Below are 144179 nucleotides of genomic sequence, written 5' to 3' on the forward strand. Positions count from 1 at the left end.
TCTATAACCTTCTTTCTGAAGGCCTCAGAGAGCTCTTTTGATCTTGGCATGGTGACACCGCACACTTCAACAACAAAGAGCAAACCAAACTAGATGTCTGAGGTTTAAATAAGACAGGTTCCTCCAAGATCCTCTCTAACCATGTTCTAATCATTTGCACCTGAGCTGGTGCACCTAATTCTAATTTTAGGTATTTGAAGTAGTGATAAATGTCGGGGTGTACTTACTTTTTCCACATGCGAAATTTGCATTTATGTTTATTTAAATTATACAATGGACTACAAAATGTAAATGTTTCATGATATTTGTTATATTATATCACCTTTATCTATCAATATTGTTGAAATGAAGATCAAATAGCTGTATGTTGAAATATGTTGAAAAAGTCAAAACTTTACATGGGGTGGACTTACTTCTTCACGTGACTGTATGTTGATATTTTGTTTGATATTTTTCTTTGTTCTTTTTTGCAATTGTTGGGGCTGCACTCGTTGTTTCGGTTTATTGTGTGACATCTTCCATTCGCACCTGTCCTTAGAAAGTGTTTGCAAGGTAGGTTAGGGATACCTTTTCTGGCTTGCTGTCTTTGTGCTTGCTTACCAATTGGATTCGGCAGTCTGTTGAACATTTCACGTACTCAGCCAATTCTGCAGTTGTCACTCTGTGCACTTGGTTGAGCTCCATCAGGCTGCTGCCTCCTTCTGGTCTCGACAGGTATATTCTCAGGATGCATTAATTTTTGTACAGCATTGTGGATGGTGAGGAGTTTCCTTGTTTTGATATCTCGTTTATTGATTTCTGCTTGTGGCCACTTTATTACTCTTCAGCTCTATTGGAACAGTGGTACTGCAAGTTGGCTTATGGCTTTGTTTTATTCTTGCGGAGAGGTGTGTTTTCAGGTTCCCTCTCGTTCTATGCAGATATTCTTTGGTAATTGTATTACACATTTCTTTATGACATATCTGATGGCCCTTTTGTACTCCAACGTATTTTTAGCTTCATTCTTTAGCTCCTGTATTGTTGTATTGAGGTTGATTTTTATGTTGTCCTTTCTTGTTGGTTTACCTTATATGATTGTGCACTCGGTACACTTATTCAGACCAAATTCCATTTGATGCCGTCAGAGTGCTGTTTTACTAATTGGAGTTGTTCTGCCAATTTTTTTGCTGTTCGGTGCGAAGAGTTTTTTTCATCCATGTACAGTAGATGTGTCACCTTTCCTGTCTTTTTGGACATTCTCTATTGGTTGTTAGAGTGTATCTGTATCCGCAATCATTAATGAGGTTGCTCAGTGGGTCCGGGTCCAGCATAACAGGAGCAGGGAAAGGCTACCACCCTGAGATATCCCTCGACGTATCTTCAACCTTGGTGTTTCAACTTTCCTTCTGAGTGCTGTAATAGCAATGTGATATTCCATAGATCAATTTCTTTCTCTATCAGTTTGATTATTTGGGGGTTAACCTTGTACAATTGTCTGCACTTTATCATCCAATAATGTGAGACACTATCAAAAGCGTTTTTGAAATATCTCTTGGCTGTAAACAATTTGGTTCTTCTTGTTTCACAGTTTTCAAGCATGATCTTGTTTAGTAGTAGATGGTCTATTGTTCCATAGCATCCCCTCTTACATCCATTGCATTCTGCCTCTAGGCCTCCTTGTTGTATTAGATGGTGGTACATCATATCTGTGATTATTCCCGTTAGAAGTTTGTTTGCTGGTGGTAGATATGTTATAACCACCTTTAGAGGCCATTTTTCCCCGCAAGCGGGGGTTGGCCTTTTTCGGGAACCGTGGTTGTTGTTGTTTTTTGGTCCCCTTTTTGAAGCAATGTTTTACGGCCGGATGCCCTTCCTGGCGCCAACCCTTTTTGCCGCCTTTAGCGACAAACAGGGAATTACCAGTGAACTGGTACTCAATTAGCCGACCTCGGAAGGATGACAGGCTGAGTCAACCCCCCTGGCGTTAATTCAGCGATCGACCGGGATTCGAACCCAGGATCCTAGGATCCTAAGCCGGCACCCTAGCCGCTAGCCCAACACCAGGGTTAGGTGGTAGATATGTTATTGGCCTATATTTGTGAGGTAGTTGGATTTCCTCAGATTTTGGGATGATGAAGGTGTTACCTACCTTCTGAGTGCCATTCATTCATTAAATTTTCCTCTTGGATAAGTTTGTTGAGTCCTCAAGCATAGTGATCACCCTCTAGTGTTCTAGGAAGGTTAAGAGCGCCCTCTAGTGTTCATCTCCGATGAGGTAAAGCAATCAAATCTCATTCTACAAATTAATTTGACAAAATCAACCATAGGTAATTCTATTCAGCAAATATCTGCTTCGGTTTGTGATTCCGAAACAGTAGAATAATGCTACATATTCTCAATATATATATATATATATATATATATATATATATATATATATATATATATAAACAGGAATCAAATTTCTGCGAGGGGCTAAGTGTGAAAAAATTCAGACTCAAAACATGACTCGAACCACGGACCGCCATTGATTACACGTCAACAGCCCACTGCGCTATTGAGCCAGCCGTAATCTCATCAGAACTTTTCCACACTTAACACTGCGAGCTTTTTCATGGCCGATATCTTACGTGCCTGCTAGGCAGACCCTGGATGTGAGCATAAATATATGTATGTGTATGTATCTATGCAAGTATATGTAGAAATGCATTGGAGATTAATTCATCTACAATTTTTAATATACAGGAATTATATTCCTGCTTGGGGCTGGTGTTAAAAAATCCTGACTGAACCCAGGTCTCGAACCAAGGACCGCCATCACTTTCGCGGTGACAGCCCACTGAGCCAGGTGAAAGATTGCCCTCTAGTGTTCATCTCCTAACAGGTAAAGCAATCAAATCTCATTGTACAAATGAATTTCACAAAATCAACCATAGATAATTATATTCAGAAAATATCTGCTTCGGTTTGTGATTTCCAAACAGTAGAATAATGCTACATATATATATATATATATATACACAGTGCATTCAGAAAGTATTCAGACCCTTTCACTTTTTTCACATTTTGTTATGTTGCAGCCTCATGCTGAAATCGTTTAAATTCTTCTCTTTTTTTTCCCTCATCAATCTACACTCAATACCCCATAATGCAAAGAGAAAAGAGGATTTTAGAAAGTTTTGCAAATTTATTAAAAAGAAAAACCTGAAATATCACATTGACATAAGTATTCATACCCTTTGCTATGGCACTTGAAATTTAGCTCAGGTGCCTCCAATTTCTCTTGATCATCTTTGATCATCTTTGCACCCCCAGCTCTCTCTGTGCTCTGTCCCCCAAATATTCCTACAGGTCGCACAAGATCTGCCAGCAACCCTCTGATGGTTAAACTGCCGAAATCTCGGCTCTCTGCTCACCTTCACTCTTTCATTCCTCTTTTCTCCCGCCTCTGGAACAAACTCCCTCACTCCCTTCAATCCCACTCCTCCCTCCAGGTCTTTAAAACAGCTGTTCACCACCATCTCTTATCTTCCCCCATCCAAAACCTTGATCTTTTCTACCCCCGCTAATTCACCCCAGATCCACCTTGTTTGAAATTCCAACTTCTTTCCTGGAAGTCCTGGCAGTGTCCATATGTTTTATACCTCTCCCACCGCCCCCTTCCCACGCCCCCCCCCCCCCCCCCAAAGCCCTCGCCCTCTCTCAGATCTCTCGATGTCTCCATGTCTCTCGGTCCCTGCTCTCAAATGTTGTGTTTGTGTCCTTCCCCCTCTCTCCCCATCTTGTCTACCGCTCCCTATGTTATATGTTTTATGTGTCGGTTTGTCTTTCTGTGTGATTAATATTCGCTCTTTCACGAGCCTCGATCTTGTATTTAAAAAAAAAAAAAAAAAAAAAAAAAAAGAAGATGTTTCTACAGCTTGATTGGAGTCCACCTGTGGTAAATTCAATTGATTTGATTTGACATGATTTGGAAAGGCACACACCTGTCTATATAAGGTCTCACAGCTGACAATGCATATCAGAGCAAAAACCAAGCCATGAGGTCAAAGGAACTCCCTGCAGAGCTCAGAGACAGGATTGTGTCGAGGCACAGATCTGGGGAAGCCTACAAAAAAAAATCTCTGCTGCATTGAAGGTTCCCAAGAGCACAGTGCCCTCCATAATTCTTAAATGGAAGAAGTTTGGAAGAACCAGGACTCTTCCTAGAGCTGGCCGCCCGGCCAAACTGAGCAATCGGGGGAGAAGGGCTTTGGTAAGAGAGGTGACCAAGAACCCGATGGTCACTCTGGCTAAGCTCCAGAGATCCTGTGTGGAGATGGGAGAAACTTCCAGAAGGACAACCATCACTGCAACACTCCACCGATCTGGGCTTTATGGCAGAGGGGATTTAGTTATCGTCGCGTCCTTTGTTATCGGGTTCCGGTTATAAATATTCCTTTGGTACATTCTAAATTCGGTGTTCATGTGAGTTGACACCGCACGTGACAAAGCCGAATGAGTTTAATTGTTTGCAGGGGTGAATACGCCTGCGGCCGTGAAGGTAATTCGGCATTCTTCATTCCGTCTCGCGTATGATCCGCCATCAATTGGAAACGCCTCCAAGTAAGCTCAAATCTATCCGTGGACGCTCTGTCTTAACTTGTCGTGTCCGCACGACAATATGTATTGTTAAGTTTGTGGGGGTAGAGATGAAATACCTTAGGAAAGGTTGGATGGTTTAGTTTATCATGGACCGTGTAATGCGAAGAAGAAGCCCACCTCAATGTACATAAGCAGGGTAAACGCTCAGGTTAAGAGTGTTTGCATGTCACCACACATGGGAGTGGTTTTTGTGTTAGTTAGATATGGCGTAAGATTAATAATTCCCAGTATGTATTGGCTCCCGTGATTTCCCCTTCTGGTTTATTTCAACTAAAAAGGGCCGCCATTACGAACGACAAGAACGGCCATAAAAAGCTCCAGTCACCCACAACACCGTCATGCCGACAGAGACCCGGACATTTGTCAATCGGCAAGTAAGCCCAACTGAACATTCCCGAACGGCGGCTAGACTCCACTTCCAAGGACCGTAATTGACAGGTCACGCCCCAAGCTTCGTCATTGGGCGTCAAGCAGGCCGTGAGGCTCCGCGCCGAAGGGGATGATTGGTTAAGAAGCCAAAGGGATGATGTGATGAGACATCGGGATTGGTCGAGTGTGACGTCAGCGAGGTAAAAAGAAGAGCAAGTCCCCCCTCCCTCTCTTTCTTTGTGGAGCCTTTGTCCAGTGAAGGAGTGGCTCCTGTTCGACACGGCGCGCTTCGGGGGAAGTTGTGGCCGCACTGGGCTTGCTCATCGAGGAGTGAGAGAGGAGGATATTTTGTCACCGCTTCGCGGCTAAGGTGCCTTGTGGGGTTCGCGCCATCTTGAGCGCTTCCCTCGGGGACACTTGTGGCCCCTTCGCAGTCGTCCTCATTGGCACAAGCTGAGTATCAGCCGACTCACCAAACCATTTTATTTTCTTTTATTTCTCCCTGTGTCGTGTAATTGTCTGAGGGGAGGGTCCCTCACCTTAGCCTTATAGTTTCCTCAACTTTCAGTTTTATTACCCCACAGTTATGTTACTGAATTTATTATTTGTGCATTTTACTTTTGTGTGTCATGTCCGTTTACTCGTTTGTGGGTTCGAGGAATAAAACCCTGTGGTGGGTGTCAGATCAGGTAAGTCTTTGGGCCTTTTCCGCGCACGCGAAAAGATAATCCCGCCAAGTTCGGGTGTATGTCTCAGAGTTAAAGCAACAACAACAACAACAACATGCATTTTAAGGCCATTTTCCCTGCTAGAGCGGGGGTTAGCCTTGCAGTCCCCATGACAATCTTTTCCATTTTGCCCTATTTTCTGCATCTCTCCTTGTTAACCCCCTTACCCGCATTTCTTCTTCGACCATCTTTAGCCAAGTCTTTCTCAGTCTTCCCCGTCCTCTACTTCCTTCTACATTCATTTCCATCAATCTTCTCAACCAGTCACTTTCATCCTTCCTCAACACATGACCAAACCATCTCAACCTGTTCCTCTTCACAGCATCAATCACAGGCTCTATTCCCATCATCTTTCGCAATTCATCATTTGGCTTCCTCTCTCTCAACGATACTCCGCACATCCACGGAACCATTCGCATTTCCACCCTTTCCAGCCTTTGTTGCTGCTCGACATTCATTACCCATGTCTCGCTCCCATAAACCATAACACTTCTCATACATACAGCATGCACCTTTCCCTTCAGCTTCAACGACACTCCCCTCCTCATCAGCACGCCACTCAGTTCCCGAAACTTCTTCCATGCACATCTCACTCGAGCAACCATTGCCGAGTCTGATCCACCTTCTCCATTCAGCATGTCTCCGAGGTAGCAAAATGTTTTCACACCTTCCAGCTTCACGCCGTCTCCAAGATCCAACTCAACATTTCCTCCATCTGCAGCTCCCTCTGTGCACACCTTACATTTGAATGTAGCTGCCACATTGGTTCATGACCCTCTCAGACCACTGCATTTTGATGAACCCACTCAGCGCACATTGTACATTGAATGGAGTTCACTCAAACACCCTTCCTGCACACAGCACATGGCCACTTCCCAGTTCTTTCCACCTCACCACATGCTTTACCACTTGCCAACACCTTCGTCTTTCCGATATTCACCTTCAGACCTTCTCGTCTCCATACATTCTTTCCACTTGTTCATCTTTTCCTTCAGTCCATCCATACTTTCCGCAATCAACACCAGATCATCTGCATACAACAACTCCCATGGCAAACCCTCCTTTACGTTCTGAGCCAGCACCTCCATAACAGCTACAAATAGTAGTGGACTTAGTACCGACCCCTGATGCACTCCCACCTTCACCTCAAACTCACCACTGTTCCCGTCCTTCGTCCTTACAGCTGTGCGCACTCTCGTACATTGCCATCACTACTCTGATCAACCATTCCTCCACTCCTAACTTCCTCAATGGCCATGTCAATACTTCACATGGAACCCTATCAAATGCTTTCTCCAGATCAACAAACCCAAGAAACAACTTCTTCCTCTTCTCCATTAGTCCGGCAGCTAAGCTAAATAGAGCATAACAATTGTGCATTTTGTGAGGAAAGCACCAAATTAAGGCACACTAGTAGACTATCATATTATGAAAAGATCTGGATATTGGGCCATCTCAGATTCAGAGATTTGATTTTTGCAAGATTTGCAGATTTGCAAGCTGAGATTGCAACGCCAGGGACAGCCGACTCCTTCCTGCGAGCTGCCCACGTCACCCACACAAGAAGAGCTCATCAAATCACTGCAGCGGCACTGCACATCCTGCAACACCGTGCGTATGAACGCCACTGTATGACATATGCTGATGATGCAGAAGACCTGCCTGAGTTTGAAGACTGGTGTCACCAGAGAGGAGAAGACATTCCCAACTTTCAGTACTGGGCAACTGTGCTGGAACTAGAGATGTTGGTACTGGTCTACGTGCGTTCTCTGCGGCAGGCTTCATTCACGATGTACCTTGATACCCTGACGGAACTGGTCCCATGGTTCCATGTCTTAGACCACACACACTATGCCAGGTGGGTCCCTGTTCACCTGAGGGACATGGTTGTACTCCCAATGAAGCACCCAGATGTAGCCAGAGAATTCAGGGCTGGCAACTTCACTGTACAGAAGACGAAGAAGGTGTTCTCTTCGATCCCAATCGCATCGAAATCTTGCAAAAATCAAATCTCTGAATCTGAGATGGCCCAATATCCAGATCTTTTCATCATATTGTTGGGGATTTGGGAATTGCATGTGTAATTTGACGTAAAACTTGTTGTAAATATCATCCTCTGTAGTATAAAGATCAAAGGTCGTCCGTAGTTAGGCCATCGCACACACGTAGCAAATCATAGATTCCCTCAGTAGTTATGTCCTTAGTAAATGTCAGTATAAGGCTCTGTGGTCCACTAGTTCATTGCGTTGCATCAATTAAATAAGATAGATACCCGTTTTGTCAGCTATTGCCAACTGCATTCGCCACTACGGTTTTGGCTGATGGTCAGCGCCTTTGACTCCATTAGCCACGAGGTGAGCTCGGAGAAGAAAGGCATGTCTCCGCCCTCGTCACCGGAGGGAGGAGTAAGCCAGCCCTTGCTGACCAACCAACAACGGGGGGTTTGGCTTTGAGAAGGCGTGGAGAGAATGCTCGGGGAGGTTCGCGAAGGTTCGGGGGTGTGGTCAATATAACCCGCGGCGGGACGCCCCCACGACAGAGGAGATGAGACACGGAGCAGATGAGATACGAGAGCTGAGCTTTGGGTCCACCACGCAGCTTTGAATCCACCACGCAGCTTTGAATCAACCACGCAGCTTTGCCACCGCCGCAGTTCGAACCGTAGCAGCTTGCACGACCGCAGCTTGGGCTTTGACGGCGGTGCCGACGTGGCCGTGAAGGAACGGCGGCTGCCCGCTCCCGGCCCGACCGTGCTTCGGTCCGAGCTGGACCTTCGTCTCCCTCCAGCCAATCCATCTGCAATTTCCCCATCGTGTGAGTCTGCCCGTTTGTCCGTCTTTCATGTTGTCTTGGGGTTTATAAGTAAGACTGTATAGTTAAGCTAATAATTTGCACTGTGTCTCCTGCTCCTTCCATTGCCTTGTAAAACGTATTTCATTTCTTTTCTGCTTTAGTTGTGTGTAAATAATAATAAATATCTGTTCTCCCTACCTTGTCTTCTTCTTCACATTCGGTCGCTTTAGACTCTAAAGTTTAGAGGTTTCCATATTGAGGGTACGTGGCGCGATCCGGCCAACGAATATAAATCGGGTCTAGTTCTGTTAATAGTTCGTGCCGCGGTTGCTAAAAGCGCTCGGCAATTAACATCTGTCCGCGGTCGCGAACGGGGTTGCGCACCTGCCTTTCTGGAGGGAGCTGTGCAGCGTCAGGGACCAAGTCGGTCAGTCATAAACGAGGGGATTGATCCCCCCTCGATAAGGGGAACAGAGGCCGACGTTGGGTTCCGTAACAATTGGTGTCGGGAGCGAGATTCGGACCTGAAGCGCGAACAGCGCGCTCAAAATTTCGAGCGGCCAAAATTTTAGTTTATATCCAAATTTGAAATCGCGCCATGGATGATCAAGGCCACCGGATGCCGGTGGGGGAATTAGAAGAGGGGTTAGGGGTAACCCAGGACCACAGGGGGGAAATGGAGGAGGAGAGCAATGAAGATGTGGTTGCGGGGGTATCAGGTGCGCAAGATGGTGCCCTCGCGCACGTGGTTGCAGAGGCACAAAATGGCGCCTCGCACGAGTGCGCGGTAACCGCGCCCGCTGCGCAAATAGTGGGAATTGATGTGCGGGACCTCATGGCGCAGATTAATGCAGCCGTATGGCAATGGGGAATGGGGAATATAGGATTGGAAAACAGAATGGGGGAACGGTTGGGAAATCAAATTGGGGGACTCGGAAGCAAATTGGAGGGACTCGGAAGCAAATTGGAGGGACCCGGAAGCAAATTTGAGGGATTCGGAAGCAGATTAGGGGACAAACTGGGGCGCATAGTTGGCCAAGCCAAATAAATTAATGAGGGGTTGGCGAGGGGCAAGCCGAATATGAGGTTGGGGAAGCCGAGAGGGAGGTTGACCGCAGATTGGGTGGGAGGGGAACATCGGTGCACAGCGAGGTAAAGCAGGTCGAGGAGCACTGGGTGAGCGAAGTGGAGAAAAGCGCGGGTAAAATGATGGGTATAGAGATCGTGACCCGGGGTATGGGGCAGCCAGCGACCGCTGAGGTAGAGGGAATTTTCATAAAGCCAGCGGTCGTCAAAGAAAAAGTGGTGGGTATAGTTGAAATTGTAGAAACGACAGACGTAGAAGAGCAACAGTCGGAGGAAGGAATGGAAATTGCTCAAAGTCTGAATACACATCCTCATGCCGTACTTGCTAATCCTTATAAAGATTTGCAGGTGCTCGTGGAGAAAAGGATCCCCCAGGTGAGTCGTGCTGTATGTTGTGCGGGGAGATTTTGCAGGAGGATGTCTGGCGCGAAGATAATTGTCGCGCGATTGGGGTGAATATGGCACCCGGGCGTTTGTGGGAGGTCCGAGGGGCGTGGTGTACGAAAGAATGGCGCGCTTGTGAAAAAAAAGTGTGACACGAAGGGTGAGCGTGTTATAAAGTGTACGGAATGTGACACAGAGAATGAGTTGGTGGTGGCGCGAGTGCGAGAGGGCACATCGGAGCGCGAGTGTGAAACCGAGTGCGAGCGGGAATGCACGTCGGGGTGTACGGGGTGTGACACAGGGAGTGAGAGCCATACGGAGTGTACGTGCGAGGGTGAGAGTGACCCGGAGAGTGAGTTGGTGGTGGAGCGGGGGGTGTGGATGCACGCTTGGGATGAGTGTGCGAGGAAGCACACCTGAGTTGGTTGTGGCGCGTGTGTGGCAGGGCACATCGGAGCGCGTGAGTGGGTGGATGCAGGGGTGCACCCCCATGAGTGGTACGGAGTACGTGCCGAGGGAGAGTGCGCAAGACGGTGCGCGAGGTGTGTTAAGAAAGTGTGCGAACGGCGAGTGTGTGCGAGAGGTGTGGTGTGTAACAGGGAGTGCGGTGGTGGAATGGACGGAGTGTGTGGGATGTATGGGCAACAAACGGAACGGGTGGTGTGAGCATGCAGAGGAGGCATCGACGTTGACCGGGGCAGCGTTTAGGGCAACGGTTAGCCGACGCGAGCACTCGGGGCGCGGTGCGCTTTGTTGGATGCTAGGCCCGGCGCGGATCGGTGCTGCATCGCTTCTCTTCGAAGCGTCGTTGCCGATTCGGGCCTGGCCTGGCCCGGCCCTGCATGGTCGAGTCCGGGCCTTGTCGGGCAAGGCAACCGGTCTGGTTCAAGGGCGAGTAGGAGGAAGCGGAACGGTGCCCCCTAGTGGGGGCGTGGTTCCGGCCAGGCGAGATTGAGCCATCGGGCCGGGGACCGCAAGGTGCCGCGCCGAGATGGTGCGTGGAATCTCGGCCCAACGAAGCCTCCTCCCCAGAATTGTGAATGCCGGACGGACTCGACCTGCAGGCGACCAAACCACCCGAATTCATTGCTCGGCTGTGCGAAGCCGGGCTTTGAAAATGTAACGACGCACCGAGGCTCAAGTTAAAGGACATTTGGTAGGAATAGGGAATTTGTGATTGGAATATTTTTTTTGTGATTGGTTGAAATTTGATGACAAAATTGATAATGATAGTAGAAGATGCCCGATGTGGTGGGATGGCAAATCCACCATCCCTCACAGAGGGGGCAAAGGAGCTATAGGTTTATGGGGTTTATGGCAGTGAAAACTAGCCCGGGAGGGTTAGGATATAATGTGTAGGGACCTAGAAATGACCATAGGTAACGGTAAGTTTAAGTAGCGACATTGGACAGGTAGTCGGGGACATAGAGAGGGTAGTTGGATGATAATGACGAGGGAGCTCAATAATGTAAGGGGGCGACGGGGAAGCGCGAGTTTTAGCAGGGCACCAGGTAGATTAGATGATGCCGTGTGAGTGAGAGTATTGATATCGAGCAAATGAGGAATTGCGGGGCAATGCTCGGGAGAGATGTGTGTGTGAGCGTGGGAAAATCTGGGTGCCTGAGGCAATGGTTTTGAGAATGGAAAGTGTATGGAGCAGTGTATGAGTGAGTAATCGTGATTGTGTGTTGTGTTGACCAAATGGTCCAGGGAGGAAGGAGGGTGCAGGAAGCACCAGGAGGAGTGATTGCACAGGTGTGCAAATACAGGTGTATGGAGAATGGTTGTGTGGAATACATGGAGTATGGAATATATGGAGTATGGAATGGATGGTCGTGGAGTGAGTATGGTGGAAACTGTGGAGTGGAGTGGATGGTGCGAAGGCAGTGGATGGGGAGGATGGACCCCATCACGAATACCCGGGGAGGGTAGTTTAAGAGTTAGGTAGAGGGTACAGGTAAATTGTGGTTGGATATTGGCATCTGTGGTGCGTGGTGGAAGAATGGTGTTTGGATGGGTGCATTAGTGACGTGGAAATGGCTGGGCGTGTGGCCTGTTAGTATGTGTAATTGAATGGGCACTCCACCACTGTGAGGCTGTCGGCCAGGTGAGGCTGCAGGTGGGCTCTGGGAGCCGGTAGAGTTGTTGTGAATGGGGCCCGAGGATCCGGAGGACGGACCCGGGTAGCCCAGTGCCAGGGGGGGCACCGAGTGGGGTAAGCGCCAAGGAGGGCCTTCCCCAGTTAGATTGGTTAGGGTGAGGAGCAGGTAAGCTCGGAGGCAACTACAGTGGTGGAGGTGTGCAGGTGGGTAGACCTGCTGGGAGAGCTACACGACTCAGCCCGGAAATTGTGCAAAGGCACAGGGAGTTGAATCGGGGGAGTGAGACCCCAAATTGATGAAGCACCACAGTTTGGTCAATGGGAATTTGGTTCTTAAAACCGCATAGAGTAAGTTGGCCAATGGATTGGCAGGGAAAGACCCCGGGTAGTGTAAAGTGTGTTAATGTCATTTAGAAGATAGTTAGGATTGAAATCTCCTCGCACCATCTGCATCCACTCACCTGAGGTGATGCTACTCCGCACCATGCCAGGTTGTGATTATTTTTTGTTGTGCAAATGTTTGGATTGTGAGACGCATCATGACGTGGGTGTGACATTGTGTGATGTTCCATCTCTCCCTCCTTATGAGGATTGATGATGAGTTTGGTGATGGCAAATTTTGGATTAGAGGGATTGTGGTGACGAATTTGGTATATGGGAAATTTGGGGAAGACGAGACAGTAGTAACGAATTTGTAAATGTGTAGATTTTTGTAAATATGGGGTAAGGGCAAGGGTAGAGTAGGTAACAGGGGGGGTGACGTACGGTAGGGACGAGCTTTTCTCCGCTCAGTCTCCAAACGCACCTCACCTTGCATTGCCTTGTTTGATGTGTACCCTTGTGACCTTACCCCTCGCTCACCTGTCTTCTGTTCCCCTGTCTCCCACCCGAGGACTGTGCTCTCTGGGCACCGAGGGGAGCGTGCGGGAGTCCGCCATGGTGTGCCAGAACTCCCGCAACCAGCATGCATTGCATTGATGCACCACTTATGGACCGCTGTTCTGCGGCCAAGCACCACTTTATGGACCCCACGTTTTGGGGCCTGGCACCTCTGCTTGAGCCGGCCACGATGGCCCAGGGTCTTGCTTGCGGACCTCGGCAAGGTGGCACCTATGCCAAACAGGTGGACCACCCTTAGTTGGCCCCTGTGGCCCTAAATAAAAATGGACACGTTTTGTGCACTTCATTTTTTTTATTTCAAAATAGGCCGCATGAAGAAAAGAATAGAAAGAAAACATCAGGAAGAACATCGGCCCAGCAGCGAAGAGGAAGACCACCACCAGTTGTTGTCTTGTGTGTTATTATGATGAATTAGTGACTGTTGCACCGAATGGTGCTAATGGTGCTTTTGGTGCTTTTGGTGATTGGTGCTTTGGTGTATTGGTGCTGGTGCGTCGATGCAATGCGTGCTGTCTCCTCGCTCCCAACAGGAATTTCTTTTTGTTTCCCCAAAAGAAAAATCACAGGTCCTGGGTTGCGTTTTGTAAATAGCCAAATAATGTCACTGTAAATAATGCTCCCCCATCGTTCATGTTTTAGTTTGAAAATAATTCCGCAATTCGGTTAGCTGTGGGTGTGAAACTGTCAGGCACGGTGCAACGCAATTAGCGGGACATATTTATTCATGTTTTAAGATTGTCGCCCTCAGGGTCAAGTTAATTGGAGAGGGTTGCTACACCTGCGTGTCACATTAAAGGTAAAATTTTTAGGCGGGGACGTCCCGTAAGGAAGGAGGGTGCAGTGTTGGGGATTTGGGAATTGTATGTGTAATTTGATGTAAAACTTGTTGTAAATATCACCCTCTGTAGTATAAAGATCAACTGTCGTCCGTAGTTAGGCCATCGCACACACGTAGCAAATCATAGATTCCCTCAGTAGTTATGTCCTTAGTAAATGTCAGTATAAGGCTCTGTGGTCCACTAGTTCATTGCGTTGCATCAATTAAATAAGATAGAAGCCCCTTTTGTCAGCTATTGCCAACTGCATTCGCCACTACGGTTTTGGCTGATGGTCAGCGCCTTTGACTCCATTAGCCACGAGGTGAGCTCGGAGAAGAAAGGCGTGTCTCTGCCCTCGTCACCGGAGGGAGGAGTAAGCCAGCCCTTGCTGACCAACCAACAACGGGGGGTTTGGCTTTGAGAAGGCGTGGAGAGAACGCTCGGGGAGGTTCGCGAAGGTTCGGGGGTGTGGTCAATATAACCCGCGGCGGGACGCCCCCACGACAGAGGAGATGAGACACGGAGCAGATGAGATACGAGAGCTGAGCTTTGGGTCCACCACGCAGCTTTGAATCCACCACGCAGCTTTGAATCCACCACGCAGCTTTGCCACCGCCGCAGTTCGAACCGTAGCAGCTTGCACGACCGCAGCTTGGGCTTTGACGGCGGTGCCGACGTGGCCGCAAAGGAACGGCGGCTGCCCGTTCCCGGCCCGACCGTGCTTCGGTCCGAGCTGGACCTTCCTCTCCCTCCAGCCAATCCATCTGCAATTTCCCCATTGTGTGAGTCTGCCCGTTTGTCCGTCTTTCATGTTGTCTTGGGGTTTATAAGTAAGACTGTATAGTTAAGCTAATAATTTGCACTGTGTCTCCTGCTCCTTCCATTGCCTTGTAAAACGTATTTCATTTCTTTTCTGCTTTAGTTGTGTGTAAATAATAATAAATATCTGTTCTCCCTACCTTGTCTTCTTCTTCACATTCGGTCGCTTTAGACCATGGGTCGGCAACCTTTTTGACATGAAGTGCCAGTTTGAAATGTTCTTGTTAATTAGTGTGCCATATCAACATTAAGTTTAACATTAAGTTTAATTATGACACCACATCAAAAAAATATTTCCAACAGACATGGAATTTTATTCCATCCATATAGGCTGCATGCATAGCAACAACATTTTAAAGAAACATTTATCTCTCATAATCAGGACATTGTAATGATCATTTTATCATTGTAAAATTAGTCCCCAATGAGGTTACAAATTATATGCATGGACCCCATTTCAAAACACTGCTTTCAGAAACTCATTTACAAAGTATTGCATTGGAAACAAATGTCAAAAATCTTTGATTTCATCTTTCATCTTTCATCAATCATCTTTGATTATTATTCCAGTAAAATAATTTGGAATTGGAATGGTGACTCTGCTCTGATCCATCTGCACCATCACACCGGAATACTGTTATAGTGCAACACACACAACAGCCAATGGCTGTTCAAGAGGCGATTTGGCATGCAGCGGAGAGGGCACTGCTTTCGCCAGTGTGCCAATGATTACACTGCCGCGTGCCAATGGTGGCACGCATGCCTAAGGTTGCCGACCCCTGCTTTAGACTCTAAAGTTTAGAGGTTTCCATATTGAGGGTACGTGGCGCGATCCGGCCAACGAATATAAATCGGGTCTAGTTCTGTTAATAGTTCGTGCCGCGGTTGCTAAAACCGCTCGGCAATGAACATCTGTCCGCGGTCGCGAACGGGGTTGCGCACCTGCCTTTCCGGAGGGAGCTGTGCAGCGTCAGGGACCACGTCGATCAGTCATAAACGAGGGGATTGATCCCCCCTCGATAAGGGGAACAGAGGCCGACGTTGGGTTCCGTAACAATATGATAGTCTACTAGTGTGCCAAATTTGGTGCTTTCCTCACAAAATGCACAATTGTTATGCTAAGTTGCCCCACTACATGTACTTCTCCTGCAACTGCCTCACAATAAAAAGCGCGTCTGTCGTTCCTCTTCCTGGCATAAATCCAAACTGCATTTCGTCGATCTTCACCTTCTTCCTTATCCTCCTCTCCAACACCCTTTCCAATACCTTCATTCCATGCTCCAATAAATTTATCGCTCGGTACGAGCCACACTCCAGAGGGTCACCTTTCCCCTTGTACAGAGGGACGAGGGTACTCAATTCCCAATCCACTGGAATGCGGCCTTCTTTCACCACCAGATTACAGATCTCTGTCATTCTCTTCACACCCCAACTTCCTGCTACCTTCAACATATCTCCCACAACTCCTGTCGGCCCTCCCGCTTTTCTACTCTTCATTGCTTTTATCGCTTCCTCAACATCCTTCTCAGTTATCTTCTCTGCCTGTCCTAAAACTGGGTTACTCTCTATGTTGCCATCCCATTCATTCTCTGTATTCAACAGCATTTCCATATATCTTTTCCATCCTCCTTTAATTCCATCTGGGTCCACATCGATTTGCCCCACTTCATCCTTCAAGCAACTCACCCCCATCACATCACACCTCTCTTTCGCTGTCTGCTTTGCCATCCTGAATACCGCTCTCTGACCCTCTTCCGAATCAGTGTTCTCCGAATATTTTCCTACATGCCTCTTGCGCCTTTGCTACCTCTTTCTTTGCAGCCTTCTTGGCTGCCTTATAACTTTCATGCTGTGCTTTTTCTGCTCCCGTACCCTTCGCCCTCTGCCACTTCTTGAACTTCTTCCTCTTCTCATCAATCCTCTTTCCAACTTCATCATCCCACCACCATGTTTCTGAGTGCCTCGGTGGTCCTTTTATCCATCCACATACCTCACCAACGGCTCCCAACAGACTATCTTTCATTGACATCCAACCACTTTCAAGCTCAACCACATCATCCTCTACCCGACTCAGGCTCTCTTTTAATGCCTCCCTTACTGTCACCTCTTTCAACCTCCACACCTTCATTCTCGGTTGGTACTTCACCCGCCGAGCTCTCCTCGCACCTTTCACCCTTATGTCGCAGACAACCAAGTGGTGCTGTGAAACAGCCTCCTCCCCCGGGATCACCTTTGTGTCCCGGAGGTGCCCCCTATCTCGCCTACGCACCATCAGGTAGTCAACGGTTGTTGTCGACCCACCTGACGTGTATGTAACAAGCTTATTATCCTCTTTCTGAAACCGAGTATTACAAATCAACAAATCAGCTCCATCAGCAAACTCCAAAATCCTTTCACCTTCTCCATTTCTCACACCATATCCGTAACCCCCATGAACTCCCTCAAAACCATCCATACTCCTTCCCACATGTCCATTTAGGTCTCCTCCTACCACAACAACTTCCTCATCTTTCACGTTTCCATCAGCTTCTCTATCGCACACCAGAACTTGTCCTTCTCTTCATCGCTCCGACCAACCTGCGGAGCATATCCCGAGATGACGTTCACCAAGAGCTTTCCAATCATCATTTTCACCATCATCAACCTATCACTCACTCTCGTCACACTCACCACACTGTCTACAAACTCCTCAGAAAACAGGACACCAACACCATTCCCGCCCTCCGGGCACCCTTGCCACACAAACCTGTATTTCTGTCCCTGCCTACCCTTCACCATTCTCACACCACTTTCCTTCCATCTCGTCTCTTGCACACAACATATGTCCACTCTTCTTCTGACCAATACTTCCACCACTTCTCCTGATCTCCCTGTCATTGTCCCTACATTCCATGTCCCAAACCTCAGAAACCGATCTCCACTTCGGGCTGTACCCTGCCCATATGTAGTTGTAATTGTCATGGTTCTCTTTTTGAGGCAATGTTTTTATGGCCGGATGCCCTTCCTGACGCCAACCCTCTTAGTCGCCTCTTACGACACGCAGGGATACGGTGTACCTATTCTAAACCAGGGTACACACCGGGAAATTGTGTGTTCAGAGTTAAAGCAACGTTGGGCTATATTTCCAAGGCTGGTCTTCATCGGCCACAGACTTGAAAATATATAATGTTACGTGCTACGTACTCTCAATCTATATAATGTTAAGCACAAAACAGTTTGCCAATACTTCCATAAACACTCCAAGTTACAGTTGCTATTCCAATTTAAAAGTCGTCTTCATAATTAACTGATTAACACCACAACCGAACAGTGCTAATTGAACCAACTTGTATTGAATCTTATTAATTGAACTGAATTGAAAGCAATAGCTGAGTATTTGCACTGCTCCAAGCACTGATGTTTGTTTTGCTCCAATGATTTTCCGCAACAATTTTTTTTTATCTCGTCCATTAACTTTGAAAAACATTTGTCCAGAAATGTGAAAAATTCCTTTGCATAGGAAAATTACAAAATATAGTTTGACTTGAATGCATTCATGGAATATGCCTCTGCCCACGTTAGATTAGACCCACTGTTACGTTTAATCTCAATTAAAGGTCACATGGAAAATAAAATATAACATGAGAGATTGTGAGAGAGAAAAGAGAGATAATTACAAGAGACAACATCAGGTGATTCTTACTACAGCTAAGCTCTGCAAAATGATTTCCAAAGGGCACATGAACCAGTTGATCCCAAAGTCTAATCAGTTCATCTTTGTATTACAGCCTTCCACTTTCAGGATAAACTATGAGAGAAATATCTAAGATAAGAATAATGTACTATTTTACCATCTTATCTAACCTTGATGGAAAAGTCACGGGTTAGAATTCCGTCTTTGATCATATTTGATATCATCAGCACTCAGATCCTTCAATTCTGCTCATAAATACTGGCCTCTCCACACTTTTGTCCTTCATAGTGTCCTTTCGAAGAAGCCAACGACAAACAACAACATACAGTGGTGAGAAAAAGTTTGTGAATCGTTTAGAATCTTCTGTATTTCTGCATAAATTTGACAGCATGTGACCAGATCTTCCTCTAAGTCCTAATCTACAGTCATGTGAAAAAGTAAGTACACCCCATGTAAAGTTTTGACTTTTTCAACATATTTCAACATACTGAGGAGCTGTGCTCCTACGCGAGTCGAAAGGATTGACGCGACAAAAGACGGGAATTTGTCCGAGTTCCTTTATTGGTAAAACGAAAACTCGGGTACTCTGAAAAGCCGGTTTATCGGGTAGCAATATATATAAGCACAATCAAACACGTCATGCCGGAAGCCACGCCCCCCAAGCCGGGCGCGGCATGCCGATCGGAGCGTTTGCCCGGGAAAGGCGAGTCTGGGCATGCCCGGGCGGCCTGGGCGAGCCCAGTACAGTGATCGCTCCCTGGTTGCGTCATCGGCAGGTGTAAGGTGATTGTGTATGCTCAGCGGCAACCGCTACACGCGCCCCCCCAGAATCGACTTGCACCGGCAGGGTCAATTTAAGGGGGGTCCTGATGACCCGGCCGAAGAGACCCCTGGAGGGTCGTGGGGGGGTGGGGGGGGGTCCGGTGTGGTGGTGGGTGGTCGAGCGGGGGGAACCGTGGATGGGGGGGTGGCCTCGCCGCGGAGGAAGGGGCAACCGTGGTGGTTGGTCGACGTCCAAGTGCGCCGGCTTGAGGCGGTCCACCGAAATCCGGTCCGACCTGCCGTCGACGACGAAGGACTTGTCGTCCCGTCGCAGGACCCGGAATGGCCCCTAGTGTGCGAACTGCTGGGGGGGGACGTAGGACTGGGGGCCCCCGTGGCGGGACGTTGGCACGGGGGCAAACCGTCGGGCGGCCTCCTGGAGGTCCGAGCGCTGGCGAGCCGCGGACCAGGGACTGGTAGCGTTGGGCACGAACTCGCCCGGGAAGCGTAGCGGCTGGCCGTAGACGAGCTCAGCGGTGGACGCCTGGAGGTCCTCCTTGGGGGCCGTGCAGAGGCCCAAAAGGACCCACGGCAGCCGGTCGGCCCAACCGCCGTCCTGAAGGCCGGCCATGAGCGCGGCCTTCATGGAGCGGTGAAAACGCTCGCACAACCCGTTGGCTTGGGGGTGGTAGGCCGTGGTACGGTGGAGCTTGACCCCCAGGTTGCGGGCGACCGCGCCCCAAAGCTCGGAGGTGAACTGCGGACCGCGGTCCGAAGAGATGTCTGCCGGTGCGCCGAAACGGGCGACCCAGGTGGCGATGAAAGCCTGCGCCACGTCGGCAGTTGTGGTGGAAGCGAGGGGAACGGCCTCCGGCCACCTGGTGGTCCTGTCCACCATGGTGAGCAGGTGTGTGAAACCTCGTGATGGGGGAAGGGAGCCCACCAGGTCCACGTTGACGTGGTCGAAACGCCGTTCGGGCACGGTGAAAGGTGCCAGCGGGGCCTGGGTGTGGCGGTGGACCTTGGCCCGCTGGCAGGCCGTGCAGGCGTTGGCCCAGTCGCGGACGTCCCGTCGAAGTCCGTGCCAGACAAAACGCGCTGACACCAGCTTCTGGGAAGCTTTCCGGCCCGGGTGAGAAAGGCCTTGGAGGGAGGCGAAAATGCGGCGCTGCCGGGTAACGGCACGATGGGGCGAGGCTGGCCTTGGGAGACGTCGCAGAGCAGGACAGTGTCCGCGAAGGGGACGTCGGCCAGGCGGAGGCCCGTGTCCGCCGCCCGGAGGGCTTGCACCGTGGTGTCGGCGGTCTGGTCGGCCGCCATAAGCGCGAAGTCCACACCCAGGTGGACCGCGTTCGTGCTGGCCCGAGAAAGACAGTCGGCCACGGCGTTGTCTTTTCCGGCGACGTGCCGGATGTCCGTGGTAAACTCCGACACAGCGGAGAGGTGGCACTGCTGGTGGGCCGACCACTGCTCCATGACTTTGGCCATCGCGTAAACCAACGGCTTGTGGTCGACGAAAGCCGTGAACGGGCGGCCCTCCAGGAGGTGGCGGAAATGGCGAACGGCCAGGTATAGACCGAGGAGCTCACGGTCAAATGTGCTATATTTTAGCTCGTTCGGCCGGAGTTGCCGGCTAAAAAAAGCGAGTGGCTGCCAAACCCCGTTCACCCATTGTTCATGTACGGCGCCCACCGCGTAGTCGGAGGCGTCCGTAGTGAGGGCGATGGGAGCGTCGAGCACCGGGTGAGCAAGCAGCGTTGCGTCGGCGAGGGCCAGCTTTGCGCCTGTGAATGCCGCGTCCATGTCTGCGGACCAGACGACGTCATGCTTGGCCGGCTTGCCCCGGAGGGCTTCGTAAAGGGGCCGCATGAGCTGAGCAGCACGGGGCACGAAACGGTGATTAAAATTCACCATGCCGAGGAACTCCTGCAGGGCCTTGATGGAGCGGGGATGCGGGAACTTGGTGATGGCCTCGACCTTGGTTGGCAGCGGCACGGCCCCGTTCTTGGTGATGTGGTGGCCCAAAAAGTCAACGGCCATCGTGCCGAAGTGGCATTTGGCCGGGTTGCCGATTAGGCCGTGCTCGCTGAGGCGTCCAAACAGTGTTCGGAGGTGGAGGAGGTGCTCGGCCCGGGACGTGCTGGCGACGAGGATGTCGTCCAGGTAGACGAAGAGGAACGGCAGGTCGCGCAGCACACCGTCCATCAAGCGCTGGAACGCCTGGGCCGCGTTCTTGAGGCCAAACGGCATCGTCAGGAATTCGAACAGGCCGAAAGGTGTGATGACGGCCATTTTTGGGACGTCGGCCGGCCTGACAGGTGCCTGGTGGTATCCCCGTATCAAGTCAATTTTCGAGAAAATGACCCGCCCCACCAAACGGGCGGAAAAGTCCTGGATATGCGGGACAGGATACCTGTCGGGGGTGGTAACGTCGTTAAGGCGGCGGTAGTCGCCACATGGGCGCCAGCCGCCCCCCCGGCTTCGGCACGATGTGCAGAGGTGAGGCCCACGCGCTATCGGAGCACCGCACGATGCCGAGGTGCTCCAACGTGTCAGACTCGGCCTTTGCCATGATGAGCTTGGCTGGGTCGAGGCGGCGGGCTCTGGCGTAGACCGGCGGGCCCGTAGTTGGTATGTGGTGCTCGATACCATGTCTCACTGCGACGGCCGAAAACGTCGGCCGCGTGAGGGCCGGGAACTCTGTGAGTAGGCGAGCGAACTAGTTCGCCGCCGGGAGGGCGCATGATAGTTCGGTCGGCGCGGAGCTGCTCATTGTGCATGCCAGGGAGCTGAAAGTCTCGGCATTGACGAGGCGACGCCGTTTTACGTCGACTAGCAGCCCGTGCGCGCAGAGGAAATCGGCGCCTAGCAAAGCCATGGGCACGCTTGCCGTCACAAAGGTCCAATTAAAGCGCTGGCTGCTGAAGCAGAGGGTGACGTTGTGCGGGCCGAAGGTGCGGATGGCCGATCCGTTGGCAGCGACCAAGGAGGGGCCGCAAACGGCGGTCTGCCTGTCCTGCTCGGAGGCGGGTATGACGCTCAGTTGGGCGCCGGTGTCACAAAGAAAACGCCGCCCGGACGCTTTGTCCTTGATGAAAAGCAAGTTGCCCGAGTGGCCGGCGCTCATGGCTGGTAATGAACGCCGGCCCGGCCGTTTCCCGACTCGCCAAAAGTGCACGGGGGTCGGCATGTCCTAGCCTTTTGTCCGAACCTAGCGTGGTAATACCACCATGCCTGGTCAGGTGGAGGCCCCTGCCGTCATGTTGGAATCAGTCGGCGCGGCGTGGCGGCCGCCAGTCGCACTGGCAGTTCGGCCTCTGGGCGCTCGGGCGCCATGGGCGTCGCCTCGGATGGTGGCGGGCTCCAGGTAGCTGCCCCGATGTGCTGGCCTGCCGAGGAGATCTTGTCGTCTTCCCTGGCGAGGGCGCGGGGATCCGTGATCTGCGTGCCTGCCAGGGCAAAGCGTACCTGGCTAGGTAGCTGGCAGAGGAACAGCTCCCGGAAAAGAAAATCCGAGGAGTGCTCACCTAGCAGCGAGAGCATGTAGTCCATCCGCTCGGACGGGCGTGTGTCGCCGAGCTCGGGCAGGTCGAGCAGGCGTCGTGCGCGTTCTGCCGGTGAGAGGGCGAATGCGTCGAGGAGGAGCGTCTTGATCGCGCCATATTTGTCAGCGGCTGGCGGGTGCTGGAGGAGGCTCAGGGCGCGGGCCGCGGTGGTGGAGCTGAGTGCCGCTACCACATGGTGGAAGCGGGTGTCGTCTGCAGTAATGCCTCGCAGGGCAAACTTGGAGTCTGCCTGGGCGAACCAAACCGCCGCATGAGCCTCCCAAAAGGTCGGCAGTTTAAGGGTAACTGCCGTATCCATGTCGGGGGTCACCAGTGAGGAGCTGTGCTCCTACGCGAGTTGAAAGGATTGACGCGACAAAAGACGGGAATTCGTCCGAGCTCCTTTATTGGTAAAACGAAAACTCGGGTACTCCGAAAAGCCCGTTTATCCGGTAGCAATATATATAAGCACAATCAAACACGTCATGCTGGAAGCCACGCCTCCCAAGCCGGGTGCGGCATGCCGATCGGAGCGTTTGCCCGGGAAAGGCGAGTCTGGGCATGCCCGGGCGGCCTGGGCGAGCCCGGTACAGTGATCGCTCCCTGGTTGCGTCATCGGCAGTTGTAAGGCGATTGTGTATGCTCAGCGGCAACCGCTACAATACAGCTATTTGATCTTCATTTCAACAATATTGATAGATAAAGGTGATATAATATAACAAATGTCATGAAACATTTACATTTTGTAGTCCATTGTAAGGACTTACATTAGCCTGGTGTTGGCTTAGCGGTTTGGGTGCCGGCTTGGGATCCTAGGATCCAGGGTTTGAATCCCGGTCGATCGCTGAATTAACGCCAGGGCGTTGACTCAGCCTGCCATCCTTCCGAGGTCGGCAAATTGAGTACCAGCATGCTGGGATGAATGATCACGGTGTGTACCCAGATTTAGAATAGGGACACCGTATCCCTGCGCATCGTAAGAGCGTGACCAAGGGTTGGCGTCAGGAAGGGCATCCGGCCATAAAAACATTGCCTCAAAACAGGGAACCATGATTGTCATGGGGCCCGCAAGGCTAACCCCTGCTCGAGCGGTGAAAATGGCCTTAAAACGATCATTCATTCAGTCCATTGTATCTCACTAGAATTCACCAAATGCCCGTCCATCTGTCTTTCTGTCCGTTCGAAGGTACCGTAAAAACTGCTGAACCGATCGCAACGATATTTTGGGTGGATAATCCTGAGATCTCCAGGAGTAAAATAGGCTATTTAGTTTTCCCAATTTCAGTTTTAGTCTCCAGTATTCTCAGGTTTGGACTCCCGCATAACATTCGCGTTCGCCTAACGTTCATTGTGACGATGTTTTCATTGTGATGATGTTGTTTTCCTGGGTGCCGCACAAACGGCTGCACCGATTGCTGCACAGCTGCACCGATCGGACTCGGTGACTTTGGACAAAGACCTTTTATAAGGACATGGGTTGAATCCCTGCTTGAGAGAATTCCAACCTCCTCCCCTCCATCACGGCCGTCTCTCCAACTTACAATCCGACGAGATATGCAGAAAGGACGATCCAAAACCAATATACACATCATTAAACATCATTCGCATATAAACATCATTAAAAGTAAATAATGACCTCGGCCAAAGTTCAAATGACGTAAGTTTAATCTCTACATGAGAGAATTCCACATAGCTATTTGGTCGGTGTATATGCCAACAGGTCGCTGTCTCCATCGATCTTCCCAAGGCCGTAACACCGATCGGCTCAAAATCCTTTTAACTGTGGATTTGGTACAGTTACACGTATCGGGAATTTGGTACACGTATCGGGAGTACATACGACATAGCCAATTGTGATTGTGACAGCTCTGAGGCGTCTTTCGCTTCGCATCGCAGTGACGGCGAGCACTAATATGGCGGTTGGAAGATTAAAATCTGGCTTCAAGCCCCCTCACCACCCAAAGCCTTCAACCAGAACTATTACCACGCTCCTCCCCCTTCATTCCCGTTCTCCAAAGCAAAGCTGTAAAAATTGTTGTATCGCCATTATACAGACGTGGCATTTAATATGGAATATTTTTTTTGTGGGGGTGAACTTAATTTTCAAGATGACTTAGAACCAAAAGTTCATTGGAATTATGTTGAAATTATTCTAGATTTTGTTAATGTGACCTTTAAAAGAAACAAAAACCACATTTGACATTTCGAAGCAAATAAATTGATCCTTGAAAGTGATGTGAACTGATATCGAACTCAATTCACGGACAGTACTGTGTTAAACTTCTGTGCGTTTTCCAGAAGTATCTCTTTATTTTGCACATTCGCCAAAAGTTTTTTTTAACAAAAACAAAAGTGAAATTACGACTGGGATTACGGATAGTAAAATTACAGTTCAGTACTTCGTGTAACCACCACGAGCATTCAGGAGAGCACGTACACGTTGAGGCATGCTGTTCACGAGATTTGCCAAGGTTTGGACAGGAATCGCTTGCCATGCAGTGACAATAGTCGGCTGCAATTCACGCACAGAGGCAGGCTGCTGGTCCAAGTTGTCGATTTGACACGTTAATTCTGCCCACAAGTTCTCTATCGGATTCATATCAGGGGACATGGCAGGCCACTCCATATGCTCTTCACCATGGTCAGCAAGAAAGTGTTGGATCATGCAAGCACGATGAGGCCGTGCATTGTCATCTTGGAAGACAAAGTTTCCTCGAAAGGCTGCACGAACAAATGGAAGCAATGTTTCTTCCAGAATGGCCCTGTGCTTGAACTTGATCAGGTTTCCATTCAGAACAACCAGGTCAGTTTTGACCCCTGCATGAAAAGCAGCCGAAACGGTCACCCCACCACCTCCAGCTTGGACTCTTGGCACTATAAAATCTTCGTTGTAGGCTTTATGCACTTGTCTGCGCACTCGGACGCGGCCATATTGACGATAGACCAGAAATCTAGACTTGTCACTGAAGATCACGTGATTCCAGTGTCCTGGCTGCCATTGACGGTGCTCTCTGGCCCACTGCAATCGGCGCTGGCGGTGTTGCCTGGTCAGACGTGGCTTTCTCAGGGGACGCCTGGCACGATAGCCTGCTTGAACCAGTCGTTGGTTGACTAGCCTTCTGGATACAGGCACATTTGTCAGTTGCTGCCACTCAGCTCTAAACCGATTAGCTGACTTGGTACGGCCATTGCGGACTAACCGATGCAGCTGGCGATCATCCCTCCTTGTGGTTCTGCAGGGATGTCCTGACCTCGGTATTGGAGTAGGGACACCCCTCTGAGCATTTCGTTTCAGGATCTTTGACACCTGACCTTGAGTGATGCCATACTGCCGAGAAATAGCACGCTGTTTCATGCCGGAATTTCGTAAAGCCACCACTAAATGACAAACAGCATTGTCGAGTTGACGGACCATCTCCAGGGGAAGCGGCAATAACTTTTGTAGACGTGCAGCAGTTGTTTTCCACTAATACAGAACGCAACAACCCTTATATACCTGATTGTAAAGCCAATCGTCAAATGTACCTGTCCGCACATTTTGTCACACCACCTGTGATATAATCCTGTTATTGACTTCTTGCTGCGACAGACAATCATTGACATGGTTCTTTTAACAAAGAAATCACCGAAGCGTAAAAGAAACTCACCAGATTGATATACCGAGTTCAGAAAGTAAACCCAAGTCAAGAAAAAAAAAATATTCCATATTAAATGCCAAGTCTGTATATGACGAGCAATGGTACCCGCCCTCAGGGCGGGGCTTCAATTGGGAGGCGCGATTTATTTTGGCATCCATTAAATGTCACATGCAAATCATGAAAATCTAAACAGTATTTTTAGAATTTCAATTAAAAAAAAAACACATCACTGTGATTTGATGATTTGCGTGTGATATGATTTAACAGATGTTTATATGAATCGTTTAAAATTTTAAAAAGCCTTCAATTTCTGATATTTTGCCTTTTCATTTGGGCCTCCCAATTGAAGCCCCGCCCATAGGGCAGGTACCGTTGCTCGTAATTTAAATAAACATAAATGCAAATTTTGCATGTGGAAAAAGTAAGTACACCCCTACATTTATCACTACTTCAAATACCTAAAATTAGAATCAGGTGCAAATGATTAGAACATCGTTGGAGAGGATCTTGGAGGAACCTGTCTTATTTAAACCTCAGACATTTAGTTTGGTTTGCTCTTTGTTGTTGAAGTGTGCAGCGTCACCATGCCGAGATCAAAAGAGCTCTCTGAGGCCTTCAGAAAGAAGGTTATAGATGCCTACGAGTCTGGGAAGGGATTTAAAAAGATCTCCAAACAATTTGAAATCAATCATTCGACTGTCCGGAAGATCATCTACAAGTGGAGAAGATTCCAAACAACTGCCAACTTGTTCAGGCCAGGCCGCCTCAGCAAGTTCAGCCCGAGAGCAGACCACAAGATGCTGAAAGAAGTCTCGAAGAACCCCAGAATGTCATCACAGGACCTACAGGTAGCTCTTGCCACTGTTGATGTCAAAGTGCATGAGTCTACCATTATAAAGATGCTGCACAAATTTGATCTACATGGGAGGTGTGCCAGGAAGAAGCCTTTGCTCTCCAGAAAGAACATCAAGGCAAGACTAAAGTTTGCCAATGAACACCTTGGCAAAGACCAGCACTCATGGAACAATGTGCTCTGGACGGATGATCAAAGGTAGAGCTATTTGGCCACAGTACCAGAAGACCTGTTTGGCGAAAACCAAAGACAGCATTTGACCACAAGAACCTGATACCAACTGTAAAGCATGGTGGTGGAAATATTATGGTTTGGGGCAGCTTTGCTGCATCAGGGCCTGGGCAGCTCACCATCATAGAATCCACTATGAATTCTTCATTGTACCAGAGGGTGCTTGAGCATATTGTGAGGCTATCTGTCGGAAAGTTGAAGCTCAACCGAAGGTGGACCTTGCAACATGACAATGACCCTAAACATACCAGTAAACCACCAAGGAATGGCTGAAAAGAAAGAAATGGAGGGTTCTGGAATGGCCAAATCAAAGCCCGGATCTAAATCCCATCGAGATGTTGTGGGGGGATTTGAAACGAGCTGTGCATGCGAGAAACCCCTCAAATATCGCACAGCTGAAAGAATTCTGCATGGAGGAGTGGGCAAAAATTTCTCCCAGTCGATGTCAGAGACTGGTAGACAGTAAGAAACGCTGACTTGAGGTTGTTTCTGCCAAAGGGGGCAATACCACCTATTGGAGCCAAGGGTGTACTTACTTTTTCCACATGCGAAATTTGCATTTATGTTTATTTAAATTATACAATGGACTACAAAATGTAAATGTTTCATGATATTTGTTATATTATATCACCTTTATCTATCAATATTTTTGAAATGAAGATCAAATATGTGTATGTTGAAATATGTTGAAAAAGTCAAAACTTTACATGGGGTGTACTTACTTTTTCACATGACTGTATATATCACTCTACCCCAAAATTCATAACAATATTTACCTCCTTGGAGTATAGAGCTCCCACTACGCTCTCTTGTCTGCTTGTTTCACCATATCGTTATAGTAAGTTTTCAGCAGCTTCTTCACTATAAACGAGTTGACCACGTGGTTCATATTATTGTGGTTTGTCCAATGTAGCCCCAAGCATACAGTACCAGAGACATGTAGGTTCCCAGATGAGCTACATCATAAATTAGATTTGTGGGTTAGATTACCTCCCCTTGTCTAGAGGGTTGAGGGATCCATCAACAACTTTTTGAAATATCCTGCTCACAAACAGACAGACAGACAGGAGTGAAAACACAACCTCCATATACCTTCTGTGGCGGAGGTAAACATGGTATACATGGATAAATATATCATACGTATTTTAAGCATTCAAGCATCAAAGCTGTCTGTGTACGTTATCTCCGGCACTCTAGACAAATAATAAATTATTGCCACAAACTATGGGTAGCAAGTGGTCTTATTGGATATCCCTTGAAACCAGGTTCCACTACTTGCTATCTCCGATTGCAGTTGTTATCTGAGCAGCAGGTAATACAGTGTCATATTAAAATACAGGGTGTCTGTCTGTCTGTCTGTCTGTCTCTTCACTCTGTCATACGGCTCTGTCGATGTCCCGAACATTTTGCACACATGCTGTGGGTCCCCAGGTTCAGATCAGGGACACAAAATAATTTCCCCCTCTCCTCCCATCCTACCACAAGGTTGTGTTGACGACTTGCGATTTTTACCTGTGTACCTGGCACAGTGTATGTTGTTTACAGACATCTGCCGAAGGGAGAGGATATTACAAAATTCGCCATCTGATATTACAAAATTTACATTTGATCAACCGATCACCGGACATAATGGGCCGAAGGTAAAACAGTGGGATGACCACAAATGGATTCTGCACAGCGCAAGGTGAGGAGAAGCGTCTCAGTCTCAGCAGGTGTAATGAAGCTCAGTAGTGTAACAGGGAACGAGCAGGAGGTGGCGCTGGGTAGCAGCATTTGGAACAACATTCCACCATCATGCATAAAAAACAAGGTGCCATGTGATGTTTAAAGCAAAGGATTGAGATGTTATACAAAATACAAACACATAGAACAACGAAATGAAGTTTTATTTCTTATTTTATGTGATAATACATTTTAACAAAAAATATTGTCATCATCAATTGTTGCAATTACTTAGGTTAGTGGTTCCTGTACATCTGTGTCTTGTTTCCACATTCGGAATACTGATGTTATATTGCATTTCGTTAAAAAATAATTATAGTCTATGATCCAATTCTACAGTAGCCCTGGTGTTGGGCTAGAGGCTAGGGTGCCGGCTTGGGATACCTACGATCCTGGGTTCAAATCCCGGTCAATCGCTGAACTAACACCAGGGGGGTTGACTCAGCCTGTCATCATTCCTTCCGAGGTCGGCTAATTGAGTACCTAGTTCACTGGTAATTCCCTGTTTGTCGTTAAAGGCGGCAAAAAGGGTTGGCGTCAGGAAGGGCATCCGGCCGTAAAACATTGCTTCAAAAAGGGGACCGAAAAAAACAACAACAACCACGGTTCCCGAAAAAGGCCAACCCCCACTTTGCGGGGAAAAATGGCCTCTAAAGGTGGTTATTTTTTTTTTATATCCAATACTACAGTAGATAAGATGAACATTCGCTAAGATGGTTTGGTCTTGTATTAACACGAATCTACTGTAATGACATCAATCAGAGACTCTCCCATCTGTCATTATTTTTTACAGCGTCGCCCATAGGGCAATGCCATCCAGAACAGTGTTTGTCTGTCCATATGTATGTATGTGTGCGTGTGTGTGTGTGTGTGTGTGTGTGTATACATGTGTGTGTATACATGTATGTATGTGTGTGTGTATACATGTATGTATGTATGTGTGTGTGTATACATGTATGTATTTATGTATGTATGTGTGTGTATGTATGTATGTAATACACTATGTATGTATGTGTATACATGTATGTATGTATGTGTGTGTATGTATGTATGTGTGTATGTATGTGTGTATGTATGTATGTGTGTGTGTATGTATGTATGTATGTATATGTATGTATGTATGTGTGTGTGTGTATGTGTGTGTGTGTGTATGTGTGTGTGTATGTATGTGTATGTATGTGTGTATATATGTGTGTATGTATGTATGTGTGTATGTATGTGTGTATGTGTGTATACGTATGTATGTGTGTATGTATATGTGTATGTATGTATACATGTATGTATGTATGTGTGTATGTATGTATCCATGTATGTATGTGTGTATGTATGTATGTATGTGTGTGTATGTATGTATGTATGTATGTATGTATGTATGTATGCATGTGTGTGTATTTATGTCACTTCTGCTGGCATTTTGCAGGTTTATGCCCTTTAAAATTAGTTTTCTCTGCAACCGTTGGTCCGATTGATACGAAAGTTTCACTACAGGTGCGGCTCCTCCTGTAGAATTTTTTTAAATAATAATTATGACGTCATAGGTCACGTGGTATGGCGCCATCTTGGAAAAACCCAAAAACTTTGCACCTTTATAATCTCTGAAACCGCTCCATGGGAAAAAATTGAAATTGCTCATTCTGACGTACTCCCCACGTGGAATAACATATGTTGATGATGTCACAGGTGCCTTCATTATGACGTCATAAACCAACAAGTACAATGCTTGATACGATGAGTAATAAATGTATTGAGCTTGATGTCGTGATAAATTTGTCACACAAAATTTGATGGCGCCTTCTGTCACATGGTTCGGCAGCCAAATTTTTATGGCATCACCCATAGGGCAATGCCATCTGTAACAGCGTTTGTCTGTCTGTTCGTTGTATGTATGTATGTCTCTCACAAACGTCCACCAATCAGAGTAGAGGATCTGGACACATGACAGGGGGACAGCAAATCCTCCACTCATCAGACCCAAGCCCCGCTACGCCGTTGTTATAGGTTGTTAGACTATCGGTGTTCTCTTTTTGCCAGATCCTCTCTGAATCTGGTATTTTTATCGATGAGTCCCATCTCCTTTGTGATATTTATCGATGAGTTTCCAGCTATGCCTCATGATCACGTTTGTCAACAGCTGTTTAGAGTAAGTCAAACGTATTGACACCTGCCTGATATCGATCGACTCACCCGTTGGTGATAATGGTATCATGTTGTGCAACAAAATAACATCATTCAACTTGTGTGAAAGGGCGAAGGTCGTTGTCTCCAGTTGGATAAGGAAGCATTTATTTCTAATGGATATCCCACAGAATAATCTCTATATAATTCTTATCCTGTCCTCGCTGTAAACCGTCACCCTGGTGTTTCACAGGCAGAGCGACGCATCAATGTATGCACCGTCCCTCGGATGGACGTTAAGCGGGAATACCCGTCCGCCCTCACTGAGGGATCTTGGTGTACGTTAAACGTCCCACGGTGTTTTTTGCAAAGTCGAGTTATCGCCGGCATTCTGTACAAATTACAAATACCTGTCACGAGGAAAGATATCTTTTTCGTAACCCCCTTCGATTCACCTCCTTATTTCGGCTCAAATATTTGAACATAATAGGGGGGTCGTTGGTCCATTGGACCAAATTTGCATTAGTCTTCACCACCTTGTAGCCTGCCTGCCGGACTCGGGGTCTTTTTGGTGCTCGGAGTATTTTGGGGACTTTTGGGGCTTTTAGGTCTTCAGAGTGTTTTGTGTCCTCTGCTTTTTGGGTCCTCTGGGTCTTCTTGGTCATCGGGGACTTTTGGGTCTTCAGGGTCTTTTGTGTCCTCAGGGACATTTGGGTCTTCTGGGTCTTCTGGTTCTTTTGGGTTGTTGGGGACTTTTGGGTGTTTGGGGTCTTTGAGGTATTTTGTGTCTTCTGAGACTTTGGGTCTTCAGGGTATTTTGGGTCCTCGGGGATTTTTGGGTCGACTGGGTCTTTTATGTCTTCTGAGACTTTTGAGTCTTCAGGGACTTTTGGATCCCCGGGGACTTTCGGGTTTTCTGGGTCTTTTTGGTCGGCGGGAACTTTTGGGTCTTCCGGTTCTTTGGGTCCTCGGTCCTCGGGGACTTTTGGGTCATCTGGGTATTTTGGGTCCTCAGGGACTTTTGGGTCATCTGGGTCTTTTGGGTCCTCAGTGACTTTTGGATCCTCGGGGACTTTCGGGTTTTCTGGGTCTTTTTGGTCGGCGGGAACTTTTGGATCTTCGGGTTCTTTGGGTCCTCGGGGATTTTTGGGTCCTCTGGGTCTTTCGGAATATTTGGAGTCTTAAGGATCTTAGGGGTATTAAAGGGTCTTCAAACTTCGAAGGGGTCTCAGCAGTTTAAAGATTTAAAAGGTACATTTCAATAGTATGTATTATACGTAATTAATCGGTGATATGTCCCTTCTCCCTCACTTTTCACTTTGCTTTACCTTAAGCAGAAATAGTTTTCTTTCTCGAGATGGTTGTGGCACAGCCATGAATAATGGCGTCGTAATTCAAACATCTGACGATTTCACTCTCAACACCCAAGAGGGACGAAGCAGTGAGATGCCATTGAGTCATGGTGGATCGGAGCACATTTGAAATGTGCAAAATCTGAATAAGGAAGAAGAAGGAAAAAACAGATAATACATTTTGAGGGCCAAAAAAGCAGGGCTTCAGGCCTGGTCGCCCACATCCGGTCCTACATTCGTCTGTTTCTCACTGCCGAATGTTTTTTTCAATCCCTTCACCTGTCGGTTTACTCTTCCGTGTGCCCCACGTGGATTCTGTCACGTTTGTACGAATTTTCTCCGCCCGTTTACCCCGACATTTTGTGGTTAGAAAGTTTTAGTGCATTAGTCATTTCCTCCATGTTCCATCTCACAACCATGGCCTCCAAGGATGATGTTACCTCAATTCCGCAAACCTGTTACGTTTCATACTTGACCTTGATGATTAAATTGTGTAAATGTGATTTTTATAATCATCATAAATATTTCCTTTACACGTGGTACATTAAAAACATTTAATTTAAAGAAATAAGCAGCTGAAAAGTGGGGAATTCTCTTATTACCTCCACCACCAAAGGTAGATGGAGGTTATGCTTTAACCCCTGTTTGTTTGTCCGTTTGTCTGTTTGTGAACAAAATATCTCAAAAAGTTGTGGACGGATTCGGACTAAATTTGGCAGAGATATAGCATGTGTGACAAGGACGAAATGATTCGATTTTGGTGAAGATCCGGATTCGGATCCGGCTACTAGAATTTTTAAGTGATTCTTCACCATTGGGAGATCGAGCCAAAAGCGATACATAGCAGGATATTTCAAAATGTTGTGGAAGGATTTGGACGAAACTTGGTGCACAGGTTGGGTGTCTGACAAGGACGATACGATTCGATTTTTGTGAATATCTGAATATGGATTCGGATATGACAATTATTAAATTTTTAAGTGATTCTTCAACATTGAGCGATAGGACCAAAAACGATACATAGCAGGATATCCCAAAAAGTTATGGATGGATTTGGATGAAACTTGTTGGACAGGTTGTGTATGTGACAAGGAAGAATCGATTCAATTTTGGTGAAGATCCGGGTCAGGATCCGGCTAGTGGAATTTGTTAAGTGATTCTTCAACATTGAGCGATAGGACCAAAAACGATACATAGCAGGATATCTCAAAAAGTTGTGGACGGCTTTGGATGAAACTTGGTGGACCGGTTGAGTGTGTAACAAGGACGAAATGATTCGATTTTGGTGAAGATCCGGATCCGGATCCGGCTTGTCGAATTTTTAAGTGATTCTTCACCATTGAGTGATATGGCCAACCAGGTGGAGGTGTGCTTTCTGAGTGCCGTTCTAGTTCTCTTTCTTGTTCTCCTTGCCAAGGAAGCAAATCATCTATTAAAGAACGATAAATCTTCATGAAGCCTCAACCGGTTGTAGATTTTGTTCTGAACTTGGGAACACAACTGAACTTGATGAAGTGTTCTCAAATAAGTGTTCTCAATGATGATGTCATTGGTGCCTTAATTATGACGCCATAATTCGACAAGTGCAACGCTTAGTCCGATCAGTTTTAAATTTATTGAGTGTGATCTGTGCAACAATTATATTGGGGATTGTAAACTTATGATGTCATTGGTCACATGATCTGGCAGCCATATTGGATCACAGAAAAAAATCCTTCAAAAACAGAAGAGTTGGTTCGCACCAAGTTGACTGCACGGTGTAAGTATTCTCTGAATACCCTCTAGTTTCGTATGCACCATGTGACTGCTGCTTGCATCATTGCTGGGAACGCAGCTGTGCTGTGTTAAGCGCCCCCTGTCGGTTCGGGCAGGAATTGTTAATGCTGCTGGCGTTGGCTTGCCGACTTTTCATGAAGGACACCATGGGATTTTTAACATCCACCAACTAATATCGTCAGTTGGGACACCCATTTTAAACATTCATCTGAGGGACTGACGGCACACATCGTGATGCCTCGCGCTGCCTGTGGGACCCTGGGGTGACATTTTATAGCAGGGCCAAGATTCGAGCCCAGGCTAGATGATTCAGACCTGAGAATGCATAACGTACATATAGGGCCAAGGCCATCCTGCCAGCCCTGTAATAACGAATTATTGAAAACTTTATTGCAGATTTCATCTTTTCTATTTAATCATCTATAGCATGCAAAATCATATTGGCACACAAACCAATTACCAAATTGACCAGAGAGATGGCCTGCTGGTTACAAAATTAACTACTGCAGTGGGATTGTCCTGCCGACACAGTGTTCCTGCAATTTAGGGGAGAAATTTGGTTAGAATACTTCACACAATGATGTGCAGTACTCTTTTTGAAGGGCGCTCTGGAATCGGTAACTTGCAAGTAAGAGGGGTAGAAAAAAGTGTGGGTATGGATGGAAGATAGAATGAGATGGTAATGAGAAGCCAATGTGAAGCTATGGAAGGAGTTGGATTGAACTGACTCAGGCTGTTCCAATTGTGGGAGAAAAGAGGAACAAAGCAGTGGAGATGAGTAGTAAGCCGGAATTTTGAAGGGTTAACAAGGAGGAATTTGCCGGAGCAATGTATGCAACCTGGTGCTAAGATGGTTGGGTTCGGAAAGGTGAATGGGGTAGTTAAGATCGGGGCACATAATTTGGGATGAGATTTTGGTGCATTGCTTCCTTGCAGCCCTGGAGGGAAGATTGAGACAGCACAGCCTCTGGAAGGCAGTTTCATCCATGGGAGAAGCGAGGATTGAAAGATTTGAGGTATTCAGTCAACCTGGATTTTGGAAGTTCAATGAGGAAGGGGTTCCTGGAAGAACGGGTGCATCCTGGAGTAGATAGTGAGAGTCCAGAGGACAGGACAGCAGAAGGAGCAATGTTTGAAGGAAAAAACAAAGGCACCCACCCTATATGTTTTTGGCGGAGTAACCACGCACCGCACCACACTCCGCGGCATGCTCCCCACCACGCACCGGCGCACCCCTCGCGTTCCGCACCCCACACCCCACACCCTCGCTCGGAGCAGAAGAGCACCGTTAGTGTGGGTTTCAGTGAATTTGTCCCCTCAACCCTACTTTTCTCCCCTAATCGCACCCTCAGTGACCGTCGGCACCGCACCTACGTCCGACGGAGCACGCCCAGTATGCAACAGTGCTGTTAGATGATATTTGTAAAATTTCGCATCAATAGGGTAAGCTGTTTCAGAGATATAATTATTCAATATTTTCCTTCAATCCAATATGGCTGCCAGATCATGTGACCTATGATGTCATAAATTTAATATTTCAATACAAATGTGTCATTGATCATGTGCATGCAATTTCAGATTTTTAGGATAAGGAATTCGATTAAAACATCTTTGCCTGGTACACCACTTCGCTGATGATGTCATCATTATCATGCTTTTGCTCCCCATTGGGAGTACTTGACAATGTGCCAAGTTTCAAATTTTGCCATTCAGTTTTCCGAGAAATCTTTTTTAAATTATCTGCGTTTAATCCAAGGTGGCTGCCATACCACGTGATCGATGACGTCACAATTATAACAAAAAAAACATTCTTCCTGGGTTTTGCTCCGATCCTGAAAGTTTCATCTCAATCGGACATGTGGTTGCTCAGAAAAACGAGGTTTGCCCATATGGACGGACGGACAGACAACCCGAAAACATAATTCCTCCGGCCACCTTCGGGGGCGGAGGCATAAAAAGCAGTATTCCATCGAGTTAGGAACAAAGGCCTTGTAGACTGTAATTGTCCCCCGTCGCACAGCGGAGCGAAAGGGGGACTATGGTTTTCCCCTCCGTCCGTGCGTGTTTGCGTGCGTGCGTGCGTGCGGGCGTGCGTGCATAAGCGAAGGACCGCATTCGAATTTGGTGTGTGGGTGCAACCCACGTCAAAATCCAAGATGGCCGCCGCCATGTATGTCTGATGCCATGTATGTCTGAACCTTGTGAGCGGAATATCTTGAAAAATAAGCGAAGTACCAACTTCTAACCTGGTGTGTGGGTGTATCTAGGCATAAGGAAGAACGCTATTATATTGAAAATTGGGTCGCCACATCAAAATCCAAGATGGCCGCCGCCATGTATGTCTGAACCTTGTGAGATGAATATCTTGAAAAATAAGCGAAGTACCAACTTCTAATCTGGTGTGTGGGTGTATCTCGCCATAAGGAAGAACGATATTGAAAATTGGGTCGCCACGTCAAAATCCAAGATGGCCGCCACCATATATATGTCTGAACCTTGTGAGTGAAATATCTTGAAAAATAAGCAAAGTACCAACTTCTAATCTGGTGTTTGGGTGTATCTGGGCACAAGGAAGAACGCTATTGAAAATTGGGTCGCCACGTCAAAATCCAAGATGGCCGCCTCCATGTATGTCTGAACCTTGTGAGATGAATATCTTGAAAAATAGGCGAAGTACCAACTTCTAATTTGGTGTGTGGGTGTATCTCGGCATAAGGAAGAATGCTATTGTAAATTAGGTCGCCACGTCAAAATTCAAGATGGCCGCCACCATATATATGTCTGAACCTTGTGAGTGAAATATCTTGAAAAATAAGCAAAGTACCAACTTCTAATCTGGTGTTTGGGTGTATCTAGGCATAAGGAAGAACGCTATTGAAAATTGGGTCGCCACGTCAAAATCCAAGATGGCCGCCTCCATGTATGTCTGAACCTTGTGAGCGAAATATCATATCATAGCATGTTTTCTGCGTCTTCCACTTTGTCAACTCACATCACTTCACCGACGGGGGACCTAGGCGTAAAGCTTGTTAACTTTGATTTCCCAAGAAAATATTTGGATTGACAGAGGATGCCCAGTCTGCTGCTCGCTTTGGAGACCAGCTTTGATATGTGGTCAGTCCAGGAAAGGTCATGGCTGATGGTGAGCCCTAGCAGTTCAAAAGATCATGAAACCTGTTCCGGTGGATGACTATAAGGATATAGATTATAGATAGATGGAGTCATTTAGAGATCATTCGCAAGTGACAAGGTGAGACTGTGAGATTTTCCAGCATTGAAGGAGATGTTCTAGCTATCAGACCAGAGTCCAATACTTTCCAGATCTGCAGAGAAAGATGCAGCTGCTGTCTCCCTAGCATTGGGATAGGGGTACGATATTACGCAATGTGGAGTCATCTGGGAAAAGGCAGAGAGAGTTTTGCAGAGAGAGAGCATGCATCAGAGAGATCATTTATATACATGAGCAACAAGACAAGGCCCAAAACATTGCCCTGGGGAACTCCAGCCTCCACTGGGAGAAAAGAGATGTTTCCATTGGTGGCAACCTGTTGACTGTGTGAGTGGAGGAAGTCAGAAATCCATGAATGAAGGCAGCATTCCATACCACAGGAAGAGAGTTTGGCCAGTAAAGCAGGATGCAGACTATGTCGATTGCACAACATTCATTATTCAGGGAGACAGTCATAACATCTTGTTTTAGATTGATGGCATCCAACATGTCAGTGTTTCATGCTCATTGGCAATAACAACTTTCCTTGTGTTGTCACTATTTTCGTTTTGGTGATTTCATTGGATGTTTAGGGATGGCCATGATTTATGTGTCCAAGTTATTGGTGAGAAATAAAATAACTAACTTAGTATACGTCATCTTACTAATTGCATGATAAACCCTGCAGCACTCATTGCTGGCACAGTATTGAATGAACAGTTTGAGTCTTGTATCCAGTTATGTATCCAGTTCTGTATCCAGTTCTGTATCCAGTTCTGTACCCAGTTCTGTATCCAGTTCTGTACCCAGTTCTGTACCCAGTTCTGTATCCAGTTCTGTACCCAGTTCTGTATCCAGTTCTGTACCCAGTTCTGTACCCAGTTCTGTATCCAGTTCTGTACTCAGTTCTGTATCCAGTTCTGTACCCAGTTCTGTATCCAGTTCTGTATCCAGTTCTGTATCCAGTTCTGTATCCAGTTCTGTATCCAGTTCTGTATCCAGTTCTGTATCCAGTTCTGTACCCAGTTCTGTACCCAGTTCTGTATCTAGTTCTGTACCCAGTTCTGTACCCAGTTCTGTATCCAGTTCTGTATCCAGTTCTGTACCCAGTTCTGTACCCAGTTCTGTATCCAGTTCTGTACCCAGTTCTGTATCCAGTTCTGTATCCAGTTCTGTATCCAGTTCTGTACCCAGTTCTGTATCCAGTTCTGTACCCAGTTCTGTATCCAGTTCTGTATCCAGTTCTGTACACAGTTCTGTATCCAGTTCTGTACCCAGTTCTGTATCCAGTTCTGTACCCAGTTCTGTACCCAGTTCTGTACCCAGTTCTGTACCCAGTTCTGTATCCAGTTCTGTACCCAGTTCTGTATCCAGTTCTGTACCCAGTTCTGTACCCAGTTCTGTATCCAGTTCTGTACCCAGTTCTGTATCCAGTTCTGTATCCAGTTCTGTATCCAGTTCTGTATCCAGTTCTGTATCCAGTTCTGTACCCAGTTCTGTATCCAGTTCTGTACCCAGTTCTGTACCCAGTTCTGTACCCAGTTCTGTATCCAGTTCTGTACCCAGTTCTGTATCCAGTTCTGTACCCAGTTCTGTATCCTGTTCTGTATCCAGTTCTGTACCCAGTTCTGTATCCAGTTCTGTACCCAGTTCTGTATCCTGTTCTGTATCCAGTTCTGTACCCAGTTCTGTATCCAGTTCTGTACCCAGTTCTGTATCCAGTTCTGTACCCAGTTCTGTACCCAGTTCTGTATCCAGTTCTGTACCCAGTTCTGTATCCTGTTCTGTATCCAGTTCTGTACCCAGTTCTGTATCCAGTTCTGTACCCAGTTCTGTACCCAGTTCTGTATCCAGTTCTGTATCCAGTTCTGTACCCAGTTCTGTATCCAGTTCTGCACCCAGTTCTGTACCCAGTTCTGTATCCAGTTCTGTACCCAGTTCTGTACCCAGTTCTGTATCCAGTTCTGTATCCAGTTCTGTATCCAGTTCTGTACCCAGTTCTGTACCCAGTTCTGTATCCAGTTCTGTACCCAGTTCTGTATCCAGTTCTGTACCCAGTTCTGCACCCAGTTCTGTATCCAGTTCTGTACCCAGTTCTGTATCCAGTTCTGTACCCAGTTCTGTACCCAGTTCTGTACCCAGTTCTGTACCCAGTTCTGTACCCAGTTCTGTATCCTGTTCTGTATCCAGTTCTGTACCCAGTTCTGTATCCAGTTCTGTACCCAGTTCTGTACCCAGTTCTGTATCCAGTTCTGTACCCAGTTCTGTACCCAGTTCTGTATCCAGTTCTGTATCCAGTTCTGTACCCAGTTCTGTACCCAGTTCTGTATCCAGTTCTGTACCCAGTTCTGTATCCAGTTCTGTACCCAGTTCTGTACCCAGTTCTGTATCCAGTTCTGTACCCAGTTCTGTATCCAGTTCTGTACCCAGTTCTGTACCCAGTTCTGTATCCAGTTCTGTACCCAGTTCTGTACCCAGTTCTGTATCCAGTTCTGTACCCAGTTCTGTATCCTGTTCTGTATCCAGTTCTGTACCCAGTTCTGTATCCAGTTCTGTACCGAGTTCTGTACCCAGTTCTGTATCCAGTTCTGTATCCAGTTCTGTACCCAGTTCTGTACCCAGTTCTGTATCCAGTTCTGCACCCAGTTCTGTATCCAGTTCTGTACCCAGTTCTGTACCCAGTTCTGTATCCAGTTCTGTATCCAGTTCTGTACCCAGTTCTGTACCCAGTTCTGTACCCAGTTCTGTATCCAGTTCTGTATCCAGTTCTGTACCCAGGTCTGTATCCAGTTCTGTACCCAGTTCTGTACCCTGTTCTGTATCCAGTTCTGTACCCAGTTCTGTACCCAGTTCTGTATCCAGTTCTGTACCCAGTTCTGTATCCAGTTCTGTACCCAGTTCTGTATCCAGTTCTGTACCCAGTTCTGTACCCAGTTCTGTATCCAGTTCTGTACCCAGTTCTGTATCCAGTTCTGTATCCAGTTCTGTACCCAGTTCTGTATCCAGTTCTGTACCCAGTTCTGTATCCAGTTCTGTACCCAGTTCTGTACCCAGTTCTGTACCCAGTTCTGTATCCAGTTCTGTACCCAGTTCTGTATCCTGTTCTGTATCCAGTTCTGTATCCAGTTCTGTACCCAGTTCTGTATCCAGTTCTGTATCCAGTTCTGTACCCAGTTCTGTATCCTGTTCTGTATCCAGTTCTGTATCCAGTTCTGTACCCGGTTCTGTACCCGGTTCTGTATCCAGTTCTGTATCCAGTTCTGTACCCAGTTCTGTACCCAGTTCTGTATCCAGTTCTGTACCCAGTTCTGTATCCAGTTCTGTACCCAGTTCTGTATCCAGTTCTGTACCCAGTTCTGTACCCAGTTCTGTATCCAGTTCTGTATCCAGTTCTGTACCCAGTTCTGTATCCAGTTCTGTACCCAGTTCTGTATCCAGTTCTGTATCCAGTTCTGTACCCAGTTCTGTACCCAGTTCTGTATCCAGTTCTGTACCCAGTTCTGTATCCAGTTCTGTACCCAGTTCTGTATGCAGTTCTGTATCCAGTTCTGTATCCAGTTCTGTATCCAGTTCTGGATGTGTTACAGTTTAACCAAGGGAAGGAAGGGCGGATAGAATAGGTCAGAGGTAAAGTAATCATGCCACCAACATTATCTATACTACAAGAGAACCTTGCGCGTGTGTGTCTGTTTGTGTCGGTTTGTGTCTGTCTGTGTATGTGCATGCGTCTGCTTGTGTGTGTGTGTGAGTACGTACGTGTGTGTGTGTGTGTGTGTGTGTGTGTGTGTGTGTGTCTGTTTGTGTGTGTGAGTACGTGTGGCTGCGTGTGTGTGTGTGTGTGTGTGTGTGTGTGTGTGTGTGTGTGTGTGTGTGTGTGTGTGTGTGTGTGTGTGTGTGTGTGTGTGTACGTGCACCTCTGTGTGAGTGTGTGTGTGTGTGTGTGTGTGTGTCTACGTCCACCTCTGTGTGTGTGTGTGTGTGTGTGTGTGTGTGTGTGTGTACGTGCACGTGTGTGTGTGTGTGTGTGTGCGTGTATGTATGTATGTGCACCTCTCTGTTTGTCTCTCTGTTTGTGTGTGTGTACGTGCACGTGTGTGTGTGTGTGTGTGTGTGTGTGTGTGTACCTTTCTCTCTCTTTGTGTGTGTGTGTGTGTGTACGTGCACCTCTCTCTGTTTGTCTCTCTCTGTGTGTGTGTGTGTGTGTGTGTGTGTGTGTGTGTGTACGTGCACCTCTGTGTGTGTGTGTGTGTGTGTGTGTGTGTATGTAAGTGCACCTCTCTCTGTTTGTCTCTCTGTTTGTGTGCGTGTGTGTGTGTGTGTGTGTGTGTGTGTACATGCACTTCTCTCTTTGTGTGTGTACGTGCACCTCTGTGTGTGTGTGTGTGTGTCTGTGTGTGTGTTTCTCTGTTTGTGTGTGTGTGTGTGTGTGTACGTATGTGCACCTCTCTGTGTGTGTGTTTCTCTGCTTGTGTGTGTGTGTGTGTGTGTGTGTGTGTGTGTGTGTACGTGCACCTCTCTGTTTGTGTGTGAATGTGTGTGTGTGTGTGTGTGTGTGTGTGTGTGTGTGTGTGTGTGTGTAAATGCACCTCTGTGTGTGTGTGTGTGTGTGTGTGTTTGTGTGTGTGTGTGTGTACGTGCATCTCTCTGTCTGTGTCTCTCTGTTTGTGTGTGTGTGTTTGTGTGTGTGTGTACGTGCACCTCTCTGTCTGTGTGTCTCTCTGTGTCTGTGTACGTGCGCCTCTGTCTCTGTGTGGGTGTGCCTCTCTGTGTGTGTGTGTGTGTGTGTGTGTGTGTGTGTGTGTGTGTGTGTGTGTGTGTGTGTATCTGCATGTGTTTGTGTGTGTGTTTGTCTGGGCCGTAACTTTTTCTACCATTTGAGCTATTGTCATCAAGTTTTCACCAAAGGTTTATTATGAAAATACGGACAAGGCAAATTAATAATTTTGTCAACAGGTGAAAAGGTCAAATGTCAGCGTCACATAAATATTCAATTTTCATTTTGTATTTTTTAACGGTTTTCGTTATGTTGTGGCAGACACGAAAGCCCACTGGCGTGGTGACATCATTCCGCGCACCAAGTGGGCGGCGGCCACGCCCGAGGGGTAGGCGTGGCCTCAGGATATACACCGGGCGCGCAGCCCGGAGCACGCCAGTGCTACAGTGAGCTCTTTTAATAAAGACTCTTAAACTCACCGCGTTGTCCGCTCCCGCTTCCTTCTTGTTGTGCAAGCAAGCGCGCGTAGCACCGCGCTTCATTTGGTGACCGTCCGACGTTCTGGTCAGCTATCGCTGACCACCCGAATACGCCATCGCAATGGCAAACAACGCGGTCCAAATGAAACTCCCCGAGTTCTGGGAGACGCAAGCCGAAGTCTGGTTCCTGCAGGCAGAAGCCCAGTTCCGACTTTGAGGCATCACGGTGGACGAGACCAGGTACTGCCACGTGGTCGCTTCCCTTGGGCCCGGCACGGCCGGCCGCGTCGTGTCGGTCCTGAGGAACCCACCGGCCGACGGCAGGTACGAGGCGATCAAGCGTCTCCTCCTCGCCACGTTCGGGCTCACAGTGGACGCTCGGGCCGACCGCCTCCTGGACCTCCCCGAGCTCGGTGACACGCGACCGTCGGTCCGCATGGACCATATGCTGTCGTTGTTGGGCGACGAAACCCCGGACGCTCTATTCCGGGCGTTGTTTCGACACCAGCTGCCGGCACGAGTCCACCTCGCGTTGGCCGGTTCTGCGACGACGGAACCCCGGGCTCTCGCTGCAGAGGCCGACAGGTTCTTCGCGGCTTTGGACACCCAGGCGAGTTTTGGCGCGGCCGTCGCGGCTATCGGGGCTGATGATGATGCTGATGCACCACACCTCGTAGATCTCAAGGCTGATGCGCATTTCGTGTCCGCCGCCACGCCCCACCCACCACCGCGAAGAATACCGCGGCCTCCGCCGCTGCAGCCGCCCACCTGGTGTTTCTTCCACGCCAAGTTCGGCCACGAGGCTCGGCAGTGTCGCCCGCCGTGCTCATTCGGCAGGTCGGGAAACGGGCGAGCCGACGCTCGGTGGTGGCTTTGAGCGTCGGCAATTCAAACAGCCTCCTGTACATAACGGACATCTTGTCCGGGCACCGTTACCTGTGCGACATGGGAGCGCAGGTGAGTGTCGTTCCTGCCGGTACATCCGACAAGCAAACAGCGGGCCGAGGTCCCGCGCTGCTTGCGGCCAATGGTACATCTATACGCAGGTACGGAAAACGCTGTCTCTCTCTGCGGTTCGGAGGGCAGGTTTTCTGTTGGTCGTTCGTTACGGCCGACGTGCCTATGGCACTGCTCGGCGCGGACTTCTTCTGTGCTAATGGATTACTGGTGGATGTAAAGCGCAGAAGGCTTGTCCAGGCTGAGACGTTCAGCTCGCTCGCGTGCGCGCTGCCCGGCTCGTTGATCAGCTCACAGAGTGGCTCATCGAGCGGCTTGCTGAGCGGTTCAGTTCCGGCCAGGTTCATCTGTACGCTTCCGGCAGCGGACGAATTCGCCCGCCTCCTCGCGGGTTTCCCGGCCCTCACGCGGCCCACTTTCTCGGCGGGGGCCGTCAAACACGGGGTGGAACACCACATCCCCACCGCCGGCCACCGGTCTACGCCCGGGCATGCCGCCTTGAGCCGACGAAGCTCGCCATAGCTAAAGCGGAGTTCGCTACGCTGGAGCGGCTCGGCATCGTGCGGCGCTCCGAGAGCGCGTGGGCGTCCCCGCTCCACATCGTGCCAAAGCCCGGGGGGGATGGCGACCGTGCGGGGACTACCGCCGCCTCAATGACACCACCACCCCCGACCACTACCCCGTCCCCCACATCCTGGACTTCTCCGCCCGGTTGGCGGGGATGTCCTTCTTTTCAAAGGTGGACCTCGTACGCGGCTACCATCAGGTCCGTGTCAGGCTGGAGGACATCCCGAAGACGGCGGTCATCACGCCATTCGGGCTTTTCGAATTCCTTCGGATGCCCTTCGGTTTGAAAAATGCGGCTCAGGCGTTCCAGCGCCTAATGGACAGCGTCTTGCGTGGCTTGGATTTTTTGTACATCTACCTGGACGACATCCTCGTCGCCAGTGCGTCCCGCGAAGAGCACCTTCATCACCTCCGCACGCTCTTCGAACGCCTGGGCCAACGTGGCCTCATCGTGAACCCCGCCAAGTGCCGGTTCGGCGTCACCGGCATCGACTTTTTGGCGCACCGCGTCACCAGGCACGGGGCCGTCCCCCTACCGGCCAAGGTGGAGGCGGTGAAGGGGTTTCCGCGCCCCCGCACGATCAAGGGGCTCCAGGAGTTCCTGGGCATGGTAAACTTTTACCATCGGTTCCTGCCCCGCATCGCCCAGCTCCTGCGCCCCTTACACGAGGCCCTTCGAGGGAAGCCGGGAAAAGGTGACATTACCTGGACCGAGCAGATGGACGCGGCGTTCTCGGGTGCGAAGCTCGCCTTGGCCAACGCCACCATTCTCGCGCACCCGGCGCCCGATGCACCGATCGCCCTCACCTCCGACGCCTCAGACTACGCGGTGGGCGCGATGTACGAGCAATGGGTGCGTGGTGCCTGGCAACCGCTGACGTTCTTCAGCCGGTAGCTTCGCCCGCCCGAACGCCGTTACAGTACCTTCGACCGCGAGTTGCTTGGGCTTCACCTGGCTTGTCAGGCACTTCCACCATCTGCTCGAGGGCCGTGCGTTCACGGCCTTGGTCGACCACAAGCCGCTGGTTTTCGCGATGGGCAAGGTCGCCGAGCCGTGGTCGGCCCGGCAACAGCGTCACCTCGCGGCCGTGTCCGAGTACACGATGGACATCCGGCACGTCGCGGGAAAGGACAACCCGGTGGCCGATTGCCTTTCCCGGGCCGTCGCCCACGCAGTCCACCTTGGCATTGACTATGCCCGGATGGCGGCGGACCAGGCCGCCGACCCCGGGGTCCAGGCCCTGCGGACCGCCGTCACGGGCCTCCGCGTCACCGAGGTGCCCTTCGACGGCGCGGGCACGGCCCTCGTTTGCGACGTCTCCCTCGGGCGGCCTCGCCCCATCGTGCCCGCAGGCTGGCAGCGCCAGGTTTTTGACGCCATCCACGGCCTGTCCCACCCGTGCACGAAGGCCTCCCAGAGGTTGGTCGCCGACAAGTTTGTCTGGCATGGCCTCCGGAAGGCCGTCCACGGCTGGACCAGGACGTGCCTCGCATGCCAGCACGTGAAGGTGCACCGGCATACCCAGGCCCCATTGGCCCCGTTTACGGTGCCGGCACGTAGGTTCGACCACGTGCACGTGGACCTGGTGGGACCTCTGCCCCCCTCGCGGTTTTAACCCATGTCCTTACCATGTTGGACCGCACCACCCGGTGGCCGGAGGCCGTGCCTTTGGCGGCGACGACGGCGGCAGACGTCGCGCAGGCGTTCATCGCCACCTGGGTCACCCGGTTCGGCGCCCCCTCGGACACCTCGTCCGACCGCGGCCCCCAGTTCACCTCGGAGCTCTGGGCCGCGGTCGCGCGGGGGCTCGGGGTCCAGCTGCACCGAACCACGGCCTACCACCCCCAGGCCAACGGCCTGTGCGAGCGGTTCCACCGCTCGTTGAAGGCCGTGCTCCGGGCCACCCTCCGTGACGGCGGCTGGGTCGACAGGCTCCCCTGGGTCCTGCTGGGCCTCCGGACGGCGCCCAAGGAGGACCTGCGCGCATCCGCGGCGGAGTTGTTCTTTGGACAACCGCTGCGGGTGCCGGGCGAGTTCCTCCCTGACCCCACGGCACCTTGGTCCGCTGCGCAGGAGCGCTCCGCGCTGCAGGAGACTGCCCGGAGGTTCGCCCCGGTGCCGACGGCGCTCCACGGGCACCCACCCACACATGTCGCCCCGGAGCTTCGCACCGCGGAGTATGTCTTCGTCCGGCACGACGCCCACCGGACACCACTGCGGCCCCCGTACGACGGGCCTTTCCGCGTGCTGGAGACCGGGGTGAAATACTTCACCTTGGACATCGGCGGTACTCCCGACCGCGTCTCGGTGGATCGACTCAAGCCGGCCCACCTCGACGTGGACCACCCACCGCCGGTGGCTCGGCACCCGCGTCGGGGCCGCCCCCCGGCGGGCGGACCCCCGGCACCGCCCAGCACCGCCGGCACGCCGCCCCCCGGTCCGGCACCCATCCCGGGTACAGCCGGGGGCATCCCAGCTGGCATCCCTGCACCCCGGACGCCGCCGGTCGCCAGAGGGCGCTTCGGCCGGGTGATCCGTTTGCCCCACAAACTGGCCCTCCAGGTGCGCGGGAATTCTGGGGGGGGCACGTGTGGCGGACACGAAAGCCCACTGGCGTGGTGACATCATTCCGCGCACCAAGTGGGCGGCGGCCACGCCCGAGGGGTCGGCGTGGCCTCAGGATATACACCGGGCGCGCAGCCCGGAGCGCGCGTGCTACAGTGAGCTCTTTTAATAAAGACTCTTAAACTCACCGCATTGTCCGCTTCCTTCTTGTTGTGCAAGCAAGCGCGCGTAGCACCGCGCTTCAATGTTGAGCATACGGAAGAAGAAGAAGAAGAAGAAGAGGCTGAGGCTGAAGAAAAATACATTTGAATACACACGGACGTGGACGAGGTTGACATTTTCAGATGCTTTCTAGTTTTATTCAGTAATGCTGATGTACAATACTGTGTTGCAGAACAAAGCAGTTTCTTGGCACAGGTTATACTGGGTGGTTTGCCATTGCTTTCCAGAAGTTGTCAGGGCAGGATTTTGGAATTTGTCCATGGTGCCGGCGATAGTTTGACCACTCTTCACGAAGAAGACCCTAGGATATTTTACAATTTACATCCACCAACTATTGCTGGCAGACGGGACGCCCAGTTTAACGTCCATCCGAGGGACGGCACACACATTGATGAATCATTCTACCTGTGAAACAACAGGATGGAAATTTATAGCTGGGTCGGGATTCAAACCCGGGATAGACAGATTAGAGGTGTGTGCAAACTCGTAATACTATCATTATTAGGAGTAATGCATTCGCCAGGGAGTAATGCATTCGATCGTGTCCGTGTGTGTGTGTGTTCGTGTGTTTGTGAACAAGATATCTGGAAAAGTTCTGAACGGATTTGGATGAAAGTTGGTGGGATGATTGCCCTTGGGATAAGGAAGAATTGATTAGTTTTTGGTGAAGCTCAGGGTATTATTCCAGATCCAGGAATTTTTTGAAGGATTGTTTACCATTGGAAGATAGGGCTCATTTTTTTAAACATTATCTTCTATATATTCTATATTTAACATTGTGATATGAAAATAGTTTTCATATTTGTTGTAAATATAGTTTAAACTCGTGGTTATGCGTTAGAGCGGTGAATTTTGTTAGCAGCGTCGTCTTCAAGGTTTTTTTTTTTTTCTAATAAAGACATATTCTGTCATTTTAAAACCACCAAAGTGTGTATTCGGTTTCCCCGTTACATAAAATGTATCGTTTGATACGTGCAATGCTTTAAAACTTTTTTTTTAACCTCAGAAGAGATAACATTTACCTCAGCGAATGTCAATCTCGGTGTCAGTATTTGATGAACTTATAAAGACTTAGGTGAGTTATAAGTGTGACAAGCATGTGCACGGGATTCTTCCCAGAAGAATGAGTGGTCGCATTGGCTTGTACGACTTAAAATGAGCGAGTTTTGTTTTGACGTTTGGGCCAGTTTTACATGTTGTATCCCTAAGGAATGAAACGAACGTTTTCCTGGCTTACAATTTTATTTGAAGTCACACATGCCTCAAAATACACTCACTTATATGGAATTGAACGCTGAATCCGAAAATGTAAGTGAAATTGCCTTGTTTTTTTTTTAACATTATCTTCTATATATTCTATATATATATCTGTGCAGTGTCTGTCTTGTGTTGTCTTGTCTTGTGTTGTCACTGAACTACTCCCTCAAACTTTTGTGAAATCGTACTATTCCAACTTGACCCATGGTGGGAGTTTGCGCTCTACTGAGTGGCGTTCTAGTTACCTTCGCAAAAGCGGAAGGTTATGTTTTGATCGCTGTGTATTTTTCCAGCCTGTATTCATTCCAGGTGAGTGAACCATCATTTCTGGCCGTATTCGTTCCAGGTGAGTGTGGCATCATTTCAGCCCATATTCATGCCAGTTGAATGATCCATCATTTCTGGCCGTATTCGTTCCAGGTGAGTGTGGCATCATTTCAGTCCATATTCATGCCAGTTCACGAGCCTCGATTCAGTATACAAAAAAAAAAGAAAAAAAAAAGAAAAGAAGGTGAATGAGCCATCATTTCTGGCCGTATTCGTTCCAGGTGAGTGTGCCATCATTTCAGCCCATATTCATGCCAGTTGAATGATCCATCATTTCTGGCCGTATTCGTTCCAGGTGAGTGTGCCATCATTTCAGCCCGTATTCATGCCAGTTCACGAGCCTCGATTCAGTATACAAAAAAACAAAAAAACAAGGTGAATGAGCCATCATTTCTGGCCGTATTCGTTCCAGGTGAGTGTGGCATCATTCCCGGTGAGTGTGCCATTGTTCTCGTCCACATTCATTGCAACCCTCGTCACAAACCTACAACAGAAGTACAGAGCGCACATCATTCGAAAAATGAATTATGAGATGCGTAATACTCGACCATCTGTTGAACACACCTATTATATATATATATATATATATATATATATATATATATATATATATATATATATATATATATATATATATATATATATATATATACAGTATATATATATATATATATATATACACACAGACTTGGCATTTAATATGGAATATTTTTTTTGTGGGGGTGAACTTACTTTTCAAGATGTCTTCGAACCAAAAGTTCATTGGAATTATGTTGAAATTATTCTAGATTTTGTTAATGTGACCTTTAAAAGAAACAAAAACCACATTTGACATTTCGAAACAAATAAATTGATCCTTGAAAGTGATGTAAACTGATATCGAACTCAATTCATGGACAGTACTGTGTTAAACTTCTGTACGTTTTCCAGAATTATCTCTTTATTTTGCACATTAGCCAAAATTTTTTTAACAAAAACAAAAGTTAAATTATGACTGGGATTACGGACAGTAAAATTACAGTTCAGTACTTCGTGTAACCCCCACGAGCATTCAGGAGAGCACGTACATGTTGAGGCATGCTGTTCACGAGATTTGCCATGGTTTGGACAGGAATCGCTTGCCATGCAGTGACAATAGCCTGCTGCAATTCACGCACAGAGGCAGGCTGCTGGTCCAAGTGGTCGATCTGACGCGTTAATTCTGCCCACAAGTTCTCTATCGGATTCATATCCGGGGACATGGCAGGCCACTCCATATGCTCTACACCACGGTCAGCAAGAAAGTGTTGGATCATGCGAGCACGATGAGGCCGTGCATTGTCATCTTGGAAGACAAAGTTTCCTCGAAAGGCTGCATGAGCAAATGGAAGCAATGTTTCTTCCAGAATGGCCCTGTACTTGAACTGGTTCAGGTTTCCATTCAGAACAACCAGGTCAGTTTTGCCCCCTGCATGAAAAGCAGCCCAAACGGTCACCCCACCACCTCCAGCTTGGACTCTTGGCACTATACAATCTTTGTTGTATGCTTCATGCACTTGTCTGTGCACTCGGACGCGGCCATCTTGACGATAGACCAGAAATCTAGACTTGTCACTGAAAATCACGTGATTCCAGTGTCCTGGCTGCCATTGACGGTGCTCTCTGGCCCACTGCAATCGGCGCTGGCGGTGTTGTCTGGTCAGGCGTGGCTTTCTCAGGGGACACCTGATACGATAGCCTGCTTGAACCAGTCGTTGGTTGACGAGCCTTATGGATACAGGCACATTTGTCAGTTGCTGCCACTCAGCCCTAAGCCGATTAGCTGACTTGGTACGGCCATTGCGGACTAACCGGTGCAGCTGGCGATCATCCCTCCTTGTGGTTCTGCGGGGACGTCCTGGCCTCGGTATTGGAGTAGGGACACCCATCTGAGCATTTCGTTTCAGGATCTTTGACACCTGACCTTGAGTGATGCCATACTGCCAAGCAATAGCACGCTCTTTCATGCCGTAATTTCGTAAAGCCACCACTCCATGACAAACAGCATTGTCGAGTTGACGGACCATCTCCAGTGGAAGCGGCAATAACTTTTGGAGACGTGCAGCAGTTGTTTTCCACTAATACAGAACGCAACAACCCTTGTATACCCGACTGTGAAGCCAATCGTCAAAAGCACCTGTCCGTACATTTTGCCACGCCACCTGTGATATAATCCTGTTGTTGACTTCTTGCTGTGACAATCAGTGACATGGTTCTTTTAACAAATAAATCACCAAAGTGTAAAAGAAACTCACCAGATTGATATACTGAGTTAAGAAAGTAAACCCAAGTCGAGAAAAAAAAAATTCCATATTAAATGCCAAGTCTGTATATCTATCTATAATCTATCTATAATTCCAGTAATCTCTGTGTGTGTGTGTGTGTGTGTCTGTGTGTCTGTGTGTGTGTTTGTTTGTTTGTCTGTGACCGCTGTTTCTCGACAACCACGGGTCCGATATACTTTAAACTTGCCAGGTATATTGCTGGGGACCCGAGGATGTGCCTTTTCAAGGTTTCATATTAATCGGACAAGTAGTTACCGAGCTATGTCCAAAAAACGATTCAACCAATCAGAGAGCAGCGAATTATCACGTGTGCCGGACGTGGCGAACAGACTCTGCCTCGGACGGCACATTTGAGAGCGTATTCATTTATTTCACGTTGGCAAACTATGTTGCCGCTATGTTGGCGTTAAACTATGTTTTAAAACTAATTAAAACTAATTTGCGATTCTTTCGCTTTCCTGCGCGTTTGTGCATGCTATGGCGATTTCTTTACCAAACTCCGCAAGCCGTTCGCTTTGGACCAAACCATTTCATGTAAATAGAGGGGGGGGGATTGTCACCGTACTCGCAAGCCGTTCGCTTTGGACCAAACCATTTCATGTAAATAGAGGGGGGGGATTGTCACCGTACTCGCAAGCCGTTCGCTTTGGACCAATCCATTTCATGTAAATAGAGGGGGGGGGATATAATTTTAGATATATATATAGTACGGGCATGCCCTAGTTCCAGTAATCTCTGTATGTCTGTGACCGCTGTTTCTCGACAACCACGGGTCCGATATACTTTAAACTTGCCAGGTATATTGCTGGGGACCCGAGGATGTGCCTTTTCAAGGTTTCATATTAATCGGACAAGTAGTTACCGAGCTATGTCCAAAAAACGATTCAACCAATCAGAGAGCAGCGAGCTATCACGTGTGCCGAACGTGGCGAACAGACTCTGCCTCGGACGGCACATTTGAGAGCGTATTCATTTATTTCACGTTGGCAAACTATGTTGGCGTTAAACTATGTTTTAAAACTAATTAAAACTAATTTGCGATTCATCGTAACTGCGATATGCGACCTTCCGGACAGTCAAATGAGGACGTCACTTCCGGACTTACGGACTCGCAAGCCGTTCGCTTTCCGTTCACGCAAGCCGTTCGCTGGACCAAACTATTTCATGTAAATAGAGGGGGGGGATATAATTTTAGATATATATATAGTACGGGCATGCCCTAGTATATATATATATCTATACACACATACATATACAGGGTGTCAAAAGTAGCGCCCGATTTCTGTTTATATATATATATATATTTCTGTCAGTTGATTGTTTGTTTGCCATTTGTATTACAGTGTACAAGAAGGTATAAATAAATGAATGACATGTTTATCTAACCATTTATTCGTTGTAAAATTATTACGGAAGTGTACCAAGCTGTTTTACTTGCAATTTTCAAAGTGCCCTCCCTCGTGATCGATGCACAATTGCAGCCGGCCATAAAAACTGGCATCCGGCCATAAAAACATTGCCTCAAAAAGAGAACCACGACCATTACAACTACAATGGGCAGGGTACAGCCCGAAGTGGAGATCGGTTTCTGAGATTTGGGACCTGGAATGTAGGGACAATGACAGGGAGATCAGGAGAAGTGGTGGAAGTATTGGTCAGAAGAAGAGTGGACATATGTTGTGTGCAGGAGACGAGATGGAAGGGAAGTGGTGTGAGAATGGTGAAGGGTAGGCAGGGACAGAAATACAAGTTTGTGTGGCAAGGGTGCCCAGAGGGTGTGAATGGTGTTGGTGTCCTGTTTTCTGAGGAGTTTGTAGACAGTGTGGTGAGTGTGACTAGAGTGAGTGAAAGGTTGATGATGGTGAAAATGATGATTGGAAAGCTCTTGGTGAACATCATCTCAGGATATGCTCCGCAGGTTGGTTGGAGCGATGAAGAGAAGGACAAGTTCTGGTGTGCTATAGAGAAGCTGATGGAAAACGTGAAAGATGAGGAAGTTGTTGTGGTAGGAGGAGACCAAAATGGACATGTGGGAAGGAGTATGGACGGTTTTGAGGGAGTTCATGGGGGTTACCGATATGGTGTGAGAAATGGAGAAGGTGAAAGGATTTTGGAGTTTGCTGATGGAGCTGATTTGTTGATTTGTAATACTCAGTTCCAGAAAGAGGATAATAAGCTTGTTACATACACGTCAGGTGGGTCGACGACAACCGTTGACTACCTGCTGGTGCGTAGGCGAGATAGGGGGCACCTCCGGGACACAAAGGTGATCCCGGGGGAGGAGGCTGTTTCACAGCACCACTTGGTTGTCTGCAACATATGGGTGAAAGGTGCGAGGAGAGCTCGGCGTGTGAAGTACCGACCGAGAATGAAGGTGTGGAGGTTGAAAGAGGTGACAGTGAGGGAGGCATTAAAAGAGAGGCTGAGTATGGTGGAGGATGATGTGGTTGAGCTTGAAAGTGGTTGGATGTCAATGAAAGATAGTCTGTTGGGAGCCGTTGGTGAGGTATGTGGATGGACAAAAGGACCACCGAGGCACTCGGAAACATGGTGGTGGGATGATGAAGTTGGAAAGAAGATTGACGAGAAGAGGAAGAAGTTCAAGGATTAATCCTCTTGTCTTGTTAAGCTGGCCGTCTCCGGTCCTGGAACTATCCCGCTCCTTTGCGGGATGAGATTGGCCAGGGTGATTGGTCAACTGTTTCCCAAATACCTTCACCAATCTCTCCGCAAAGCAGGGAGATGAGTCCCTGCTCGAACCGCGGATGTGATGGTAATTGCCGAGCGGTTTAGCAATCCACGATCCGAGCCGTTAACAAAAGGACTAAACCCAATTAAAAGCGGTTGGCCAAATCGTACCACAGGTACTCAATTGGGGACAGGACGCAAGCGATCGGATGAGAGGAACCAAAGAATAAGAAGGGTGAAGGAAGAACAAATAGGGTTTATTTACTACACTAAAAGAGGAAATGAAAGAAGGGAATATACAAGAAGAAGGAAATAAAGGACATAGGGCAAGCTTATCTAAACAGTCTTAACTTATCACGACCCCAGGACAAACAGACAGACTCACACGGAATGGTAGCTGGTAGGGGAGAAAGGTCCAGGCAGATGGTTCCAGGCGATGGGATCCCTCCAGGCTCCGGGTCCGCGGGCGAAGAACGGCAGCTAGCTTCGCGTATCGTTGGTGTGCGACCGGACCTTACATATACGAGGGGCTGGAATACTGCGTACGTATAGCATGCCGAATGCTCTCAAAACCAACGGCAGATCATGTCAAACGATCGTCCCAAGCGATCCTCCGTGCAATGTTCTTATCATTCGCCGCCTCTGCGCTGTTCTCTCAAGTTTGCCGATCATCTGCCGATCTCTCCCCTCTCTTCTGCCGATCTCCCCCGCATCTGCGCAAAAGGGCTTCGCGCTCGCGCTTTTATTACAAGCCTCGCGTATCAAGCCGCTTCCGCTTTGCTCCGCCTACCGGTGAACACGCCTCGGCCCGGATTAGTCGTGAGGGTTCATCGGTACCCCCACTCGTGACGCGTTGATGGGGCCACGCCTATGTTCCTGGCCGCTCCTCCCTTCTCTCCCACTCTGCCACGTGGCTTATGGCGGCTTGGGGCGAGCTTCAGCTCAAAGGCAGCGAACGCTGCTGGCAACTGCGCGCCATACAATTTGGAGAGGGTAAAGCCGCAAAATGAATAGGATGGGAATTTGAGAAGGGGCCTAGGTTATTTGATTAATACAACGCAGATTCAACTATTGGAAACAGATCCTTACCTGAAACACATACTAATGAAATAACTAAAGAAGAAGCCTATGGTGTGCTACGTGTTGCTCGTGGCCTAACTAGGGTGTGACCTTTGACCTTTACACCAAAAATGGGAATATTTATAGGGGATTATTTATCAGGGAATATTACAGATATTTACAAAGTGGAGGGTTCTAAAAACCACAACAATATATATATATATTATATATATAGTTGCAGTTTTGGGAAACTACTAAAAAGTAATGGCAACCACCATACAGGTCCCTTAGAATAGTTATTTCAGAGCAGACCATTATCTTAGCTCCTTCCCCTTATTTCGGGTTAGTGTGTCATGCGTTTGGGAAAGGAAAGACAGGCCCTCCACTCATAAGAGATAATTTACCAAGCAATGCACCAGACTCAAAGGCACACCATGGTGTCCAGCATCAGAAACCCACCAATCAGGGCCTACTTTACTTTGGGGGAGCTTGTGCGGTGGAGTAATGGGCTCCACCAATAGGGAGCCAGGACACCTCCAAGATTTCCCCCTCCATCGACGAGGGTGAACAAAGGGATAGAAGACATTGATTCTCTCTCGGCCCACTCAGCACGGGGTCATTTTTGTTCTTGGCTGGTCTCCCTCTCGCAGGCCTCTACACCTATGTTATTCGAGTCTGGGCCTGTCTCTTGTGCACTCACCACATGTCTGCAAAATTGCTCCACTCTGGGCCTGTCTCTTGTGCACTCACCACATGTCTGCAAGATTGCTACACTCTGGGCCTGTCTCTTGTGCACTCACTACGTGTCTGCAAGATTGCTACACTCTGGGCCTGTCTCTTGTGCACTCACCACGTGTCTGCAAGATTGCTACACTCCGGGCCTGTCTCACTCTGCTGGGTTCACTGAGCACAGCACGTGTTGTTACCGAGTCCTTTGCAATCTCCTGGTCTCGGTAACCTCCGAACCCCGAGAGGAACCCCGGCAGGAAGATATAGATGTTATTCTGTGTCGAAATCAATCACTAATGAAACCATCTATGAAACCCTCAAAGGAAACAATCCAAATCAATAAGGAAACCACACCCTTGGTTGTCAATGCACAAATATTATATTAAAAGCACACAAAAAGAACCATACAACAATGGTGGCAATCAACCCTACAATCAATATCTTAAGATGGTAACCCCAAACTCACGGCACTCCCAGGAAATGGAACCGAGCCCTCCTCAATGTCTCTATAACCCTCCAAGGCGAAGTTGATGCGCTCCGGCGATCGTTGGAACAATGTCCGATCAAGAGCAACCGAGGCGTAGACGGTCGAAGCGACACAGAAGTCACGTGGTCCAACACCCAGCAAACTTGCGGTAGAAAGGGAACTCCCAAAGACGCGATCCAGACGTGCACCTGCACCGTTCAATCAGTGAACCACAGTGCAATCTTCAGACGCTGCTTTATTGCACAGCTGTCCCCGGCAAACCACTGGAGGATAAGCCCAACCGACGCAACAAAAACCTTTTCCGATGAAGGTAGCGCGCGGGGCGAAATGGCGGACGGCCCTCACTCGAGCCAGAGCTTCTAGGCAAGGATTCTCCGGAATCTCAATGCCGATACCCGTCTACGCAGGCTCCACAATACTCCGGTGATATCACCTATCGCTCGAACTTCCTTTCAAGGACTCAAAGTCCACTCGCGACGTTCGCTCAACCACGCTCCGTACAGAGCGTCAAGACACGTCTTTTACTGTCCTCACGTCTTCTTCTTCTTCGCTCTTTTTCTCTTCCGGGTCACGATCCGATTTCCTGTCTCATTTTTACCATGAGTGCTTTTAACCTTTTAACCACAATAACCATTTCCCTTAAACAACAATACCCATAATACCTAGAACCCACAATAATAATAATAACAGCAATAAATAATAACAAGTGCCGAATCCGTAACAGTGTGCATCCGCTCTAGGCCGGACCCTCTCAAAAGCCTCTACATGTGATTGGCCTCTGCTAGCTGCCGGACTCCCTCTCGGTGCACGTGTGTTCGACCGCATCTGCCCTTATTCGAGCGGACGATCACCTCACTCTGCCTGTCCATGCTGGGATCGCCAATACCTGTTCTTGCTGCTTGGTGGCGACATCGGGATGGTTGGCGTCATGAGAAGAGGCAACCGGAACATCGTAGCCTTTGTGCGAACAGTATCAGGTTTCCTACGTTCGTTTGTTCGTTCCCCTCCTCTCCCCCGTGAAAGTGTGCTGGGCCCATGTAGTGTTTATATGTAGTAATCGTAATAAGGCGTAGAATAAGCTAAGTTCCTGCTTCTCGTCTGTTTTTCTTTCCTATTGAAATAATTACACTGTGGCAGGCACATGGGGCAATAATTCCCCGCACCAGTGGGTGGCGCGAGCGCCCAGGCGGGGAACGATGGCACATGCCCCGCCCTTCGACCGAGCGGCCACGCCCGGGGACTAGGCGTGGCCTCGGCACATATATGCGGGCTCTAAGCTCGAGCCCGCCCAGTGCTGCATTTCGAGCTTTCGTAATAAAGACTCTTTTGGTTTTATCAAACGCGTTGTGGCCTACCTCTTTGGCAAGCAAGTTGTGTGCACAGCACCACACTTCAACACTGTAAATAGTTGTAAATAAATCAAGTCGTTAAACGTTTCCTTTCTATCTGTCTGTGAAAGTCTTTTCCTCCATTGATCCGCCATTGCTCACACCCAAGTTAACATCGGCCGTAACGGAATTAGCATTACTCCGGCGGTAATACCAACATTTTTTGCTAAGCCGTCTAAATTCCCATCTAGGAACAAGGGAAAGTGGTGTACCGCCGGAGGATAAGTACGGTGCGTTCCCGATTGAGACCGTCACGTGGTACAGGTAAGCTATCGTGCGACAGTGCAATTGGTGTTCGTAGTTGCAGGTTTGCAACCTGCCGAGGTACGAAGTTATTCTTGCGCGGCAGCCTCAGGTCAGGTAAGTTCGGGAGGGGACGGAATTATTATTATTATTTTTTTGTATACAAGATCGAGGCTCGTGTAAGAGCTAACATGAATCACAAAAAGACAAACTGACACATAAAACATGTGATAAAGGGAACGGGAGACAAGATGGGGAGAGAGGGAAGCACACAAGTGCAACGGGACATCGGGAGATCTGTGGGAGGGAGAGAGCTTGGGGGAGGAGGCATGGGAAAGGGGGGTGGGGGTGGGAGAGGTATAAAACACATGGACATTGCTTGGACTTCCAGGAAAGAAGTTGGAATTTCAAAAAAGTGGATCTGGGGTGAATTAATGGGGGTAGCAAAGATCAAGGTTTTGGATGGGTGAAGACAAGAGATGATGGTGAACAGCTGTTTTAAAGACCTGGAGGGAGGAGTGGGATTGAATAGAGTGAGGGAGTTTGTTCCAGAGGCGGGAGAAAAGAGGAATGAAGGAGTGAAGGTGAATAGAGAGTCTTTATTTTGGCAGTTTAACCATAAGGCAGATAATGAGACCCAAAAGCTTGAGTGACAGAACTTTTTGGAGAGGGTTGTTCAGAAAGTAGATGAGAGGGTTTTCCAGACGATCTTTTCAGAGAGACGTAGTGAGAGTGTGAGATTTGTCAGGATTGAAAGACATGTTCCACTTGTTTGACCAGTCTGTGATTTTGTCCAGGTCTGCAGAGAGTAGGGAGGCTGCAGACTGCCGATCTGAGGGATGAGGAATGGAGCGGCAGAGAGTGGAATCATCAACAAAGAGATAGAGAGGATTTTCCAGAGAGTCGGAGAGATCATTGATGAAGACCAGAAAAAGCACAGGGCCCAGAACACTACCTTGGGGAACTCCAGCCAGAACAGGAAGGGGCGATGATATGAGAGAAATCCATTCAGGGCCACACGTTGACTATGACTAGAGAGGAAGTCCTCAAGCCATGCGTGGAGATTTCCATGGATACCGTAGGAGGAGAGTTTGGTGAGCAGAGCGGGGTGCCAGACCGTATCGAAGGCACGTGATATGTCAAGGGAGACAGCTCTGATTTCCTGTTTGGCATGAAGGACCTCCATTCATTGTTGAGACAGCAAAAGCAGCATGTCCAGAGTAGAATGACCTGGTCTGAATCCAAATTGATGATCCGAGATCAAGCCATTGGAGAACAGGAAGGATTTGATGTCTGTAGCGATGATTGATTCCATGACCTTGCTGATTATTGGGAGCAGGCTGATTGGTCTATAGTTGCAAGGATCTGTTTTTGCACTTCTTTGTGTAAAGAGGTAATGTTGGCTGATTTCCCAGCTGATGGCAGATGACCTTGAGCAAAGGAGAGGGAGAAGAGAACAGAGAGAGGGTGAGATAAAGCGGCAGAGCAGGATTTTAGAAGACCTTGTCGGTAGAGAAGGACACAGATTCCTGGAGCAGCTGGGTTCGACTGGGTAAGGTGGGTACAGAGAGAGATGGGTTCGGGACACAAGATTTTGAGGCAACAACAGAGTTGAGGCATTCGGCTTTTTCACGTGTGGAGTCAGCTCTGTAGCCGTTTGAGGTAATGGAGGGGATGGCGGGGGAACAAACACCAGAAACAGATTTGACCAGATGCCACCAGGATTTGGAGGAGGGAGACAGGTTTGAGAGTTCAGTTTTGAGAGTAGAGATATTGTTTCCTGGCTCTCCTGAGGGTAGACACACACTTGTTCCGAGCTTCATGAATGGAATTGAGATTCCCTTCAGTTGGATTAGCCTTCCATGAGGTGAAGGCAAGTTGCTTCAGGGCAACTGCCTCACCACAATCTTCAGTGTACCATGGACGGGAGGTAGGGTAAGACAACTGAAGACGAGATGGGATAAATCTGTGCATGAGAGAGAGAGCAGTTTACTTTGGAAGAATTCCCAGGATGAGTTGATGTCAGAGGCGGTAGAGATGGGAGACCAGTCCAGATGATTGATGGCTGCTTGAAGACCGTGCCAGTTGGCCTGAGTGAAATGCCAGACTCGTCGACGCTGAGGAGGCTCTCTGAGAATGGTCAGAGAGATGTCCACTTTAACAAGCACATGATCAGATGAGACACAGACACAGAAGTGATTACAACAGACAGACAGACAGACACAGAGTGATTGCCCCTGCTGCGCAGTTGACGGGCTAATAACGACGACACAAGTTGCATGTGAAATAAGTTGGTCCATCAATTATCCCTTGGCCTGTCACTCTACAAGTAGTGGGGCCAGGAAGATTTTCAGCATTGCGAATTTCAATTAGAAAGACAAAAAATAAATAAATAAAAAGTTAGTGTTGTGACATTTCGTAAAAACCCCAAGTAATTGTGCCAAGTAAGATCCAGTCATTCATTCCTATGGTACGAGCTTTGTGCTGACACTCTGATTTTACTTCATGAAAAAGTCAACAAAGAGAGCAAGTCATTATCAGTGTTTTGCATTCAAAGTAAAGGCCAAATTTGGCTCTAATGCAGCAATGTGGTCGGATATTTATGACACCATGCAGACCAAACTTTTGAGATTTCATTCTAAAAGAATTTTTATGATGCCACCGAGTTGGCACAGCACCTCTCCACACCCACCACCCCCATCCTTCCCAATAGTAATAACATCCATAAAAATAATAGCATTTGAACATCCTTTCCAGACAAATGACCAGCTCCATCTGCAAATGCTAGTCATCATTGGAACAATCTTGAAGTGAAGGTACGTTACAAGACACCAGACCATGTGGTAGGCCACATACTGTCACAAAAGCTGCAGAGGGAATTAACCCTTAGATGCAGGCGTCAAAAATCCTACATAACCGGACCCATTGGGCCTCGGAGGCCCAAAGGATGTATTCTGTAACGTTGTTTTTTGTTTTTGTTTTAAATAGATTTTTTTTCTTTCATATCCTTTTTCAATCCAAGTCGATGCTGATGGATGTGTATTTGCTCAGAAAATGTGAATCATTGATCCTATTAGTTGGAAGAATCCCATACAAGTAATGAATCTTTTCTTCTTTTTTTTGCAAAAATTTTTTTTTGATCTTGGTTTTTCAACTTTGATTCCCCTAAAAAGTTGAGGCTCATGGAGGAGTATTTGCTCAAAAAATACGATTCACTAATCCTCTTATTTAGAATGTATATGTCCACAACTGTCAAAAATCCTCCACCTATGCAGCCATTGGGCCTCGGAGGCCCCACAAATGTATCCGTGTAAAGTTTTTTAAATTTTCATATTTTTGGCACTGAATTATTTGTAACCAACCAAGTAATGAGGCTCATATCAAGAAAATAATGATATAACATAGTAGTGCAACAACATTTATGCGGGGCCTCGAAGGCCCCAGGCCTGCATTTGTGTCGGATTTTCGGGTTATAAGTGAAGAATGAAGATTTTCCCACGAGCCTGAATGAAATTTTTATTTATTTATGCCACTGAATTTTGTCTAACAACGTGAAAGTCGGTGAAAATGATGCTCAATTATACAATGGACTACAAAATGTAAATGTTTCATGATATTTGTTATATTATATCACCTTTATCTATCAATATTGTTGAAATGAAGATCAAATAGCTGTATGTTGAAATATGTTGAAAAAGTCAAAACTTTACATGGGGTGTACTTACTTTTTCACGAGACTGTATATACAGACTTGGCATTTAATATGGAATATTTTTTTTGTGGGGGTGAACTTACTTTTCAAGATGTCTCAGAACCAAAAGTTCATTGGAATTATGTTGAAATTATTCTAGATTTTGTTAATGTGACCTTTAAAAGAAACAAAAACCACATTTGACATTTCGAAACAAATAAATTAATAATAATAGTAATAATAAATTGATCCTTGAAAGTGATGTAAACTGATATCGAACTCAATTCATGGACAGTACTGTGTTAAACTTCTGTACGTTTTCCAGAAGTATCTCTTTATTTTGCACATTAGCCAAAAATTTTTTTAACAAAAGTTAAATTACGACTGGGATTACGGACAGTAAAATTACAGTTCAGTACTTCATGTAACCCCCACGAGCATTCAGGAGAGCACGTACACGTTGATGCATGCTGTTCACGAGATTTGCCAAGGTTTGGACAGGAATCGCTTGCCATGCAGTGACAATAGCCTGCTGCAATTCACGCACAGAGGTCGGCTGCTGGTCCAAGTGGTCGATTTGACGCGTTAATTCTGCCCACAAGTTCTCTATCGGATTCATATCCGGGGACATGGCAGGCCTCTCCATATGCTCTACACCACGGTCAGCAAGAAAGTGTTGGATCATGCGAGCACGATGAGGCCGTGCATTGTCATCTTGGAAGACAAAGTTTCCTCGAAAGGCTGCACAAGCAAATGGAAGCAATGTTTCTTCCAGAATGGCCCTGTACTTGAACTGGTTCAGGTTTCCATTCAGAACAACCAGGTCAGTTTTGCCCCCTGCATGAAAAGCAGCCCAAGCGGTCACCCCACCACCTCCAGCTTGGACTCTTGGCACGATACAATCTTTGTTGTAGGCTTCATGCACTTGTCTGCGCACTCTGACGCGGCCATCGTGACGATAGACCAGAAATCTAGACTCGTCACTGAAGATCACGTGATTCCAGTGTCCTGGCTGCCATTGACGGTGCTCTCTGGCCCACTGCAATCTGGCCTTTTCTCCTGACAAGGTGGAGAAGTTTCTGTCAAACCCCGACTCTGATTCTGCAACTGGACCAGACGGCATCAGCTCACGGGTCCTAAAATCCGGCTCTGCCGCTCTTTCACTCCCTCTCTCTGTTCTCTTCACCCTCTCTTTTGCTCAAGGTCATCTGCGATCAGCTTGGAAATCAGCCAACATCACTGCTTTACACAAAAAGGTGCAAAAACAGATCATTGCAACTACAGACCAATCAGCCTTCTCCCAATTATCAGCAAAGTCATGGAATCCATCATTGCTTCAGATATCAAATATTTCCTCTTCTCCAATGGCTTGATCTCCGATCATCAATTTGGATTCAGACCAGGTCACTCTACTCTGGACATGCTGCTTCTGCTGTCTGAACAATGGATGGAGGTCCTCAATGCCAAACAGGAAATTAGAGCTGTCTCCCTTGACATATCACGTGCCTTCGATACGGGCTGGCACCCTGGTCTGCTCGCCAAACTCTCCTCCAATGGTATCCATGGAAATCTCCATGCATAGCTTGAGGACATCCTCTCTAGTCGTAGTCTGCATATGGCCCTGAATGGGTTCATCTCATCTCCCCATTCCTGTTCAGGCTGGAGTTCCCCAAGGCAGTGTTCTGGGCCCTGTGCTTTTTGTGGTCTTCATCAATGCTTTTTCTGACTCTCTTGAAAATCCTCTCTACCTCTTTGCTGATGACTTCACTCTCTGCCGCTCCATTCCTCATCCCTCAGATCAGCAGTCTGCAGCCTCCTCACTCTCTGCAGACCTGGACAAAATCACAGACTGGTCAAACAAGTGGAACATGTCTTTCAATCCTGACAAATCTCACACTCTTACGATGTCTCTCCGAAAAGACCGACTGGACAACCCTCCCATCTACTTTCTGAACAATCCTCTCCAAGAAGTTCTGTCACTCAAGTTTTTGTGTCTCACTAACTGCATGATCTTTCCTGGGAAAACCACATTTCCAATCTGGCCTCCAAAGCCAGTCGTCGACTGGGCATCCTCCGTCGGGTGAAGTCCTTCCTTGGGACACCTGCGCTCATCACCACATACAAGGCTTTCATCTGCAGCTCAATGGAATACTGTTCTCCCTGTGGGCCGGTGCTCCTGCTTCACACCTAGCTCGGCTTCACGCCGTTGAAACCAAAGCTTTCAGAATCATTGGAATCTCCCGCGATGAAGCTAACTCCGAGGGCCTTTCACTTACTCACCACAAGCAGGTTGGTGGTCTTTCTGTCTTCTACCGACTCCTCTCCGGCCTTGTTCCCCCCGCTCTCTCTGGGCTCTGTCCCCCAAATATTCCTACAGGTCGCACAAGATCTGCCAGCAACCCTCTTATGGTTAAACTGCCAAAATCAAGACTCTCTGCTCACCTTCACTCCTTCATTCCTCTTTTCTCCCACCTCTGGAACAAACACCCTCACTCTCCTCAATCCCACTCCTCCCTCCAGGTCTTTAAAACACCTGTTCACCACCATCTCTTATCTTCCCCTATCCAAAACCTTGATCTTTTCTGCCCCCGCTAATTTCACCCCAGATTCACTTTGAAATACCAACTTCTTTCCTGGAAGTCCTTGCAGTGTCCTTGTGTTTTATACTTCTCCCACCCCCACCCACTTCCCACGCCTCCTCCCCCCAAACCCTCTCCCTCCCACAGATCTCCCGATGTCCCTGCTCCCAAATGTTGTGTTTGTGTGCTTCCCCTTCTCTCCCCATCTTGTCTACCGCTCCCCTTATTATATGTTTTATGTGTCTGGTTGATTTTTTGTGTGATAAATGTTGGCTCTTTCACGAGCCTCGATCCTGTATACACACAAAAAAAAAAACGCGCACGCTTCACACACATTGTTTCTCCGTAATTTTGTTTTCCGAGTTTGAATAAATAATTTCTCGTGAGTTGAACAATATCTGGACGGTGTATGTTGCCAAATATGCAGGGAATAATATAGTTTGTTGTTTTTTATGTTTTCGTTTTGGCAGTCTCATGAGAGCTGAGTTTCTCCATCATGCTTTGAAGAAGAATAAGGACTGTTTTGTTCACGCTGTTTCTCCGGAAGAAGAATAATAATCATGGCTGAGTTTCTCTGTAATGCTTTTTTGCCTTTGAAGAAGAAGAGTTATCAGAAGCAGATCGTTTCTCTGTAATATTTTCCGAGTTTGAAGAAAAGGTTTCTTGTTGATTTTGAAATTCACAGCTCCAACCAACATGCTGGAACTCCAACGCAAGGTTGATGGACGTTATTACCTCCGCCACCAAAGGTGGATGGAGGTTATGTTTTCACCCCTGTCTGTCTGTTTGTCTGTCCGTTTGTGAACAAGATATCTCAAAAAGTTGTGCACTGATTCGGACGAAATTTGGCAGAAAGGTAGAATGTGCGACCAGGACGAAATGATTAGATTTTGGTGAAGATCTGGATTCGATTCCGGGTACTAGAATTTTTTAAGTGATTCTTCACCATTGGGAGATCGGGCCAAAAACGATTCATAGCAGAATATCTAAAAATGTTGTGGACGGATTTGGACGAAACTTGGTGGACCGGTTGGGTATTTGACAAGGACAAATAGATTAGATGTTGGTGAAGATCTGAATATGGATTCGAATATGAGAATTATTTAATTTTTTCAGTTATTCTTCACGATTGGGAGATGGGGCTAAAACCAACATATAGCAGGATATCTCAAAACGTTTGGATGGATTTGGACGATACTTGTTGGACAGGTTGTGTGTGTGATAAGGAAGAATCGATTCAATTTTGCTGAAGATCCTGATCCAGCTAATATAATTTTTTAAGTGATTCTTCATCATTGAGTGATATGGCCAAAAATGATATTTATGTAGAAAGATATCAAAGTTGTGGACGGATTTGGACAAAACTTGATGGACCGGTTGTGTGTGTGTGAAAAGGACTAATCGTTTTGATTTTGGTGAAGATCTGAATATGGATTCGTCTACAATAGTTATTTAATTTTAGGTGATTCTGCATCATTGAGAGTTCGGGTGAAAAGCGATATATAACATGATATTTTAAAAAGTTATGGACGAGTTATGAATACATTTGGTGGATGAGTTGGTTAGGTGACAAGAACAAGCCAATTAGATTTTGGTTCACGTCCGAATCCAGATCCGGCCTATCAGTGGGATACAAAACATAAACTGTTCAGCCTGGCGGAGGTGTGCGCTCACAACTAAGGCTCCGCACGGGCGAAAATAAAGTATCACAACTAAGGCGAGGCACCGCCCGAGGCTCTGCACGACTGCAGGCCTGAACACATGCAGGTGGGGCGGAGACCTGCCTTAGTTCACCGATAGATGTACTTTTTAAAGGAAGGAAATAAATAAAATAGACTCAATCTGAGGAGGGAGCAGGGATGTTCCATCTCGTGAGGTGTTCCATTACCAATCTGCTTGAAGAGCGCTTGCCAAGCAGCTTACGTAAGCACTCAAGCAAGCACTCCCACAATACTTTTGAGATCCCAGGAGTGTCCCACAATGTCCGAAGTTGACAAAAGAATGCGTTTTTTAAATAGGTGGAACTGCTGTTGAGGTCAATTCCACAGTTAACATTTTGAAATTCAGTTCAGGTGAAGAGATTCTGGGGCTTTGCAGAAATTAAATAAAGGCATGGACACTGGCATTTATTAGCATTGCGATGTATACAGGAATACATTGTCTCATCGGTATGAAGATCTGCTGTATTACCATTAGTAGATATAACGCTTCATTGTACAGAAACCGACACGTTCTAAGGCTAGGCACACTTGAGTTGAGCGGACAAAATGGTGGAATTAAGACCCCAAGTTGAACATCTGAATGCAGGCTGACAAAAGGTAAGCCTGTTAGCGTAAACCCAAAAATACACCCAAACACCCACTTTTCATTCATGTAATAACTTGGAGGTCGATAGGTATGCATGCAATGTTTGGGTCTGCTAGATTTCATAGTTTTGGAGTTATGGAGGAGATGAACACCCACACACAAACACACACAAAAACACACACAAAAACACACACACACAAAACACACACAAACAGCCTTTTATTATTAGCCTCACCTGAGGAGAGGGTATTGCATTCGAGTCCGTTTGTCTGTTTGTCCGCACAGAATAAATATGATTTCCTTTGCAACCGTTTGTCCGATTGACTGGAAATTTTCACCATAGGTGCAACTCCACCTGTATAATTTTTTATGATAATTATGATGTCATCGGACACGTGGTTCGGCCGCCATCTTGGAAAAATCGAAAAACTTTCCACCTCCATATCTCCGAAAGCGCTGAAGAGAAAAAATTGAGACATGGCTCATTGTAAGGAACTCTGCATGGGGAATAAAATATGTTAATGATGATGTTATTTGTGCCTCCTTTATGATGTCATAATTCAACAAGTACAAAACTTCATCCTATCAAGATGAAATTTCTTGAGCGCCATGTCGGCATAAACTGGTGGAGAAAAAAAAAAGATGATGTCATCGGTCACGTTGTTCGGCCGCCATATTTGTTTTAACACAAAAGCCTTAAAAACCACTGCAAATACATCCTGGTGAAGGAGGGTTTGCAATTTCTGATAGCTCTTTTTTGTTATCGATGTATTATGCGTGTATAATACAAAGCATGTGATTGGTCAAGGGCTACAACACATCATTCTCGGTGCATGAAGAACATGCAGTTATTGGACAAAGTGCAAAGACGAAAAAACCTTTTCTTTGGTCAATTTTTTTTTTTGATAAATGTGAAGTTTTGGTGATTGACGAGTTATCAATATGATATTGAAATATATTTTTAACAATTCCAGCACAAATTATATCGTCACTAGAGGGGAGTCACCAAAGTAAAGTGTTTCACCGTTTGCCCCAGGGCCTAGAAAAGGAAGAGATGTCATGATAGAGGAAGTGAGCAAAGTCATGAATTATATCTATACGAGGCTCATAATGGAGCTGACACACACACACACACACACACACACACACACACACACACACACACACACACACACACACGTGAGCATAATACTGACAAGACAAACACAGCCACTGAGTTGGGGGAAGTGCCGTCACTTCCCGGGATACTCAGGGTACCAGCGACGTCATAACAATGGCGCCGCTTTTCTCACTGTACTCAGTGGGGGCATTTCCTTAAGTGGATTTCCTCCTCCCCATGAATGCCAACCGATGGGGATTGTCCATGCTCTATCCTTTTCAAGCAAGGAAGGAGCACGTACCATTTTAAAGTATTTGGTACGACTCAAAACCGGTCCAAACCGGAAGGGTGTTTTTGAGGAGACAACATCTCCTTACTGCATCATTAGAGCCTTCATCATTCGCATTAGATCATTAGCCTTCGCCCGCCCCCCCTCCCTTCAACCCACCGCTCCCCGACTCATAATGAGGAGGCCACACCCTGGCCTTCGTGATTGGTGGAGGTGCGATGGGATGATTGAGTAGAGTTTGGTGATTGGACAGAGTGTGACGTCAGCTTGGAACATTTGAGAGCTGGAGGAAGAGAACGCAGTCTTGCCATCTTCCTCTCTCTTGTCCCGGGTTTATTTGTGGGCGATCGCAGTCTTCTCCTCTTTTCCTGGTCTTTATTGCGGCGGTCGCTTGGTTGTTTTGCATGGGAGGACGACGGGCTCTCGTATGTGTGCGTCGGAGAGGTAATCAGAGCTGTGTTAGCAAAGAAGGATCCTGCCTGCTTGCCTCACGCAGGCGGCTGGCTACGGTCCCGATTCCGCATCATCTTGTGCGTTTCCCGCGTGGTGGTTCGAGGCGATGACCAGCAAACCTTACCAGCCATTTGGGGACGCAAATCTAAGTGCCGGCCGAATACCAAAACATTATTTATTTTCTTTCATTATCTTTTCCCCTTGTTTGTATATGAGTCTGACTGGAGACGTCTCAATTATGAATTTTAGTTTTTACCTCACCTTTCATTGTTACTTGCATTTATTTCCATTAAATCAGTTATTTTATCCTTTTGTCTTGTTTAGTTTCTTCGTTTTTGGGTTCAGATAACTCCTGCGGTGTTCCCGATTAGATAAGGCTCGGGCCTTCCCGCGTGCGCCAAAGACAATCCCGCCAAGGTTCGGAGTACGCCTCGGAGTTTAAGCTCGTTTCTGTCATTTGTCCTCTTGGGGTCTTAACTCCGGGGCATGACAACTGGTGTTAGGTAGTGTGATTCAGACCTGACGGACACTCGGTGTCCGGGAGAATGAGTGCGGCACGCTGACAGAATGCGCTGGCCGACCATGGTTGTCATGGTATGGTCTAGGTCCCACGGGGGATCTGGTGAAGTGTGGCATCCCTAGTCCATCTGGATGCCGCCCGAGTGGGTGTCTCGGGCCGGCAGTTTTGCTGGACCCTGGTGGGGGTTTCGACCTCCGGGGGTTCGAGGTGGTAACTCATGGGCACCTGGCATGGTGTATCATGAGGACCACTCGGGGGAGATGTTGTGGGTCGTGCTTTGGTGGCGGGACCACGGACGGCCAATAAGGACCTGATGTGGTGACCGCCTGAGCATGTGGCCTGGCAGCCTCACCCTGAGACTCTGGGACAGCCAGCATGTGATGACCAGGGCCAACCATTGGAGTCACTGTGAGACGTGATGGTGTGAGCATGATGTTCCACAGATGTTCCTCTGTGATTTGTGGACTCTCGGTTTGGGAAGAGAGCCATGAGATGGAATCTGGAAATTTTGTTTGGAATTTGTTTGGAGATGGAATCTTAACCCAGGGTCTTAACCCAGGGGACGTGACAATATTTACATAAATGGAATGATTAATATACGGAATTGCAGATTTGGAGAATGGGAAAAGCTACAAGAGGAAGAAGAAGCATCAATCTACTCAGAAAATCACCGTCAATATACAGTCCCTATTTTATTTTTTGGAATACCCTCGTACCAAAACGGCAGTAAATATGACATCACATCATTATCTGTACATACTAAATACTTACCAACAGAACAAGGTGAGAAATAAAGAACTACTGTGATTTCAACAAGGTGGAGCCACATCCAACACCTTTAATGAATGTCTCGTTTGGCTTCTTCTTATTCTTTTGTATTCAACGCAAGACTGTGGCTGAGGGCACAGCTGCGCTGTTGATGCAATGCCCTCTGTAGGTTATCACAGGAATTTGGAATTTGGCCACTGAGCCGGAGATAGTTCGCCTACTCTTCGGGAAGAGCCAATCCCACAACGTGGGATCATTAATGTCCACCACCGATGAATGGTGGCAGAGTTGACCCTCATTTAACTTCCATCCGAGAGAGGGCACACATCGATGAATCACCCTGTCTGTGAAACACCAGGAAGCCAGTTCATACAGCAGCTAGGTCGGGATTCGAACCCAGGCTAGACAGCTTGGAGACGTTTGTGCATACTTCAAAGCCATCCTGTCAGCCATTCTCGTTTGGCTGAGGGGAAATTTTCCTCATCACCTTATCCCGAGTTCCCCTGATTTGTCACTGCTGGGTTATTTTTTTTATGGGGACGAGTAAGGGAGATTGAAATGTTGAAACCAACCACAATTGCTGTTTTGAAAGATGTAGTTATTCAGATTATCTCGGGAGTTGCGCAAGACACCATCCAGAAAGTGATGCGTAACCTGTTGCTTCATCGAAGAAAATGTATAGAGCAGAGGGGAGGTCATATTAAGTTATTGGTTTAAGTATTGAAACTTGAACATTGTATAAATATTTCAAATTAAGAAATTATTTCATATCTATCCCTTGTATCCAGTTACAATTTTTTGCTTCATTTACTTTTTAATGGCCCACCCTGTATTTTGAGAGAAGTCTGGATTTGTTTTTTTTAAAGAGTAAAAGATTCTCGGATCTAGATGCGGATCTTGATATTCACCAAAATCTAAACAATTCATTGTTGTCACACACCTAACCTGTCCACATAGTTTCGTTCAAATCTGCCCATAACTTTTTGAGATATCCTGCTCTCAGACAGACAAACAGATAGACAGGGGTAAAATATGACCTCCGTCCACCATCGGTGGTGTAGATAGTAAAATAAAAGTTTTGAAACTCTAAAAAAAAAAAATATACATACAGTATATTGGAAGTTTACCGCCGTTGATGCACCCTCTTTTACACCACCTTATTTAACACGTTAAATTAGTGATTGTTCCTGTTGCTTGTGGAATTGTGTTGTTTGTATGATGTCCCTAAAAATAATTAAATTTTTTTAACTGACAGACAGACAGACTGAAGCGATTACCTTACTCGACAATTCGCATCGGTGATCGGGAGGGGATTCTGTACAATTTCCCAAGTTCCGATTCGTGTTCCCATTCATGTTCTACATTGTTCAAATTATAAAAACTAGGGCGTGCCCGTACGTGGGTGCAAAAAAACATGCGTGCAAACAACAACAACAAAAAAAAACTTTGAAACCACGTGGCAGTAACGACCACAGAACCCCCCCCTCTATTTACATGAAATGGTTTGGTCCATTCGCAAAGCCAAAGCGAACGGCTTGCGAGTACGGTAGAACCCCCCCCCCTCTATTTACATGAAATGGTTTGGTCCATTCGCAAAGCCAAAGCGAACGGCTTGCGAGTACGGTGACCATACCTTGGGAACCACTTGTCCGATAAATTTCAAACCTTGAAAAGGCACATCCTTGGGTCCCCAGCAATATACCTGGCAAGTTTCAAGTATATCGGACCCGTGGTTGTCGAGAAACAGCGGTCACAGACAAACACACAGACACACACACATACAGAGATTACTGGAATTATAGATAGACTAGGGCATGCCCGTACTATATATATATCTAAAATTATATCCCCCCCCTCTATTTACATGAAATGGTTTGGTCCAGCGAACGGCTTGCGTGAACGGAAAGCGAACGGCTTGCGAGTACGGTGACAATCCCCCCCCTCTATTTACATGAAATGGTTTGGTCCAAAGTGAACGGCTTGCGGAGTTTGGTAAATAAATCGCCGTAGCTCGGTAACTACTTCTCCGATTAATATGAAACCTTGAAAAGGCACATCCTCGGGTCCCCAGCAATATACCTGGCAAGTTTCAAGTATATCGGACCCGTGGTTGTCGAGAAACAGCGGTCACAGACAAACACACACACACACACACACACACACAGACACACACACAGAGATTACTGGAATTATAGATAGACTAGGACGTGCCCGTACGTGGGTGCCCGTTCCTTGCCAAAAAAAAAAAAAATGAAAAGGAAAAACATTCCAAACCGCGTGGCAGTAACGACCACAGAACCCCCCCCCCTCTATTTACATGAAATGGTTTGGTCCATTCGCAAAGCCAAAGCGAACGACCACAGAACCCCCCCCCCCCCCTCTATTTACATGAAATGGTTTGGTCCATTCGCAAAGCCAAAGCGAACGGCGAACGGCTAAATCGCCATAGCTCGGTAACTACTTCTCCGATTAATATGAAACCTTGAAAAGGCACATCCTCGGGTCCCCAGCAATATACCTGGCAAGTTTCAAGTATATCGGACCGGTAGTTGTCGAGAAACAGCGGTCACAGACAAACACACACACACACACACAGACACACACACACACACACACACAGACACACACACACACAGAGGGTGCCCGTTCCTTGCCAAAAAAAAAAAAAATGAAAAGGAAAAACATTCCAAACCGCGTGGCAGTAACGACCACAGAACCCCCCCCTCTATTTACATGAAATGGTTTGGTCCATTCGCAAAGCCAAAGCGAACGACCACAGAACCCCCCCCCCCTCTATTTACATGAAATGGTTTGGTCCATTCGCAAAGCCAAAGCGAACGGCGAACGGCTAAATCGCCATAGCTCGGTAACTACTTCTCCGATTAATATGAAACCTTGAAAAGGCACATCCTCGGGTCCCCAGCAATATACCTGGCAAGTTTCAAGTATATCGGACCGGTAGTTGTCGAGAAACAGCGGTCACAGACAAACACACACACACACACACAGACACACACACACACACACACAGACACACACACACACACAGAGATTACTGGAATTATAGATAGATGAACTTGAGATTAAGTAGTTCCTCTATCATAGACTGAGGTCTGTATAGATGGACAAATTGAACCAATGGCCTCATAACCCTGCTTTTTGCTTCCTGCGTGGGGTTATGAATGCAACCATGGCAGTATATTTATATTTCCCAAAAATTGGAATGGTCATATTTTTAAAAGGGCACTCACACACCCTCTCCCCTTCCACCGAGGATGTGAAACACATGGATGGCACCTCTATTGCCGAACAGTCATTTATGTGCAACACTTTAGGGTTTATACTTGTGAATCATATTTTGATGAACAGTGCTCCTTATAGAGCAATGGTGCTGCCGAAGCAGTTTCTTGGCAAGGGTGGTTTGCCGTTGCCTTTCTGGGTGTTTTTTGCCATATTGACTTTTCAGCAGTATTTGTCCATGTTCTAGCATTTTTAAATGCTGAGTGTCAGGTAAGAAAGCAGCAAATACCATTTTTAAGTCTTTGGGATGACTCAGCTGGGGTTTGAACTACAGACCTCTCAGACTCAGTGCGGACTCAATGCGGACACTCCATCCATGACACCACCGGGTCTTGTCTGTGAATCATATCCATTTATTTTCAGGAATTTTTTTAAATGCCAAGTGTAAAGGACTGTTATTTGCCTAAGGACTTATCAATGGTCGCAAATTTTAATCTTCAGGCAGAAAACAATTTTAATTTAAGCTCCTTATACTTATTGCTATGAATGTACAGGATGTACATTCACTTCAGTCTGTCAATCACCAAGAAGCTCTAGTTCTTTCTCTTTTGCATTTTGCCAAAATCGCATAATTGCTTTTCAGTGCAAGAAGACGATAGGAAGACATTAAAATTAGGATGCCATAGTAGACTATCATATTATACAGGTGACTCAAGTAATCCTAGGCCAACAATGGACAGCTGTCGATGACGCGAGTTTCAACAGTCTTCTTGGAAGCACTTCACTTGTGAATGAAGGATGACTCTGCTTTACCGAATCGCAATGTAAACTCCACGAATATATGGATCAGATGGACAAGTAGGGCATGTGTTTGATCCAATTCCCATGAGTAATGGCATACTCCGAATGGCACATTAACAACGATGTCAGAAAGCCAATAAAGTGCAAGTAAAAAAATGGAGTTTGTGAAAACACATTTCTTGAGGCTTTGTCAGTGTGAGTCATTGCTAGACTACGGTACAGTACAATGGCTTCTGTGACAAATGATGAGGGCAGATGATGAAATCCAATTACAGAAACTACACGTGGCTCTTTTCCAAGAATTGTATTAGCTGGTACTTTGTTGGATATGGCAGAGAAACAGTGAATCGACAATACAACATCTATCTATAATTCCATTAATCTCTGTGTGTATGTGTGTGTGTATGTGTGTGTGTATGTGTGTGTGTGTGTATGCGACAACGATTTCTCGACAACTACCGGTCCGATATACTTGAAACTTGCCAGGTATATTGCTGGGGACCCGAGGATGTGCCTTTTCAAGGTTTGAAATTAATCGGACAAGTACTTACCGAGCTATGGCGATTTAGCCGTTCGCCGTTCGCTTTGGCGTTGCGAATGGACCAAACCATTGCATGTAAATAGAGGGGGGGGGGTTCTGTGGTCGTTGCGAATGGACCAAACCATTCATGTAAATAGAGGGGGGGGGGGTTCTGTGGTCGTTACTGCCACGTGGTTTCAAAGTTTTTTTTTGTTGTTGTTGTTTGCACGCATGTTTTTTTGCACCCACGTACGGGCACGTCCTAGCTTATATATAGTACGGGCATGCCCTAGTATATTTAACTACGCAACGAATGCATACACGATATATATATATATATATATTTGTGCAGCGTCTGTCCTGTCCTGTTGTCACTGAACTACTTTCTCAAACTTTTGTGAAATCGTACCAAACTTCTGGAATGCACATATCTCTCCCGTCGGTATGTCCTAAGGGTATTTTTTTTGAAAAATTGTCCCAATTTTTATTTTTATTTTTTGGAATTTTTTGGGGATTTTTTTTTTTTCAACTTCAATTGTTTATAAAATGTGATATCACGTATATTATAAATACATTTGTGCAAAATAATTGTTTGAATTATTATGATTGCTTTAAACCATGACAAAACGGCAACTCGGGTGCAGTCGTTCATATATATATCTACACATCTGGGCAGTGTCTGTGTTCACTTAACGACTCCCTCAAACTTTTGTTTCCGGGGTTGTGAAGTGTATTTAATGACGTTGTGGTAGTTTTGAATCACGTGGTGGTGAGGTATTTTGAATTATGTGGTGGTGAGGTGTTTTTAAATGACGTGGTGGTGAGGTGTTTTTAAATCACATGGTGGTGAGGTGTTTTGATTTACGTGGTGGTGAGGTATTTATAATTACGTGGTGGTGAGGTGTTTTTAATTATGTGGTGGTGAGGTGTTTAGAATTACTTGGTGATGAAGTGTTTTGAATTATGTGGTGGTGAGGTGTTTTTAATTATGTGGTGGTGAGGTGTTTTGAATTACTTCGTGGTGAGGTGTTTTTAAATGACGTGGTGGTGAGGTGTTTTTAATTTCGTGGCTGTGAGGTGTTTTTATTACGTGTTTTATGGCTGCGAGGTGTTTTTATTACGTGTTTTATGGCTGTGAGGTGTTTTTACTTTCGTGGCTGTGAGGTGTTTTTAATTTCGTGGTGGTGAGGTGTTTTTATTACGTGTTTTATGGCTGTGAGGTGTTTTTATTACGTGTTTTATGGCTGTGAGGTGTTTTTATTATGTGTTTTATAGCTGTGAGGTGTTTTTATTTTCGTGGTGGTGAGGTGTTTTTATTACATGTTTTATGGGTGTGAGGTGTTTTTATTGCGTGTTTTATGGCTGTGAGGTGTTTTTATTGCGTGTTTTATGGCTGTGAGGTGTTTTTAATTTCGTGGTGGTGAGGTGTTTTTATTACGTGTTTTATGGCTGTGAGGTGTTTTTATTACGTGTTTGATGGCTGTGAGGTGTTTTCAATTTCGTGGTGGTGAGGTGTTTTTAATTTTGTGGTGGTGAGGTGTTTTTATTACGTGGTTTATGGCTGTGAGGTGTTTTAAATTACTTGGTGGTGAGGTGTTTTGAATTACTTGGTGGTGAGGTATTTTGAATTACGTGGTGGTGAGGTGTTTTGAAATACGTGGTGGTGAGGTGTTTTGAATTACTTGGTGGTGAGGTGTTTTGAATTACGTGGTGGTGAGGTGTTTTGAAGTACGTGGTGGTGAGGTGTAATCGTCCCAAACTTCCCGTCTGCACCTACCCCTCCCCTATGTATGTGCGGAGGGGTTCTTTCTTGAAAAAAAAAACATTCAACCTAAATCTTCAACCTAAATTGCCTATAAAAATGTAATATCACAAACACAACAAATACATTTGTGCAAAGTAATTGTTTGTATTATGATTGGTGAAAATCATGACAACACAGCAACTCAGGTACAGTCATTAGCCTCAGTTAAAATAAGCCCGTTCTTCAGTATCGACCACGAGCCGAGCCAAGCTAGTATATATATATACATATATATATATATATATACATTGTTACGGATCTCAGAGTACGGCGCTCCCCTTACCGAGGGGGGGTTAATCCCCTCGTCTATTAAGCTGGCCGTCTCCGGTCCTGGAGCTATGACGTCACTTCCGGTCAGCGCTGAATAGGGTGGTAGGCCAATTGTTCCTATCACCTAATTACCAGCACCTTCCGGTAAGCGAGGAAATGAGCCCCGCCCAAGCCACGGCTGTAATGGACACGCCGAGCGAAGCGAGCCACGACTCAGGCCGTTAACAAAAGGACTAAACCCGATTCTGAGCGGTTCCTATATCGTGCCACAGGTACTCAATTTGGGACAGGACGCAAGCGATCGGACGAGAGAAAGCAAAGAATAAGAAGGGTAAAGGAAGAACAAATATGATTTATTACTCTCTAAAAGAGGAAACGAAAGAAGGGAATATACAAGAAGAGGAAACAAAAGGACATAGGGCAACCTTATACACTCTTATCTAACATGCCCATGACAATACAAACAGACTCACACGGAATGGTAGCTGGTAGGGGAGGAAGGTCCAGGCAGATGGTTCCAGGCTCCGGGTCTGCCGCGAAGAATGGCAGGCAGCTGGCGTCGTTGGCGCTCGACCGGACCTTACAAATGCGAGGGGCTGGAATGCACGTACGTTCAGCGTGCCGAAAGCTCTCAAAACCACGGCAGTTCGTATTGACAACGATCATCCCAAACGATCCTCTGTGCAATGTTCTTATGTTCGCCGCCTCTGTGCTGTTTTCTCGCATCTGCCGATCTCCCCCGCATCTGCTCTCTGCCCTTCTGCCGCTCTCTCCGCTCTTCTCGCTCTTCTGTGAAAAGGCTTTGCGCTCGCGCTTTTATTGCAAGCTTCGCGTATTAAGCCGCGTCCGCTTTGCTCCGCCTACCGGTGAACACGCCTCGGCCCGGATTGGCCACGAGGGTTCATTCATACCTCCCCTCGTGACGCGTCGATGGGGCCACGCCTATGTTCCGGGCCGCTCCTCCCTTCTTCTCCCACTTGACCGCGTGCGTAATGGCGGCTTGGGGCCAGCAAACAAACCAAAAAGGCAGCATACGGCTACTGGCACTTTGGAGAGAGAGAGATGATTGGGGATAATTGAAGGGGCCAGGGGCCTATCTTATTTGATTAATACAACGCAGAGTCAAACTATTGGAAACAGATCCTTAACTGAAACATAGACTAATGAAATAACTAAAGAAGAATCTATGGTGTCCTACGTGTTGCAATATGACCTAACTCGGGTGCGACCTTTACAAAGGGGGATATTTACAAGAATTATTATTTTACAAAGTGAAGGTTCTAAAAACCGTAACACAGCACCGGTCTCTCCTCCAGGCACGTCCCGTGCCGACAAAATCTTTAACTTAATGTGACACTCAGGTGTAGTAACCCTCTACTATTAACCTTACCCTGAGTGCGACAGTTTTAAAACAATTAAGTATGTCCCGCCTGCTGCGTTGCATTCTGTCTAACTGATTCACGCCCACAGGATAACCGAATCACGGAATTAATTCTCAAAACTACACATTGACGGTGGGGAGCATTATTTACAAAGACACACTATTTGGTATTTACAAAACTAAACCCAGGGCCTGTTCTTTTGGGAAACAAAAGCAGAGTTTTTGGAAAGAGGAAAGGTCGTGCACTGCACTGCACCGGTACACCATACCCACGGGCGCTCTGAGACGCACAATTGATATTGCAGTGCAATCTCAAAGCACCAAAAGCACCACCATAAAGCACCCAATAAAAAACACAAAGCACCATCCAGTGCACATTTCAACAATAAACAATAATCATGGCGTCCGACGTCTTCTTCTCTCTGCTGGTCCGCTGGTTCTCGATGACTTCTTTGCTTGCGGCCTATTTGGTAATAAAAAGAAGGCACAAATCGCGTCCATTCCTTTAATTATGGCCAGCAGGGGCCAACTAAGGTGGTCCACCTGCTTGGCATAGGTGCCACCTTTACCGTGGTCCGCAAGCAAGATTCCCCAGCAGTGGCCATGGCACAGCCATGTGATCCATGATGTGGTGCTCGGCCACAAACGTGTGGTCCATAAGTGGGCTTGGCCACAAACGTGTGGTCCATAAGTGGTGTACCGGTCCAGGCAGGCAGGCAGCGGAGGTGCGGGCACACAACTGCGGCGACTGCACACTTTCCCCTCAGTGCCCAGAGAGCACGGTCCATAGGCGGGGAAGGAAGACAAAGCAGAGTTAGCGGGGTGCAAGGGCGCAAGGGTACACATCATCACAAGGTAATGCAGAGGCGAGGTGTGCAGGAGAGCGAGCGGAGAAGGCTCGTCCCTACCCCGTACGCCCCCCGCCCACCCCCCCCCCGTCACCTAATCTACCCTTGCCCCTTACCCCGTATTTACACAATTTTACAAATTCATCGCTATCGTCTTGTCTTCCCCATATCTCCCCTAATTCCAAATTAGTCCCCAATCCCTCTAACCAAATTTGCCATAAAGCCCAATTTCTCATCAATCCTTCCTCGGAACATCACAAGCACAATGTCACCCCCACGTCATGATGCGTCTTACATACCAGACATTTGCAAAAAACCGTGGTGTGGAGTCCTGTCACCCTGGTGAGTGGATGTAGATGGTGCGAAGATATTCCAATCCTAACTATCCTAAATGACATTAACACTTTTTACCTTACCCGGGGTCTTTCCCTGCCAAACCATTGGCCATCTTACACTATGTGGTTCTATGAACCGAACTCCCATTGACCAAACTGTGGTGTTCACCAATTTGGGGTCTCACTCCCCCGATTCTACTCCCTGTTCTCTCGCACAATTTCCGGGCTGGTTCGTGTGGCGCTCCCAGCAGGTCCGCTCACCTGCACACTTCCGCCACTGCAGTTGTCTCCGAGCTTACCTGCTCCTTACCCTAACGTACCTGGGGAAGGCCCTCTGGCGCTCTCATCCCCTACCGCCCTCTCTGGCGTCAGGCTACCCGGGTCCGTCCTCCGGATCCTCGGGCCCCATTGAACAACTCTACTGGCTCCCAGAGCCTACCTGCGGCCTCACCTGGCCGACATACTAACAGTGGCGGAGTGCTCAACCAATCACACTCACTAACAGGCCACACGCCCAGCCAATCTCGTTCCACTAATGCACCCAACACAACACTCGCACCAGCACGTGACTACTCGCACCACAGATGCCAATTTCCACCCACAATTTACCTACTCCCTCTACCTACTTTTAAACTACCCTCCCCGGGTACTCATGAAGGGGTCCATCTTCCCCATCCACTCCTTTCGCATCAACCACTCCACTCCACGTATTCCACACTACTCACTCCACACCATCCATTCCATACTCCATACCATCTATTCCATACTCCATTCACTCCATACACCTGTGCTTCACCTGCACTTGCACACCCACCTGGTGCTCACACACACCTGCTGGCACTTGCACCCTCCTTCCCTCCAGGACAATTCACTCAATACAACGCACAATCACACCTCTCACAATACTCTGCTCAATACACTTTCACTTCTCCAAACCATTGCCTCTCAATTCCTTATTTCATCACTCTCACCACAACCACACAGCATCATCTAAGCTGACTTCTCCCTTATAAGATTCGTGCTTCCCAGTCGCCCCTTATACTATTGCACTCTCTCGTCATTATAATCCACTAATCTGCTACGTCCTCTCTACAAGTACAATGTCGCTACTTAAATCTACATTTACCTACTGTCATTTCTAAATCCTACCATTATAACCTACCCCTCCCGGGCTAGTTTTCACAGCCATACCCCATAAATCCTATTGCTCATGTGCCCACATAGGTGATGTGAGGTGAATGGTAAAACTACCATTCGCCATCACTTTCACTACTACCATCAGTCCATTAAACTACGAGCCTCGGTGCGTCGTTACATCATTAAAGCTCGGCTTCGCAAAGCCGAGCAATGAATTCGGGGGGTTTGGTCTCCTGCGGTTGGGTCTGTCCGGCATCCGATTCAGGGGAGGAGGTTTCGTCGGGCCAAGGTTCAAAGCACCATCCCGGCGCGGGGCCTTGCGCTCCCAAGCGCGATGGCCCTTCCTTGCCCGGGTGGAACGCCGCCACCACAAGGGGGCGCCGTTCCAACCCCTCCTACCTTCCCTCGAACCGGGCCGGTCACCTTGCCCGGCAAAGCGCGGACTCAATCGTGCAGGGCGGGGCCCGGCGCGGATCGTGCATGACGCTCCGAACAGGAGCGACGCGACACCGATCCCCGCCGGTTCCCGCAATACACAAAGCCCGGCACGGACCAAGGGCTCGCGTCGGCTAAATGTCGGTCTGAACGCTGCCCCGGTCAACGTCGATGCCCTACTCGCATGCTCACACAACGCGTTCCTTTTTACATTCACCAAACCCGGCGCTCCAACGCCTCTCGTACATCCCACACACTTTGTCACAGCACTCGCTCGTGCATACCCCTTTCTTACGCACTCTGTTACGCACCACTCCTCTCACGCACCTTCTCGCACGCTCATCCTACTCGCACACTCCATCGCACACCACTCCCTGTTACGTACTCCATAACACTCACCACGGGTGTGCACTCCTGCACATACCCACTCACACGCTCCGATGTGCCCTCCCGCACACGCACCACAACCAACTCAGGTGTGCATTCTTCCACACCCGCCACAACCAACTCACCCTCCGTGTCACTCTCACTCCTACTATCACACTCTGTCGCGCATTCTCCCTCGCACCCGGTATCACACTCACGCCTCGACGCCATTCGCACACGCGCGCCGTTCACCTTCACACACCTTTTCCTCATGCGCGCGCCATTTTCTCTCATACCACTCACAAGGGACCTTCCACAAACGCCCGGGTGCCGTCTCAATCCCAAGCGCGCGAAAATTCTTTCTGCGCTAAACACCTTCCCGCAAAACCTCTTAGCACCATACACAGCCCGACTCACCTTCAGGGTTCTTCTTCTTCGCTCCACATGCACCTGCAAATCTTTATAAGGATTAACAAGCACGGCATCATGATGCGGGCACGGACTTTGCACATTATCCATTTCTCCCTGCCGCGAGTGGTGTTCTAAGTCCGCGGTCTCTCCAATTTCAATTTCCACTACTATTTGTTCGGTTATTTTTCCAATTCTAATTTCTTTTTCCGCCGCTGTACATGAATTTGCCCTGTCCAATTCGGCGGCCGTCGGGTTTTTCACACCCCGTGTCGTGATCTCTACCCCGGTCCAGTTACCTGCGCCTTGCTCCGCCTCGCTCAATCCGCGCTCCTCGAGTCGCGTTACCTCGTCACGTACCGATGTGACCTCCTCGCTCAACTCGCGGTCTCTCTCCCTCTCATACTCTTTTGCAACATACCTGGCTTGCCCCCTCGCCAGTCCCTCATTTACTTCCCAGGCTTGGCTTCCCTATTCCCCAATTTGACTTCCCATCCCATTTCTTAATTCACCAATTTGGCTTCCCATATCATTTCTTAATTCACCAATTTGGCTTCCCATCTCAGTTTTTAATCCACCAATTTGGCTTCCCAATTGTTCCCCCACTATTTTCATGTCTTCACTCGACTTGACCATAAGAGCCCTTATTTGCATCATAAAGAGGTCCAGATTCACTAGTGCTGTGGGCTCGGCTGCCGCGGCCATGTGCAAGGCGCCGCCATCTTGTGCCACCGCGACCACGTGTGAGGTGCTGCCATCTTGTGCGCCTGCAACCCCCACTGTTACACCTTCTTCAACCCCCTCTTCCATTACTCCCACTACCTCCCTGGGGTCCTGGGTTGTCCTATCTCCCTTTTCCATCCCCCCCATCGGCATCCGATCGCCTTGACCATCCATTGCACGACTCAATTTGGATGTTAAATAATAAATTTCGGCCGCGCGTAATTTCGACCAAATTTTTTTTTAAATGTTCGTGGTTTAAAAATTAATGTGGTTTAAAAATTTGGTTCGGGTCCAATCCCACTCCTGACACCAATTGTTGCGGCTCTCGGAGTACGGCACTCCCCTTACCGAGGGGGGGGTTAATCCCCTCATCTATTAAGCTGGCCGTCTCCGGTCCTGGAGCTATGACGTCACTTCCGGTCAGCGCTGAATAGGGTGGTAGGCCAATTGTTCTGATTACCTAATTACCAGCGCCTTCCGGTAAGCAAGGAAATGAGCCCCGCCCGAGCTGTGGACAAGATGGAAGATTGCCGAGTGGTTTAGCAACCCGCAGCTCGAGCCGTTAACAAAGGGACTAAACCCGACTATAGCAGTTGGCCAAATCGTGCCACAGGTACTCAATGGGGAAAAGACAAAGACGATCGGATGAGAGGAAGCCAAGAATAAGAAGGGTAAAGGAAGAACAAATATGATTTATTACTATCTAAAAGAGGAAACGAAAGAAGGGAATATACAAGAAGAGGAAACAAAAGGACATAGGGCAACCTTATACACTCTTATCTAGCACGCCCATGACAATACAAACAGACTCACACGGATTGGTAGCTGATAGGGGAGGAGGGTCCAGGCAGATGGTTCCAGGCTCCGGGTCCGCCGCGAAGAATGGCAGGCAGCTGGCATCGTTGGCGCTCGACCGGACCTTACAAATGCGAGTGGCTGGAATGCGCGTACGTTCAGCATGCCGAACGCTCTCAAAACCACGGCAGTTCGTATTGACAACGATCGTCCCAAACGATCCTCTGCGCAATGTTCTTATGTTCGCCGCCTCTGTGCTGTTTTCTCGCATCTGCCGATCTCCCCCGCATCTGCTCTCTGCCCTTCTGCCGCTCTCTCCGCTCTTCTCGCTCTTCTGTGAAAAGGCTTTGCGCTCGCGCTTTTATTGCAAACTTTGCGTATTAAGCCGCGTCCGCTTTGCTCCGCCTACCGGTGAACACGCCTCGGCCTGGATTGGCCGCGAGGGTTCATTCGTATCTCCCCTGGTGACGCGTCGATGGGGCCACGCCTATGTTCTGGGCCGCTCCTCCCTTCTTCTCCCACTTGACCGCGTGCGTAATGGCGGCTTGGGGCCAGCAAACAAACCAAAAAGGCAGCATACGGCTACTGGCACTTTGGATAGAGAGAGATGATTGGGGATTAATTGAAGGGGCCTATCTTATTTGATTAATACAACGCAGAGTCAAACTATTGGAAACAGATCCTTAACTGAAACATAGACTAATGAAATAACTAAAGAAGAATCTATGGTGTTCTACGTGTTGCAATATGACCTAACTATGGTGCGACCTTTACAAATGGGGATATTTACAAGAAATATTATTTTACAAAGTGAAGGTTCTAAAAACCGTAACAATATATATATACATATACAATCGTTTTTTCCCAAAAATAAGTTGAAATTGACAAAAGTATTTGGTCTCCACAATTCTATATTTCACTGTTAATATTACATATTATGATCAGTTTTGGATGCGGTTTGCGACACAGTCCTATGTAACAGAGTGGCAGAAGTTGGAAGTGGGGATCCCGATGGGATGTACCATCTCCCCGATTTTGTTTGTGCTGGTTATGGAGTTGTTGATACGTGCTGTGAGTGAACATGGGAAAGAAGTGGAGCTAGCCCCTGGTCAGAGATTGCCAGCAATGTTTGCTTTCATGGATGACCTGACAGTTGTCCAACAGTCCGCTGATGCAGCAGTAGAGGTACTGGGACGACTGGAAAGGTTGATGCGGTGGGCAAGAATGGGATATAAAGCAAGAAAGCCGAGGAGTGTGGTAGTGAGATGAGGAGTGGTGGATAACATGCACAGGTTTGAGCTGGGAGGGGAGGTGGTTCCATCATTGGTAGAGGCCCCTGTGAAGAGTTTGGGAAGATGGTATACAGTGGAGTTGAATGATGTGGGAAGAGTGGAGGAGGTCAGAAACAAGCTTTTGAGAGGTTTGAAGAGGATTGATGGATGTGGTTTGCCAGGTAAGTTGAAGGTATGGTGTTTGAAGTTTGGGTTGATGCCACGAGTATTGTGGCCATTGATGATGTATGATATTGCAATTTGGCATGTAGAGAGGATGGAGGTTGTGGGGAGTGGGTTTGTGAGGATGTGGTTGGGAGTGCCACGCTGTTTGACGAACATTGCCTTTTATGGTCAGGGTGGAAAACTCCAGTTTCCCTTGACATCATTAACCGAGGAGTTTAAGGTGGTGAGGGTGCGGGAATTCATGATGTTGCGGGATTCAAGTGATGCAGTGGTAAAGAATGCTCTCCCAGAGAAGAAGGGAAGTCGGAAGTGGAATGCAAGAGCAGAGGTGGACTAGATGGAGGAGCGGATGCAACAGGAGGAGGTCATGGGGATGGTACAGCATGGGAAGCATGGCTTGGCGTGGATGGAGCATGAGCGATGGGGAAAGGCATGTGTGAAGGAGAGGAGGAAGATGGTTGAGAGGGAGTTGAGAAGAAAGGAAGAGGAGGGGAGGTATGTGAAAGCAGTCGGTCAGGCACAGCAAGGTGCTTGGACTAAGTGGGAAGGTGTGCGGGTGAGGATATTGAAGTGGCAAGAGATTTGGAGGATGGAGCCAATATTGTTGAATTTCCTGTTGCGGGCAACGTATGATGTGCTTCCGTCACCAGTAAACTTGAGATTGTGGGGGTTGTTTGCAGGAGGAGAGATGTTATTTGTGTGGAGGTGTGGGAACGGTGCAGCATGCACTGAGTGCATGCTCAGTAGCATTGGCAGCAGGAAGATACAGGTGGCGACATGATCAGGTGCTGGCGGCGGTGGTGCAGATGGTGCAACAAGAGGTGCTGAGATCGAGAGAGAGAAGAGTGGAGAAGGAGACTGATGGGGGAGAGGTGTGGTTTGTCAAAGAGGGCCAAGTGGTAAGAGGTGGAAAGAGGAGGAGGTGGAAAGCAAGAGGGCTGTCAGATGCTTGTGATTGGCAGGTGGTGGCAGACCTAAAGCCACAATTGTTATTCCCAGAGGAGATCTGTGTGACAAGGTTGCAGCCTAACATTGTCATTTGGTCAAGTGCAACAAGACAGGTCATCTTAGGGGAATTGTTGGTACCTTGGGAAGAGAACATGGAGCAGGTGCACGAGAGGCAGAGAGGAAAGTACAGTGAGCTGGAGGCAGAGTGCCGGGAGAAGGGTTGGCGAGTTTCGTGTCAGTCATTTGAGATGGGGTGTAGAGGGTATAATGGCAATTCCTTTTCTGCATTTCTTGCTAGGCTGGGAGTGTGGGACAGAAAAAAGGAGGATGTGTGACAAGGTGGCCCAGGTTGCCTTGAAAGGCTCATTTTGGATATGGAGGAAGTTTATGGAGGCACGTGGAACGGTGTAGGTTGGTTGTGTGTGGGTTTTATTTTTTTGTTGTTGCTATTATTATTTCTTATTTTGTGTGTATGAGTGAGTGGGTGAGGGTGTGTGTTTTTGCATGAATTAATTTTTGCATGAGTGTGTGTTTTTGTATGTTGAGTGGTGTATGTTGTAAGGGTAGGTGGTTGGTTGGTGTTGTGTGTGTGTGTGTGTGTGTGTGTGTGTGTGTGTGTGTGTGTGTGTGTGTGTATGGGTGTGTATGTGTGTATGAATGATCTGGTGTGTTTTGTTGGTGAGTGGTGAAGGGTATAAAGGTGGGTGTTTGAGTGTTCCACCATGTTTGTTTGGTGCTGTGGATTCTGGATGCGGAGGTGTTGTTGTTGTTGTCTTCTGCGTTCGCACTGGCTGCGGAGGTGTTGTTGTTGTTGTCTTCTGCGTTCGCACTGGCTGGGGGTGGGGGTATGTACGCATCCAGGTGTAGTTGCTGCATGTGGATGTGTATGTGCCCCTGCTGGCCCACCTTAGCTGACCGTATCGAGGTTGAAGGACCGAAACGGGATGATGCTGAGGACCTCGACTGAGGACCCGGTCAGTGCGGCACACTTGTGACCAGGTGTGTTTTGAACTTATATATATATATATATATATATATATATATATATATATATATATTAGGGTGGTGCTCAAAATAATTTTTTTTAAATATTTACTGGGACATGGCTTTATGTTGTTCCTTTTGTTCCAAAATGAAAAGACACCAAATATGAAAACAATCTGATTTTATTTAGGGGTGCCACATCAGCCTTCAAACTAAAGGTGTCTACAAAACTTTTCTATATATGGATCGAAAGCAAAACCAGAAGTTTGTTTTATGAAAATCCACCCTCCACTCACTTTCTTTGTATTCTAGCAAACACAAGTTACAATAGCTGCACAAATAGCACTATATTGCTATGAAAACTCAAATTCAATGATAACAATCCAAATGTTCAGTTCATAAAATGAAGAGACACCATATCACATAATATTAAAAAACCCAAATATAATGAGAAATGTAACTCATATTTCTGGGCCTGTTTCACCACTGTTGCCTTCTTGGCATCGGGGTACATCTTCCTGTGAGCAGCAACAACTTGGAGCAGAGCTTGCTTTTGCTCTTCATCCTTTGTAAGGAGCTTATTGTAGTCTTGTATCAATGCGACACCCCTTTCTGCCCTGTCGTTCACCACGACTAAGCCACTGGCGGCTTTCTTTGCTTCCTGAAAGCTGGTTTCTTGCTCCCATGAACCAGGATCCTTATCCATCCAATCAGTCTGGGTCCCTAGGATGCTGAAGAAATGCTTGGTGTGTTTTGTTATGAGGCCAGCGATTGACAGGGCGGTTCCTCGTTTGATAGCTGGTCTCTTTGGAGAGGGGTTTTCACCGTCATTTTTCAATGCTTCAATCATATTGATCTTGCTTTCTTTGTCAATTCTGGTGTCAAAGAATGCAAATGCCACTAGTACTGGGCTCATGTACCACGTGTGGCGGCCAATGCCTTCAAGGCTGCCTGAGCCATCTTCTGATTGATTTGTTCAAACTTTTCCAACTTCTTGAAGAGGTTAATGTCATTCAGGGGAGCCTCAATAGCTTGTGGAGCCCGAAACCAAGCCTGTACATACACAAGGCAGACAAAAATGTTGAAGGCTCGGAGTTCTCTCGCCTCTCGAAGTGTCAAGTGGAACTCTGACCGAAACATGAACACCTGTAGTGAATATAGTGCTTTTGCCATCCATCTGGCTCTGTGCATTGCTCCTGGAGCCATGATCCGGATTCCACGAGGTGGGATTCCTCCCATGTAGATGACAGTCAGTTCTAGGAGTTCACGATAATCATCTCGTGGCTGCTGATCTTTCAAACACACAAGAGCAAATTCCAGAGCTTCATCCATCATGTCATTGTTCTGTGCAAACTCAGCTGCCCACCATCAGATTGTTTGGTTGGTGTTCTTTGTGTATGTGTGTGTATGTGTGTGTATAAATGATCTGGTGTGTTTTGTTGGTGAGTGGTGAAGGGTATAAAGGTGGGTGTTTGAGTGTTCCACCATGTTTGTTTGGTGCTGTGGATTCTGGGTGTGGAGGTGTTGTTGTTGTTGTTCGCACTGGCTGGGGGTGGGGGTATGTATGCATCCAGGTGCAGTTGCTGCATGTGGATGTGTATGTGCCCCTGCTGGCCCACCTTAGCTGACCGTATCGAGGTTGAAGGGCCGAAACGGTATGATGCTGAGGACCTCGACTGAGGACCCGGTCAGTGCGGCACACTTGTGACCAGGTGTGTTTTGAACTTATATATATATATATATATATATATATATATATATATATATATATATATATATATATATATATATATATACATATATATATATATATATATATACATATATATATATATACAATCGTTTTTTCTAAAAAATAAGTTGAAATTGACAAAAGTATTTGGTCTCCACAATTCTATATTTCACTGTTAATATTACAGAACCTTTGCTTTTGATTCACAACTTAATATATCCTTTTAAATCAGAAAATACAAAGAAATGTCATTGACAAAATTATTGACACCCTAGACTTAATATTTGGTAGCACAGACTTTGGACAAAATAACTGCAGTCAAGTGCTTCCTATAGCCATGAATGAACTTCCTGCACCTCTCTACTGGCAGATTGGCCCACTCCTCTTGTGCAAACTGCTCCAGTTCTCCCAGATTTGAAGAGTGCTTTCTCCCAACTGCTGTTTCCAGATCTCCCCACAGGTGTTCAATGGGATTTAGATCTGGACTCATTGCTAGCCACTTCAGAACAGTCCAGCGTTTTGTCTTGAACCATTTCTGGGTGCTTTATGAAGTGTGTTTCAGGTCATTGTCCTGCTGCAAGACCCATGACCTTCGATGGAGACCCAGCTTTCTGACACTGGGTTCAACATTGCGTTCCAAAATGCCTTGGTAATCTTCTGCTTTAATGATGCCATGCACATATTCAAGGCACCCAGTACCAGAGGTAGCACAGCAACTCCAAAACATCACTGAACCTCCTCCATGTTTAACTGCATGGAAGGTGTACTTTTCTTTGAAGGCTTCATTTTGTTTTCTGTAAACATAGAGATGATGTGCTTTACCAAAAAGCTCTAATTTGGTCTCATATGTCCACAGGACATTCTCCCAGAAGGATTTTGGCTTGTTTGGGTGTGTTTTAGAAAACTCCAGTCGGGCTTTCTCAGCAGTGGGGTCCTCCATTGAACCCCCTTTAATCGAGTTGGTGACGGATGGTGCGAGTTGAAACTGTTGCACCTTGTGTCTGAAGTAAAAAAAAAAAAAAAAGTAACCACATTTAGAGGCCATTTTTCGCGGGGGTTGGCCTTTTTCGAGGACCGTGGTTGTTGTTGTTTTTCGGTCCCCTTTTTGAAGCAATGTTTTACGGCCGGATGCCCTTCCTGCCGCCAACCCTTTTTGTCGCCTTTTACGACAAGCAGGGAATTACCAGTGAACTGGTACTCAATGTAAGCTTGAATCTGTTTGTCAGTCGATCGAGGTGCTTTCTCCACCATTCGAACAATCTTCGCTGCAATCTTCGATCAAGTTTTCTCTTGCGGCCACGTCCAGGGAGTTTGGCTGCAGTACTGTGGGCCTTAAACTTCCTTATAACACACTATGTACGGAGGACACAGGAACATCAAGGTCTCTGGAGATGGGCTTGTGGCCTTGAGATTGTGCATGCTTGGCTACAATCTTGTGTCTGACCTCCTCAGACAATTCTCTAGTTTTCTTTTTTTTCTCCATGCTCATTGCAGTACACGCAGTGACACAAAACAGCAGAATGACTCCTTTTCTCTATTCAAACTGGTTGAATGAGTGATTTTTATATTGCAGGCACCTGCAACTCACCATAGGTGAGTCCAATTCCAAAGTAAAGAAGAATCACCTGCTTGAAATCTAATTATTTATAACAACTTACTCACCAAAATTAATATTGTCCGGGTCATTTTAGGATTTCTGTGGAATAAGCGAAGATTTAGTAATTTTTTCAGCTTTTTTGTTTTGTTCCACTGCAAACCAAAGAAACACATTTGTGGATACCAAAAGATTCTATAATTTCAACAATTTTCTGGAAGATATGGTGCATTATTTGAAAGAAGTGCAAGGGTGCCAATATTTTTTAGCGACGACTGTTTATATAAAGATTTAAAATACCCATCTGTTTTGTACGTTGCCTCCACACACACAATGGTGTAATGTTCTGTTCATGTGGTTTGGCATCTCAGCATAAAGAAGTTAGATTCGTGGAAACTAGGAACAGAATGTCATTCAACTCCCCCATCATGCTGCACTCTATAAACACAGCACAAATTCAACCAATGAGTTTATGTACTTGATATCACTGGGGGTGTGTAGGTGGTGGAGAACGGGCAAGGGAGACGCAAACAGGCACAGGGACTTGAGCCAAAAGGTTTCCTGAGACGAGAATGTGGGAAAAGTCTGGTCCGTTAAAGGCGTAGTAGTAGTAGTAGTAGTAGTAGTAGTAGTAAAAAAAAACACCTTTAGAGGCCATTTTTCCCCGCAAGTGGGGGTTAGCCTTTTTCGGGGACCGTGGTTGTTGTTGTTTTTTTGGTCCCCTTTTTGAAGCAATGTTTTTTTTAGTAGTAGTAGTAGTAGTACATTTTATATATTGTTTTGTGTATTGCAGAAGAGGAGGGGGAGGGGGGGTGCTCATTGTTAAAATTTAAGGCTATACCGTAGCCTTAGCATAATCTGTGTGCTCACATGGGATCGATAATTTTGACATATAGGGACTTTGTGTTTAGGTTAAGTTGTCCTGTTAGTATGGACCGTTGCAAGGCGGTGTTATTAACTGTAGTGGCTAGTTATTCTAAGGATGTCATGTGATCTGTCCTTCCTGTCTAAATCAGTGAGGGTCTGGTGAGGAGACCCCCGATAGGGTTAATATGGGCTCGTTGCCAGCACATTTTTCCTGACGTCATCCTTGTTATAGTTAGGTCCAAAACTTCAATTCCGTGACCATTTTCTGGCTAGTAAGGTTTGACGATTGATTTGACTTCTATTGACATTTTATAACAAAAATAGCCTCTATGTCCCTCCCAAAAATCCCGGCATTTTTCGCCAGAGGCCCGAATCCAAGATGACCGCCGGCACTATCTTGAAAAATTAAGTTTTGAACCAGAACACCTAGAATCACGTACAAAGACACTTTTTTGGGTAATTTGACCACGAGGATTCCGAATCTGACATTACTTTGACGTTATGACATTATTTTGACCCAGAAATCCAAGATGGCCACCATCCAGTAGAGCGAAAATGCAACTTTTAAATGGGAGAACATATGATCATGAATTAACACATTATTTTGGCTAAATCTATACTGGCCACGGAATTGAGGTCCTGATTAGTGAATTGCTATTTTCTTGTTTTTTATTTGTCTGTGTGTGTAATGTCATATACTTATTTCTGTCTTTCCAGGGAGTATACGAGCGAATGAGACGGCACTGAGAAGCGCAGTATTCAGAAGATAGCTGTCAAGAGAATGTCCACCGTTCCGTGTGTGCTCCAGTGTGGCGGGCTTTGCAATGAAGCCACTGATGTCGTTACCTCCGTTGAGAGTTGGGAAAATCTCAAGAAAAAAGCCCTGTTATGGAGCGGTCTTGACAAGTTCGGAGACGTTTATGCAACAGTCAATTGGGATAATGGTCCCGGCAGACAATGTGTCCATAAATCATGTAGGCTGACCTTATGGAATGCTAATCAACTGGAGCAGGCCAAGACAAGACAGAAAAAACGAGAAGTCAAGGAATGCCAATCTCAGTCTTCGTCCATGTCTGAGGCTTTCCCCCCGGCTGCTTCTCCACCTGCCAAGCGGCTGCGATCAAGTGTAGAAGGGCTGATACATGAAAAAACAAAATGTGTCTGGTGCTGTAAACCGGAGTCGGCAAAGCACCCACAATCAAAGCTGTCCTTGATTTCGTATGATAATGCATGGGCAGCGTTCAAGAGTCACACGGTGGTCCTCGAAGATCAGAGCATGCGAGACAGAATCACCTGTGTGATCGATTATGCAGCTGATGACCCATATACGATTGAGATCAGATATCACAACAAATGCTGGTTGAAATATGTGCGTAGTTACCAGAAAATGAGTGAAGATGACAAACTCCCACGCATGCACAATGTCAATCTCCGTGAGGCTCAGACTATCTTCTTTGACCACATCAGAACAGTTATCTTTGAGGAACGTGAGCTAAGGTCACTACAGAGCCTCCTCAAAGACTACAGCTCTATCATATCTCGGTATGGCTTCTCAACATCCAGCATCAAGTCATCCTTTATCAAAGATATCCTGACCCGGGAGTTTGAGGGCAAGATCGGCTTCCACTCCCGCCCTCAGAGAAACCAGAGCGACCTAGTCTATGACACGTCTGGGGGTGGTTCATATGTTGAAGCAGCACTCTCCGCCATCGGTGTTGGCAGTGAACAACTGGTGCACAATGTGGCTAAGCGGCTCAAGGATGATGTCAAGTCAATCAAACCCATCCCATGGCCGCCAAGAGTCGAGGAGCTAGAAGAGGAGGAAGAGCTCTCGCCTCTCATGGTGCAGCTGCTATCTGCTTTGCAGGGGAAGAAGGAGGTAGATCTGTCTCCCAGCACACTCTCTCTCACCTCTCTCATCACGCAGTACATTACAAAGCGACCCACCACTACCGCCATCAATGCCACCGTCACCCTTCATGGGATGACTCGCAGCAAGGAGCTTATTGACTCTTACTACAAGCTGGGCATGGGGATCAGCTACCCGAACGTGCTTCTCCTACGTGACCTCTGGACTATGCATGACCTCGAGCGATGTTTGATCTGTCCTGATGAGATCGCTGAGGGAGAACCAAGCATTAGCATCATTGACAATGATGACTTTACCAACGACACGTTGACAGGAGGGGGTATTGCAGGAGGGGGAGCTATTTTCATATGTCCTACAATCAACCGCCCAACAAGTCAGTTGTGAATGACATCATGGACAAGCTTTCTATCATCATTGCCACCAAGCACATGCCTTTCGCCTTCTTAGTGGGAGATCATCCCGTGTACGTCCTCATTACCCTGCTCAAGGCCGAGAACCTAAAGAAATACCATGACATTGTGCCCTTTCTAGGTCCCTTCCATACACAGTGTGTGATGATGAGTGCTATATACAAGCGCTACAACGGGAGTGAGTTAGGAGATGTACTCGTGGCAGCAGGAGTTATTGCCGAGGGCTCCGTTGATCGTGCGCTGAAAGGCAAGCATTACAAAAGGGGGCTGCGTTGCTTGAGGCTTATGTATGAGGCGCTCATGAGTCAGCTGGTGCAGGAGAGGCTCGTGCCCTGCCTGGCTGATGAGACGAGGGAGAACCTCGAGTTTCTGAGAGATACTAGTCTTTCCCAAGAATCCCGTGCTGCTGCTCATGCAGCACTGGAGGAGGATGCTGACCTGGACAGCCTTATCACTAACTTATTCATCCATGTGGAGGCCAGTAACATGGCAGACTACTGGAGGGACTTCCTGTCCATAACAGATGCACTAATGCAGAATGTCCACGCAGTCCATATCTGTAACTGGGACGAGTACGTCAGCTCTCTGCGCGCCATGCTGCCATGGATGGTAGCGTACGACAACAATAGGTACGGGAGGTGGCTATCTGACTTCTGGGCAATGCTGACAAATCTCCCTGCTGATCAGGTCACCTTCCTTCGTACTGACTTCGCTCAGTCCATCACAGGCAACCCCTACACCAACATGGCCTGGGACATGTGGATCGAATGCACCATGAACAAGGGCAGCAAAATGAAGTCTGGCTGGCTCTCCATCCTCAAGAATGAGAAGCAGCTGCTGGTGCACTCCAGAAATGTGAACAATGTAGCCCAGATCCGGGCGGCTCATAATGCCCTGGCCAACCGAAAAAAAGCCAAGAGGAAGCACATTGAATGTGGCCCAAAACGAATGCGAGAAGATGAGCAGTGTGTGCAGGACCTGGTAGCCTGCATACATGCGTTTGACTCCTTTCCATTCGACCCATCCTCACCCACACTCCGCACCCTACAGTCAGCCATGCCTGCCTCTAATGAGCTCGTTGTGGACTTCAATTCTGCCCATGCTGCAGGGGAGGAAAAGTTGACCAGCTTCTTGCAGGAGCGGGTATTCAGTAAGAATACCTCCCTTCATGCACCTGTCCTTCTGAGTAAACGCTTGACATTTGCCAAGATGCCAGACACGGAGAAGCCCAGGGAGGAACTCAAAACGAGAGCTGCTGAAATGGAGCAGAATGCTCTCAAGGCAGTGATCAACCTGGTTGAGGTCAGTCATCTTGTGGACCTCACTGAGTTGCTGGAACATCGTGTTGTTGAGGAGTGTGTGGCTTTATTCAACTCCAACGGAACATACAGGAAGACACAGAAGAGTAAGCTCATCCAGAAACTCTCTCTGCAATCTGTAGATCTGCAGGAATCCTACACCGCTCTCATCGACATGGGCATGATTTGGAGGATGGCAACTCCATCAGCAGAGGATCGACAGACGCAACATGGCACCCCATACAAGTGGTCAGACTATGTCCACAAGGTGTCTTCCATCATCCTTGCCCGCCATGGTGATGCTGAACGTATCTTCTGTGTGAATGACCCATATGACACACCATACTCTACTAAAGATGACGAGCGAGACCTGCGGGTACAGGGTAAGGCACATATACCCAACACCTACATGAAATTGAATGACCCCTTCCCTTCTGCCCAAGCATTCAAAACACTTCTATGTAGCGTCAGCAACAAGGGGCGGATGCAAAAGCTGATATGCACCTACCTGACAGACCTTGCAGAGTGTTGATGCAGAGATTGTCTACTCTGTTGGCTCCCACTGCACCAATTTGTCAACCCAGCAACCAATGGAGAACTACAGCTTTGACCAGTCTGAGGCTGATACTGTCCTCTTTTCTGCTTACGCAGTTCTGCGTGAATCAGGCTACAGTGGCCCTGTTGTCATTGATACCGCTGATACCGATGCCTATGTCGCGGCAGCAGTCATCTCGCAGCAGCTGCCTGGAAAGCTCTGTATCAAGAGGAAGAAGGAGACTATCTTATGTCATGGCCTGGTTAATGACGAGATGGCAGACTGTATTGTGCAGCTGCACTGTATGACAGGCTGTGATGCCAACTCAGGCTTCTATGGCAAGGGTAAGAAGTTGGTGTATGACCGGGTGGCGAAGAGCCCTGTGGCTCGACGGCAGCTCTCGCTGTGTGGAGATAGCCTTGACCTTGAGGAGGAGGTGCTAGAGGAGCTCTTCCAGTTCACACGACATGTCATCTATGGCGACGAAAAGAGTAGCACCATGGCTGAGGCCCGTGCAGCAAAGTGGAAGACACTGAAAAACAAATCATTTATCCGTCTCCCTCCAGATGCAGACAGCCTACGCCAACACTGCCTCCGAGCAAACTACTTGGCATATCTTGTGCGTCATCCCTCCAAGAAACACCACCCCTCGCCACTCGGACATGGCTGGGAGCTGGTGGGTGGTCGCTGTCGCCCTGTCCGCCACACGCAACCTGCTCTCCCGACACATCTACCTGCACCAGGGCCAGCTGAAGAGAGTGAGGAAGATGAGAGCCAGGAGGGGAATGAGGAGCGAGATGATGATGTACAAAGGCGGGGAGATTCATCGGAATCTGATGATTCAGATTCTAGTGAAGCAGAATGCTCTGATTCGGACTAATCATATAATTAAAGGTCATATTGATTAATTACTTCATTTGAAAACTGTTCAAGTCACAGCTATTAAAAATAGCTTATTTTGAAGTGTAATGAGTTTACTTGTCATGCAATCATCAATTACTTTACTGCAAGATATCCTTATGGAGGTAGTTTCTTTAACATGTTTAAGTACAAAAGTTGCATTTTCGCTCTACTGGATGGTGGCCATCTTGGATTTCTGGGTCAAAATAATGTCATAACGTCAAACTAATGTCAGATTCGGAATCCTCGTGGTCAAATTACCCAAAAAAGTGTCTGTACGTGATTCTAGGTGTTCTGGTTCAAAACTTAATTTTTCAAGATAGTGCCGGCGGTATTTCTTGGATTCGGGCCTCTGGCGAAAAATGCCGGGATTTTTGGGAGGGACATAGAGGCTATTTTTGTTATAAAATGTCAATAGAAGTCAAATCAATCGTCAAACCTTACTAGCCAGAAAATGGTCACGGAATTGAAGTTTTGGACCTAACTAGTGTGTCGTGGGTAAGCTTGTAGCTACATCCCCATCACAAGGGCTGGGGCTTGTTAATTAGGGAGGGATTATGGGTAAATTAATCCCCTGTGTGTCTTTGCCTCTGTGATTTCTCCTTTGTTCCTTTTGACACCGCACTGGACACCGAGCCAGAAATCGCCATTAACCACACTAATTAATAAAAACCACCGGAAACCATGCATCAAGAACTACCGCTGACAATCCCGACTCGGTGAGCACACAGAACGGGTAGGCCGAGAGCCATGCTCCGAAGAGCAGTGATTGGTCCGGCGTTTGACTGACAGGAAGGACTGGTAAGAAAGGACTCGCTGATTGGTGAAGCACGGCAGATGACGTCAGAGCCTGGACGATAAAGAAACATGCTGGCGGACATTTTGTCTCTCCTCCTTGGGCTGCTGATCCTTGATCCATTGTGGACGGTTGCGCTTTGCTCTCTTAAGCGGGGAGGCTTCATCGCGGGCGGCCGTGTTCTGGCATCTTGCTGGTGGTCGTGAGGAGGAAGAGCTGCGGTTGTCCAAGTGAGAACGACGAGTGGGCAGGCGCTGCCAGCTCGCTGCAGCGTGACGAGGCCAGGAGTGAGTGGACGCGCGGTGAGGCCGCGCGCGGTGAGTGCGAATGAGCAAATTTTCCCGGCAAAGCCTCGGACGATCCCTGACGAGATTTCAGAGATGCTCAGAGCTAAGTGCACACAGACACATATTTATTTTCAGTTATTTTTCCCCTCTGTCCGTATACAAGTCTGTATGGAGGATTCCTCAATTTAGGAACTTAATATTATCATGTTTCATTTGGTTACCAGTATTTCTTAATAAAACCGGCATTTATTTGTACATTTTAAATCCTGTGTCGTTTGAGTTGATTTAATGCAGGGTTGAGGACGTCGGGTGGAATCCGTGAAGGTAAGCGCTCCAGCCTCTCCCCCACTTGCCCCCACGCGTATTCTCTGCTATATAGTGCAGGCCCATATGTCATAACAATATTGTTTGTGTTTTTTGTTTGTTAAAATTGATTTAGCAATGGATTCTGCTTCAGAATATTATAGAGATGTAAAAAAAATAGGGTTCCATTTTTTCTTTTACGTCTAATAGGTAGTAATTCGAAGAAATCCAAGATGGCCGCCATAAAATTTGGAAAATACACTTTTGTGCATATCTTTGTATCTAGATATCATATAAACATGAATAATATGTCCTTTTATATGTTTTCAGACCCAAGGAAGCCATTTCTGCCATTGTTTTTACAGAAAAATGCAAGGAAAATAAAATAGTGGACATATACCAGCCAAAGTGGGGTCGGCCGGCATGAAATCGGTTAATTAAGTTTCCACCATCTAGTTAAGGTCTGGTTTTGACTGTGTTGACGAAATGTGAATCTGAATAGTAGTATCTATCTTTGCAGGACCGACGACAGTTCAAGAGTGTCTAGAAAATTACACCTACCTTCAAGATGAGTGACTCACCACCCAGGAAGATTGAGAAGTCAGTAGATTTCGGACTTTGTTTTGTATGCCAAATGGCCATAGGGCAAACAGACTATACAACCTTTGTAACGAAACCAAAACTCTCCTCTGTCGAGAAACTGATGGCAGGTGCTGAGGAACAGTACACGTATGGTGAAACGCAGTTTGCATCATTGAATAGACGTTTGCAATATTCCTCTGCTGAAGAATTGCTCGCAAAAGGTCTCCGCTACCATAAAGCTTGTTACAAAGATGTTACCAATAAGATGCACATTGATCGAGCAAAGGCTAGGTTTGAGAAAGGAACAACATCAGGCAGTGCCGCAGAAATCCGACTGAAAAAGAGAGGACGACCAAGTTCTAGTGATCTAGGGGAAAGCACGTCAACATCCAGAAGGTGTTCCCGAGAACAGACATTTGACGCGCTCAGATGTGTCATATGCCAGGAAGACAGAGGAAGTGAACTACACAATGTGTCAACAAAGAACATGGGACTCCAGATCAGAAACATTGGCCAAGAAACAAGTAATGACAATCTGAAAGTGAGACTGAACAGTGTCATAAGTTCGCCTGACCCATTGCAAGCAATGGCTGAGGACATGAAATATCATTTACCATGTGTAGTTAAGGCTAAACGTGCTATAGTTAAGACGGAAAAACAAACAGAAACAACCAATGTTAACTTTGGTCAGGTGTTATCAGACCTTGAACTCATTGAAATTGTTGAAACTGCGTTGAATGATACTACTGAAAATGCTGTGCTGAATATGAATGAAATTCATGTAACCTATGTCAATTTACTTAAGGAGCACGACTTTCCGGTCTCAGACAACCATAGTTATAAGCCATACCTGAAACAATTGATCCTAGACAACATTGCCGATGTTCATTTCAGCCGGCCCTCAAACAAAACAAAGCCAGAGCAGATTCTTTCCACAAAGCTCAAAGACCACATGATATCAAGCACAATTACAGCAGACAGCATCAAAGACGATTTTAAAGTACTTTTGCGAGCTGCGAAAATATTGAGGAAAGACATCGCATCTTCCCCAGCATGGAAATTTAATGGAACCTTTGCTGATTACAAGCCACCCCCGATGCTCAACATCTTCTGCAAGCATGCAGTCATGGGAACAAGGAAAGTAGGAAATAGCAACAGGGAGGACTCCATTGGTGTGAGTGCATCATTGTTGGCGCAGCACTTTGTCGGTGCTTATAAATCTGACCGACAGGTATCGTACGAACCAAGAAGCGAGGATGGATCATTCAAACAACGATTTGAAACTCCATTGAGTGTGGGCTTAGCTCTCGACATACACAAAAACACACGATCCAAGGCGCTTGTAGAGAAACTTGCACATCTGGACCTCGCCATCTCCTACAAAAAGGTCATGGAGATTGAGACCAGCATTGCCAACTCCGTACTGAAGCAAATGGAGTCCACCGGAGGCATCTGTCTACCACCATGGTTGGTTCAGGACACGTTCGTCTGGTTTGCCATGGACAACATCGATTTTCTAGAGTCAACTCCTTGCGGGATGAATACCCTTCATGGTACAGCAATTGCGATCTACCAGCCTGTATCACCGGAGAAATCACCCATGATACCACCAATTGAACTTGACCGGTCATCAAAAGCTCAAACGATACATGATGCAGTTGGCTGTAAAACGTTGACCTGCAAGAAGCCAGCACCCGAGAAGAGAAAGAGCGACTGCAAGCTGCTCACATCAAAACCCGAGACAGACAAGAACAAGAAAACCGATATGACCTGGATGATTGGATGCCTGAACTTCGAGGAAGAAGGAGAAGTTGACGTCAAACTCACAGCTCCGGGGACGTGGGGAGCCTTCAATTCCTTGCTATCTTCGTCCAGTGAGAAGACCAATGTTGCTCTCGTTCCTCCGTTGATAAGGTCGCCTCCTACAGACTATGATACACTGTACACGGGTCTGATGAGAGCTCACAACATCACAACTCGTGTTATGGGGAGTGAGGCAATCACAGTCATGACTCTCGATTTGCAGCTATACGACCTGGCGATGAAGCTGTGGGTGGAACGCGAGGACATCAGGAAGCAATTCCTCTTCCGACCTGGTGAGCTACATGTTGTGTTTTGGGCCTTAGCTGCATTAGGAAAATACGTGGAAGGGAGTGGAATTGATCAGGCATGGGTCGAGGCTGGACTTTTCTCGCCAACCACAGTGAGCCAAATACTAAATGGGAGGCACTTGTATCGAGCTCTGGAGGCACACATGGTAACACTGATCGCTTTGTACAACCTGTACTTCCAGAGATTCCTGGCAATGGAACCTGAAGAAAGGGCCTATCTGAACGAGTCATCTGTTCGTCTGGGAGAGGCATATCAGAGAGACATCAGCGGGAGCATGGAGCCAGAGAAGAATCTATGCGACATTCTCAAAAAAACATTGGCCATGATGGAGTCCAGAGATATGACCAAAAAACTGGAACAATTTGAGGTCAGCACAAACAAGATACAGCGCTTCATCCTGAACTACATGAAACAGTTTGAGACTATCCTTCTGTTCATTAGAAGTACAAGACAACGTGATCTGCTGCTGCATATGGAGAGCATCGAGTCTCTCACGAAGTACTTCTTCGCTCACGATCATCTAAACTATGCTCGGTTGCTCCCTCTCTACATTTCAACAATGCAGGAGACTGAAAAGCAGCACCCAGAACTGTGGAGGGAATTCATGAAAGGGAACTTCTGTGTGACAAAAGGATTGGCAGGCTTCACATCAATAGCCCCAGACCATGGCATTGAGCAAGAAAACCGTACACTGAAGGTGATTGGAGGAATCGTAGGGATAACTCAAAATGAGAAGGCGCTTGACAAGTTCTTCCTCATTGCACCTGAGCTGTCAAAGTCACTGCACGAGTTTGCGGAGGGATATGGTCTTGGTGAAAACCAGAGCAGAAAACAACACCACGAAATCACGGGGGGAAAGCTTTCCCGGGTGATGAGCCATGCCTCCAAGCTTTCTAGGGTGTTCCGTGAACATGGCGATCCATTTATGGAAGAGGAAGTAGACGAGGTCTACAACCTGCTCACCAAAGAAGTCATGAATGAAAAAGTGTCCAGCGACATCTTAGAGCGCGACGAGATCGGACAACAGATGTTCCAGCAATTTGCCACAGATCGTTTAGCTGAGGGAAAACTTTCTGTGTGGGACAAAATGACGAAAATAAAACTTCGAACATTCAAGAGTTCGAATGCCACAACAGAAGTGAGATCGGGCGACAAGCTGATCAAAGTCAAAGAAGAGCGAGGATTGTTGCAGAGGTTCATCGTTATCTCACGGAGCCGACCAGAGCTCGACCTGAAAGAATGTATTGGCACCTATGAATTTGGCATCGTTCCACGTTCTTTATTTGCATCTGATGGATCCCTCTTGTTGGCATACGACAAGGCAAAAATCCTTCGTCAACTTGAGCATCTGGCTGAGCCTGAAGAGCAGGATGTACATGATCCACCAGGAGAACCTATTTCGACAGAAATCAATGAGCATCAAGACGCGGGAATTGCCGCTTTGAATGATGCAGCAGCACACGCTGGGGAAGAAACTAATGACCCATCAACTGACTATGAAATCTCAAGCCAAAATTTGCAGGAACCCTCTCAGATCAGCCAAAACCCAGACACAACCACAAGATCAGGAGTGATCAATGAAAACGAGACTACTTCTCGCCATAGAGTGATAATCATTGATGGCATGGCTCTTGTTAACGGGATCTCCAAAACAGAACAAATGATTACATGCAGTGACTTTGCTCAATCGTTCATTGAACGCCTCGAAAATATTGCCGTGCATTATGATGACGTGAGGTTGGTATTCGACCGATACATCGATAACTCACTGAAAGACAAAATGCGCCTAAAGAGGACAAAGGGGAAATCAACATACTATCACGTCAGGGATAGTACATTGATCCAGAAGATTTCACTCAAAGATTTCCTTTCCAATGTGAAGACCAAGGCAGAGCTTACAGAGTACTTGGCTGTGAAGTGTCTATCTTACAGCAAGGCTCATCCAAACAAGTTGAAGAAGTTCATGGTGACATCAGGAACTAAGACCACGGGCAACACTGAAGTTCCAGACAGTCTACTCACGCACAGCCAAGAAGAGGCCGATACACTCTTAATTCTGCATGCTCTCACAGTCGACAAAGATGCAGAAGTTATCATTGATTCGCCAGATACCGATATCTTCCTCCTACTGATTCAGAGATTTCACGATCTACCACCTGCTACGAGGTTTCTCACTGGGAAGGGAAAGTTGAGGAGGAGCATTGCAGTCCAACCTATTCATGGCATGCTAGGAGAGAAACGTGCGTCTGCAATACTTGGATTCCACGCATTCACGGGAAGTGACATGTCTGGAAGGTTCGCTGGCAGGAGCAAGGACTGATGCTTTAAGGTCTTCATGACATGTGACAACAAGATATGGGAGGCTCTGGAGTCTTTGGGACAAACTGATCCGTCACCAGAAGTGTGTTCCCAGCTGGAACGCTTCGTCTGTCTGCTGTACAAGTCTAAAGTTCACACGAAAGTAAACGAGCTTCGCTGGTTCTTATTCTCCAACCGTGCTGCTGAGGGAGAGAGTCTTCCACCTACCACTGGTTCGCTAAAGTTACACGTTCAGCGAGCACATTATATCGCAATGATATGGAGAAAGGCAGCAGAAAGCCATCCGTCCCTTCCATCACCTGTCGAGTATGGTTGGCAGTTACTTTCGGATGATGGGGTTTATGCCCCAAGTCGATGCCTGAATCCTCCAGCCCCAGAAGCAATAATGAATCTCGTGAACTGTGGGTGCAAGAAAGGGTGTATGGGAAGATGTAGCTGTCGCAATAACAATATTCCTTGTACTGAAGTTTGTGGGTGTGTGGGTTACAGTTGTAACAACAAAGCAAACATCAATGAACCGCGTGTGATAGATATGGATGAGGATGAATGAGGCATTCGTTTATGTGATCGTTTATGTTCATTCATCGTTTATGTTTAGGTGTGTGTGTATGTGTGTGCGTGTGTGTGTGTGTGTGTGTGTGCGTGTGCGTGTGTGTGTATTCAAAATAAATGTTATCAGTGAAGATTGTTTATTGAATCGATTCTAATTGGGAAATTATACGATCCGATTTCACGACGGCCGTCTCCATTTTGGCTGGTATATTGCCCACTATTTTAATTTCCTTGCATTTTTCTGTAAAAACAATGGCAGATATGGCTTCCTTGGGTCTGAAAACATATAAAAGGACATATTATTCATGTTTATATGATATCTAGATACAAAGATATGCACAAAAGTGTATTTTCCAAATTTTATGGCGGCCATCTTGGATTTCTTCGAATTACTACCTATTAGACGTAAAAGAAAAAATGGAACCCTATTTTTTTTACATCTCTATAATATTCTGAAGCAGAATCCATTGCTAAATCAATTTTAACAAACAAAAAACACGAAATTACTAATCGCCCTAGACTAATATCTTGACTGAACACGTCAGAGGAAAGGAAATCCGTTTCCTTGAAAGATTTTAATCACCAGGAACGTAAGTATGATGTTTTCTTGTGCGTGTGCTGTTTCATGGCAGCCACTATTAGTACATGGTGTTATGTAGAATTATTATATGTAAGTGCAAAATTTGCTACACTAGTGGAACCAATGTTTTTTTGCATCTATATACCCTTGGCAACAAGACCTGAGTTGGTTCCATTTTTTTCAATGGCGTCTTCGGCGGCCATTTTGAATTCCAAAATGGCCGCCATTTTTTGCAATTTTGTATGTATTCTAATTTCTACAGTCTTAAACTACACATAGATAACTATAATTACAATAATGCAAGAAATATGAACATTTGCTTTATTCTTTTTTATCTTACAGATATTCATAGACAAGTGCTCAAAACATCCCAGAATATCTTGCAAGAGTAAGTGATACCAAGGACATAGATCCAATCACCTGGAATAGACTGCTGGCAGGAGACTTCGCACTAAAGAAAAGGGATGTGCCATTCACAGGTGTCGGTATAGATCAAGGACAAGAGTTCCTGAATAAAGTTCTCAAAGGGGATGGTGGACTAAAAGGAATCACCAATAAGCCTGCAACTCTCCTGAAATACTGTCTTTGTGCCCCAGAGTTAGCAAGACTGGCCATGGAGTCTGAGATGATGATTGGTATGTCAAAAGAAGCCAGTGCTCGTCATCATCACCTGACGTCAGCGAATTTCAATCAACGGGAACAGAGTGTAAATCATTTATTGGCAACATTGAAGGATTGTAATCCATTTGCTGACAAATCAGCTAAGTTGTACAATTTGATGACAAGACAGGTGGTGCCTGAGAACATTGAGAAGGACATACTGAACATGGAGGTCCGTGGACAGCAAGCATTCAAATCCTTTGTTGAACAGCACATATGTGGATCAACAAACCTATGGGACCGCATGACCAAACTTAAGTATCTCAACTGGGATGACATGTGCAAAACCCTCAAACTGAGAGGAACTAAGGGGGACGTTGAATTGAAAGCATGTGATGTGACAGTCATGTGAGCACATGTTGCACAACAATAAAGTCATGTGATGCAGATAACATTCCAATACCTATCCTCTCAGAAATTGCAATAGCTCCCGAATCTGTGGTCGAGCTTGTTAGGTGTGGACGTGGAATAAGCAAATGCTCCAGAAGATGTTCCTGCAGGCGACACAATCTGACATGCACAAAGTCATGTGCATGTGGAGCAGATGAAGAATGTGCCAACACGGCTGTGCAACAAACTGAGGAACTTGAAAACCCTGATGATGACAACTGGGCATAGATATTACAATGAAGAAAACAAAACTGATATTTACAAAATTATGGACATTTGAATGTTTGACCATTGTCAAAATGTATTGCACTATTGTCTAAAGAGATGATTATACCAGGAACATTATTCAATGTTACCTTATATTTGAATAGTAGTAGTAACTTTAATATTTGGCAGCCATTTTGAAATTCAAGATGACTAATGATACTTTCCTTTGGGTTGCAGTTTTGTTTGGTATTAACATTAACACACTTTGGCATAGCTTGACAAGACAAATAATAATAAATAAATAATAAAATTTACTTATAATATGCTTTTGCTTGCCTTTGTGCAAATGAAGCATAGCAAATAATTCAAATGGTGGCCATTTTGAATTTCAAGATGGCTGATATTCCACGAAAGAGTTTTTGTTAACTAGATATTAGTGTTCCAGTAGCTTTTCTGTACAAAGAATGACACAAATGCCAGAAAAAATGGTCAAAGTGTTTTATGTGAAAAGATACATCTTTCAAAATGAAAATAATGGCAAAATTGGTTCAAATGGCGGCCATTTTGAATTTCAAGATGGCTGATATTCCAGGAAAGAGTTTTTGTTAACTAGATATTAGTGTTCCAGTAGCTTTTCTGTACAAAGAATGACACAAATGCCAGAAAAAATGGTCAAAGTGTTTTATGTGAAAAGATACATCTTTCAAAATGAAAATAATGGCAAAATTGGTTCAAATGGCGGCCATTTTGAATTTTAAGATGACTGATATTTCTCCAAAAACGTCTGTTAACTGGATATAAGTGTTCTGGTGGATTTTCTGTACAAGGAATGACAAAAATGCCAGAAAAAAATGGTTAATCAAAGTGTTTTATGTGAAAAGATACATACAAAATTGCAAAAAATGGCGGCCATTTTGAGAATCAAAATGGCCGCCAAAGACGCCATTGAAAAAAATGGAACCAACTCAGGTCTTGTTGCCAAGGGTATATAGATGCAAAAAAACATTGGTTCCACTCATGTAGCAAATTTTGCACTACAATGACAACACCATGTACTATATTTCCTTTGTTCTGGTTGTGCAACCCCTCTTTGTCTTGGAATTTATTTACCAAGTGTGATACATTTGCAGCTGTTGGCAGATATTGTCGAGGAAACTCAGCTTTGAAGGAGCTGCGCTCCAACGCGAGTCGAAAGAATTGACGCGACCAAAGACGGAATTCGTCCGAGTTGCTTTATTGAAACAAAACATCTCAGGTATTCTCTCAAGCCCGTTTATCGGGCAGCAATATATATACACATTTATGCCGGGGCGTTTGCCCGGGAAAACCGAGACCGGGCATGCCCGGGTGTCAAGGGCGAGTCCTGGAAAGGCGAGTCTGGACATGCCCGGGCGTCCTGGACGCGGCCTAGCAAGTCGAGGCTGGGCGTGCCCGAGCGCTCTGGGCGAGCCCTGGAAAGGCGAGAGCGGGCATGCCCGGACGCTCTGGGCGAGCCCTGGAAAGGCGAGTCTGGACATGCCCGGGCGTCCTGGACGCGGCCTGGCAAGTCAAGGCTGGGCATGCCTGGGCGCTCTGGGCGAGCCCTGGAAAGGCGAGAGCGGGCATGCCCGGGAAAGACGAGACCGGGCGTGCCCGGGAGGTTCGGGCGTGCCCGGGAACAGCGAGTCCGGGCATGCCCAGGAGAGGTGTGTCTGGGCCCGTCCGGACGAGCCCGGCATGGCGATCGCGCCCTGGCCGCGTCCTGGCAGGTGCAAGGCGATTGTGTACATTCAGCGGGAACCGCTACAGCTTCAAACATTTCACAGCTTGTGGCATAGGCCTACTTTCCATTTATTACTGGATGAGATAGGTAGGGTCTGTACAAGGCAGGTAAGTTGTTTGAGTGTCACAACACTGTGAGATCTTTAAGATAGTACACTATCATGTACATTAGAAGCGCTGGTGCTAAAACAGAAACATGTCATACTTTGGACACATCATGCGTGCAGAAAATGAAAGTCTGGAGAAATCAACCATGCCAGGTGTGGTTGAGGGAAGAAGAGGAAGAGGAATGAATAGGTTTTAGGGGTCGCGGAAGGCGAGAGAACGAGGCCATTCGTAGGGTTCGAAGATGATTTATTGTAACAGCAAGATCCAGCACACCAAACTCGAACGGAAGTCAGCATGCTTATATAAAGCCGAAAGCCCTCTTCGGAGGGCGTGGCTCCGGCAACCGCGCGTGCGTCACGTCCGCACAACCACAAGTCCAACAGGCCCGTGCACGTGTATTATGCACCAAATAAGGTAATCATATAAGGTAACCGCCACATGCGTCCCCCCAGAATGCACTCCACGGGCCTATGCGTAGGCCGAGGCGACCGAGGGGCTGGGCAAGTCCTCGGGGGAGGCTGCTGAGGTTCCTCACGGGCCTCCCGAGGTTGCAGGTCGCGGGTGCAGTGCCGAGAAGGCTCGAGCGGTGCACGCGAAAAGCGGGTGAGCCAACCGAGGGGCTGGTCAAGGCCTCGGGGGAGGCTGCCGAGGTTCCTCACGGGCCTCCCGAGGATGCAGGGTCGGAGAAGTAGTTGCGGTTGTAGTTGTAGTTGCGCGAGGGTGACGAAACGGCCGTGCCGCTAAACGTCAGCGCGCGCGAAGGTGAAGAAGCAGCCGTTCCGCTAACGTCAGTGCGCGCGAAGGTGACGAAGCAGCCGTGCCTTCGGAGGGTCTTGGAGCAGGCTCGCCCCTCCGGTCGTAGAGGAGGAGCCAAGCGCGGTGCGCGAACCTCATAGTCATGGCCGTCGTCGTTTCCGAAACTCCGGCATTTCGAAACCGCGTTCGAAACTGCGCCCGAAGCCGTGCGGGAGAAGCCGGCGTCACCAGCTTAGGTGGCTTCCCTGGCCAGGGCGCGCTTGCCGTGTTCGTTCGCAGCCCCCGAATCCGTTCGGGGGCAGTCGGAGGTCACCAGTTTAGGGGTCGCGGAAGGCGAGAGAACGAGGCCATTCGTAGGGTTCGAAGATGGTTTATTGTAACAGCAAGACCCAGCACACACTAAACTCGAAGCTCGAACGGAAGTCGGCACGCTTATATAAAGCCGAAAGCCCTCTTCGGAGGGCGTGGCTCCGGCAACCGCGCGTGCGTCACGTCCGCACAACCACAAGTCCAACAGGCCCGTGCACGTGTATTATGCCCAAATAAGGTAATCATATAAGGTAACCGCCACATGCGGTTACCTGCACATAAGGTAACCGCCACAAGGTAAACCTTATTTGTACTTGCTTGATGGGGTAAACGCTGAAACTGAGCTGTCTCTGCCAGAGCTTCCCGAAGCAGCGCAGGAAATGGCTGTTTGGTGAAATACGATCATGAATGTCACCAGAAGTCAGCCACGACTTCACATAACTAGACAAGATTACTCACTATTTACAAAATCACACCAATTTACACGAGCAGATTCACAGAATTTGTTGTCCATATGTTCAAAATGCACTCTCCGTATACTGCTCCACACCTGCCAGTAGTTCGATTCTCAAGTAAGAATGTACTTTGTGCGAAGGAATTTTAACCTTGGAGTATCAGTCATCAAAATGTGCAAATAATCATGTAAAATGCATCTTCTAAGAACCGAGCAAAATGGAGCTTAAAACCATCCGTCATTATCGGACGGAAATGCATCAGGGTATCATGACAATGAATCGTTGAAAGAATAACAAGCAAATTCGCAAAACTATGTGTAAGTTCAACAATGCATTGACTGTGCATACCTTTCCCACAACACGTGTGCCAACTTGTGTGTGGCAATCCCGGGTTGTCGCATTTATTGCATCATCACGATCGAAAACATGGCTGCCTTGAACTTGGTTCTTAATGTGCATTTTTTTCATCCAAACTCACAAATGGATTGTATATTGTGTCTCTGATTCTTCTGTATATTATTTTATTATCTTTCCTTCTCCTTGGTTACTTTGAGCATGTAAATAGTAGGAATAAATCTAGTAGTATTTCCAACCTTTTTGTCTTCTTCTTCTTCTTCTTCTTCTTCACATCCGTGTCGCCTTTGTCTTTTCCCTATTGAATAGCTGCGGTGCGATCCGGCCAACGTTTGGGTGGAATCGGGTTCTAATCGGGGAATAACTGTTCGGTCGCGGAGCCTTCGCTCGGCAAAGTAACATCTAAACCGCGATCAGTAACAATCCTGTGATATACTTCCCAGCCTCCCAATAATTTTTTGTGCAAATACAATCGCATCTGATAAAATTGACGTCAGAGCAGCCATTGGTGTAATTTATTAACTTGAGCTTACTTGTGGTTAGCCACAAAAAGCAGAACACTTACATTTAATCTGAAAGCTTTAAATCTTTAAAGGCTTCCTCAGACGATGTTGTGGGGATTTTCCACCACTCCTTTGTATGAAGAAGACCGTCTGTCTTTGGGAGGAGCATTACTGTATCCACAGTAGGCAATAAAAGCACGGACTTTGATCACAGGACAGAGTGATCACCGCTTCACTGCAAGGCCTTGAAATAAGAAGAGGGAACGTTGAAGATATGGACAACAGAACAGCGACCATGAGCCTTTCTCTCATACTCTGCCTTTCTCTTCTGCTTACAACATTTGTGCAAGGTGAGTAGTGCAGAGAGTTAGCGATTAATCGTTATGTTTACCGATTAGAGCTGTACGATACCGTTAAGTTGTTAGTATACCTGAGGCATGATAACGATACAATGCCGTGCACTCGTCTCTGAACTGTCTAGCCTGGGTTCGAATCTCGACCCAGCTATAAACTGCCGTCCTGGTGTTTCACGGTGCACGCTCGTTCACGAATGTGCGTGCACCGTCCATTGGAAGGATGTCGATGTTAAAACATCCCACAGTGTTTTTCATGAAGAGTCGGCGAGTTATCACCGGCATCCTGAACAAATTGCAAATTTCTGTCCTGACTCGCTGCCGAGAAGGCAATGGCAAACCACCTAGCATAACATGTCGAGAGAATGCTTCGGCAGCACCCTGCTTTGAGGAAAGAGTACTGTGCATTGATGATGGTGCTTTACTGCTTGGTATTTTGCATTGGTAAGTACATTTGTTTTAAAATGTTTCGTTTCTTTTCAGCAACTCCCAGGTTGAGGTGTCGATGCATCGAGACGGAATCGCACCCTCGTATTCGCCGTCTTATGAGGAATGTGAAAATTATTGCCCCGAGTCATCGTTGTGGAAAGGTCGAAGTCATGTAAGTTACCTGCATTTCACCTAACTAGGGCATTGCCCGTACTATATCTATATCTAAAATTATATCCCCCCCCTCTATTTACATGAAATGGTTTGGTCCAAAGCGAACGGCTTGCGAGTACGGTGACAATCCCCCCCCCTCTATTTACATGCAATGGTTTGGTCCAAAGCGAACGGCTTCCGGAGTTTGGTAAAGAAATCGCCATCGCGTGCACAAACGCGCAGGAAAGCGAATGAATCGCAAATTCGTTTTTATTAGTTTTATTATTAGTTTTAAAACATAGTTTAACGCCAACATAGTTTGCAAACGTGAAATAAATGAATACGCTCTCAAATGTGCCATCCGAGGCAGAGTGTGTCCTCCACGTTCGGCACACGCGATCGTTCGCTGCTCTCTGATTGGTTGAATCGTTTTTTGGACATAGCTCGGTAAGTAATTGTCCGATTAATATGAAACCTTGAAAAGGCACATCCTCGGGTCCCCAGCAATATACCTGGCAAGTTAAAAGTATATCGGACCCGTGGTTGTCGAGAAACAGCGGTCACAGACAAACGTACAGACGTACAAACGTACAGACGTACAGAGATTACTGGAATTATAGATAGATATCGTCCAACAATGGAAGTTCATGCACATTGGAGAAGCCAATGCGAGGTTTCTTCTTCTTCAGCTTTTCACAACTCTGTGTCAAATGCGATCGAGTTAAAAAAGTCAGAATTTGACGAAATCTGTTTTATTCGTTTGTTAGGGTTAGGGTTAGGGTTAGTCCCTGGTGTTGGGCTAGTGGCTAGGGTGCCGGCTAAGGATTTCCAAGGATCCTGGGTTCGAATCCCGGTCGATCGCTGAATTAACGCCAGGGGGGTTGACTCAGCCTGTCATTGAATTAACGCCAGGGGGGGTTGACTCAGCCTGTCATTGAATTAACGCCAGGGGGGTTGACTCAGCCTGTCATCCTTCCGAGGTCGGCTAATTGAGTACCAGTTCACTGGTAATTTCCTGCTTGTCGTAAAAGGCGACAAACAGGATTGGCGGCAGGAAGGGCATCCGGCCGTAAAATCATTGCTTCAAAAAGGGGATCGAAAAACAACAACAACCACGGTCCCCGAAAAGGCCAACCCCCGCTTTGCGGGGAAAAATGGCCTCTAAACGGTGGCTTTCAATGGAAATGATTAATAAATTAATAAAGAAGTAATTCACCTTTTCACATATTTTAACACTTTTATCTCACATTATTTTACAGTGCCACTCTGAAAATCCCTCATCCGAACGAAGTTTGTCTGAACACAAATGCTCCATGGGTGAAAAGATATATGAAGTTCATTTTCACAAAAGGTGTGTGTCACTTACATTTTATTGGGAATTAAGACAAACCTACTGAAAAATGTATATTATAGACAGACAGTCTTTCAACAAGATACTGCAGTTGAGTAAATACATTAAAAAAAGAAAAAAAAAGAAGCTAATTTCCTTATAGTTTTAGTAATATGGGAAGTTGTATTCAACTTTTTTGTTGCATGCAAAACTGCTATAGCTGATTGCATGCAAACTGTCATACAGCTGTGCTCTACCTCATACATCTTGACTGACCAATTAACAAATTCTGTGGATATTTTAAAGGCAATTTTAAGGTCATTAATTTTTTTAAGGTATTATGGGCTGGTAGGAAAACTTGGAGGCATGCGCACTTGCCTTTAAGTTTGACTTTTGGCCCAGCTATAAACTAGTGTTTCACTCGCATGCAGGGGAGGCACAAATGTGTGCGTCGTCCATCGGATGGACGTTAAGCCACAAGACCCATCGGCCTGCAGTGGTCTTGGGTGGACGTTAAAGATCCCACGGTATCTTTTGTGAAGAATGGGCGAGTTATCTCCAGCACCCTAGACAAATGACAAATTCCAGCCCCAACCCACCTTCAGGTGGACAAATTACAAATTCCAGCCCCAACCCACCTTCAGGTGGACAAATGACAAATTCCAGCCCCAACCCACCTTCAGGTGGACAAATTACAAATTCCAGCCCCAACCCACCTTCAGGTGGACAACAGGCCTGGCCTGCCAGTTCATGAAAGTCTTTGGCTAAAACCATTCCCTGTCTTACGCCACAACAAAGTGGAGAATAATTAGGATTGTTAAAAAAAAGTATAAAAAATATAATAAAATTTTGATAATCGTTTTCATGACTTTTGCTTGAATTTCCTTCTAGGTCAATGAGCTTCAGTGAGCAATGAGAGTTACAATCGAGTCCACACTTCTACCCCGAGCAATGCATTATTGTCCCATTGCATTCTGGATCGGATATTTCCATTTCAGATGTTTGCGGACAAGTCATTCATGGACAAAGCCATTCAAGATAAACCCTTTTTTATCCTCTTCCAACAGATTAAACTAAAATATTTATTCACCACCTTCAAGATTTTCCTTTAATGTGAACGAACGGTCTGCACTTTTACATGTCCAACTGAAGTCGTGTATTTATATCTGGCAGGATATTGGCTGTTTGTTTATTACCCTGCAAATTATGATTTATATGCTTTGATATACCTGCAAATGATATACCCTGCAAATTATGATTTATATGCTTTGATATACCTGCAAATGATATACCCTGCAAATTATGATCCCGGTGTGTACCCCGGTTTAGAGTAGGTACACCGTATCCCTGCGCATCGAAAGAGGCGACTAAGGGTTGGCGTCAGGAAGGGCATCCGGCCATAAAACATTGCCTCAAACATGGAACCATGATTGTCATGGGGCCCGCAAGGCCAACCCCCGCTCTAGCGGGGAAAATGGCCTTAAAACGATCATTCATTCATTCATTCATTATGTGCAAAGCCTAATTCAATATGGAGCAACATTGCTCTTCTATATCGTCGTCGTCGGAGATGCAGAAAGAGCTCACAAGTGAAATGGTATGATTTTGGAAAGTTAACTATTTACATAATATTTCAGGCAATACCGTGCTTACTTTTCATTCAAAATCACCCATTTGTATTTTATCTTTGGTCATTCTTCATATTTATTTAATAAACTCCTCATAAAATCAACGAGTGTGTGTTTCTGATTATATATCAATCCAAAATATACATTTTTATTAGAGCTTCCATTAATTCACTTTATACAGTACACACACATAGGCCGTGGGACGAGCACTCGAAAATGGCTTAGTTTTCGAGTTTCCTTCACTAGGTTCGAGGCACTACTAAATACACAGCTTACAATTATGCTAACAATCACGATTATAACAATCTAAATGTTCTTTTTGACAAAAGTTGCACATTTATGGAGAAATCTACGAACAAACGACAGACTTACTGCGCCAGAAACATTGACAGCACCATGGACAAACTGGCAGCAATTGGTGATACACGACACATATGCGTGCACTGAGTACGGTGTGTATCTGTGCATAAGCACGACACATGTGGGTGCACTGAGTATGGTGTGTATCTGCGCATAAGCACCACACATGTGCGTGCACCGAGTACAGTGTGTATCTGTGCATAAGCACCACACATGTGCGTGCACTGAGTACGGTGTATATCTGTGCATAAGCACCACACGTGCATGCACTGAGTACGGTGTGTATCTGTGCATAAGCACGACACATGTGCGTGCACTGAGTGCGGTATATATCTATGCATAAGCACGTCACATGTGGGTGCACTGAGTATGGTGTGTATCTGTGCATAAGCACCACACATGTGCATGCACTGAGTACAGTGTGTATCTGTGCATAAGCACCACACATGTGCGTGCACTGAGTACGGTGTGTATCTGTGCATAAGCACCACATGTGCGTGCACTGAGTACGGTGTGTATCTGTGCATAAGCACGACACATGTGCGTGCACTGAGTGTGGTATATATCTATGCATAAGCACGTCACATGTGCGTGCACCGAGTATGGTGTGTATATGTGCATAAGCACCACACGTGTGTGCACTTAGTATGGTGTGTATCTGTGCAAAAGCACGACACATATGTGTGCACTGAGTACGGTATGTATCTGTGCATAAGCACGACACGTGCGTGCACTGAGTACGGTGTGTACCCTTTGCATAAGCACCACACGTGCGTGCACTGAGTATGGTGTGTATCTGTGCATAAGCACAACACACGTGCGTGCACTGAGTACGGTGTGTATTTGTGCATACGCACCACACATATGCGTGGACTGAGTACGGTGTGTATCTGTGCATAAGCACCACACATGTGCGTGCACTGAGTATGGGGTGTATCTGTGCATAAGCACCACACACGTGCGTGCACCGAGTACAGTGTGTATCTGTGCACAAGCACGACACATGTGCGTGCACTGAGTACGGTGTGTATCTGTGCATAAGCACCACACGTGCGTGCACTGAGTACAGTGTGTATCTGTGCATAAGCACGACACATGTGCGTGCACTGAGTACGGTGTGTATCTGTGCATAAGCACGTCACAGGTGCGTGCACTGAGTATGGTGTGTATATGTGCATAAGCACCACACATGTGTGTGCACTGTGTACGGTGTGTATCCGTGCAAAAGCACAACACATATGTGTGCACTGAGTACGGTGTGTATCTGTGCATAAGCACGACACATGCGTGCACTGAGTACGGTGTGCATCTGTGCATAAGCACGACACATGCGTGCACTGAGTATGGTGTGTATCTGTGCATAAGCACCACACATGTGCGTGCACTGAGTACGGTGTGTATCTGTGCATAAGCACGACACATATGCATGCACTGAGTATGGTATGTATCTGTGCATAAGCACGACACATATGCATGCACTGAGTACGGTGTGTATCTGTGCATAAGCACCACACATGTGCGTGCACTGAGTACGGTGTGTATCTGTGAATAAGCACGAAACATATGCATGCACTGAGTACGGCGTGTATCTGTGCATAAGCACCACACGTGCGTGCACTGAGTACGGTGTGTATCTGTGCATAAGCACCACACACGTGCGTGCACTGATTACGGTGTGCATCTGTGCATAAGCATGAAACATATGTGTGCACTGAGTACGATGTGTATCTGTTGCATAAGCACCACACATGTGCGTGCACTGAGTACGGTGTGTATCTGTGCATCAGCACGACACATATGCGTGCCCTGAGTTCGGTATGTATCTGTGCATAAGCACGACACATGTGCGTGCACTGAGTACGGTGTGTATCTGTGCATAAGCACCACGCATGTGCGTGCACTGAGTACGGTGTGTATCTGTGCATAAGCACGAAATACATGCGTGTACCGAGTACGGTGTGTATCTCTGCATAAGCACCACACATGTGCATGCACTGAGTACAGTATGTATCTGTGCATAAGCACGACACATATGCGTGTACCGAGTACGGTGTGTATCTGTGCATAAGCCCCACACACGTGCGTGCACCGAGTACGGTGTGTATCTGTGCATAAGCTAAACTGCAGAGGTTAGTGCAATGCATACTGTGTGCTACACAAGAACACTGCCTGTTCTCACACTTCACTTTTTACCTTGCGTTCGCGAAGTGAAAGGCAGGGTTCAGCATTCGGGTCCGTCCGTACGTCGTACGTGCATCTGCATTTTAAAAAATTCATTTTCTCGGCAACCGTTGGTCCAATTGACATGAAATTTTCACCATATGAGGGCCTCCTTCTGTAGAATATTTTAGTGAATATGATGACGTCACAGGCCACGTGGTATGGGTGCCATCTTGGGAAAAACAAAAATTTTGCACCTCTATATCTCACAAACCGCTGCACAGAAATAATTGAGACAGGTGTCATTGCAAAGAACTCTCCATGCGGAATAACATATGTGAATGATGACGTCATAGGTGCCGCCGTTATGACGTCATAATTTGACAAGTATAAAAACTTTATCCGATCAGGATGAAATTTCTTGAGCATCTTCTCGGTATAAGTTGATGCAGAAATAAAATTATAATGACGTCGTAGGTCACGTGGTTCGGCCGCCATATTTTTTTGAGAGGAAAGATTGAAAAACCACTAAAATCCAATTTTCTCCAAAAAGACAACAGATCGAGGCCAAACTTTGCAGGCAGCATCGCATACCCATTACAAACAAAAAAGTCAGCGAGTATGACGTCATGCTTCACATGGTTTTGGAGTTATGACGTTTTTAAGCATAAACTAGTAAAACGTAGCTCCTCCCTCATTTTGGATCATATCGAGGGGAACCTTCACAGATGTGTTCAGAATATCAGTCGACCTAATTGACCTTTTGGAATCTGCGATAGGTGATGTGGTTTGGCAGATATAAATAATTAAACGAAAATATTTAAAAATTTCTAACTCTTGAACCGCTTCATTGATCGACGTGAAACTTTATATTACAGCAGAGGTAATGAAGTGTAACAAGTGTGCAAAATTTCAAGATGATTGGATGTATGGTCTGGAAGCTAAAAGTTGTTATTGCGTGAAGAAGAAGAGTATTCTGGATTGAGCATGGAATCTTTTTTATTTTTTTTATGTTGGAGGCTCCAGGCACGGACTATGTAGCCCTCATCGAGGCCAGGCCTTAAATAGAAGGGAAGAAAAGTGTATGATTAAAAATATATGATGTTTGTTTGTGAGAAAGAGATTGAAGCTCGCCTGGTAGCTATAGTTTGAGTGAGACAGAAAGAAAATTCAGCAGTCCTGAGATGGAGAGTGTAAGATGGTTCCGGGCACCACTTTAACGCTCCTAAGTCCGAACGGTAGTACCACTCTGAACGGTTGCTGCCTTCAACCTACTACCTAGGGAAGCGGTCCAACAGGATGAGTGTTTTTTTGGAGACACAATCTCCTTACTGGATGGCCGTTGGCTCTCAGAGGGAGCTCATCCGCCCTTTGACAGGTATTGTTTTTAGTCCTGCGGGGTGTCACAGTCACCCTCCCCACTGGCGAGCCAGTGAGGGTAGCCAGTTTAGTCGCCGACTTCCCGACCATGCGACAGGTAGCACTGGGTTACATGTTACCAGTGGCAGTCAAGAGACTGACCTGAGTTAATTATCACACTGCACATGATGACCAGGCAAAGTACGGAGCGACCTCACCGGGTCATTTTGACCTCAAATAAAATTCTGATTTCAGAGTTGTAAATCGCTGAGGTGTATTAACACACAACCAAAACAGATTTGGCGAAATTCTGATGATTTTTGACGAAAATATAACATTTGTGTCTGCATTGCAGTAAAGTAAAGTGTGTGCCGTGTCAGCATTTTAAAAATTGAAATGTGGCTCATTGTAAATAACTCCATATGCAGAATAGGTGTTGTTAAAGATGACGTCATTGGGGCCATAATTATGGCGTCATAATTTGACAGGGACAACGCTTAGTCTGATCAGTTTGAAATGTATTGAGCATGATCTATGCAACAATTATTTAGACTTAGAGAATATAAATTGATGACGTCATCGCTCATGTGGTCTGGCAGCCATATTGGATCCAAAAAAAAGAAACGTTCAAAAATAGAAGAGTTGGCTCACAACTAGTTGACTGCGCAGCGTAAGTATTCTATGAATACCTTCGAGTTAGCTCATGATTTTGTTGTTGTTGTTGATAATTCATGTTATGACCTGAAAGGCAAAACAGCAAGCACTTATGATGTTTATGCAGGCAATGATTTTCTTTCCAATACACTCAGTGATCCTGCTAAGTAGTTACAAAATATATAATTATTTAAAAAAGGAAAATATTGTTATGTCAGTTGGGTAGGGCATATATAGATCCAGGTAGATCTGCATATGTAGGTGCTTCGATTGTCGTGATAGTGAACCTCACCTGTAATAAGTTCTGTGTAGGTGGTTTGTTCGGATTAAGGTGTATCTTCGTCCCCATTACAAGGAATGGGGCATGTTAAATAGTTATAGGGTCCATGCTAATTCCCACGTTTGTCAAACCTCTGTGATCATTCCGGTGTCTCTTATGGCAACACATCACATACATTAGCTAGGCACAATAGAGCACTACATTAATTAAATCCCCCTCCGCCACAAGACGATAAAACTGACACCAAGAGCAGACAGCAAGCGGCTGCGCACTGGTACACCATGGCAAGGAAACATTGAGCTCGGGCAGGCATTAGCCACGCCCAGAATGACTCTTGATTGACAGGGGGGGAGGGGCGAGTAAGAGCAGGTCACTGATTGGAGAGTAGGGAAGGATGTGTGATTGGTCGGGGGAGGGGCAGAAAGCTTCCCCGTGATTGGTGGAAGGAGCGACACACTGATTGGCCACCGACCAATGGCATGACACGAAGGGGAAAAAAGCATTCGGCCAATGAGAGGACACCAACGCGATCGGAAGAATCGGGAGGAGGACTGGCATCACGTGACGGTGAGTAACACCTCTCGCTTGCTGGCATTTCTCTCTCTTCCCTTTGCCCTCTTGCATTGGACAGTCCTCTGCGCTGGACCTTCTCTTGCTTCGGACTTTGGTGGAGGAACGAGGAGTTCGAAAGTTGGTGGAGAGACCAGCGCCGACGATTCTCTTGCCCTGCGTTCACATACGAACGACGAGCGAGGCTTGCGGTTGGAGCGCTGACGAGCGATCGCGTGGGCGCCGAGGGCCGCTCCGCGCCAACGACCAGGCCGCTCCGCGCCAACGACCAGGCCGCTCCGCGCCAACGACCAGGCCGCTCCAACGACGAGGCCGCTCCGCGCCAACGACCAGGCCGCTCCGCGCCAACGACCAGGCCGCTCCGCGCCAACGACCAGGCCGCTCCGTGCCAACGACCAGGCCGCTCCGCACCAATGACCAGGCCGCTCCGCGCCAACGACCAGGCAGTTCCCGCCAACACCAGCACTGCATCGGATGAACGCGCTCGATCCCAGACCATCCTTCACGAGGACACACATTGCAGACAGATAAGTAAGACGCACCACGCAGAAACACACAACGTTTATTTTTCATATATCCTCCCCATCTGTACGTGTATGTGTCATTGTGTCTTTTATAGGAGCGCTCCAGTTAGAGGGATTATACCGGCGCGTTTTATTTTGTATTATCGGCATCCGTATAATAAATCGTTTATTTTTGTACATTGAATTCGGTTCTCGCTTGATTTAATCTCTACATGTTTTAAGGCTGCTGTCGGAACCGTGAGGTAAGGAACTTCAGCATCCTCCTCACCAGCCTCCCTCCCTACCCCACGGGTATGAACTCTGCCATATTTGAACTGAATGCCTTCGGAGTTTAAGCTTGCTCGGTTAATCTGTTTCCTTGTTCGGTTTTTAAATCGCGAGGAACACAACAATATCAATACCAGTCATCTGCGCAGCTTTCCTTAACAAGCGGCTAGCTTCCATGGTCTGGCAGACCTTAGACACATGATCAATCTCCATCACTCCCCCAGACTTAGTTCACCATACACTACCAACATGACCAATGATATTGATAAGCATACAACAACTTGTTTAGGCTAGCTAGTTTAGGAATTTTAGATACTTTTGTGACCACCAAGAACTGGATTGTTATGGAAACAGAGCTCAGTTGTGGAATTACCCTCACTAAATGTGCAGCACATGATCACAACCATAACCAGAGCAACTATGTACTTGTGGTTCATAGACAGGTTGATTTAATCACTGTTTTACAGATTAGGATCACCGGCTGCCTGGTCTGTTCAAGACCCTTATGTTGTGCTTTACTGTTGCTGATCTGGTCTTGTTTGTTTGTTTGTTTGTTTGATTGTTTGTTTGTCCGGGCGATATCTCATACTTAGGCAGTTAAGACCGAAAAATATGGCGTATCGTTCATTTTTTCAGGAAAGCACCAGATTTGGCACAGATGTAGTATGGACCTATACAATTGTTTTCCTGAGGGGCGCCCAAAAATTCAGAACCCCTGGTGCATGATGATGAATCCATGATGAATTTCAACATGACCGCCCTCTGTGACCTATTTCCCTCAATAACTTCTATACGATGAGCGATAACACCACAGTTCCAGTGTCTTACCCCATGTTTTCATGGTCTCTGAATCCAATGGGATCAATTGCATATAGAGTGGCATCCATCATCTTTAATTTCAAGATGGCCACCATGGTGTTTCCATTTTCCTTGAATCTCTCATAGTATTTTAGGTAAAATTTCAATTCCAAGTGATACACATTGTTTTATTGGTCTCTGATAACAATGGAATGGTATTAATTAATCAAAGTTACACACAGTTGCAGTTTTAACTTAAAATATTGTGGGCACTTGAAAGGTGGAGGCTCTCGCACAGACGCGTAGTACTACAAGCACTGTCCATCGCAGTCACACAGTGATGTGCAGGGCAGATTTGCCCTGGAGCATTTACAGTTGCCTTTACAGGCCGACTTACAATGGCAGCTTGTAAGCTCTGAACATGCCTCCTGTATCAGTGGTATTGTGGTCCAAATTGGTGTCCAAGAAGTCCCTGTTTTCATCCAGCCCCAATCAGCTGGTGATGGAAGTTCTGGGTAGGGCACAAGTGCCTGACTCCATACGTGTCCAGCCTGAAAACATGCACGTTTTAGGTGTTGTTCGAAGGCGTCTGCTGTTGGGGGAATGTGATCAATTGTTCTTGCCTTCTTCGTGAACAAGTTTCGGCGCATGTCATTCACTGTCTTTATCTCGGTAGTCCGGTCATAGAGGATGGCAACATATCTTTCTATGCTCTGTAGTTCCATAGTAATAGCGTCCACAGATGGCCTATAAGCAAGAGCATGAAAGGTCTGCGTGATGCTGGGGTATGCCTCCCAAGCCTTCCAGGCTGTCTTTTTCCCAATTTGGGCAAAAAATGACACTGTGTCGCAGCCAGTGAAGGCATGAAATAATGGCAAAGACTCAGACTTCCTGTGGCCAAGGCCGGTGGCAATTTTATGGATGGCAAGGTAGCGGTAGCTTTTACCAGTGCCAATGGCAATCCAGAGTTCCTCCACACCATGTGACTGGTAGGTAAAGTAGTGTGCTATTGCCAAGACCACAATATCAGAATCTACAGTCCGAATCAATACCCGTTTTCTCCCCTTTTTCATGGCATCCAGGACATTTTTTTGGATTTTTTGAATTTTCTGAATTTTTGGGTGCCCCTCAGGAAAACAATTGTATAGGTCCATACTACATCTGTGCCAAATTTGGTGCTTTCCTGAAAAAATGAACGATGCTTCCTCTTAACTGCCTAACTACAGCCATCCTTTGAGCTAGGAAGCTCAAATTTCTGCACAATAGTGAGCAAGTGTTTTGGCAGCAATTATATGTATATATATATTTTTGATTAATCAATTATTTGATTAGTTACTTAATTATTTATCGATTAATTAAGTATTAATTTATTTCCTTTCTCTTCTGGGCATTATATCAGGCATCTTTTGAGCTAGGAAGCTAATATTTGGACATGACAATGACGAAGTGATTTGGCTGTAAATGCTATTTTTGATTTATGGATTAATCAATTAATCGATTAATTATTTAATTAATTAATTATTTTAAAGTTACAGATTTGGAAGAAACGGTGGTGGTTTAGGTATTCTATTAGCCAATTTGATTAATTATTTAATTATTTTATGATTATGATTTATTTATTTTCATTATTAATCATTTTTTTTTTTTTTTCTCTCATCTGGGCAATATCTTAGGCATCTTTTGAGCTCGGAAGCTAATATTTGGACACGACAGTGACCAAGTGATGTGGCTATAAAATATATTTTTGATTAATCAATTAATCGATTACTTATTTATTGATTAATCAATTAATTTTGGTTTTTTTGATTAATGGGTTATTTAATTAATTTTCAAAAAGTTACAGCTTCGGATGAAGCACTGGTGATTTACGTATGCTATTAGCCAATTGATTAAGAAAATATTTTATGATTATTATTTATTGATTTTAATTATGCAATTAATGAATCAGTTATTGTGTACCTCTCCCTCCCAATACAGTCTCTATGAGCTGCACGGCATTATTGCCGGGCGCCAGGTGCCAGAGGCGCCCCGGCAATGCCGCGCTGGAGGATATTTAATTATTTGGCATGGGGGCGGTGTACTTTAAATGTATCTGTACTTGTTTATTGTTATTTTTAAAACAAGACTGAATGTCTAACAACAGCATAGCAGAGCTTGTTTGATACTTTAGTTGAAGAGGATAGTATAACTTGGGTGGGGATACTAGTTACCAGTTATCAAATATAGTAAATATTAAACTTTTTGACTTCAGGCATGGACAGCCAGTTCGTGAATGACTTGGGTTTTAAAAAAACGGCGAATGACAAACGATGAACCAATAAATTACACATTCCTGTGCCACCTTCAGTCGAATGTCAGGTATTGACAGCCAGTTGGTGAAGGACTTGGACAAAAAACGTACCCAGTTTGAATGTTCCAGTCAATGGCAAAATATATCCTGCCAATGGCGAAACTGCAAATAGTGAATCCGTGAATGTCCTGGATGGAAACCCTGTTGTCATTTCCTCATTCTACTTTAAACTCAATATCTTTATATTGCCATTCCAAGCAGCATCATTCATCATTCCAATCATAAATGAATATTAATATATCAAAATATAATGTTAAATTATTATTGTATTGAGATATCAAACCAGCAAATCGTCGTCATCTGCTCATTTCAGGATTCAGGAGCAAGGTCCGTGTCGATCACATTTCAAAATCATAATTGTATTGAGGAATTTCTGAAACCTCCTACCTACCTTACGACACCCATTGGGACCCCAAAATGTTCCACATAAGGTTATAATATTTCCCTTTAGTAAAATATGCAACTGTAATGGTAACTAAACACGTTCCCCTGTCATGTGACCAGATTCTCGGCTCTGATTGGTGAACGTTTGTAAGGGACATAATACATACATACACCGGACGGAGAGCCAAATGCTGTTCCAGACAGCATTGCCCTACGGGTTACGCTGTAAAAATACACAACTTCCTGTACACGTGCACCAAAGTGTCTGTATTCAGATGTCTAATACCATAGGCGTAGTTTGACATCTCTATTTGTGGGGTGGGGCAATCGCTTAATATTAATAATGGGTAGCTCTAGTCCGGGAGCCCAGGGGGGTAAGCCTAGCTGGAAAGTTAACCAATTTTCATGTATATAGGAATGGTCCATGTACATGTCCATGTAAGGAAATGGATGTCTGCCGGGCACATTGTGGTGGGTGTGGTCAGAAGGGCCAGTAGAAAGGGACCCCATAATTGAGCTAGATCAGCTCTGAGTTAACCTGATGAAACCTACTGGAAAATGTTCGGCATAGTCCCAGATATAATGAATGACCACTGCCAGACATTTTCAGTGGTGGGGTGTGCCTGCCAGACTTACATAACTGGTACTCCAAAATTGAGCTAGATCAGCCCGTGAGCTAACCCGGTGAAGCCGAGTGGAAAATGTTCGGCATCGTCCCAGATATCATGAATGACCACTGCCAGATATTTTCAGTGGTGGGGTGTGCCCGCCAGACACCCACGCATGTCACCACCCCAAAATTGAGCGAGATCAGCTTGTGAGTTAACCTGATGAGAATAAAATTGAGAATAAAATACTATGGAATAACAGCAACATAACTTTTGAAAATCAGATGTTTTATTTCATGTCATGGGAAAAGCAGGGATTTGTAAGGTATAACACGTCATTTTGTAGTGGGTATTGTAATGACGCTGACGTTATCTGTTAAATGTAATACGTTGCCGAAACTATTATTTCCCTTTAAGTTCGTAAAATTAAAGAAAGCGTTTCCGATATTATGTTTGGATAAATTGCGTACTGCTGAAACATGTATGGATTATTTAGGGGAACAGTTGATAGAAATGTCAACTGGAGATGCTATCAATATTTTAAACATCAAAACAAAACACTTCTACTCATTGATTGCAGAGAAAAACACAGCAAAATAAGATAGAACCTGATGTATTTAATCTTTGGCAACATCGATGAGCTGTGGTACTAAAACACAACGATGAGCCTTGGTACTAAAACACATGCCATAGCTCTTTTGCACGAGTTGAAATCTGAACTGATATTTTATTTCAACAGATAAACCAAACAAAAGAAATGACAGAAGCCAGGCAGAAAGATTGTTTGATATGCTGCGGTACAGAGTTTGATTTGATTTGTCTGTACATTTATGTTTTGTAATGTGATTATCATATGATGAAACAATAAAGTCCCTCGAATGAGGCAAAGAAAAAAAGAAAAGAAAGAATGGCCATTGGACATTTTCTGTGGTGGAGTATGCCTACCAGACACCCGGAACCCCCTCCCCAACTCCAAAATACAGAACTAGATCTGAGCTCATGAGTTACCAATCCCCATGAAAGTGACTGAAAAATGTTCAGCATAATACGGTACTGTAGAGCCCATATGAATGACCACGAGCAGATGTCAGCCATTCATTCAAACAAATTTCAAATTCTCCAGAGTGGTCTCCTATCAGTAATCCTCATCTTCCTTCTCTGATTATCCTCATCTTCCTTCTCTGATTCTGAGTCGTCACTCCATGCTTCGCCATCTCAATCTCTCAATAATCCATCAATACTTTCCACTTCCAACTCCGACTCGCTGTAACCTTCGACCTCCATGTCCTCTGCATTGTTACTGCCATTCGCAAACAACCTGCCTGGTATGGCTGGCCCTTCAAACCAGGTTGGCTTCAGGATGTCATTCACAGACCATCCATAATCGGTTGGTGACAAACCGTCCCCAGGAGATGCTGTCACGGCATGTGTCCACAATGCTGTTACATTCTGCGTTCGTCGAATCTTCATGTCGAGGGTCCGACGAGAAGGTGGCAGCAGGGCACAGTCGATCCGTTTGATGTTTGCCAGTGGATTCTCCTGAAAGTCAATGAAAGGCATGATTAGACCTGTTGTAAGGTATTCAGATTTTATAATGATGATCGTATTCTCAGTTTCTCGTGCCTTAATTACCTGATCAACTTTGCCAGTCATTTGCATCAGTTTGTTGTATCGTGCTTCATTGACAACTCGAGTCTTGCTTTGTCCGTACATGCGGCAGACAAACTCTGATATGACATCCGGATCAACACTACCATCCACCTCACCCATACTGATGAAGAGGTTGACGTAGCAGCCAGTTTTGTCCTTCTCTACGAGGTCGAGGGGTTTACTTTTGCCTTTCCTGAAAAATCAAGTACAAATTCCAAATGTAACCATTCAACCACTGCTCCAATGATTTTACTTTGATAGAAACATTTTATTGAAACGCAAATATCTTGTGCCGACTTGTAAAAGGCCGAGGTGAAGTCTCATCCAGTGAAGGCATGGTATCCGGGCAGTGCTCTGGGAAGTCCAGGTTTGCGCTCTTCAAGGACGTCAGCAATGTTGGTCACGTTGATATACCTCCTGCTGTTTCCCATCCCGCAGTCCATGATGATGTTGGCCATCGACCGGACTTCTATGCGTTGCTGTCCAAGGGCACCAATCAGTATCACTAAGACATCGGTGTCGGATGCCCTCACCATGACATTCCCTGCTGTAATATTTGCGATATGGAAAGCAATCAGCGTATCGGCCTCTTCATGGTCGCCTTGGAGGTGTGCTGGGCTGGTTACAGTAATAAGATGGTGCTCCTCGGGGATGTACTGGAAGCATTCGCCACCGTAAGAAGCAACCAAGGTGTTTCCACCAAAGATATTCCAGTAATGATCTTTACCCCACTCTTTCAAGAGAAACTTGGTGAGTTCATTCTTGAATACTCTATTGGTGAGAAGTTTTTGCCCGCTCTGTCTGATTGTCTGATCTGGCCCGGTTATTACATATACTGAGTCAACTGCACCCCACAACTTTCTCTCACTGTCCTTTATGGAGTTCTCCACGTACTTGTCGAGACAAACATGTGCTTCACTGGCCCTCCCTGAACATACCACTGACAGCATGGTCCGAGCAATTGATGCATATGATGCTCCCATGTTTTGTTGCGAGAGGACGGAATGGAGAAGAAGTCCTCCGTCATAGACCTGTACATAACTCCTCGGTTACTCGGTTTCTGTGAATGTTTCCGTCTGGAGGGACTCGAGCTTTTTCAGCAATGCTGATTTTTCGGTTTTCACATGCGCCCCATCACAGTGTGCGAGTGACTCAGTTTCTCGCATGTACGTGGTGATTGGGTAAGAGAGAACCTTCCGATGGTCAAATGTTGTCTTCTCTGCAACGACTACGATCATACGTACAAACATATCCCTCAGGCTCTCAGCATTTGTCTTGGCTTTCTGTGAGGCGGGTAGCATAGTTTTGTTCTTCACGTTCTGAGCAGCGATGTTCTGCACATGCGTGCATTTCACAGGTTCAAGAAATCGACTGCTGTTGCTGCCCCATTCATCTTGAAATTTCTCACTTTCATCCTGACCCCTTTTCAGCGTATTGAGTAGATATGCTTTGGTAGCCTTAGATGCTACTTGACCGGTTGCAACATTCACCAAGGAAGTTGGAGCATCATCTGTGAACGGATTGCAGAATTCGTCAATCTTTGCACTCATCGCAGCCATCTGACTATAGTCCCTTTTCATTCTTGAGGGATGGCATTGAGCTGTTGCATTTTCCTCCAGTTCAAGCCCGGCGAATGTTCTTAGCTCGGTGACTGCCATAGCCCGCTGTGTCATAGTCATAGACCACCGGCGCATTGCATTGTCAGAATTCCGTCTAGCTCAATGGAGGAGGGGAGGGCATTCGGGGGTGTCTGGCGGGCACACCCCAATCCTGAAAATGTCTGGCAGTGGCCATTCATGATACCTTGGACTATGCCGAACTATTTCCTGTAGGTTTCACCGGGGTTAACTTACGAGCTGATATAGCTCAATTTTGGAGGTGGGGGCATTCGGGGGGCATCTGGCGGGCACACCCCACCACTGAAAATGTCTGGCAGTGGCCATTCATGATACCTTGGACTATGCCGAACATTTTCCAGTAGGTTTCACCGGGTTAACTCGTGGGCTGATCTAGCTCAATTTTGGGGTTGGGGGCATTCGGGGGCATCTGGCAGGCACAACCCACCACTGAAAATGTCTGGCAGTGGTCATTCATGATATCTGGGACTATGCCGAACATTTTCCAGGAGGTTTCACCGGGTTAACTCACAGAGCTGATCGAGCTCAATTTTGGAGTACTGGTTATGTAAGTCTGGCAGGCACACCCCACCAATGAAAATGTCTGGCAGTGGCCATTCATGATACCCGGGACAACGCCGAACATTTTCCAGTAGGTTTCATCAGGTTAACTCACAAAGCTGATCTAGCTCAATTTTGGGGTCCCTTTCTCATGACCCTTCTGACCATACTCACCAGAATGTGCCCGGCAGACATCCATTTCCTTACATGGACATGCACCAGGACCATTGCAATATACATGAAAATTGGTTAACTTTCCTGCTAGGCTAGCCACTGGGCTCCCAGTCTACTTGGTCTGACTTCCAAAATTACCGTTTGTTAGTGTAGTTACAGTGTACGTGAAATCACAAATAAATCACAAATACAGTTTACGTTCATTCTTGTCACTCACGTTTAAATACAGGATGTTTTATCTTAATTGGAAACTACTGAAAAAAATTAAGGTGGGGGTATTTCCCCCTCTGCCCTCCCACCAACCCAAAATCCGCCTGTGTCTAATACTGTATCGAGACTGTATCTTGCCAAAAAACATATTTGATACTTTTTACCTCTGCCACCAAAGGTGGAAGGAGGTTATGTTTCACCCCTGTCTGTCTGTTTGTCCGTTTGTCTGTCCGTTTGTGAACAAAATATCTCAAAAAGTTGTGGACGGATTTGGACGAAACTCAGTGGACCAGTTGGGTGTCTGACAAGGACAAACAGCTTCGATTTTGGTGAATATCTGAATATGGATTCGGATATGAGAATTATTTAATTTTTAAGTGATTCTTCACCATTGAGAGATAGTGCCAAAAACGATACGTTGCAGGATATCTCAAAAAGTTATGGATGGATTTGGACGAAACTTGTTGGACAGGTTATGTGTATGACAAGGAAGAATCGATTCCATTTTGGTGAAGATCCGGATCCAACTAGTATAATTTTTAAGTGATACTTCACCATTGAGTGATATGGCCAACCAGGCGGAGGTATGCTCTTTACTGATTGCCGTTCTAGTGCTTTATGAATTGTTGATTTGATCCATCGACGACATATCAGAAGTGACATTAACAGCGCTTCTTTCTTACCTCAAAACAGCACTGAAATAATGTGATGCGGGAAGAATTAAGCAAGACACAGGATGGTGGTTGATAGAAATGATACATGCTGTATTCGAATATGCAGGTAATGAAAGAACCCTAAAAGATACAAAAGCACGATTCAGCAAAGATACATTGCAGGTAGCAGATTAAATACCTCAATCAATGGATGAAATGATGTTGGGAGCCGTTGGTGAGGTATGTGGATGGACAAAAGGACCACCGAGGCACTCGGAAACATGGTGGTGGGATGATGAAGTTGGAAAGAAGATTGACGAGAAGAGGAAGAAGTTCAAGGAGTGGCAGGAGGCGAAAGGTATGGGGGCAGAAAAGGCAGAGCATGAAAGTTATAAGGCAGCCAAGAAGGCTGCAAAGAAAGAGGTAGCAAAGGCACAGGAGGCATGTAGGAAAATGTTCGTAGAATGCTTGGATTCGGAAGAGGGTCAGAGAGCGGTATTCAGGATTGAAAAGCAGATAGCGAAAGAGAGGTGTGATGTGATGGGGGTGAGTTGCTTGAAGGATGAAGTGGGACAAATCGTTGTGGACCCAGATGGAATTAAAGGAAGATGGAAGAGATATATGGAAATACTGTTGAATGCAGAGAATGAATGGGATGGCAACATAGAGAGTAACCCAGTTTTAGGACCGGCAGAGAAGATAACCGAGAAGGAAGTTGAGGAAGCGATAAGAGCAATGAAGAGTAGAAAAGCGGGAGGGCCGACGGGAGTTGTGGGAGATATGTTGAAGACAGCGGGAAGTTGGGGTGTGAAGAGAATGACAGAGATCTGCAATCTGGTGGTGAAAGAAGGCCGCATTCCAGTGGATTGGGAACTGAGTACCCTCATCCCTCTATACAAGGCGAAAGGTGACCCTCTGGACTGTGGCTCATATCGAGCGATAAAGTTATTGGAGCATGGAATGAAGGTATTGGAAAGATTGTTGGAGAGGAGGATAAGGAAGAAAGTGAAGATTGACGAAATGCAGTTTGGATTTATGCCAGGAAGAGGAACGACAGACGCGCTTTTTATTGTGAGGCAGTTGCAGGAGAAGTATATGGAGAAGAGGAAGAAGTTGTTTCTTGGGTTTGTTGATCTGGAGAAAGCATTCGATGGGGTTCCACGTGAAGTAGTGACATGTGCATTGAGGAAGTTAGGAGTGGAGGAATGGTTGATCAGAGTAGTGATGGCAATGTACAAAAGAGCACGCACAGCTGTAAGGACTAAGGACGGGAACAGTGGTGAGTTTGAGGTGAAGGTGGGAGTGCATCAGGGGTCGGTACTAAGTCCACTACTATTTGTAGCTGTGATGGAGGTGCTGGCTCAGAACATAAAGGAGGGTTTACCGTGGGAGTTGTTGTATGCAGATGATCCGGTGTTGATTGCAGAAAGTATGGATGGACTGAAGGAGAAGATGAACAAGTGGAAGAAATGTATGGAGACAAAAGGTCTGAAGGTGAATATCGGAAAAACGAAGGTGATGGCAAGTGGTAACGCATGTGGTGAGGTGGAAAGAACTGGGAAGTGGCCGTGTGCTGTGTGCAGGAAGGGTGTCGGAGTGAATTCCATTCAATGTACAATGTGCGCTGAGTGGGTTCATCAAAAATGTAGTGGTTTGAGAGGCTCATTAACCAGTGTGGCAGCTACATTCAAGTGTAAGGTGTGCACAGAGGGAACTGCAGATGGAGGAAATGTTGAGTTGGATCTTGGAGATGGCGTGAAGCTGGAAGGTGTGAAAACATTTTGTTATCTTGGAGACATGCTGAATGGAGAAGGTGGATCAGACTCGGCAACGGATGCTCAAGTGAGATATGCATGGAAGAAGTTTCGGGAACTGAGTGGTGTGCTGACGAGGAGGGCAGTGTCATTGAAGCTGAAGGGAAAGGTGTATGCTGCATGTGTGAGAAGTGTTATGATTTATGGGAGCGAGACATGGGTAATGAACGTAGAGCAGCAACGAAGGCTGGAAAGGGTGGAAATGCGAATGGTTCGGTGGATGTGTGGAGTATCATTGAGAGAGAGGAAGACAAATGATGAATTGTGAAAGATGATGGGATTAGAGCCTGTGATGGATGCTGTGAAGAGAAACAGGTTGAGATGGCTTGGTCATGTGTTGAGGAAGGATGAAAGTGACTGGTTGAGAAGAGTGATGGAAATGAATGTAGAAGGAAGTAGAGGACGGGGAAGACCGAGAAAGACTTGGCTAAAGATGGTCAAAGAAGAAATGCGGGCAAGGGGGTTAACAAGGAGAGATGCAGAAAATATGGCAAAATGGAGAAGATTGTCATGGGGACCGCAAGGTTAACCCCCGCTCTTGCAGGGAAAATGGCCTTAAAATGCCTGTTGTTGTTGTTGTTGTTCTAATCAATGGATGAAATAATGGTTCAATGTTTACAAGAAATACAGCGAGTATGCAACCACAGGTGCATCCAAATACAAGTCCGACAGGCTAGACGAATGTGCAACCATGAGATACATCAGGGGTAGACAATGTGTACATACTATCGCAAGACGTGCACCAAGGCACACCTGGACAACCAAACCCCTTTCTTTACTAACATCAACCAACACATTCAGTAACAGAACATGAGGATTATTTAATTAGTTAATAGTATCAAATCAACACGTGTGACTAACCCACACAATCAAACTGGATAATTTGTACTCACATAGAATAGATCACATAAATCATGGACGTTTCAGTTCCGTTTACAATTGAATAAACTGCATCGTAAAGACATAACCATTTTAGTTTCATCACACTAATAACGTGAGTAATCATTAAGCATCTCGGTATTCCTAAAGGAACTTACCCCTGTCTGACCAGGGTACAGAGCAAAAATGAGAATGCTGGTCGATCCGTTCGAATCTCACATCAGGAAACAATTGAATCTCCTGTTTTCCTGACGATGATCAATCCATGCGCCCAGTGCCATATATTAACAGAGTTTGGCCAGCCTTTGATCTGCTCAACTACCGCCGTGATTGGTCGAGCCTGCGTCACGTGGTTTACAGGCGCCATTTTGCATACCACCTCAGCCGAGCAGCTTTCCCGCTGCACCCATTCCGTGCCATTGCTTCGTATCGTTGCATATTTCATTTGAGTAATGTTTCAATAAAATCAACCAATATGGTGTGTTGTGCACATTGGGGATGTTCTGTTAGACCAGGACAAGGTCGTATAATGCACAGATTTCCTCGAGACAAGGAAAGAAGTGCTATTTGGGTGGTTAAAATACTCCGAGTTGGATGGAATCCATCACTTTACTCATATTTATGTTCGGTAAGTGAAATCGCTTAATATATATTGGTTTCAAATCAAAAGTGACATGACACGTGTGTATTAGGTCTCTGGTGAGCTTAACATTTATTTAGTCAACCATATATATATATATACATATTCCCCGTCACATTTTTCGTGTACATATGCAGTGTATAGGGTATATATATATATATGGGATTATGTATAATAACTGAAAATCAGGTATTATACATAATCCCTTATTATACATATACCCTGTAACATGCACTGTTTATATATGCTTATATATCAGGAAATACTTGTTTATGATGCAATATTTGTCACTGTTTGTGTCAGTTTCCTGAGTAAAGTGTTCTTTGAAAACGTAACATTTTTGGGGGAAAATAATACTGTTTCCAAATATTATATTGCCAAAAAAAGCAGTTAATTTGGATTGTTTCAACAGCTAGGACTCTGTACAACGTTGTGGGTGCAGGTTGATATGGAGCCCCAATTCAATCTGAACAGCCTGCACTCCCGTACGGCAGTATTTGTATTATTTATTAATGGAAGAAGTGTGTGAATAAATGACGCCGCTTGCAGATTTTATTATTCCAATAACAAACAACACGTCACTTTAACTTGAATTAGTTGTTCCTCATTAAATCTGCGACCAAACAGTAATAACATCGATTCCCTCGTCACAGAACTACAGGATTGCCACAGCTGACATACATCTTGCAGCGCCAGCGCACGAAGTTAGGTATGCAACATGGCGCCAGTATTTCTGTTGGCCAGACTCTCAATATACACGGCACTGCATGCGCCCAACGACGAAATGGCGACAACGTTTCGAACATGCTGGATGTGACGTATCACGTATGGGAGGAGGTGCATGGGAGAAGGCCACGTCCATTTCAAACAGGATGTGACGTATGCCACGAAGTGCACACGCTCAAAATTAATCACTTACAAGAACTAAATATTGTTGTCAAAATGTAATCTCTGTACTAAATAGCTGAACTGTGGTTTTTGGTTGGATGGACTATGTACTGTTTATGTATGTATTAGTAATTCGGTGAGCGGAGCATCGAGATTCGAAGGACTTGCCTTTCACCCATTGGCTGCACACCTGGCCTCGGCCGCCATGTTCCTGCTCGGGTCGACCCCAGCCGGCTGCAGAAGCGTTATACGGTATTCACAATTGTTATGCCTTCCATTTCAGTTTTCCCTTCACTTTAAAGCAAGCATTTTCAAATATATATAATATGAATACGCATTGCGTAGAGTGAGAGCTTCGTCGACAATGGTCAGTCGATCGAGTACGCAGCCCTCGCAATTACCTGTAGGCCTAGCTAGGCTAGGTTGTTTGATCTTGGGCTTAGAATTAAAATTCAAATTAATTTTATTGAATGGATAGATTGGGATAGAATGCAGGACTTACCTACTGTAGGCTATATAGTCTCGACTTCTAGTCGACTGGACCAGGTACGGAGGTCCGACCGGCAGGTACATACTGAAATCGGTGTTCCTGGCTTAAATGAAGTCGGTGTCGCTGGTGGAAAAAAGAAGTCGGTGTAGCTGGCATAAATGATGAGCGGTTTCGAATTCAAAATCCGTTCTGAACAGTACTGCATTGTAATTTATTGATTTAAATCACCAGGTGAAAATAATTTTAATCAACAACAACAACAACAGGCATTTTAAGGCCATTTTCCCTGCAAGAGTGGGGGTTAGCCTTGCGGTCCCCATGACAATCTCCATTTTGCCCTATTTTCTGCATCTCTCCTTAACCCCCTTACCCGCATTTCTTCTTCGACAATCTTGAGCCAAGTCTTTCGTCTTCCCCGTCCTCTACTTCCTTCTACATTCATTTCCATCACTCTTCTCAACCAGTCACTTTCATCCTTCCTCAACACATGACCAAACCATCTCAACCTGTTTCTCTTCACAGCATCCATCACAGGCTCAATTCCCATCATCTTTCGCAATTCATCATTTGTCGTCCTCTCTCTCAATGATACTCCGCACATCCATCGAACCATTCGCATTTCCACCCTTTCCAGCCTTCGTTGCTGCTCTACGTTCATTACCCATGTCTCACTCCCATAAATCATGACACTTCTCACACATGCAGCATACACCTTTCCCTTCAGCTTCAACGACACTCCCCTCCTCGTCAGCACGCCACTCAGTTCCCGAAACTTCTTCCATTTTTTACCATGATAAAATAAATCTTACATGCTACATGGAGAAACAATATATTCTACTGTTCATAAGTCAATACTGCTGTAAGATAATTGTATTGCAAGTAACATATTTTAAGTAAACGTTATAATTCCTATTGGTTGATGGGAAAGCTGTTAGATGCAACAACCAAGATTTTTATTTCAAACATCTCCTGCATTCACTCCACACCAAATTAAAAACTGAAGGCACCACCAACTTGTAAAGCTGCCCATCAGGCAAGGCTCAGGTCAGGATGTTTAGAACCACCATGAAGACTGTCTGGCAGTGTGCATTTATCGTGTCACATGTTCTGTGCCCTCTGAAGGGGGAAAGGAAGCATCACGTGACTGCAGTTTTATTTTTCTCATGACACCGAACATTGTTTTTGTCGTTGCCTTTTGTGCGTCATTGGATGTGGTCTGGTAGTTTGTGTGGAAGGGTTTATCAAAACCAAACTTTTTTTATCACACCTACAAAGGCAGGCGGAACGTTGCAAAGTTCCAAATGTGCCGCACAATGGAGTGATTGCATCTGCAGTTCAACCATGAACCAAAGTGGTTTAAACCCTGCCCGAGTCGTACTCATACCAATGACGAACAAAATTCACATTAGCAAAAATTTGTTTCAAGTCGAAGCACGTCCAAAACAAACATTGTGCCATACCATCTCTCAAGAAGGATGGGTCTATTGGATAACCAGGAGAAAAGACGGACCGGCATAGCCGGGCTTGGATCTGTTGAGTGGAGGATCTGCTGTCCCCCTGTCACGTAACCAGATCCTCAGCTCTGATTGGTGGACGTTTGTGAGGGACATACATACATACATACATACATACATAAATACATACACCGGCTAGATAGACAAACGCTGTTCCAGATGGCATTGCCCTATGGGCTATGCCTTAAAAAATGGCTACCAAACCACGTGACTGGTGACATCATCAATTTTGTTTTCTCGACCAATTCATTCCTAGATCATGCCCAATAAATTTCATACTGATCAGATGAAGCGTTCTTCTTGTCGATGAATGATGTCATAATGTTCTATGACATTATCATTAACATCTGCCATTGCTCATGGGGAGTACTTTGCAATGAGCCACCTTTCATTTCCCCCCCCCATTGAGTGGTTACAGAGATATAGAGCTGCAAAGTTTTTCGTTTTTTCCAAGATGGCGCCCATACCACATGACCTATGACATCATAATTATCAATAAAAAAAATTCTTCAGGAGCAGGCACTCCCATCGTGAAAACTTTCTGTCAATCAGACCAATGGTTCCAGAGAAAATGAATTTTATGGGGAATAAACCCGGAAGGGACATACACACACACACACACACACACACACACACACACACACACACACACACACACACACACACACACACACACACACACACACACATACACACATATACACACATATACACATATATAATAATAATAAAGGAGTCTTATATAGCCCCATCAAGCAGAGTAAACGACCCTCATGGCGCTTTACATTATCATGCGAACGCACACACACCGCACACACACACACAAACATACACACACACAGACACACCTTCACTCTTGCCCTATTCCTCTCCCTCCCCATTCAAAACCCACAGATGTGTCCTCCCCCTGCTCCTCCCCTCCCTCCCCCGCACATGCACACAGACGTACTCTCGATCGCTGTCCCACCTCAAACCAAAGGGAAAACAGGACTTAGACTTTGAAAGACTTGTGAAACAGATAGGTTTTGAGGATAGGTATCAGGTATCATACATACATACATACACACACACAGACACACCTTCACTCTTGCCCTATTCCTCTCCCTCCCCATTCAAAACCCACAGATGTGTCCTCCCCCTGCTCCTCCCCTCCCTCCCCCGCACATGCACACAGACATACTCTCGATCGCTGTCCCACCTCAAACCAAAGGGAAAACAGGACTTAGACTTTGAAAGACTTGCGAAACAGATATGTTTTGAGGATAGGTATCAGGTATCATACATACATACATACACACATACATGCACACACACACACACACACACATACATACATACTGTTACGGACCGCGGTTTAGATGTTATATTTGCCGAGCGGAGGCTCCGCGACCGAACAGTTATTCCCCGACTAACACCCGATTCACCCAGACGTTGGCCAAATCGCGCTATGCTAAATCAATGATAGAAAGGACACGACGACTGGGATAGATGAAAGGACGCAAGGGGTACAGTTCTCAAGACCTCCGGAGGAGGGTATAATTACAGTGGTGGAGAAAAGGGGGTAGATTACAAGGCAGAGTGAGGTAAAGACACAGAAGAGATGGGCACTTAAATACAATCTTATCTATTCCCGGACAGACCACGGACAAACGGACAAGGTAGACTCACACGGGGATTTGATGGCGGGAATGGGCAGGTCGGTCGATGGCACAAGGTGCACCTTGGCTCGGGGACAGGATAAAGCACGGTTCAAAAGATGCAGGGAGGTCTCACAGCGCTCGGAGGTGGTCTTGCTTGCTCCAAGCTCAGCGCGCATCTCTTCTGTGTCTTTACCTCACTCTGCCTTGTAATCTACCCCCTTTTCTCCACCACTGTAATTATACCCTCCTCCGGAGGTCTTGAGAACTGTACCCCTTGCGTCCTTTCATCTATCCCAGTCGTCGTGTCCTTTCTATCATTGATTTAGCATAGCGCGATTTGGCCAACGTCTGGGTGAATCGGGTGTTAGTCGGGGAATAACTGTTCGGTTCGCGGAGCCTCCGCTCGGCAAATATAACATCTAAACCGCGGTCCGTAACAACTGGTGTCGAGGAGTGAGATACGAGGCCCGAACCAAATTTTTAAAACAGCTAGAAAAAAAAAATTTGGTCAAAATTACAAAGTACCGAAATTGCTTTTGTTTTACAAAAACCCGAATTTTGAAAGTCGCGCTATGGGAGATCAAGACGGCTGGGTTCCGGTAGAGGAGAGTGGGGTAGAATCGACCCAGGACCCCAGGGAAGAAGTGGGGAAAATGGTGGAGGAGAGTAAAGAAGGTGTGGTTGAGGGGGTATCAGGTGCACAAAATGGCGCTCTCGCGCACGTGGTTACAGCGGCACCAAATTTTGCCGCGCCCGTGACCGTAGAAGCGGGCTTTGATGTGGGGGACTTCATGGCGCAATTCACCGAGATGCTGAGAATAGAGGGGGAGAAATTGAGTAATAAAATGGAAGCAATAACGAACGGATTGGGAAACCAAATGGAAGCAATAACGAACGGATTGGGAAACCAAATTGAAGCAATAACCAACAGAATGGGTGACCGCATGCAAAAATGTGGGGAGACCATGGATCGCATGGTGGGCGAAAGGGTCCCAGTGGTGCACGAGGAGGTAACGCGGGTCGAGAAGCGCCGGTTGAGCGAAGCGGAGGAAAGCGCGGGTACAATGACGGGGGTAGAAATCGCGACACGGGGTTTGGAAAAGCCGGCGACCGATGAGGTCGAGGGAATTTTATTAAAACCAACGGTCGTCGAGGGGAACAAAGACAAAGCAGTGCTGGGAATTAAAATTGAAGAGATGACGGAGGTAGCCCGGGAATTGCAGGGAGAAATGGAAAATGTGCAAAGTCCCTTCTCACATCACGATGCTGTGCTTAACCCGAATGGAAGTTTGCAGGTTTTGGTGCAGGGAGGAAGAAGAACCCCGAAGGTGAGACGTGCTGTGTATTGTGCGGGGAGATTTTGTAAAAGGATGTTTAGCGACAAAAGAATTGTCGCGCGATTGGGATCGATATGGCACCCGGGCGTTGGTGAAGGGTCCCGTGTGAGTAAAAATGGCACGCGTGTGAGGAAAAAGTGTGCGTCGGCGAGTGGGTGTGTTATAAAGTGTGGGAGTGAAACGGAGTGCGAGCGAGAATGCACGTCGGGGTGTACGGAGTGTACGTGCGAGGGTGAGAGTGACCCGGAGAGTGAGTTGGTGGTGGAGCGGGTGCGAGGATGCACGCATGGGATGAACGGCGAAGGTGTGCGAGAAAGCACACCTGAGTTGGTAGTAGCGCGAGAGTGGGAGAGCCCATCTGAGCGTGTTAGTGGGTGGATGCAAGAGTGCACGCCCATGGTGAGTGGTACGGAGTACGTACCGAGGGAGAGTGCGCAAGACGGTGCGCGAGGTGTGTTAAGGGAGTGTGCGAACGGCGAGTGTGCGCGAGAGGTGTGGTGTGTAACAGGGAGAGCGTTGGTGGAATGGACGGACGGCGTTGGAACGCCGGGTTTTGGGAGTGTGAAAGGGGTAGCGTATGCGTGTGAGCATGCCGGTGAAGCATCGACGGTAACCGGGTTAGCGTTTAGGGCGACGGATAGCTGATGCGAGCACTCGGGGCGCGGTGTGCTTTGTTGGATGCGAGGCCCGGCGTGGATCGAAGCTGCATCGTTTCTCTTCGAAGCGTCGTTGCCGATTCGGGCTTGGCCCCGCCCCGCACGGTCGAGTCCGGGCCTTGGCGGGCGAGGCGACCGGTGCGGTTCAAGGGCGAGTGGGAGGAAGCGGAACGGTGCCCCCTGGCGGGGACAGGGTTCCGACCGGGGGAGATTGAGCCATCGGGCCCGGGACCGCAAGGTGCCGCGCCGAGATGGTGCGTGGAATCTCGGCCCGACCAAACCACCTCCCTTGAACCGAAAGCCGGACGGATTCAACCTGCAGGCGACCAAACAACCCGAATTCATTGCCCGGCTTTACGAAGCCGAGTTTAATGATGTCATGACGCACCGAGGCTAGGATATAGCGGACTGTGATGATGATGATGATACTGATAGTGTTTTTGGATTCGAAATTTTGGGATGGAAAATTTTTGATTTGTGGAAATTGGACGAGCAAAATTGATAGTGGGACGTCCCCGATGTGGTGGGATGGCAACTCTGTCATCCCTCACAGCGGGGGGCAAAGGAGCACTAGTTTTATGGGGTTGATGGCAGTGAAAACTAGCCCGGGTGGGTTAGGATATATCGTGTGTAGGGATCTAGCGAAGATGACATTAGGTAACGTTAAGGTTAGTTAGTGACTGGTACCTGTAGTGGGGACGTAGTAGCTTAGTGTTTGATAATGACGTGGGAGCGCTGAGTGTAAGGGAAGACGGAGGAGCGCGAGTTTTAGAAGGGAGTAGACAGAGCAGCTGATGCAGTATGAATGGAAGTGCTTGTGAGCAGCTTCAAATGAGGCATTGGTGAGGCAATGCTCCGAGGTGTGTGTGAGGTACAAGCGATGAATGAGAGAACATTGCGGATGAGTGTCATGGTGAGTAGTGAGTGTTGTGGATCAGCACGAATGCGCTTCGGGGAGAGAAGGGTGCAGGCGGCACCAAGTATGAGAGCACAGGTGTGCAAGTACAGGTGTGTGGAATATATGGAGCAGAGAATGAGTGGTGTGGAGAGAGTTGGAGTAAGTGGTACGGAGTGGTGTGCATGGTGCAAAGGTGTGGATGGGGGAAGAGTGGACCCCTTTCACGAGTACCCGGGGAGGGTAGTTTAAAGAGTAGTTAGAAGGTATAGGTAAATTGTGGTTGGATATTGGCATCTGTGGTGTGGGTGGAAGAATGGTGATTGGATGGGTGCATTAGTGTTGTGGAAATGGCTGGGCGTGTAGCCTGTTAGTGTGTGTAGTTGGTTTGGGCACTCCACCACTGTGAGGATGTCGGCCAGGTGAGGCCGCAGGTGGGCTCTGGGAGCCGGTAGTTGTGGATGGGGCCCGAGGATCCGGAGGACGGACCCGGGTAGCCCAGTGCCAGAGGGCACCAAGGGGTGACAGAGCCAGGAGGGGCCTTCCCCAGTAGATAGGTTAGGTTAAGGAGCTAGGTAAGCTCGGGTGGCAACTGCAGTGGTGGAGGTGTGCAGGTGGGTAGACTTGCTGGGAGAGCTACACGTCACAGCCCAGAAATTGTGCAAGGGCACCGGGAGATGAATCGGGGGAGTGAGACCCCAAATTGAGAAGCACCACAGTTTGGTCAATGGGAATTGGTTTTTAGAACCCATAGTGTAAGTTGGTCAATGGATTGGCAGGGAGAGACCCCGGGTAGTGTAAAGTGTGTTAATGTCATTTAGAGGATAGTTAGGATTGAAGTCTCCTCGCACCATCTACATCCACTCACCTGAGGTGACAGGTACATCCACACCATGCCATGTTTAATTATTTTTATGTGCAAATGTTTTGGATTGTGAGACGCATCATGACGTGGGTGTGACATTGTGCTTGATGTTCCATCTCTCCCTCCTTATGAGGATTGATGATGAATTGATGATGGCAAATTTTGGTTAGAGGGATTGTGGTGACGAATTTGGTATAAGGGAAATAAGGGGAAGACGTGACAGTAGCGACAGATTTGTAAATGTGTAGATTTTTGTACATATGGGGTAAGGGCAAGGGTAGTGTCGGTGACAGGGGGGTGACGTACGGTAGGGACGAGCTTTCTCATTTCGCTCTCTGTACGCATTTCGCCTTGCATTGCCTTATTGACGTGTACCCTTGTGACCTTACCCCTCGCTCATTTGTCTTTCCCCTTTTTTCTCCCACATGACCTGTGCGCCATTGGGCGCCGAGGGGAGCGTGCGTGAGTCGGCCATTGTGCGCCCGGAACTCCCAGAACCAGCTGTCTGCATCGATGCACCACATTATGGACCACATGTCTGTGGCCGAGCCCCACTGATGGACCCCATGGGTTGGGGCATGGCCCCTCTGCTGGAACCGGCCATGAGGGCCCGAAATCTTGCTGGCGGACCTTGGCCACAGGGCACCGATGCCCCACAGGTGAACCACACTAGTCGGCCCTGTGGGCAACAAAAAAATAAAAATGGACACGTTGGGTGCATTTCATTTTATGCTCAAATAGGCCGCCAGTAAGAAAATTAAAGGAAATGACAACATCTGGAAGAAAGTAAATAGCCAGCAGAGGGAGCCGAAGAGCAAGAGACCACCTGCAGGGTTAGGGGTTGTTGGTTTATTTTTATTATTGAACATTGACGAACTATGATGACTGGGCACCGATTGGTGCCTGAGGGTGTATTGGTGCATTTTGGGTGCTTTCATGGTGCATTGATGCAGAGCAGACTGTCTCCCCCCCCAGAAAGAACAATCACAGGTCCTGGGTTAGTTTTGTAAATAAAAGTAGTGTCTTGTATAAATGATGCTCCCTACCGGTGGTATGTTTAGTTTGAGGATGCTTTCCGCGATTCGGTTATCCTGTGGGTGTGTTTCTGTTAGGAGAAGGGTGCAACGTCGTAGGGGGACATATTTACTCATTTGTGAACATCTGTAAAACTGTCGCACTCAGGGTTGAGTTAATAGTAGAGGGAACTACATCTGAGTGCCACACTAAAGTAGGTAAAAATTTATCGGGTCGGGCCGCCCTGAGGTCGAGAAGGGTGTAGTGTTGCGGATATGGGATTTGCATCCATCCATATCCACTTGTAAATATTCCCCTATTTCCTCAATACTTCCCAACTCTCCCCAATCCCCCATTCCCTAGTCCCATTTTCTGTAAACAACACTCCGTAGACCCGACCTCCCCCTATTTCCCCCATTAAATGTCGCACCTAGGTTCACCGCATCTCTTGTAAGACAACTATAGGACATCTTGCTAGTTATTCTTAGTCTATGTCAGTTAAGGATTCGTTTCCATTAATTCTGACCCTTCGTTGCACCAGAATGTGATTGTATGGCACCGTTAGGAAGTTTAGGACCTCCCAATACCTCCCCGCAGCTCTTCCTCACAGTTCAACAACAACAACAACGAGCGCAGGGAGTGCGTGTCCTCACTCCGGCTTGGTAGGAGTGGTGGGAGGGCACCAGGCCTTCCCAACGAGCCGCCATCGGACATGTGCTCGACGGGGTTACCAAACAGGGGCTCCCTGTCAGCTCCTCGTCAAGGGCGGAGCCCGGTAACCCCCGCACCCAATGGAAGCGGCGGACCGGCCCCAGTGGGGCGGAGCCAACCAGCCGAGGGCGTGTCACTCCCCGCTGAGCATGCGCAGGGAGAGGGAGGTGACGTCAGATGCGCGCTGAGCTTGGAGCAAGCAAGACCACCTCCGAGCACTGTGAGACCTCCCTGCATCTTTTGAACCGTGCTTTATCCTGTCCCCGAGCCAAGGTGCACCTTGTGCCATCGACCGACCTGCCCATTCCCGCCATCAATCCCCGTGTGAGTCTACCTTGTCCGTTTGTCCGTGGTCTGTCCGGGAATTGATAAGATTGTATTTAAGTGCCCATCTCTTCTGTGTCTTTACCTCACTCTGCCTTGTAATCTACCCCCCTTTTCTCCACCACTGTAATTATACCCTCCTCCGGAGGTCTTGAGAACTGTACCCCTTGCGTCCTTTCATCTATCCCAGTCGTCGTGTCCTTTCTATCATTGATTTAGCATAGCGCGATTTGGCCAACGTCTGGGTGAATCGGGTGTTAGTCGGGGAATAACTGTTCGGTCGCGGAGCCTCCGCTCGGCAAATATAACATCTTAAACCGCGGTCCGTAACAACTACCCCTGTTGGTGGTATGGAATGGGTAGCGGGGTGCGGAAGCGTGACCCATGCATCGACACCAACAGGGGTAGTTTTTAGAGGGACAGGGGAGGCACGGGAGCTCCTTGGGGGTAATGTACTGTGGGAGCCCGGCCGGTTCGGCCCCGCGCTGACCCCGCAAGCGTCGGGAGTGAGCCGGAAATAGGGGAATTAGATGCAGAGGTGAGCCTTGGAACCTCCCTCGTCCCGAGCACCAACTTATGCCCCTCCCCTACCGGGGAGTCGGGAACAAGTGGGACGGCCCCTAGAGACGACCAGGCTTTAATGAAATTTTTAAAGGAATTAATGGATGCTCAGAGTGAGCGAGCCAGTCGGGAATTGAATGACAAAATTGAAGGGATGGAAAAGAACGGTGAGCGAAACCTTGCAGAAATTCGGGGAATAAAAAAAAAAAACCACCTTTAGAGGCCATTTTTCCCCGCAAGCGGGGGTTGGCCTTTTTCGGGAACTGTGGTTGTTGTTGTTTTTCGGTCCCCTTTTTGAAGCAATGTTTTACGGCCGGATGCCCTTCCTGACGCCAGCCCTTTTTGCCGCCTTTAACGACGAGCAGGGAATTACCAGTGAACTGGTACTCCAATTTGCCGACCTCGGAAGGATGACAGGCTGAGTCAACCCCCTGGCGTTAATTCAGCGATTGACCGGGATTACGAACCCAGGATCCTAGGATCCTAAGCCGGCACCCTAGCCGCTAGCCCAACACCAGGGCTGTGGGGGGAATAAATGATAAAATTGATGGGCTGGAAAATAAAATGAGTAAGGAGATGGGAGAAATGAAAAACAAAATGGATTCCCAGGGGAATGAATGGAGGGAAGGACTGAAGGATATGAGTGACCAAATTAATGGATTAAAAGGGGAAATGAATGCTCAGAACGAGCAATTGGAGAACAAAATTAATTCTCAAACCAAAAACATGGAGGGGCAAATGGATAGATTAAAGGAGGGCTTGAAAGAACAGATCGAAGGTATGGAAGCTAAATTGGGAATGGGAGAGAGTACGGCCCATGCAGATGTGCATGTTGCTCACGAGCAGGGAATTGCACCGGTAATGGCAATTGTGGCAAGTGTACAGGTGAGTGGGGAATGTCCACAGGTAGATGGGGAATGCCTGCAGGTAAACGTGGAGTGTCCACAGGTGAGCGGGGAGTGCCCACAGGTGAATGGGGAAGGAAATTTGGGATGTGAGAGTTGTAATGGGGAATGTTTCCCACATTCTGGCCTGGTTGTTTATCGGGACCGTGTGGATGTCACAACACCCCAACCGGGGGATGAATTTGGAATTGTGCAGCACCAGGGCGGTGGTGCGGAGCAAGAGGGGGTAGAGTTTTTGGGGGTCCGTGCAATGGAGCCGGACCAGGTATTTATTGGGGATATTGATCAAAGCCTGGCGGGGCCAGGAATGATTTGTGGAAATGATGATGATGAGGATGATTTAATCCAACAACTGGCACTGTTCACCTCCACCCGTCAGGATGACTGGGACGAACAACTCCCTTATTTGCTCATGGCCTACCGAACCAGCCAGCACGGGGCCACCGCATGCAGTCCAGCGTTGCTTATGTATGGGCGGGAGTTACGGGCTCCCGCCGACTTGCTATGCGGTCCCGTGCCAGACACAGTGGTTAACCCGCCGAGGGAGGGGTACGCACGTCACCTAGAGGAAGGCATGGAGCTAGTCCATGCCTTCGCCCGCCGCCAACTCCATCTGGCGGGGGAAAAGATGAAGCGCAGGTACGACCACCGGAGCCAGGGGAGTCAGTATACTCAGGGGATGAAGATTTGGTTCTTCAATCCCCGGAGGAGGAAGGGTAGGTGCCCGAAACTCACCTCTCCCTGGCAAGGCCCGGGGGTCGTCCTGTCGCAAGTCTGTGACGTGGTAGTAAAAATCAAGATGGGGCCACGAGCCCTCCCTCGGATCGTCCACGCCGACCGGATAAGGCCTTACACCGGCGAGCTGGCGCCCCCGTGGATTGCCTCGGCTTTAGATGCCGAGGCGGGACCCAGTACCTCTGAATAAGGGGGGCTTATTAGTGCCAGAGGACTGGGGGATTGATGAGCAATGGGCCCGGTGGGTAAGGGTGGCATCCCTGCCACCCTTCCCATGATGGGGGCAAACGCACTATAGTAAGGGGCACGAGGGTAGCTGGCTGCACCCCAGTTGAGGAAGTCGCGACAGTGAGGGGCGAGAACGTCCAGCCGAGCCGGCCCCAGGGGGAGCCTTCAATAATAAGTAGGAATTGGCCCGATCCCATTTGCGAGATGGTAAATCGGAGTAGCGTAGAGTTGGGAGGTACCCAGAGGGAGGCCTTACACAAACTGGTTGGGTCCCATTTGGACCTCTTCTCCTTGTCCACCGAGGATATTGGACGTACGGGCCTGGTGAAACATCAGATCCACACCGGTGAGGCCCGGCCTATTCGTCAGGCCGCCCGACGGCTCCCTTGGAGCAAGAGGGCGGAAGCTGACGAGCAGGTTGAAAAAATGCTCGACGCAGGCGTGATCGAGCCCTCGGGAAGTCCTTGGATGTCACCTGTTGTGCTGGTCAAAAAGAAGGATGGGACCACGCGGTTCTGCGTGGACTATCTATCGCCAGCTAAACAACGTGACACTCAAGGACTCATATCCCCTGCCAAGGATTGATGACACCCTCGATGCCGTTGCGGGCTCAAATTGGTTCTCAACTTTGGACCTCAAGAGTGGGTATTGGCAGGTGGAGATGGATAGGGCAGGGAAGGAGAAAACGGCATTTTCCACAGGTAAGGGACTGTATCAGTTTACTGTGATGCCGTTTGGTTTGTGTAACGCCCCCGCCACCTTTGAAAGATTGATGGAACATGTACTAGGCGGCATGCCATGGCAATCATGCCTGGTGTACCTGGATGACGTCCTAGTACATGCCAAAACGTTCCCCCAGGCAGTAGCTAATTTGGACCAGGTGTTTAGGTGCCTCAGACAGGCAGGGTTGAAACTGAGCCCCAGTAAGTGCACCTTGCTTGCCAAGGAGGTGGCCTATTTAGGCCACGTCATCGGTTGCGAGGGGGTAAAAACAGACCCAGACAAAATTAAAGCGGTAGAGGAGTGGCCCGCACCACGTACCATCAAAGAGGTGCGGGGATTTTTGGGACTCTGCTCCTACTACCGGCGCTTCGTGGCGAAATTTGCGGAGTTGGCTCGGCCCCTTCACCGC

General features: G+C 46.9%; 1 protein-coding gene and 1 long non-coding RNA gene across 2 annotated transcripts; one reads left to right on the top strand and one right to left on the bottom strand.

The window, feature by feature from the left end:
- Positions 1 to 47110: 47110 nt before the first annotated feature.
- On the bottom strand, positions 47111 to 107698 carry LOC144893015 (uncharacterized). Its single transcript, XR_013624179.1, has 2 exons — positions 107372 to 107698; positions 47111 to 49069 (listed from the first exon to the last, which is right to left on the bottom strand). It is a non-coding gene; the product is annotated as an uncharacterized LOC144893015 (long non-coding RNA).
- Positions 107699 to 107822: 124 nt separating this feature from the next.
- Positions 107823 to 111877, top strand: LOC137431720 (permeability factor 2). The gene is made up of 4 exons (XM_068123350.2): positions 107823 to 108230; positions 108717 to 108834; positions 110075 to 110166; positions 111037 to 111877. The coding sequence occupies exons 1-4, from the start codon at positions 108155 to 108157 to the stop codon at positions 111042 to 111044; spliced, it is 294 nt and encodes a 97-aa protein (XP_067979451.2). The 5' UTR covers positions 107823 to 108154; the 3' UTR covers positions 111045 to 111877.
- Positions 111878 to 144179: the final 32302 nt, after the last annotated feature.

The sequence above is a fragment of the Myxine glutinosa genome, chromosome 7, assembly GCF_964187855.1.
Source record: "Myxine glutinosa chromosome 7, kmMyxGlut1.1, whole genome shotgun sequence".
Taxonomy (NCBI): Eukaryota; Metazoa; Chordata; class Myxini; order Myxiniformes; family Myxinidae; genus Myxine; species Myxine glutinosa.

Coding starts and splice junctions, on each gene's coding strand:
- LOC137431720 (XM_068123350.2), top strand. CDS start 108,155: ATGGACAACAGAACAGCGACCATGAGCCTTTCTCTCATACTCTGCCTT. Junction 108,231..108,716: donor GCTTACAACATTTGTGCAAG/GTGAGTAGTGCA, acceptor GTTTCTTTTCAG/CAACTCCCAGGTTGAGGTGT. Junction 108,835..110,074: donor TGTGGAAAGGTCGAAGTCAT/GTAAGTTACCTG, acceptor ATTATTTTACAG/TGCCACTCTGAAAATCCCTC.